Source organism: Chelmon rostratus, chromosome 21 (genome assembly GCF_017976325.1).
Source record: "Chelmon rostratus isolate fCheRos1 chromosome 21, fCheRos1.pri, whole genome shotgun sequence".
NCBI classification, from domain to species: domain Eukaryota; kingdom Metazoa; phylum Chordata; class Actinopteri; order Chaetodontiformes; family Chaetodontidae; genus Chelmon; species Chelmon rostratus.
In genome coordinates this window covers 5,821,687-5,943,582 of record NC_055678.1, presented here as the reverse complement: position 1 = coordinate 5,943,582, position 121,896 = coordinate 5,821,687, and the positions used below count along the sequence as shown (strand labels likewise).

The 121,896-nt window shown below is 43.3% G+C and overlaps 5 protein-coding genes and 1 non-coding gene across 8 annotated transcripts; 4 read left to right on the top strand and 2 right to left on the bottom strand.

Moving 5' to 3' along the window:
* The first annotated feature begins 686 nt into the window (after nt 1–686).
* On the top strand, nt 687–18,523 carry col1a1b (collagen, type I, alpha 1b). Its single transcript, XM_041962062.1, has 51 exons — nt 687–909; nt 2,493–2,687; nt 3,257–3,282; nt 3,463–3,498; nt 4,348–4,440; nt 4,997–5,065; nt 5,172–5,216; nt 5,389–5,442; nt 5,823–5,876; nt 6,169–6,222; nt 6,380–6,433; nt 6,538–6,591; nt 6,710–6,754; nt 6,925–6,978; nt 7,177–7,221; nt 7,387–7,440; nt 8,303–8,401; nt 8,522–8,566; nt 8,652–8,750; nt 8,873–8,926; nt 9,031–9,138; nt 9,417–9,470; nt 9,669–9,767; nt 9,917–9,970; nt 10,095–10,193; nt 10,429–10,482; nt 10,573–10,626; nt 10,783–10,836; nt 10,949–11,002; nt 11,231–11,275; nt 11,390–11,488; nt 12,305–12,412; nt 13,086–13,193; nt 13,515–13,568; nt 13,737–13,790; nt 13,925–14,032; nt 14,167–14,220; nt 14,345–14,398; nt 14,524–14,685; nt 14,795–14,902; nt 15,199–15,306; nt 15,528–15,581; nt 15,763–15,870; nt 15,976–16,029; nt 16,154–16,261; nt 16,395–16,448; nt 16,664–16,771; nt 16,869–17,151; nt 17,246–17,436; nt 17,560–17,802; nt 17,969–18,523. The coding sequence occupies exons 1-51, from the start codon at nt 828–830 to the stop codon at nt 18,113–18,115; spliced, it is 4,353 nt and encodes a 1,450-aa protein (XP_041817996.1). The 5' UTR covers nt 687–827; the 3' UTR covers nt 18,116–18,523.
* A 2,059-nt stretch (nt 18,524–20,582) lies between these two features.
* Nucleotides 20,583–27,494, bottom strand: sgca (sarcoglycan, alpha). 2 transcript variants are annotated; one of them, XM_041963002.1, is made up of 12 exons: nt 27,046–27,494; nt 25,967–26,107; nt 25,632–25,760; nt 25,362–25,513; nt 24,205–24,271; nt 23,909–24,107; nt 23,658–23,826; nt 22,433–22,641; nt 22,199–22,225; nt 21,683–21,862; nt 21,502–21,528; nt 20,583–20,873 (listed from the first exon to the last, which is right to left on the bottom strand). In XM_041963002.1, the coding sequence occupies exons 2-12, from the start codon at nt 26,001–26,003 to the stop codon at nt 20,867–20,869; spliced, it is 1,203 nt and encodes a 400-aa protein (XP_041818936.1). In that variant the 5' UTR covers nt 26,004–26,107; nt 27,046–27,494; the 3' UTR covers nt 20,583–20,866. The 2 variants fall into 2 exon arrangements, with proteins under 2 accessions (XP_041818936.1, XP_041818937.1); XM_041963003.1 differs by having other exon boundaries at nt 27,068–27,494.
* Nucleotides 27,495–28,825: 1,331 nt separating this feature from the next.
* Nucleotides 28,826–49,403, top strand: LOC121624612 (neurabin-2-like). 2 transcript variants are annotated; one of them, XM_041962403.1, is made up of 11 exons: nt 28,826–28,905; nt 29,154–30,655; nt 39,576–39,708; nt 42,070–42,190; nt 42,448–42,552; nt 44,250–44,382; nt 45,860–46,012; nt 46,127–46,180; nt 46,291–46,520; nt 46,607–46,703; nt 48,000–49,403. In XM_041962403.1, the coding sequence occupies exons 2-11, from the start codon at nt 29,267–29,269 to the stop codon at nt 48,048–48,050; spliced, it is 2,466 nt and encodes an 821-aa protein (XP_041818337.1). In that variant the 5' UTR covers nt 28,826–28,905; nt 29,154–29,266; the 3' UTR covers nt 48,051–49,403. The 2 variants fall into 2 exon arrangements, with proteins under 2 accessions (XP_041818337.1, XP_041818338.1); XM_041962404.1 differs by lacking the exon at nt 28,826–28,905 and having other exon boundaries at nt 28,956–30,655.
* Nucleotides 49,376–55,020, bottom strand: LOC121624611 (histone-lysine N-methyltransferase PRDM9-like). Its single transcript, XM_041962402.1, has 7 exons — nt 54,889–55,020; nt 54,388–54,492; nt 54,200–54,292; nt 53,359–53,636; nt 53,142–53,209; nt 51,990–52,180; nt 49,376–51,878 (listed from the first exon to the last, which is right to left on the bottom strand). The coding sequence occupies exons 2-7, from the start codon at nt 54,479–54,481 to the stop codon at nt 49,762–49,764; spliced, it is 2,841 nt and encodes a 946-aa protein (XP_041818336.1). The 5' UTR covers nt 54,482–54,492; nt 54,889–55,020; the 3' UTR covers nt 49,376–49,761.
* A 240-nt stretch (nt 55,021–55,260) lies between these two features.
* On the top strand, nt 55,261–55,331 carry trnag-ccc. Its single transcript has one exon. It is a non-coding gene; the product is annotated as a tRNA-Gly (tRNA).
* Nucleotides 55,332–56,401: 1,070 nt separating this feature from the next.
* Nucleotides 56,402–62,554, top strand: fbxw10 (F-box and WD repeat domain containing 10). The gene is made up of 12 exons (XM_041963416.1): nt 56,402–56,906; nt 57,196–57,357; nt 58,276–58,406; nt 58,589–58,696; nt 58,798–58,904; nt 59,034–59,237; nt 59,365–59,486; nt 60,059–60,213; nt 60,309–60,451; nt 60,644–60,802; nt 60,897–61,159; nt 61,890–62,554. Exons 1-12 carry the CDS (start codon nt 56,402–56,404, stop codon nt 62,552–62,554), a joined length of 2,724 nt encoding a protein of 907 aa, XP_041819350.1.
* The last annotated feature ends 59,342 nt before the right edge of the window (nt 62,555–121,896 follow it).

Sequence of the window (121,896 nt, the reverse complement as noted above, 5' to 3'; positions counted from 1 at the left end):
TAAAACAAAATAAATATTTTCTTTTAATACCCAGATAACAACATGCATAAGATTCCCTCTCAGGAAAGACTGGGAGGGACAAAACCCTTTATATCTTGGAATATCGTTTCGTCTGTAAACACTTAATCTTAATGTGGTTAGCTCCCCGTGCGTAAATTGCGCACGCGCCACAGCTATCAATATGACCAATTTCTTTCTTTTTTTGAAGAAACCACCGAGCCCAAATGATAAAAAAAAAGACATTTAATTTATGCGCAACTGAAATCCAACCAGTCCTCAGCTGCTCCGCATGTCCTTAATTAATTGGTGCCTAATGAAGGCTAAGATGCAAATGATGTGTTCTACTAATAAAATCATCCAGTGTCCAGGCGGTTAAAAATCAGCTCAGCGACACAGTGGCTCAGGTTGGATGCCGGAAAGATGAAACACCCCAACAAAAGCGTCAATTAGGAAAAGTCCAGTGAGAAGCAGGAGATGGTAAAACGCGTCTGAGCGGTGGAGAGTCGTCGTGTAAGTGATCATCCACATCATCCACGTTTGAGCTGAAACGTGAACTTGTTTGACATGTTTGAAGACGGCCCCCTCTCTCTGATGAAGGAGGGACTCCGACTCGAACATGTACAAGTTATCTGGTGCGCGCAGGACCTCCCCAAAAGTTTTGGCATATAAAAGCCAAGCTAAGTCATTTGTTTAGGCAGTAGGGAGTTTCTGCTAGGGTCTGGATTGGAGTTACACACAGACCGGACCCTACCCTGTATGAGTGGTGTCTGAGGAGAAAAAGAGGATTCCCCCTTGCCGCAAAGAATCTACATGTCTAATATTTAGACATGTTCAGCTTTGTGGATATTCGGTTAGCGCTGTTGCTCAGCGCAGCAGTGCTTTTGGCCAGAGGTCAAGGCGAGGATGATAGTAAGTATCACTTTCAAACATTGATTTGGGTTGTTTTGGGCAGTGGCACCCTCAGGATGTGGATAGCCCGCAAGGATGCTGAGCAGTTTGCTGGAACTGATCGTCCTCTGCGGGATAATTGACTCCAGTGGGCAGAGGTTGTGAAAGTTGTGACACAGTGAGGCTTTTTGATGTTTTTTCGGACATTCGGAGGCGAATAGGAAGTTATAGATCTTTTCTTTGTCTTTTGCTGCTCTTAGTGGCGTGCAGATACACGCTCACTGTGCGTCTGCGTGCTGGAGCGCAAACCTGAGGCGAGCAGCTGCAGTATATCAGCGCGCAGTGACAGGACATTGTTTTCAAAGGGAGTTCAAGCAGAGCATAACGCATGAAGAATTTTAAAAATGGCAAATCTTTTAATGACATTCTAATTATAGTGAGTTTGGAAAGTCATTTTCCATTTTAGAGAACATTTGCTTCCAGGTCACAAATATGTGCCAAAGTCTAAAGATTCCTGCACTTGATTTTTTTTTTTTTTTGGTAGTTTTGTCATTAAGGCATTAAAAAGATGAGCAGACAAAGTGTGTTGGGGAGTCAAACACGGTAAAGTGGACCCCTTTGTAACCGTTATAAGGCTCTAAAGTTTCATAAGAATGGCCCATTCAATTAAATAGCTTTTTCATGCAGTTTGTGGAAAAAAAGACTCGGTTAGCTGAAAAAAAGCACAATGGAAAAATAGCTCAAGTCTGAGGTAGACAGTAAAATGGTTTAGACATCAATTAATCATACAGAGGAGGGTGCGGGAGATCTCGCTTTGTGGGTTAACAGCGCCTCTCAGTGGCAGATACTGGAATTGTGCAGTCGTCTCCCCAAATCTCAGTCCTCCCACCTCCAGGGCCCAACCACACACCCAACAGCCTGAAATGTCATTAGGTCCAGTGTAATTTTCCACTCAGGAGAAAATCTTTTAAAAAAATCTGATCAGAAATGTTGGATTGTGAATTCTTCTACATTCGTTCTGTTCCACATCAATCCTGTGTTTATTTACCAGGCCCAAATTACTTATACCGCCTCTAAACAGGCACCAACATTACACGTCATTAAAAACTTCATTCATGCTCAAAAGTCAGTCATCAAACACCAGGTCTTAACTCATTAAAAGCCTGTTTCTGTGACTTTGCTGCATCTTAATGAAACCTTAATCCAGCTAGAATGATTCGGGTTGAAGAACGGATCTAAAATAACTTCAAGAAGGCAACTGTAAGGAAAAGCAAAACTCCAAAAAAGATGGCAGCTGGTTAGTTTACCATCTTAGAACTGAAAGAACAATGTAGGGGAAGACTGCAAAATACCTTTTACTGAACATTAAGCTGTTTTGTAAGCAGAGTCTGGTATCTGATCCAGACCTACTAGGCACATCTGGTTCCCATATGATGAATGCTTGTGCAGATGCAGCCAAGACTCAACTAAATGTTACCAGCACACAAGTCAATTTACTGATGCTAAACCTAACTTGGGGTATTTTTAGACAAAATATCAAGATTTCTCTCTTGTTTTGCTTCGTATTTAATGTTACCAAACTCACCGCTGTTTTCTCCTCTCAGGCACATTCGGCAGCTGCACATTAGATGGACAGTTGTACAACGATAAGGATGTATGGAAACCAGAGCCCTGCCAGATCTGCGTCTGCGACAGCGGAACCGTCATGTGCGACGAGGTGATCTGTGAGGACACATCCGACTGTGCTGATCCCATCATCCCAGACGGAGAGTGCTGCCCTATCTGCCCAGACGTTGATGGTACTCCACCTTCCTCCTCCTCACCAATTCTGTGGTTAATTAGCTTTGTGGCGCCACCTAGTGCCTCTCACCTCATCTCTGACCATCCATGGCTCACGGGCCACACATGGACTTGAGGCCCTAAGCCTGCCTGCTTTCCAGAGGATTTTAATTCAGAAAAGAATCGCTTTGGATTTACCTTTTGTGCATTTCACTTTCAATATGCAGTCTCTTAACGATGGATTACACCTGCTCTGGCGAAGTCTGGCAATGAATATGTAGTTTCCCAACATGCCTACCTCTGCAGTGACACTGCAGGGTGCAGCAGGGCCCACGCACGTCACAGCATTCGCAACAACATTTCACTACAGATAATATGTAGAATCAGGTTAATATGCTTTTGATAAAATAATTCGATGAAACACTACAGCCTTCAGCCTGGACCTGCTATAGATAGCTGTGGCTTGGAGCTTATCGCTAGGTTTAACCAGACGCTCAACATTATTTTGTAAATGTCCAAAGTTATAAATGTGTCTCTCATAAATGTTCAAGAGGTGTTGACACTGTCTTTTTCTCCGTTGGTTCTGTAGGACCCCAGCTTCCAGGAGAACTTGAGGTATTTTTCCCTTTAACCTTGTTTGATATTGAAACATATGTGTGACTCGAGCCTGAGGGTCTCTGTTTGGAGATGCTGGCACGGCCCAGTTTAGCATGTATTCTAGATGATGCACTTGTTTTTACGCTCTGGATGAAACATTGCAGCGTAGCCTAACTCCCTTTTTCCATCTATCAATAGCCAACAAACGGAGCCCCTGGCCCCAAGGGAGACCCGGTAGGTTCCAGCTCACTTCCACACACCTCACACTATTCAGGAGACCTTGTCTACCCCTCAGTGCAAATAACACCTGTGTTTTTTTTAAATGATAATTGCATATATTTGCTACGAGGACGAACTGACATAAATAGTGTTCAAGCAACTTTGTCTCTATAGATATTTTTGAATATGATTATTTTCCATCAGATGCATTTGTCACATCAGTGTTTCCCTCTTGTGTTGGTTACTCTGTAGTCTTCACAACAAATTACAATGCCTTATTCAGTAGTGTCTTTGCTGCATTGCATGCGGTTGATTCCAGATTTTTCAATAGTTTTTTTTTCTTTGTTTCGCATTTTACCAATTACTGGCTCAAAAATGTGAAAATGTGCACAATGTTGTTATATGTTTGCTGACTGAGTCTCTACAAACGAATCAATAGGCCGGTAAAGCTGCTGTGACATATTGTCGCTGATGACCTTTGATAATGAGGTCACAAGGTCAACAGGTCATCCAAAGTTCAAAGGTCACATAATGCAATTTGGTTTCTAAAATGATGAAGTAATATTAAATAACAACATGCATGTAGCAACAACAAGAAGTGCAACATGTATGATTCAGAAATCAGCATCACCGCACGATATATGTGTATCTATGTGTGACGTTGCATAATGCACAGTATAACAGTTTCATGTTTCCTATCTAGATCCGTGTTTCATAGAAATGACGTAGTCTAATCTACTTCGGTTGCCTATGAGCTATAATTCCTTCTGCAAGGAAAGTTAAAACTGAATGACCTCAAAGAAAACATGAAATACTTAGCAAAGAATATTGCTAACAGATGGCGTCTTCCTGACTTTTCTGCAGGGTCTTCCTGGTCCTCCTGGCAATGATGGACTCGACGGACAGCCTGGCCTCCCTGGCCCACCCGGCCCCCCTGGCCCCCCTGGCCTTGGCGGAGTAAGTATATCCAAGTCAGCCAACATCCAGGAAGTCTGGGATTACGTGTTCCCTTGAAAAGAGCTTTTATTCCTGCATCAGTTCTGCCAGTGATGCTTCACTTTGCAAACATTTGACAAGAACGATCAGCAGGCGAGGCTTTGTGATGGAGAGAGGCAACTAGAAATCTCCTCCGTATTCACTTCAGCACTGGAGGTGCAGACAGCTCCCTGGTTCTCAGGTTTAGTTCTGGTAAAAATGCAGAATGTCTCATGCTGATCTGACCAGTTTATCCAGTCAGTGACCTTAGCTGACATGTTACAGCATTTCAACATGTTAACGTTTAACTCAAGGTCTCTGCTACAGAGAATATGTGGTCTTAGAAATTGTTACTCCTCATCGTCATGCTGTAGCATGTGATTCAGAGTGACACTGTTAACCAAGTCACCGCAACAATCCAACGTGACTGCAACATCACATGGCCAGTGTGTTTTTTTGTGATACATTGCCGCCAGAATAATAAAAGTGTTGTTTCCCCAAAGCTCAGTGACTAATTCTTTATCTTCTCCCCTTACAGAACTTCTCTCCTCAAATGAGCTACGTTGACCACTCCAAATCCAGTGGCCCACCTGTTCCTGGCCCAATGGTATGAAGGCTTTCCTCTTCTCAACAGAGCCATATTGCTAAATATGCAAACAATGTGCAGACAAATAAAGAGAATCTAATTGCCCTTTTCTCATCTTCATCAACAGGGTCCTATGGGTCCCCGTGGTCCTCCTGGACCCGCTGGCTCCTCTGTAAGTGGTCCCTCATCACTCACACTTCAGATTCAAATTTTGACAACAAACTTATGCTAGCTAATCATCCCCAGTCATTTTTTCTTGCATCTCATATATGATAAATACAAAGATAAATACATAAACACGAAAGAGGATATTGTGTTAATCTCTTTTTCTTGTTGTCCATCAGGGTCCTCAGGGTTTCACTGGCCCCCCAGGAGAGCCTGGTGAGCCCGGAGCTTCTGTGAGTATTCAAAATGTTCTGCTAAATAAGCGTCTCTCTTGGCTTGTCTGGAGAAAATATGTTTGTCTTTATCCACAGTAATGATCACAACACTGATCTCAGTCCTCATTAGCTACAATGAGTTTGACTAAGAAAACTATAACTCCATATATAAGATGCAGCTTATTCTGTATTATTGATCGGTCCTTTTAACTTGTTACTTCCTGTCTGCGTTCCACTTCCTGTTGGAGTCACTGACCCACTGACACACATCTGCACACATCAGTTTTTATCAGGGATAAACACCCCCTCACCCTCTCTTCTTTTCCTTCAACAACATAATAAATATTTACTCCAGATAGTCTGTTGGAGCTAATCTAGTCATTTATTGTGTTTTTTAGGGCCCCATGGGTTCCCGTGGTCCTGCTGGCCCCCCTGGAAAGAACGGAGATGATGTAAGTGATTTATTGATTATCCCGCTTTAGGAGGCACTTCTTGGGATCATCATGTATAACTAAGGAAAGACACAGCTTTGATTGGTCATTCTAACACAGATTTAAACCAGTGATTATATTTCCACCTCTTGTCCTTGTTATCCTTCTGATATTTGGCTTTCTGTGTGACCTATTGTACTCATTTATTGTAAATCATATATTTACTGAAGGACACATACTGTAGTCGCTTAGTGGTGACACCTCCACACGCTGATCAGCACATACTGACCTCCTCTCTGCATGTCTTCAACAGGGTGAGCCCGGCAAAGCTGGTCGCCCCGGTGAGCGTGGAGCTGCTGGCCCTCAGGTAAGCGATGCCCACTGAGGGCAAAGATCAGGAGATGCTTCTACTTCCTGGTTATTCTTCCACTGTAGTTGCAGAAAAAGCGCAATGTTATCATGCATGACGCATATGTGTGTTGTTTTTGAACTTCATTGACATATCTCTTGTTTTCCTCCTGCAGGGAGCTCGTGGATTCCCCGGAACCCCTGGACTCCCCGGCATCAAGGGACACAGAGTGAGTTTGGAGGAGCACCCAGCACCAAAATCGCCATTTTCAGCTGCTGTGATGTTGTATTAAGTGGTGACTGACCTGAGGATGCTGACTGATTTTGTGCACAGGGTTTCAGTGGTTTGGATGGAGCTAAGGGAGATGCTGGACCCGCTGGCCCCAAGGTAGGGTTGCTCACCAAAGCAGGAATATTGTGCAGACAAAATTTTTGTTTGAATCATGACTGCAGCCATTCCAATGCAATGTCTCAGAGCTCATTCTTCCCTCTGTATTCGTCTGCAGGGAGAGGCTGGTGCCCCCGGTGAGAACGGAGTCCCCGGAGCTATGGTACGTTTTTGCCTCATCTCAATCCATTTGTTGATTGCTCTTTTTTGAAGTAGTATTATAGATTCAAGGCTTTAAATACCTTATGTGTCATATCTACAACAAGGAGGGTGTGTAAAATGTGCTAGCATTGCCAAGCTAATATTATTCTGTCTTTTTTTTGTCTTTTGTAGGGTGCTCGTGGTCTTCCTGGCGAGAGAGGCCGCCCCGGACCTCCTGGCCCCTCTGTAAGCGCTGCTTTTCAAATCTAAATGTTTAGCTATTTAATTCACAGGCTCTTAAATCTCTGACTGCTCTTGAAAATAAATGCTAAATTGGACTATAGCACTGTCTGTTAAGACTCATGATAATGTTTACGGCTGCTAATAATGTTTGGGTCCAATCCAGCAAATATCACTTTGAGCTAATCTCCTCCTCCTCTGCAGGGTGCTCGTGGTAACGATGGCAACACTGGCCCTGGTGGACCTCCTGTAAGTGTTCATTTTGCATTAATTCTCCTTGGAAAGTTATGTGAGCTTATATCAGCCGTGTAAAATTGTGTTATGACATTGCTACCTAATGCTATATTGAAGCATTCCATCAAATTTATGGTTGTCTTTGTGGATGTCTGCTAACACGGTGTCTTTATTTTTCAGGGACCTACTGGACCTGCTGGTCCCCCTGGATTCCCTGGTGGTGCCGGAGCTAAGGTAAGTCTTCCAATACATTTTTCATATCAGTAAAGTGACCATAAGAATTGGCGATCCAGTAGGCCCTGTTAGGTTTCTCATCCTTAGCTCATGTGTAGCAGTACCACTCTGCTAATGAGACTTAACTCATTAGCCAATCAACACTATTATCCACCTGACTTGCTGTCTCAAAATCTCCCTGGTTTTGTGTGCCAGTAGGAAAACTGTGGACATTAACAGTCTGCAGGGATTAAGATCTTTCACCCTGCTTTGCCATAGATGAAAGTATCTGCAGGATCAGTTCTAGTGGTCAAACTACCCAATGTTAATTCCACACGTGACAGATCAATTATATTCTCTGCTCGACACAGTCAGCCATTAGCCAGCGTGGTTTAAGACTGAAAACTGAATATTTGGCCTAATGCTGTGTACCACAGGTGAACACTGCAGCCACCAGATGGCATCATTAGACCTCTAATGACACCCTACCTCTGTCGCCTGCACCCCTTCCCTGTTGCTGTCAGATCAGGGGAGGATTTATTATGATAACCTGTAACTCTCACCTGTATGAAGTCACAGACACCTGGAAAAAACTGGGCTATGACTCAATCAGACTGTTTATTATTGTGGATTATTGTGGTGACTGTTTTTACTCTATTTACACTTTTTATATGAACTTACACTTGGACAAAAACTACCACAGTTTTATAGACTTTTCACTTAACTCTGAATGTAATTTATACGTATTTATATTTAATGCAAATAATTGTTAGAAAGTATTGATGTGCAAAAATGTGCTATTTGTTTAGGATTTGCAATTTATTTTTGACACTTACAGTATTCAAGTTGTAGATTTCTGAGACATTGTTGCTTCACTTCACAGGGAGAGACTGGTCCTCAGGGAGGCCGTGGAAATGAGGGACCCCAGGGAGCCCGTGGTGAGCCTGGTAACCCAGGACCTGCTGGACCCGCTGGACCCGCTGTGAGTAGATGCTGGACTTTTGACACAATGTCAAATCTTTTTTCACGTGGCAGGGAAAAAAAGAAATTCTAAATGCAATTTCATGATTTTCAACATTTTATTTTCTTCCCCTCCCAAAAGGGTGCCCCCGGAAGTGATGGTTCTGCTGGTGCTAAGGGAGCTCCTGTAAGTATCAAACTCGTTGATCATGTTTATTCCACTTGAATCCTGTACATCACGTGTTCTGACACCCCGGCTGTCTATCCCGTAGGGTGCTGCTGGTATTGCTGGTGCTCCTGGTTTCCCTGGAGCTCGTGGTCCCGCTGGAGCTCAGGGAGCTGTTGGTGCTCCTGGTCCCAAGGGTAACAATGTGAGTAGACAATTGATTGTGTGAACCTTCAGTTCTGGTATCACCACACATTGTTCTTCAGTGTTACAGAGATCCAGGATCACCTGACGGCCTAAATAAAATGTGTGTGTTTCTCCCAACAGGGTGATCATGGTCCCTCTGGTCCTAAGGGAGAGCCTGGTGCCAAGGGAGAGCCTGTAAGTTTCTAAATACATAATGCATACCACACATCTTGCCTTTAATTAACCTGTGTGATTTGGAGGAAATGCATTTTTCCTAACAACCTTGCTTTCTTTTCCAGGGCCCCGCTGGAGTTCAGGGACTTGCCGGCCCCGCTGGTGAGGAGGGAAAGAGAGGAGCCCGTGGAGAGCCCGGTGGTGCTGGAGCCCGTGGACCCCCTGGAGAGCGTGTATGCTACCTCCTCTTTCTGTCAAATAGTTGCCTCTGAGCAGGATTTAAGCAGGAGAACAAACTTCTAAACCCTGGGCCACCTCTTTTAGATAACACGAGGAATGGTCACAATGCTACATATCCATTTCACACTGTATTCAAATAACCAGTGCTGTCTCGGCATATCTCATATTCGGCACATTTAGGGTACGTTAAATTCCCAGGGGATTCACCTCTGCAGTTTGAGGGTTCACATCACAGTTACTGATATGGTTGCTGTGCCTGTTTTTCCATTAGGGTGCCCCTGGTGCTCGTGGTTTCCCTGGTGCTGATGGAGCTGCTGGTGGCAAGGTGAGTTAGTGGATCTATCCAAGGAGTCCTAAACCAGGTCCGGAAAATTTGTCAAACTTTGTTTCTCACTCAGTGAATCCTAAAAGCTTTCAAACTTACATATAACCAGTTAGCGGTAACAGCTGTTAGCAAATATTTATTCTCATGTCATCCCCACTTACGGAGATTTTCCCCGATTCCTCTTTACCTGTGTGATAGGGAGCCCCCGGTGAGCGTGGTGCCCCCGGCGCAATGGGACCTCAGGGAGCCACTGGTGAGGCTGGAAGCCCCGGTGCTCCTGGCGCACCTGGATCCAAGGTGAGTTCTGCAACAAAAGAAGAAGCTCTCCTTAATCTTCTAGCTAAACATACATATAGCATTGTGAGAGTCACTCAATGTGTGACTTCCATCTGCTGTTTGTCTTCATACTTATTGACTCTTTGTCATACGTGGCATTCCCTCCATAGGGTGTGACTGGTAGCCCTGGAAGCCCCGGCCCTGATGGCAAAGCTGGACCTGCTGTAAGTCCTGACTCACGAATAGTTCCTGATAGTCATGACTTGCTCTTACTTCAGCTGTAACAGTCCATTTATTCCTGATCTTAGAGTCTTTCTCAGTATCCTCCTGTCCTCTGATGATCTTTAGGGTGCTCAAGGACAAGATGGACGCCCTGGACCTCCTGGCCCCGGTGGAGCCAGAGGACAGCCCGGAGTCATGGGATTCCCCGGACCCAAGGGAGCCGCTGTAAGCGAACTGCCCCGCTCATTTTGTTTTGAAGTGCAAAAATAAAAATTTTCCAGAAGGTGCAATTACAAGAACACTGCTTGCTAGTTTATTTGCCCTTTTGTGAATCTTATATAAAATCACTCAGACATGAACTCAGTCATACCTACTTTACTGTTCAGATTATGTTTTTCAGTCCATAAAAGTCTGATTTTTGGAATAGTGATTAAAGTGTGGCCTTTGTTCATTTTAACAGGGTGAGTCTGGTAAGCCTGGTGAGAGAGGTCCCGGCGGTGCCAGTGGCGCTGTTGTAAGTACTTTAAAACTCTGCCAGTGTAGAAAATGTTTTCTATCACAAAAACCAGTTGATAATTGGTTTGGGTCATGTTTTTCTTCACAGGGTGCTCCTGGTAAAGATGGTGATGTTGGTGCTCCTGGACCCTCTGGCCCTGCTGTATGTATCTCCTCTGTCTCAGTAACCATTGTAATGTGACAGATATTGCCATCAGTATTTAGTTGCATATTCCATAGGATTAACTTCTTATAAAATGAGAGTTTACATTATCAGTTGCAAGGTTTCTAATCATTGACTTTGCCTCTTTGTGTTCAGGGACCTGCTGGAGAGAAGGGAGAGCAGGGACCTGCTGGTCCTCCCGGATTCCAGGTAGGTTTTGAGAGTGTCTCAGCAGCCTCAGTGCTGTCTTTGTTTTTGCTGATGTATTTCTGAGATTTTTGGAGTGTTAACCCTAAAATCTTCACCTTTCTTCCTCGTGCAGGGTCTTCCCGGACCCCAAGGTGCTACTGGTGAGACTGGCAAGCCTGGTGAGCAGGTAAGAATCAGCCGGGAATCGTGAACGAAAGTGTTATCTTGCTTCTGCTTGTAAGGTCGCTATGCAACGTTTCATTAAGTTTGAGTAGTTGTTCAGACGTCTTACAGCACACACGTATAAAGCATATGAAATCTTGTGCTTTCTTGAGTGTTTTGAAGTCTCAACATTTCAATGGTCTTGTCTTCACATCTTCATGACAACCTTCTGCCCTCTTCCTCATTTGTTCAGGGTGCTCCTGGTGAGGTTGGACCCTCCGGCCCATCTGGACCAAGAGTGAGTATCTCCTGCATTTCAAGACAAAGCGTTCTCCTCATCCTCAGTAAAATGCCGTTCCTCTGTTCTTTAGCTAGAGTTGCTTGTGACCGATGTGTCCCTTCTCTCCTGTAGGGCGACAGAGGTTTCCCTGGTGAGCGCGGTGCTAATGGCGTTGCTGGCCCAACCGGACCCCGTGGTGCCCCTGGCCCCGCTGGTAACGATGGACCCAAGGTAGGTCAAAAAACACTGATCTTGCCGTTAAAATGGCTTTTTGTTGAATGTTAAATCTCAGTTTTCTGTCTACTCCTTCACAGACCTGACACGAATGCATACTGTTCATAGTTAAATATCAACAAGTGCAAAAGTGCCAATATATAATCGACAAATATTCATTCAGGGCTATAAACAACAATCCTTTCGTACAAAGAAAAAGATCACTTTTGTTGAAAATACCTACTACGTCCACACATAATAAATGGATTCATAATTTTTTAAGTTATCCAGTTTGATTGTACTGTATGAAACATTCTGACATGCCAAGTGATCCATTCATGGTCCATTAGGATATTTAACACTTGCCATATCCATATCCATTCACATTTATAGCTGACATGGTCAGAAACAGGCCGGGACTTCCTTCCTTTCTATTGACATGCACACAGCTGCACCCTCCTCACTCCCAAATTCTCACCCATTTACATTTAAACAACAGGTTTATTGTCATTTAACTCAATCATGAAAGTTTTAGCTTTGCTTTTGAGTAACCAACCAATCTGCTGCAGTTTCTCTGTGCCAAGGCTTTTAGGAATATCACAAAACAATGTGGTCCAGCCTTTACTTTACTTCCCACCAAGGATGTACAGACAAAAACAAGTGATTGAAAGCGTGGTTTGTGTCAAAACACTGCCAAATTATCATTACCGTCATCATCCTCCTTTAGTTTTGTCCACTATGTATTGCAAATGTCACTGGATTGCTTACTTGCAGACGACTGAATATTACCAATCCATATTGATGTGTAATTTCTGTCTGTGTGTCTGTGTGCAGGGAGAGCCTGGTGCTGCTGGTGCCCCCGGTGGTCAGGGAGCCCCTGGTATGCAGGGAATGCCCGGTGAGCGCGGAGCTTCTGGTCTCCCCGGTGTCAAGGGAGAGAGAGTACGTATCGCACCTGTCCACCTGGTCTCTCCAAAACTGTTTACCTGCTTTTACTGTATTTATCTTGACCTTAATTAAACACAGTTCGAGGCACAGCAAGGTTTTCAATGTAAATCAATAATATAGTATAAGATAATAATACAAATTTATTTTTGGTGTTTATTATAGAGCTTAGAAGAGAGAAAACAGCTTTCTATGTTAAATGAAGACTTAATTTCTCTCATTTGTCAATTTTGCAGATATTTAATGAATTTTTGTGGTTTGGATTACCCAAGAAGGGGTTTTTTATGGGCGAACAGATGGCAACTTACTGGCAAGAATCAAACATATGTCCAATTATTGTGAGACAGGAAGCGAGAGCGCAGTAATGAGGCAAGCATGTAGATTATTGAGGAAAAAACAAAACTATCTTAAAATACTTGCCAAAATGCCAGTGATATTCTGATTCTGAATTAATTCCTGGGTCAGGGTGTTTCCTTCCTTTCCTACTTTCCCTGACAATTAGCCAAAAGCTGCTCATAAAATGTTAGCAAGTGAAGAAAGTGACTTTAACTTTTCCAGACTGATCAGCCAACATAAAGTAGCCACATATTTGGGTTCCTGTAACTACGTGACGAAACTTTTTTTAATATCATCACAAGTCTTAATATCTTAATAAACTTTTTCCCTTCAGGGAGACGGTGGACCCAAGGGAGGTGATGGCGCCCCCGGCAAAGATGGCGTTCGTGGTATGACTGGTGCTATTGGAGTCCCTGGACCTCCTGGTGCTCAGGGTGAGAAGGTAAGACCAGACACAACTTTGGTTTTTACCCACAAATATCAGCGATCCAGGTTCACGATCTTGGCAGGATTGTTATTACTCTACTATCACCCCGACAGTATCGTTATTCATATACGTTTATACACATAAAATGGGGTTGGGGTTTTATTTTTTAAATGTTCCTCCATATATGTGTCCATATATCCAGAATTCAGTTCAGTTCTGTTTTTAACTTAACTTAGATGTTTGGATATTGTCGTAAATTTGATTTCTGTGGTCAGCCTGCTAGGTCATGAAATAAGTGTTTAGGACTGACCTCCTGTCCTTCGCCTCTGGTTTTAGGGTGAGCCTGGCGCTGTTGGAGTTGCTGGACCCACCGGCTCTCGTGGTGCCCCTGTAAGTTCCCTCAATTCACTTGATTCAGGACTGGAAAACAAACACAAGATATACTATTTTACTGGATTTGTGTCTTCAGCACCAGATGCCACATGCAGAATATCATGGCTTATGTTATGAATTTATGCCTGAATGGTCCTAAAGCTTCTCTCCTCATCACTTTAACAGGGTGAGCGTGGAGAGACTGGACCTGCTGGACCCGCTGGATTTGCTGGACCTCCTGTAAGAATCTCACATGTTTATATTATATATATTTTGCACCAGAACTGACATTTCTCTTCAGATTCAGATGATTTCTGCCATGGTACAATACAGCATGTGTTGAGCTGTTCCTTCTCTTTCCCTCCAACCCTCAGGGTGCTGATGGTCAGCCTGGTGCCAAGGGAGAGACTGGTGACACTGGACCCAAGGGAGATGCTGGTGTTGCTGGACCAGCTGGACCCGTTGGAGCTGCTGGACCTCAGGTATGCCCACGTGTCATAAAACACTCCCAACATGCTAGCTTCTTTAATTTTACTACAATATCAATGCTAAGTTTAGTGTTTTTGATAATTATAAGATTGTGCTTCCTCACTTACAAATATTTCTTGTCTAACAGGGACCTGCTGGTCCTCCTGGACCCAAAGGTGCTCGTGGTGGTGCTGGACCTCCTGTGAGTATACCATTATTATATGAGATTATGTAGAACATATGACAATGATGGCGAAATCAGGGCTACTGTTTGAAGTTGCATTAAGTGTCATCTCTTTTGTCTCTTTGTGTGTGTGTGTGTATAGGGTGCTACTGGTTTCCCTGGACCTGCTGGCAGAGTTGGACCCCCTGGCCCTGCTGTAAGTTTCACCTAGTCCACATAACCAGCAGTAATAAACAACACAGTCTAGCCATTAATCCGTTAATCCATCATGACCTTCAGGAGAGTTGAATTGAATGACTTGAATCTTCTGCATGTTTCCAGGGAGCTTCTGGACCCCCTGGACCCGTTGGACCCATTGGCAAAGATGGAGCAAGAGGAGCTCGTGGTGAGACCGGTCCTGCTGGTCGCCCTGGTGAGGCTGGTGCTGCTGGACCCCCAGGACTTTCTGGAGAGAAGGGATCTCCTGGCGCTGATGGTGCCCCTGTGAGTCCTCCACTATAATCCTGCTGTAGTTCTTGACTGCCTAAAATGTACTACAGTGATATGTTTTCTGTATGTGCTTGCTAACTGGCTGCTGTGTCATTCTGTGCAGGGTGCCGCTGGTATCCCCGGACCCCAAGGTATTGCTGGACAGCGTGGTATTGTAGGTCTCCCCGGACAGCGTGGAGAGCGTGGTTTCCCTGGTCTGCCTGGACAATCTGTGAGTATTGATCATGACCAGAATGCATTCTGCAAAAATGAGATGAAGCTAAACTGGCTAAATTTCAAATACACATAGAATATTGGTAGTATTAAAAAAAAAAAAAAACATTTAGTGTTCCCTATCCATCCCTATCCAGCACAGGAGAGTATTTCATGACTGTACACTGTAAAATAGAACTAACTTTTACACAAAATCTGCATCATTTTGCACCGCACTTAAGCACAGGGTTAGTGTACGTTATTTCCTCAGAGCTTCCATCTGCATGCAGAGAACTGACCACTCTTCTTCTTCAGGGTGAGCCCGGAAAGCAGGGATCTCCTGGAGTCGTTGGTGAGCGCGGACCTCCCGGACCTGCTGGACCCCCTGGACTGTCTGGTGCAACTGGAGAGGCTGGTCGTGAGGTATGAGGCCTTGATCTGCTGTGCAGTATACTCACTCTGAATCAGAGAGTACTTATCAGGGTCTCACATGCTGCACCTACAAATTCACAAATATTCAGCATTCATTGGTTAATGATTTGACTTTAGCAGTGCTGATAAACATGTTGGTTCACCACAGAATGGAGCATGTAGCTAACCACTGAACATTATGACGATTCACCATTCTTGCTGCTCCTTCACAGGGATCTGCCGGTCATGATGGTGCCCCTGGTCGCGACGGAGCTCCTGGCCCCAAGGTAACCCTCCTCCTCTGGATTCCTTTACATCATTCTCAAGCCTCAAATAACTTGCAAATACAAAACCTTCTGTATGTTTTGCCAGGCCATTTAATTTTTAGTCCTGTGTAGCTTCCCAATAGAAACACAAAATTAGCCTTGAGCTGCCTAGCGTTGTTTCACTGGGAATTTGTTCCTATAGGGAGACCGTGGTGAGACTGGTATGTCTGGACCCCCTGGACCCCCTGGTGCTCCTGGAGCCCCCGGAGGTGTCGGCCCCTCTGGCAAGTCTGGTGATCGTGGAGAGAGTGTAAGCCCCTCCTTCTTATCTTGAGCCTGCTGAAAAATTGAATTAAATCAGGTAACTCACTGTCCAGATAACTTTTGATTTTATTGTGATCTGATTTTCCTTTAGGGTGCTGCTGGCCCTGCCGGCCCTGCTGGCCCCGCTGGCGTCCGTGGTTCTGCTGTACGTTTATCATAACATAATATGCATCAATAACACAAATAAACATAATACCTTTTAAGATATTGCCCTAGTCTTGCATTGCCTGACGATCTATGAGACATGCTGACCTGTTGCTTCCCTTCAGGGCCCTGCTGGTGCCAAGGGAGATAGAGGAGAGGCTGGTGAGGCTGGAGATAGAGGCCACAAGGGACACAGAGGATTCACCGGCATGCAGGGTCTGCCCGGACCTGCTGTAAGTAACTATTTCAAAGTGGTAGAGATGCTAAACACTAAAAGTTAGGAGATTGCTGCATGAAATAACTCTTATTTGAACTTTACTTTTTACATGCATAGTGTTTGATATTCACATCTTCTTCTGCGTCCAGGGTGCTGCTGGAGAGAGAGGACCTGCTGGCAGCTCTGGACCTGCTGGACCTAGAGTAAGTACACCTGTTTACAAGAAGTTACACAAAAAATGAATTCTCTACTAATCTGGTACATGCAGTATGTCTTTAGTCTTTAGTCTTTAGTGGGGCAAAAATAGCACATAACAAAAACATTGCACATGTTCAGCAGGATGACATATGTACACTATGTATGAACTGTTATGAATTGTTTTTTCTCATTAAGTGATCGTGTGGCTTTTGCTCCATAGGGACCTGCTGGATCTAGCGGTTCCCCTGGTAAGGATGGCATGAACGGTCTGCCTGGACCCATTGGACCCCCTGGACCTCGCGGTCGTAATGGAGAGATGGGCCCTGCTGTAAGTTGCACTATGACCTACGCTTTGACCAAGTGCTTGTGCATTCAGACGCTTCAAATATGTCTGCAGACTGTAAACATCTGGTGTCTCCAAACAGGGTCCTCCCGGACCTCCTGGACCCGCTGGTCCCCCTGGAGCTCCCGGCGGTGGATTCGACTTCATCAGCCAGCCTATTCAGGAGAAGGCCCCCGATCCCTTCCGTGGTGGCCACTACCGCGCCGACGACCCCAATGTCATGCGCGATCGCGACATGGAGGTTGACACCACCCTCAAGACCCTGACCCAGAAGGTTGAGAAGATCCGCAGCCCCGACGGTACCCAGAAGAACCCTGCACGCATGTGCCGTGACCTGAGGATGTGCCACCCTGAGTGGAAGAGCGGTGAGTGCAGATCTGAGCCCTGATGCAGCTCCGAGATAAAGAACGAGATGAGGATGAGCTGAGATTCAAACTGTTTTATGTTCCTCTGTTGCAGGCATGTACTGGATTGACCCCAACCAGGGATCTCCTCTGGATGCCATCAAGGTCCACTGCAACATGGAGACTGGTGAGACTTGCATCTCCCCCAGCGATTCCAGCGTCCCCATGAAGAACTGGTACCTCAGCAAGAACATCAGAGAGAAGAAGCACGTCTGGTTCAGCGAGTCCATGACCGGTGGATTCCAGGTAAGAAATCTTGAAAGTTCAGTCCACTGAAATCACCCTCATGAACTGACAGAATGTGGAATATGCACTGTTAAGTCAGTGACAGTAACGCCCATGCATCTTTCTGCTCCTTCCACCACGCAGTTCCAGTATGGCAGCGATGGAGCTGATTCAGAGGACGTCAGCATCCAGATGACCTTCATGCGCCTGATGTCCAACCAGGCCTCTCAGAACATCACATACCACTGCAAGAACAGCATCGCCTACATGGACTCCGCCACCGGCAACCTGAAGAAGGCCCTGCTTCTCCAGGGCTCCAACGACGTCGAGATCAGAGCCGAGGGCAACAGCCGCTTCACATACAGCGTCAGCGAGGATGGCTGCACGGTGAGTCCTCTCTCTGTTTGTCCCGGGGATTGCAGTTCTGTACATTTCTAATGGCAGACGTAAAATCATCCTTTAGGGAAGCAAGACTTTGATCCTTGTGCACACGTAAAACACTCACTTTCTCCAGCAATATCTGACCTTTTCTCCTTTTGGTTGCTCTCCACAGTCACACACTGGCACATGGGGCAAGACAGTCATCGACTACAAGACATCAAAAACATCCCGCCTGCCCATCATTGACATTGCTCCTATGGATGTTGGTGCACCTGATCAGGAGTTTGGCGTCGAAGTTGGCCCCGTCTGCTTCTTGTAAAAATGAAAGAAATATGGACATGACATTGTTGTTTTTTTTCTAGCAGTCATCTCTAAATCCTTTTTCTATGCATTCAAAACTCATTTGGCTGCCATTGGTCCACATGCTTAAAACCACTCTACTGAAGACGGTGTTTATGTTTTTCCAATCATGAGAAGTTTTTGGGACTGCTACTTCAACCAAAACCAACCACAAGGACACTTTAAAAAGAAACTTTTGTTTCCACTGGCAACAAGAAAATAATATATACTTGTGTAAAATTTCCCCCTGGAGATTGAGAAAAAAAAAACATCCACACATGCAATGAAACACAGGTGACTTTTGCCATTTTCTACCGCTGCGGAAGGACATTGAAAACAACTAATGATATGTACCATTTTCCTGGTGTTAAATAAATTGTAAAAAGTGTGAAGTGTCTTCTTGTTCTAAATTCACGAAAAAGAAAAACACCTGAATGTTGCTCAGACGAAGCAAAGATCAGCAAAAGAGCAAGAGAAAAAAAGCTCACCTTCATTGTAATATGTAGATGGCTACCTCATAACAAGAAGTCACCCCCAATTTTTTCTTCAATGAAAAGGGTTTATTTTGCACGAGTCTATTGTGGGAAAATCCAAAACAGTCAAAGGTGCTATTACCATTCAATGAGGTCCAGTTATTGGTGTTTGATGGTGAAACTCTCACTGTCATACTGTAATTATTGCCACTAATGCCTGCAGAACCTTTGGTGCTACTAAATTGACTCATTGTCTTGTTGTCTATGCAGTGCAACTGTTTTCTTCTTAAGTGTTGGTTTGATAAAAGAGGTCCTCAGAGAAGGTGATCACTGCAGATGTAATGCATGCAATCATGTCTTTGTAGATAAAAGCAAGTGACTCTGGTTCAGTATCATTTCCCTGCCCGTGTGTTCAGTGTTCATCCTTCTGTCTGTTTACCCCTGTGGAAAACTCCTCTTCACTAAAAACAAAAAACAGCACACATCTCCCACCCCGTTGTTAATGTTGTTTGTTGATGTCTTTCGCGAAGGGTTTCTTAAAAAAGAATTTGAAGCAGACCCACTTTCATGGTTTAAAAGAGAGATTCTGTACTTATTTTGTACATGTATAATAAATTGAGATGTTTTTAATTATTTTGGGTGCTGAAATAAAGCATGTGAAGTGGTCTACTCAGTGGCGGAGTTTTCACTGTCCTGTTTTGCAACTGTTGTGAAACTGAAATCAGGTGTTAGGATTTGGACTGTAAGCTGCATGTCACATTTTGAGAGAGCCCAGGAGATCATACACGCTCTGGTACTGAAAGAGATTCAAAACAGGTTCAGAGATCAACTGTTCCACAACAGTTGCACTGAGTACATTTCTGTTAAGCAGCAGTGAAAACAAGGCCAATGTCAAATAGTCAAACCTGGCTTTTCTTCATCGGTACACACACAGTCGCAACTTTTCATGACATCTGCCTCCAGATTACAAAAATCTGTGCTAAAACAGTTTAAAATGCAGCCAAAGGCGAAAAATCAAATGTTAATAACACATGCAGCTGTTGCACTTTTCATGTTACTCTTGCTTTTATCTCCACAATTGCTTAAAAAACAGGGAGATTTGCCTGAGAATGAAGTTTGTCCTCAAGAAAAAACAGTGGAGATGTGTGTCTGACCCAAAAACTCCCAAGGATACACCAGCGACCCCTTCTGGACTACTAGTGCAACCGCAGCTGCTTTAAAAGGAAGTTCAACACTGAATCAGAACAGGATCAAAACTACTCTTGAAAGCTTCAGGTTCAACATAGAGCTTCTGGCCTCCAACAGCAAAAAAACATAAAAGACGTCACTCGTTGAGAAAAGACTGAACCATTATTCTTTTAAATCAATGGAACGCTGATGGAAGAGCAGCGGTTCCTCGTGCTGGATTTCTGTTCACATATCTGAACTGATCCAGTGAAAACAGACAAATGATGCCTTTTGCTTGTCTGACTCTCAATTGTTTTACCGGCCGAATCTCTGAAGTCACCTGTAGCAGAACTTGGCACCAGCACATAGTAGACTTCCCAGCCTTGTTGAGTAAACGTCTGCCTTTAAGCACTATCTGCCTTATGAACATCTTCCTCTTGGCGGTGCAATGAACAGTAGAGATGCTCAAGCTGCCGGGCATCTCTGAAATTGCAGACCTGAGTGCTTTCTGCTTTTACTTCACTTAAAACAAAAAAAAAATGCATGCAAAGGATCTTACGGAGAGCCACTCAGTTGCCCATATAACACTGAAACTGAATCATTCGTCCTGTCCATGCTATATCTTCCAAAGTTGGATCTTTTGTATAAAATTCCCTGTTTGTGTTTTCTCGCTGAGCTGCAGCTAAAGGATTGTAACAAAAAGAGGAAATTTTCTATTATAAGAGGAGCTTTGCATGATGTCTAGTTGATTTGGCTGATTTCATTGGCTCAAGCCTGGAATTAGCTTCCTTATGCTTATGCATCGAGTCAGGTGTGAACAGGAGGAAAGGTTTCGATAAGGACACCTGATTGTTGCTGTACGACAGCTTTGTTGATGGACGCAACAATGAAGAATGTGGCTCTTGACATGTTTTAATTGTAGTGAAAGATGAAACAGCAAATGGTAATTTGACAAAGAACACGCTATCCATTTATTTTAAAGACACCTGAAGAAGAAAGAAAACTCAATTTCCCACTGCAAATATACCAAAGACCAAACGACCGCATGACTGACACTCGGTGCGTCAAAGGCACCTCTTCCATCATCGCTCTCACTTCCTGCAAACACAAACGACATGATGAGTCTCCGTCCTTGGAATCATCAACAATAATCCAATAAAAAAAACATAGACGCCTACTTCAGGATCTGAATCACAAAACTTAACTGATCCACGAGGGCAAACTGGGTCAGTTGCAGTTGAACAAGTAGACTTATTACAACAAGTAAATAAAATAGAAATAGTGGTAAGAAATATCTTAGAGAATATGTAAAAATATGCACACACATAAACCAACTATAATAACAGACAATATGAAATATGTAATTGGAATATGAAAACTATGTGTATTATACTACAATAAATAGTAACCATCTATATAGAAATATATCTGTTGTGCAACATTCTGCATTAAGCAACAAGAATACTACAATACTACTACTGCTAACACTGATACTATAATAATAACAGTAATAATAATAACAATAAACAGTAACAATAAACAGTAGTAATAACAATATATATAGCAATAATAGTATATAGTAATAATAATAGTAGTTTTAGAATAATGCAGTATAAATAATATATATCCTCAGTGAATGTTGGTAAGCTGATTGTAATTATGGGGTAAATATATAGAGCAGAATAAATTACGTGTTTGAAGTGAGTGTGAAGATGATTGAGGTTACCTGGGCAGAGTGTCACTGTAAGGATCACTATGAAAACAGGAGAATTAAAAAAAAAAAAAAAAAGTATGTTAAGAATGATTGGGGCTCATGAGTGAGTCATGAATTTGAAAACAGAAGCAGGATGGCTGATGCTGGTAACGACAGCAGACGTGTGAATAAATGTTGTGGGTGCGCTCCTTACTGCTGGGCCATGATGAAGGGGATGGTGGGGCTGTCGGAGCGCAGCGACGCGGCCCTCTCCCCGGTGCGGCTGTTGAACATGGGTAGCGTGGACAGAGGCGGCGGGAAGCGGCGGTTCCCGGCCATGTCCCTCAGCTCTTCGGTGTTCCCGTGAATGGTTTGGTGGTGGTACAGCTGGATTCTGCAGCAGACAGATGTGTTGTGTTTTTTCTGCAGCTTTGGCATGAGTTGAGCTTGTATTGTGCTTTTTTTGTTGACTTTGACTGCTATCTTTTGGACCACCGACAACTTTGTGGAAGCTGCATTTTGCTATATGCAGCAGTGGACAGTAACTCAGTACACTAAAAACAGTTTTGAGGTAGGTTACCTTTACTTGTCTGCTACTTTATTCTTCTACTCTGCTACATTTACTTGACAGCACTTACTTTTCAGATTAAGATTTTACATAAAACACATGATGATCAATGCAAAAATGACTTGTGTTAAGTCTGAGAGCAGCATCTGTCGGTGTACTTACTGGTTTGTTCTTGCATTCCTTTTCTCACTATCAAAAAAAAAAGAAAAATGCGTCACCTTTATGTCGCAGTTTATCAGGAGCAATCATTTGCTTAAAGGGTCAGTTCACCACATAACAGAAAGTGGAATCCGTTGCATCGGCTGCAGGAAATTCAACAAAGATTGAGCAGGAGATGTGTTTTGTATGTGGCAAACTGGCCCTTCATAACACTGTGGATTCACAGTAGATGCCTACACTCCCTCTCGTCTGCCAAACATGACGTAGGCCAGCAGGAGGCACAGGATGACGGCGAGGATCAGGGGCACGATCACTGTCACGATGTAGTCCGGGAAAAAGTCTCTGCTCGGGGGAGACTCCGGAGGTTCGAAGTCACCTCCGGCCTCCAGAATCCCCGAGCCCACCGTGGGAGGAGGTGGAGTCGGCTGCTCCTTCGTCAGATCAAACTGCGGGGAAAGAAACGTCAAAGTGTTTCTTTACAGTGAGTGTGAGACACAAAGCGTGTCGTTCCTGATGACAGGATTGTTCTTGTGGTTTCAGCAGGTTAAAACAATCAGTTCAGCATCCCATATAAGGCTGCGACAGATGACTATTTCTGCTACTTGTGGATTCATTCATTAATCCAGGTTTAGTGTGTCACATTGCTTCTAGAGCTGCAGCGATTAGTTGGTTGAGAGAAACTCAATCAGTCATCAAACATTTGAAGATTTCTTCCATGATAGTAAATTGAATATCATCTGGTTTTGGACTGTTGGTCAGACAAAATGAAACTTTTAATGATGTCAGCTTGTGCTCTAGGTTGTTGTTATGTACAGTTTTCACTGTTCATGATGTTTTATGAAGGAAATGATTAATAATAATGAAAATAATCATTAGCCGCAGCCCTAACTGAGATAATTACGAGTAGTATCCTGATGATTAAAAGGATAAGAAGAATAAATAAACATAGTTCTGCAGCACAGTTATTCTATTTTAATTTGACTTTCCTGTGAAATACTGGAGACATTTTCAGCTTCAGGCCTTTAAAAACTCTAAAAAAGGTCATCATTCAAAAGCATAAGTCTAAAAATCTTAAGAGACACTGAAGACGTGTGAAGGGGACAGAAGTCACACAGGTTGTAAAAATCTAAGATATTTGAATTGCTCATCTTTGACAAACGGTAAAGAAGGGTCATGAATTTACAATTACATAAAACAGATAGAAGCAAATCACAATTATCAACAGAAAGAAGACTTTTTCTTCTTAAACGGCCTCATTTGATGGATTTTTAGGGGTGAAAATACGTAATATTTCTCAAGAAAAAGGAAAAAATTGGATTAAGTGATGATCTTGTGAGTGCTCAGATTGATCCTGGGAGCACCACTCACTACACAAACACGTCAGTGCCCATATATGCTCGTATATATCATGCATCATATGAGAGTTCACACGTGACCATCCGTGTGTCTTTGCAGGCCTCACCAGCTCCGTCTTGCACCAGGTGATGCAGTTGCTGGGGATGCTGCAGAAGTTACAGCCTCCCGGGACCCTGACTTTGGCCCCTGCTGTGCACTGCTTTTGATGCTCTGGCGTCAGCACCCTCTGGAGACAATCTGAGAAGTACTGCTCCGAGCCCACCTTCACATACACGCTGACACAGATCAGATTTTCAGAAACGTACGGTCATTCCAAAGCTTAAACGTTGCAGTGAGGAAGCATGCTTGTCTGTTTACCCTTCGTAGTGTCCGGCAAGAGGGAGGGGGACCCTGCCGCCCCGGTCCAAGGCATTGCTAATATTGACAATTTCCAACGCCTGAGTGTTCCACAGCTTCTGCAAATCCTGCTTTATCTCATCCTGAACAGAAGGGGGCAGCACCTTCTCAACCTCCCGCAGCTTGAGGAAGAACTCAGCTTGATAGGGTAGCATATCCCCTGTGAGTGACAGAAGCACATGTGGAACATTTCCTCTGTCATTACTGCACTTCCTGATTTAACTGCACAATGAATTTGTGATATAAGTCTCCCGTACCTGCAGTGATTTTGATTACCAGTGTGTGTCTGGCTGTTTCATAGCTCCGTTTGTTGATGGCGTAGATCTGTGAGAGAAAGAATGAGACATCATTGATCACACTCATTTCACTGTTGGTTTGTGGTGCTCCGTGCATCGAAGGAGGTGTTTTGCTTGTGCTGAAATTCACTTGGACTTTCCATCAATCTGCCTTGTCTTCCTCTGCATCACTTATCAATTTCTTGCATCAGTGAATAAAATGAGCATGTTTTATTTACAGCAGTGTGAGAAATTTTTAACGCATGAATTATTCATATTTTTAGTAATTTAGAGCCATACATGGACTTTCAATGGCACATGGTGAGATGGAATTAAATCAGTTTACATGCAGAGCAAATATAGTGTTATCATAGTTTTACATTTTTCTGCTGTATTTATGTGTCTAAATAGTGAAACTATGGTTTTCACAACATGAACTGTTATAATATAACAGGTTGAGTGATTATGACTAAAGATTTGTACATTTTCATAGGCGCCTTTGTCTTTTTCCATGAATTTTTGGTTTGTTTTACACTTTATAAATGAACAAAATAAGAAGTCAGACTTGCGTCTGTCTGTAGACAGTTTAAAAGGTGCTGAACAAAGACAGGAATGAACGCAGAGGGAACAAACATTAACCAAAATCAACCTGGACTCCAGCAGTTCGGCCCCAGAAAAGGGTCGCAGTTTGCTGATACAGTTTTTTGAATCTGCGCTGCAGCTGTTTTCTGTGGCTACATCCAAAGCGTAACGTGTTTTCCGGCTAGAATACTTTCCGTTTGATTGAGGATAAAGTGCCACTTCACAGATTTGTGTGTCTTCTTCTTCAAAGACATGTTTCCTCCTGAATTTTTAATGCTAGTTCAAAATAGCATCTCTAGAGAGAAACCCAAAGCCTTTGTCTCTGAGGGTCTGAAACCTGACATGTGTCACCGATGCGTCACGTAGCTGCATATTTTTCAGATGCGTCTCCGCTGTAGCTGCTCTGGAATCTTCTCTATGTTTGGCCCATTAAGAACAGAAACATGTATGAATATATGCAACTACAACAGCAAAGTAAGGTCATAAATGCCATATGCAGCATGCTGACAGTGATAAATGTTTCAGTGCCACTGTTGGTGTAAATGATGACATCAAACCTCAATTATGCTTTTTCCTGGAGTTGTTGGCGTGCCGTACAGGAAGCCATTATCATAGGGGTGCCTCTGGGTGAAGCGGAGCCACTCTGGGAGGTCTGGGAAATTCTGCCGGTTGCACTTAAAAATCATGGGGTCATCGTACAAACGTCCAGCTTACAACACAATAACAGGCAGAGAGAAGAGGAGAGGGACACATACAATGAAAAAATCTATGTCTTGTCACTGTTTAATCGTGACAAAAGAGTGAACTAATATGGTTCAGGCTCTTACCGTAGAGTTTCGACAAAGGCTCAAAGTCATTCTGGAAGGTCTCTCTCATCAGCTCATATGTAAATAACTTCCCCACAGGAATGACAACTTTAATCTCTGCATTGGCCCCAAGCAAACTGACAGCACAAACTGTGAGGAAGAGTAAAAAAACACCAAAGGAATCATCTCAAGGGTCAAAAATACTTCACAACTTCAAATATGACCACACACAACCGCTGATGTTGCAGTTAGACTGAAATCAGGGCCAAATGTTTACACTTAATAACACAGACTTGATACTAAAACAGGCTTTGCAGTGTTGTCGTGAAGAGGAGTAATTTGAGGAATAAACTTGCCTGTTAAAAAGAAGAGCCCGCTCCTGCAGCCTGCCATCTTGTTTTGGCCTGTGATTGACAGAGGCAAGCGGAGAGGGGTTTGGCTGCAGACATGTCGGAGCTATTTTTGCCTCGCTCACCTAAAAGCATCCGGATGGCCGTCTGAGAGGGTGGAGTAAATCAAGAGCTGTATTATTCCCTCTGGTGATACAGCATCATACACTTAGTTACTTGAGGCATGCATTTCACATGTTAAAAGCAACTAAGTACATTTAAGTATAATTTTGAGGTGGAATGTAAAACAGGTAAAATGAGCTCTGCATGGATCAGCTACAACATTACACTGCTCATTACATGGAGGCTTAATGCATCAAAACAATACTAATCAATAATATACTGTATATACAGACGAAGAATATCACTGTATATGGAGGCATTTTGCCTAATGAGCCCTTTTATTTTTAATGCTCAGTATAAGCACATTTTTGATAATACTTTTGTACTTTTACTTAAATGAATGTTCTGAGTGCTTCTTCCACCACTGGCCCATACTAATACATACATTTGTAATTTTTTTTAAAGTGGGTAATGTGATTACTAATGCATGTGAGGAAGTTTTGTGGTCGCTTAATTCTGACTTTTTTGACGGGTCTCGCTCACTTTATGTTTAACCATGTTGATTTAATCAGCCTTAGCTCAATTTCATCTTATTTTAATGCCTTTAAATCATATTTATGTGTCTTTTTTATATTGCTGTTTCCTTTATTTGCACATATAGGCTACACCACAGAAAATAGCAAGTGCAAAGCGCATTCAGGCACAAAACATCACAAATAAGTGAGAAAATTACTAAATTGCAATGTATGATTTAACTTAACCCTTGAGGGGAAAGTGGGTAGTGTCTGCAGATAGCAGCAATAAATGTTCTTTTAAACTTTATATAGTGACAGAATATTTTTACTCTTCGTTTACTAGAAAGATAAATTAATGTAGAGAGATTTTTTTAAATCAATTTACTTTTGCATTAAGGCACTGACTCAAGGACAGGCCATTGCTTTGCTGTGCTAAGACCACAGTTAGCCCACACACCAAACACACACCTTCAAAGGAAAGCTGCCTTACTGAAGAGTCACGTGCCGTTCAGAGCAGACCTTCACCTGCTGTGAGATGAAGTAGCTGCTGTGATAAAAGGGAAAGTAGATGAGGTAGAAAATAAGCCTCGTGTTTTTCTTTCCTGTGTGTGGGACAGCTGCGCGGATGTGTTGGCCTTGCAGATAAATCAGCCCCCGTAAGAATTTTGACACCGAGACGGCGTGGGCAGGTTCAAAACCGGCTCTCGACCAAAAAAGGGAAATGCTTTGTCTACCTTCAGCGATACTGTTTAATGTGTCTATCAGCACAGATGCAGAATGCAGGAAGCAACAATGTGGCCTGCAAGTAACGGATGTGTTATTAGCCAAGAAGGTTTGACGTGAGCGATGCGTTACTGGGTCCTAAAGCCAGCCGGGTTCTCTGACAGCCATGGGTACACAGACTTCTCAAGGACTGGTGAGTGGTATTTGGTTTATTTACCCCTCCCCCATGCTACCTAAAACTTACACAGTGATTCCTAGCCTTTTTATCTGATATAAACTAATGTTAGGTACTCCCACAGCCCTGTCAGATGAACTCAAATTACCCTCTCCAGTCATGTTCCTGATGTGTATATTAAATTACATTTTAAACTAGATTTTAATTAACAGTATTATTAAGATAAGATAAAACTTTATTTATCCCCAGCCAACGAAATTTGGGCATTACAGCAGCATGTGATAGCAGTGGGGAGAAAAATAGCAGCAGAGGAAGAGAACATTCGAAAAAAAAAAAACAAAATACAAAATAAAAAGTAGACTATATATATGTACATATTAAACAAGTAATTAATGACATACAAGTGGATATAATCGCAATATTTTTCATACAACTGAGCTGTCAATGTTAAAGTCAGTTTGGTCTTGCTTGCTCTCATGCTAACTACTAAAACTCTAGAAGCTGGGCATTTTAACCATTTAATGCTAGCTAGCTAATTATGTTATCTGTAATATATACATTTACCCGTTACAGCCATTTATTCACTATTTTCATTTTTTTCACCATATATCCAATACCTTTAGCTATTTCAACTGTTCATTATTTTGAGCTGTCTCAACCATTCATCCACTACCTTTAAGCTTTTCGCCATTTTCTCAGCATATTTAGATATTTCAGTTAGCATTAAGTTCGTTAGCGGTTAATTATCCACAAGTTTATAGCTTCTTCAAAATTTATTAAAATACTTTTAGCTAGCTGTTTTAACTGTTTATCCATTACTTTGAGCTAGCTAACATAGTGTTATCTTAATTTTATCTATCACTGCTGGCTTAGCTATAGAAACGCTAGCTAGTTAACTTAGCCAATTAGCCAACTAACACTAGCTAGTTAGCGTAACCAACGGCTAAAGAAAGATAAAGACATATTTTTTTCACTTCTCTGCTGGCTCACTGACTCTTTTCACGTACTTTCAGTTGTACTTGTAATTACACCTGACTCAATACGTGGGAATACATCTTAAAACATCGTAATTTCTATTTGTTCAAGGTAGTTGAACAAGTACCCCTTCACTTATGAAGTAACGTTAGCAGGCTACTCTGTTTTTGAGAATGACTGATTTAACGTTGATATTTTTTAGAAGTCATATAATACCCATCACTTCAACACATTCGGTTGTTACACTTATTCTCAGAATAATAAATTTGGATTATATGCAGTAAATCACCCACAGAAGAGGCTGCTGATAGAGTAGCTAGGTCAGGCAGGCGCTATGACCCAGCAGCTCCCTCCTCCATGCAGCAGCACTCTGCCGCTGTGAGAGGAGGACCAGAAATCTGCAGCTCACAGAATGAAGAGATCAAAATGATGCTGCCTGTAAAAAGGGATTAAACGTAAGCAATCTGTCGTCAGATGCGGTAAATCCGCGCCTCGTTGCTGTTCTACTTCTCTGTGCAGATATTTTTTAATGACTAATGTAATTGTGTGTGAGGGTTAGGTTTGCATTGTTGTAACTGCAAGTGAGCTAATGACAGATGCATCGTGCTCACTTTCTCCGCTGCATTGGACGAGAATTGCAGCGGATGCAAGCAGGCCTTTAATGCGATCTGTTGTTTTTGTTTCTCCCCATCTGCCGGTCTAGTCTGAGCGCCACCTCGCGAGGATCGGCTGCTGGTGGATAACACAGATTTGCCACCGGGGGTTGAGAAAGGAGACATGCCGTCGCTGAGCATCCGTTGCGACGCTTGACTGACCATGATGAAGACCGAATCCACATCCAAGAGCACCGGCTCCGGCTCTACGCTCAGGAGCCCATCCCCGCATAGGAACGCGTACGAGGCGGGGATGCAGGCCCTGAAGCCCGTCAAAGACAATGCTGCGAACGGGGACCTGCAGGAGGGCCCCCGAGGGCGCAGGTACGGCTCCAATGTGCACCGTATCAAAAACATGTTCCAGCAGATGCAGACCACATCCCCAGCCGATGCAGAGGGAGAGGACGTCGCTAGGAACGCCGACAAATCGGTGCGCCTCTCCCTCCCGAGAGCCGGGAGCCTGAACGAAAACGTGGACCACAGCGCGCTGCTAAAGCTCGGATCCACCGTGTCCGAGCGCGTTAACAAGTTCGACACCAAACCGGAGAACGGGCACCAGCGGGCCTCGTCACCCAGCTACTCCAAGCTGCAGGAGACCCGCCGCATCTTCGAGCAGCAGCAGCAGGAGAGGCAGCAGCAGGAGAAGCTGGCCACCACCAGGGTCTTACTGAAGACAGACAAGGCCTCAGGCTTCCAGGATGGCAGGTTGGACGTGGTGGCTCGTTTCAATGGCAGCACAGAGTCCCTGGACAGCCTGGACACCAGCGAGGCTGTGTCCCCTACAGTCAGCCAGCTCAGTGCTGTGTTTGAACGGGCAGCCGAGCTCCGGAACAACCTCCACCGCCTCTCCTCTACCCCACCACTCCCTTCCCGGGGGGTCAGTGCCAAGGTGGGTGTGTTGAACTCCAAAATAATCACAAAGAGGGTTTGTGCCTTTGCAGCAGGCAACAAGGAGGAAGATATAAGCAATCAGAACGGCCAAGAGGGGCCTCCAAGGGGCCCCAGGGGGAGGGTGACTCCCCCATCAGAAAGCATTAACGGGGGCCAAAATGTGGGCCAAAGCACCCTAACTACTGAACATTTCAGTACTGTAGGGGAGCCACATGAGCAGAGAGGAAAGACTGTTTCAGATGCAGGTGTTGAGGCGAAAGCTGAGAACAAACCCGAGGAGCACTCTGGGGCCAAGGAGCCGAGCAGCACAGCGCTGCAAGGTGACATCTACATCTCCGTGGAGAATGGAGAAGCCGCTGCTGAGAAGCAAAGGTCTCCAGAGGGAGGTGAGATGCTCGGGCAGGAGGGGGAGACGGCTAAGCATGCTGAGGAGGAAGAAGACAGGACGCTCAGAGACGAACAGTCGGGACGCGACTCTGTGGATATCAGTACCTACAGCGCGGTGGGGGAAGATTTTGGAGGAAGCCAGGTGGACGAGGAGGAAGATGATGTCGATGACCGCTACGAGCCTGAGTCCAGCTGTGTGGAGATTGTTGGTCTGCCCGCGGAGGAAGACCCACCCCCTTCCAGGAAGATCCGCTTCAGCACGGAGCCCATCAAGGTGAGAAAATATGCAGTGAAAAGACACGTATGATGAATACTAATAATCGTAGGTAGAACATGAAGATGTTATCTCTCAGACTATACCATCAGAGCTTTGTTTAATAAGGCAGAGGTGCTGGTTCCTCATTTGTAATTATGTCCATATTCTGGTATGTGTTTTATTTTATTACATTTTTTTTCATCCTGTGTGTTGAGAGGCTGAACTTGACCTTAAAGCTTATCAGCTGTGGTACAGTCACTGTCAGCTGTTTTAATGAACCCACTCAGCTTCTAGCTGTGTCAGAATGATGCTGACATTTTGATTTTACCCCGTTTCAACACGGGGGCTTTGCGCACCGCTAACACCCTCCCTCCACAGTAGCCAGCTGCTAATGGACGGTCCTGCATTCCTACTGTGCAGCTGACATGGGCCCCAAAAGAGCTGCGATGTAGATACTTATCTGTAATGCAGTGGGAGCCGCCTCTGTAAATAATTGCCAGGGGAGGAGGAACAAAGAGGCCTGGACAATTAGTCCTGTTTTTAGAGAAGTGGATACTCTGCCGATACCAGGCCAGCAAACAGTGTATGGGGAGTTGGGTGAGCAATGAAGTGTTTTTGTGTGTGTGACAAAAAAGGAGGAAGTGAGAAAAGAGACTGTGATCTCCTCTTGGACCAGTGATATGAAAGAAGAGGAGGAGGAGGAGGTAGTGTTGATTCAAAGTGTCTCTCTGTGTCTGGGGGTGGTGTAATGATCTGGAGAAGAGCATCAGATCCTCTCCAGCGGCGTCTCGCTGCTCTGCTCTGCTTTGACGTCTGAGGCGTACAGAGGCTCTGCCAGCTACAGTGGGCCTTGACACTGCACATCACACACATTCCCTCACGTGGAAAGCCATTCCAGTGACTAAGGGCTCCTGTCCCATATCATGACCAGTCAAGTTGAAAGTTGCTCTTGGTCTCTTCTCATGGCTGCACATGGGCCAGTGGTGTGTAGTCACTAGAGCTTGACATTTCAGTGTTTGAGAGTTTAAATTGCACTATGATGAATAGGCTGACATTTTTTTTTTTTTTTTACACAAACTCGGATCATTAACAAAGTTGTGATGAAGATTAGATCTGAGAAAAAAACAGAGTTTTTAACTTTAAAGTAGTTTGACAATTTCCTAAATATTTCCTTTTTTGCAGAGAGTTAGGTGACGACATTGAAACCACTTTCATGTTTTCATGGTAAATATACAGCCAAGAGATGCTTAGCTTAGCTTATCTTAGCACAAAGACTGGAATCAGGGGAAAGAAGACTGTCCTACCAGCACCTCTAAAGTTCTAGTTGTATTTCCTAAAATGTGTGGTTTCAGAATGATCTAAAATTAGTTGTTGTAAAATTTGACTGAGCTGCAACTAATGAATATTTTCAGTGTCGATTCATTTGGCAGTCATTTTTATATTGTTAATCAATTAGTTGTTTGTTTGTTTGTTTGTTATTTCTATAAAATATCAGAAAATGGTGAAAAACATTGATCAGTGTTTCCCAAAGCCCAAGAGGACGTCCACAACCCAAAGATTCAGTTTACTGTCATAGAGAACCAGAAAATAGTCACATTTTATCTGACAGATAATATTGTGTTTACGTGGGTTGTTTTTAGTTGTAAACTGATTTGAATATATCGTTTCGGCACCTTTAACAGTGAACATGACAGTATGAAATTGAGCAGTGAGCTCCAGTGGAAAGTAAAGTTAACCTGTGGATTTTCTGACCACTAGTGGTGCTGTGGAGCAACAGTTTGATCTCCCGTTCTATTACATTCATAAGCTCATAGCTGTCACAACGGTATTTATTATTGCGAACAGATCCAAACTGTTCCACTGAGCGACAGCTGGCGGTGGTAATGTCACAAAATGCAGCACTTCGCCAGCTAAAGGCAGAGAAGAAGCTAATTAAACATTAATGTAAACAAAGCAGGTTACACAGTATTTAAAAAATCTGCTTTGCAAATGTTTTAATGAGGAAGGAAATGCATTCAGCACAGTACATGCAATGTTTTTTGGGGAGAAATGAAACCCCACAGGTTATCCTTAAATAATACCTTTCCCTATAAATAATATCTCAAATACAAATAGAATATTTTAACCTTAAATTAAGAAAAATAACAAATGCAGCCTATAAAGGATTCATGTACATCAATTTCTGTGCGTGTGTGTGCTAATTATACTCAAACACTGACATATCTGTGCTAAGCTAATATTGCGCTCTAATATCCATGCCGTCTGGATTGAAGCAAACTGTCCCCGCCATGCTGAAAATCCCATGAATCCCAGATAAATTATGCCTCATCTTAGTACGTCTGCCACGCAATTGTAATGCGGGAAGATAAAGATGAACCCGATTTCTATCCCATTATTTTATCCTCATGAGATCAAAGATGGGATAGCAGGAGGAAGCATTATGTATGGTGTGATAAAGAAGTCATAACTCATAGGCTTTGATAAAATGGCAGAATTTGGTTGTGACCCTGCAGCCGTCATCGGAGAATAACCTCCTACTGAGTCCCTTCACACTGTATCAGTGTGGCCTTTGTTATGGAGATTGATGCAGGGGTGGATGAGAGTAAGGCGGGGGGGGAGGTCAAATGGGAGGGGCGTTATTTTGCAGCTCAAATGTCATGCAACTGTACAACTGCCAGCTCTTAAGTCACAGTGTCAGTTGGTTTTTCTTCCAAACAGGAAGTGCCCATTTTTAGTGCATATTTCCCATCTGTGCGACAATTCAGCTTTTGGCCACAATTAAGTCTTGTTGTGGCGATGGCGGTTGGACGTCTGGCTTTGTCCCTGTTTTACACTAAACCCTCCTCTCTGTCTGCCTGTCTGTCTGTCTCTGTCATTTCAAACTGGCAAAAATAGCAGTTCTGCTTCGGGTCGAGTTCACACTAGACCCTTTGTTTGCTCCTCCTGACACTCTTTCCCTCGCTCCTTCTTTTCTCCCTTTCGCTCTTTGTCACCAGTCTCCTACTGTTAGTAAAAATAGCAGCATTGTTATCGTCACAGACTTGCCTCGCTTTTCAGGGCCGCCTGCTCGTTGAACACAGGAAGCTGCCTCTCATGTCTTATTTATTTGCTCGGCTTGTTTGTTTTGGCTTCAGTCTATAATTGGTATTAATACTGTAGTTCATGATGTAGCTGCCTGGCATGTTGTGGTTTTTAATTATTTATCCTTTTGTTGGAGGAAAGATTAAAAAAAAAAGAAAAAAAAAGCGTGACATAAGATACGGTCCGCTGGATTTGCTGACTGGATTTCCTAACTCATCATCGAGCTTACTCTTACACTTTTAAGCCACCCCATCACCCCACACACACACACACACACACACACACACACACACACACACACACACACACACACACACACACACACACTTTCTCGTGGGTTTCTGCTGCCTACGCAACTCTGAGCAGCAGTCCTGCCAGGCCGCTCAAAGAACACCTATGATTTTCTTTCACACTGTATCATTAACCCAAACAATGACTATTCTTATATTGTAATAAACGGAGTTCAATCTTGACAAACATGGAAGGAGGAATCGCATATTTAAGGTCGCTATCACAAACTGCACAATCGAGAATTCCCAAACTGCGACCTTTGCTGGTTTGTGTTCAGCGCTCAGGTCAGCCAATGAGGGATAGCCCAGGGAGAGGTAATACATCACCATATGTCAAGGTATCCTCAAACTGTCTATTACTTAGACTCAGCGGGCTCGCAGTATTTCATACAGTGCATTACTCACAGCCAGGAGGGGTGGGAGAGCAGACAGATTATCAGCAAGGTCACTCTGTCCCACTTCTTAGTCCTGCAGCGGTGGTGGGTTGCAAGCGTTTATGTGATGCGCCCACTCGCTCAGGTTACTGCGACAAGCCATGTTATGCAATGTCTCGCTCATGATGTCTGAGTGCTGTTTTGTCCTGTCCAGCCTGCCATCATCTTGTCAAGCTTACAAAAACAACAGACGCTGGTTACAGTCATGTGTGAGGCTGCACCTGTACTGCACCGAAGATTTATGTCTGCTGTTACTTACTCTGTGAACCCAACGGGGGGATTTAAAGGATAAAGCTGATTTCATTCAGTGTTTATACTATTGTCAACAAATCTAATGACATGAAAAGACCAAAACCAAGTGTTGGTCCACTCCTAACATTTCTCTACCCTGTCAGTGGCACTCAAGGCCATTCACTCCTACTGAAAGTCTGAATAATTTCCTGTAGCAAACATCACTCAGACCTAGGTCAATAGTGCATTTTTGGGGGCTAATTTCTGTTAATTAATACATATTTGTTGCTCAAAAATAACTACAGTGGAGGTCTACATATGTACAAGAAAAAGAGAAAGAGAAAGACATAGATAGGAAACTATGTAGCTTCTAATTTCCTAAATCTGTGTACATGAATTTGAATGTGCTTATGAGCAAGCAATCCAACCTATATGAAATACAATAAAACCCTATTATAATTAAGATTAATATAGTTGGAGCATTTATTGCAGTCATGCTAAATATCATAAATTATATACATATGTGTTCAATTTAAATTCAGATAATAGTGAAAAGAATATTAGCATCAATAACATTAATATATATATATATATATACACACACACACACACACATACATTATATAGTCATATATATATATGGCTGTATCCTTCCACATGCTGTGTTATTCAGTCGTCTGCTGGTGACCTTATTCTCATGCCGCCATGTCTCTTCGCGGGGTCAGCGCTAAGCCTAAACGTGACTGCGGACCAAAGACCGGCCTGCCAAAACAGAGAGGCTCTGGTGCCATGCAACCGTTACTATGACAAACCCAGCATATCCATTTTATTGGCTCGGGGAGAGTGGTCCAGGGCGATGGCAGCCTGGACCACATCCTTATTTTCTGTCTGTGTGTTGCGCATCTGGGATCTGGATTAACCTCCAATTTTAAGGAGGATTTAGAAGCAATTACCTGCCACTTCTGGACATGTTTAACCTGTGGTGCTTTGGAAAGCAATTAACGGTGGTGTCAGTGAACTGTTGGGAGGAAAAGTGCTTCTTTTGGTTTGCATATGCTCGAGTTTAACAGCTTGATTAAGCGTCACACCAGCATTCTGACCCTAAGAATAGCGGTTTAATCGCAGCACATAGACACAGAGGAGTGAGGCGTCCAGAGACCCAGATCCCACATTATGCATCGTAATCACCTTAATTCACTTTGTCCTTTATGGTAGAAACGGAGAGCAGCAGTGAAGCTCACATTCCCGAAACCAGTTGAAATAATAGCAAGAACAGTGTGAGTAATAAAAAAGATGGAAAGTTGGGTCCAGAATGTGGAGAGACAGAGTGGAAACACGCTGCTTCTGTTGTGAAAAACCAATGGCACCACCTCCACACATCCTATTGGCCGAGTCCAAAATTAGATCTGTTTTTGGAGAGTCCAGAGGGAAAGAAACACAGCAGTTGACATGCTGCTGTGGGCAGTGGGAGGAGGGGGGAAGGGTTTACTGACTCTCTAGTTAAACCACAGTGTTACCCAATCACACTGTAGCCTGGGGCCATTAAGATGGAACCACACTGTAGGAGAGCAGAGGCCTCCAGAGCAGCTCTATCATTTAACCATCTCTCTGTCACGACAACTGCATTGTAAAATGGTAGTTGTCACTTAAAGGCTATTTTTAATAGCCTTTACAGTCCCAAGTGTGTGCTCTTTACAGACACAAGCACAATCTGTTAGCTGGTGAGTGGCTGTAGCTAGCTGCCCACAGAGCTTTTGTAGGACATCCCAGGCGGCTGATAGCAGAGGGAGGGAGGAAGGGAGTTTCCTGGCCATCTGTTAGCTCCTCTGACCTACTATCTGCCACAACTGGAACAGCGTCCTTCTCCAGCACTGCCCACCACCCCCCGCCACCCTGCCTTTAATCCCAATGTTTGTCTTCCAAAGATAGGCACCTCACCGTTCTAAGAGTTCACCTCCTGCACTACTCTACATGCTGGGGTGAGAGGTTACACCATACAGGATCCCATTAGTCTGTCTGCCCTGTGTGGGATCATCACACATAAGGAGGGAGAAAATCTTCCTCTGGGAAGCGAAAGTCTTAAGTCTTTGCCAAGGAGGGCAAGATAGTAGCCTGGTCTGCATCACGGCACCAGTCCCGAGTTTGTCCGAGGCCGGAGGTCACGTTTTTTTGTCAGCGCCCGTTAAGTGCCGCTGAACCTCCTCGTTTGATCTTCTGCAGCATCATGGGCGCGAAACGAGGGCACCGCAAGCCACCAGCTGTGGCCTCTTGATCTTCAAACTCAAGAAGTGAAGCTGTGCCACGTGAGAGCGTCACAGTGGGCATGCAGGCTTGGACTGCACTGTTGTTGTTTTATGCTGCGTTGCTTAGGATGCAAACAGTGTATTTTGTGTGTCTGTAATCCACATTCTGCTAATCCCTCTAAATACGAAGGTAACCTAAATCAAAAGCCATTAGACTTCAGTGCTGCTCCCATGCTGTCTGTCATCCTCAGTTCAGTTAGGTTATATTTGATTCACGTAATTCATAATGTAAAATAAAACTGCAGTTCAAATGATGATCTCTGTGCCTGCTGCAACTAATTATTATTTTCATTCTTGATTAACCTGTAAGCTCCTTTTTTTGGACAGTTGTTCAGCCTAGTGCCAAAGAATAGGGTGAAAAATAGCTTGACATTTTGGGAAATGTGCTTTTTTGCTGAGAGTTTGATGAGAAGATCAATACCACCTTCATATCTGTACCATAAATATGAAGCCAAATCCAGTAGCCGGTTAGCTTAGCTTAGCACAAAGACTAGAAACAGGGGAAACAACTAGCCTGGCTCTGTCCAAACATAACTCGCATGGTGTGACTTGTTCGTATAATCTGTGTAAAAAGTGTGTCATATTTAGCGTGGAGATATGAGTGCTTTCTGTGCTAATCGATCATCTCGTTTCAAGAAAATTGATACACAAATTGATTGATACAAGAAATCCTTTGAGCCCGGCTAAACTCGATAGCAGCATGTAATTTTTATGCTTCAACCTCGTCATCACATGTGCGAGCATATGGTGATGACAGCGATTGACTCAGGGCGATAACATTTTAAGCCCTATTCTTCTAAGGGAGGCTTAAAAGTAGAAGTAGAAGCAGAAGCGTGTACAGTGTTCAATGATGCATGATAATACAATGATACTGAATAAATCCGAGAGAGGAGGGGCTGTTTACATTTCAAAGGCGCTGTCAAAACTGACAGGCTCTTTGCTGTGGGGTTGCCAGGGAGATGGGCCCATATGACTGAAGGGTAGAGCTGATGCTTCTTTGTAACACAGACGGACAAACGAAGTGTCAGAGAAAGACGTGAGAGGTGCAGGGACGAAAGTAAGCAAAGACCCGAGAGAAAAGTGCTGAAATGTCGCAGCAGAGGGAGCGAAGGATTGTGTAGAGAAAAGTTGAGAAGTTTAATCAAATAAATGAAAGAATGTGCGAAAGGAGACGGGCCAGCGCTGAATTAGTGTGGCGAGCGGGGCATGCAAGGTGGTGCATGCATAATCACCTTGGAAGACTGAAAGTGAGGCTTTTAAAGCTTACTGTGTGTGTGTGTGAGAGAGGCCTGTGAGCAGCAGCTGCAGAAGGCCTCCATTAGCATGCTGGAGGTGCTTATGTAAACTGTCATGCTGGTAGGCCGGAGTGAATGTAGCAAGTTGGGCCCTGAAATAGAGGCCTCTGTCTTCATGAGAGCTACTTCAGTGGTTGTGATGGATTTTCCTCACAGCGCGTTTGATGCACATTACCGCTGTGAAATGATACAGCGAGGGGGCCTCGAGGAAAGGCAGCGGCTTGTCTCAGTTGAAACGATCGATGCGTTTGTGCTGCATTATGTCCGCGTTAACGCTGGTGGTCAGATATTATCAAACCAGCTTGTCCGTCTCAGCTGCGTATATTTCCGCAACAACTGTTTGGCGATAAGATGCAATCATTTTTTGCTATCTCAGATAAGTTGAGCTTTTCTAAGTTCACAGCACACAGGCATTCTTCTGTGGTGAGTCCTTGAACTACTGCCCAAACTAAATGATAGAAATTAAAAGCTGAATTGAGATCAGTAAGCTCCTTCCTCTGGATGCGTCATATCCTTTTGCAAATATTGTAAAAAAAAACCCCAAAGCATTTCCATGTAAATGAATTTATCTTACCTGCTGATACACACACTCACGCAAGTGATTCAACGTTTATCATACTCACCAGGGTTCACAGGAAGTGATGTGTTTTCTGTTTTCAGTAGCAGTTGCTATATTTGGAGCAAATGCAAAAAGAAGCAGGTAGAAGAGTGAAACGGTGTGAGAGAGCCACCATGTCTGCAAAGAAAAGTCACCCACAGACCCTCGAAGAGGATCAGTTGTCAATAAAGAGGAGGCTTATTTAAAGGAATAGGTTGACCCTTTTGTGCTTTCTTGCCGAGAACCGGATGAGAGAATTGATACTAACCAGTGTCATGTTTGTACACTGAGCAGAGCCTGCAAACAAGAGGAAACGGCTAGTCTGTCCAAATGTAAAACCACAAATTGTTGCTTTCACAATGAACTAAGCAGAAACAGGGTTTAACATGCTAATTAGTGACTTTCAGAGGTGCTGATAGGCGGGTTTTTTATCTTTGGACAGAGCGAAGCTAACCGCCTCCTGGTGGTAGCTTCATATTTATCAGACAGACATGCGATAGTATATAAATCTTCCCATCTAACTCTGTATTTACTGAAGTCTTGACTTATTCCTTTTAAAGAACTAGCATCTCATCTCATTACCCCCTTTTCAAGGAAATCAGAGAAACTATGAACAGTTGCAAATGCAGTACAAATGTTTACACTGCTTTCTACACTGTTGAACAAAGAGGTTTCAGCATTTGTGATTCTCTGTCTCGTCCCGCAGGTGTTTGCCACCTACCCCAATGAGGACTACGACAGGCGTAATGAAGACGTGGACCCCATGGCGGCGTCTGCTGAGTACGAGCTGGAGAAGAGGGTGGAGAGGCTGGACCTGTTCCCCGTGGAGCTGGAAAAAGGTACTGAACATGAGAAGTCACCTAAAAAGCCTGCTGTCTTTTCCCAATGCTCACATGCACAGTATGTGTGCCTGTGCACAGCTGCGTTCAGGAGACTTGGATGTGGTCATGCAAAGAATTCAGAGTTTTAACCTGCTTGGGGCACCAGGTGGTGGTTTGCATGAGTACAAGAAATTTTACATTCACAAAAAGGTATTTGGAAATTAATTTTGGTATGTGGGATTGATTTGTCCTTTCTATCTATCTTTGAAGTCAAATTAAAAAAAAAATCCACATTTCTTTATTGCTTATGTAAAAAGATCTTCAGTGTTCGCCATCTGCCTCCTGCCCACCACCCTGTTTCCTGCAAGGCAAGGCAGCAGTTTACCTTCTATCCCTCCCCAGTGAGCCACACTTCCAACATCCCTTCAACATTATGGTGCATTAATATATTTATAGAAGACTATATTTAGAATTGTGTACAGGGCAGGTTGCACAGGATACCATATGTGACCGTGTTCTATATAAATTATGTTCTGCGTGGTGCACTGTCCACATTAATTGCATCAGGATGAAATAGAGGCTGTAGTTATTGGCCCAAAAGAGAGAAACAGGAGAAATTAAAACACTACCTCAGCACGACACCTCAGGCAGGAAATCTGGCTGTTGTCACTGAATCTGCTCGGACTTTCCAGTCACATATAAAGAACTGAAATGCTGCTTTATCCTTTAAAGACCATGTGAAGGTCTGACTTTTTCTTCCTCCTCGAGATACAAAGAAGCTTGTGCATGCTTTTATTACTACTATAAATTGATGACAGCAGCATCCAGAATGCCGCTGTCAGTTTTTAAAAGTGCAAAGAGCTCACATCACTTTTGATCCTTGCATAGCTTTCAGTAAGTCTTAGGATTGACTTAAGATCTACCAAACTACCAAAGAAATCTTGTCATGGACTTGCCCCTGACTGCGTGGTTGATATGCTGCAAAGATTGGATTTGCAAAGATGCGAAGTGATTTGATTTGAACTCGATGTGCTGCATGTCCGTGGCAGACTGCCTCATATCCACACACTCTCTGCTGCTCACTGTAGCAAAAAAATCAGACAAAGACCTGCGGTGAAGCTGCCTTCTGCCTTTGGAACCGATTCTGGATCTGAGGACAGCCAGGTCAAGGCTAAAAATCTCATCTAAATAAATAAAACTATAATAAAAACACACCTTGTTAGCCTTGCACTTAATTAGAATCTGTTTTGTTGGTCCACTGCTATGTGCACTTCCTCTTAGTTAAAAAGTCTAATTTAATTCTGCATTTAAAAAAGGGATATGCTGCTTATATTAAACATTTATAAGCAGTACATAAGTACTAAATAAATCTTTTAAAACACACTCAATAACTATAAGTCCTCCTGTGGGCACATATGTGGAGGCTGCTGAAAATATAGTAAAACAGTCTTAATCTATCTATATATTCAGCAAGTCTGAATATATATATATATATATATATATGTATGTATGACCAATACTGTACATTAATAAACCCTTATAAATGCCCTTATATTGTATATGTGAACAACAGCTACATTAGGGGATTAATAATGTTAACATTATATCTCGATATACTGCATGGCATTATAATGCAGCATTGTATTTCTCCAAGATCTACAAGATATCAATGTTTCAGGTTTTTTTAATTACGGTGGAGCAGTGTGTTTATGAGCAGGTCCCTGTTTTGTTTGTGTCTGGCTCGAACAGAGGAGGATGCACATGCATGTGTGCGAGCATGCAGACAGAATGTGATGCACATGCTTTCTGTTTCAGTGCAGTTCCACTGGCAGGCAGTCAGTGGCAGTAGTGTGCAACACAAAGCCAACAAAGGCAGCGAAGAAGAATACTGGTGGCAAGCAGACATGGATGTCAACAATGCAAGGTTTTAAATAGTAAAGAAAAAAAAAGGTTTTATGAATGTTTAATGAGGAAGGAAGTGCATTGTCAAGCCTCAAGGACACACACAATGCCTTTTGGTGAGTAACACTGAACGTAAACAAAACTTTGTTTTCCGGAAAAACTCCACAAGGCACCTTTAATTTGGATCTCTGTTGAAGGAGAAAGGGGCAAACACTGCTCCTTTACGTACTTCACCACGCAGCTTCGTCCTTATGGTCCAGATACAGAACTGACAATCTTATTACTAAACATTTTAATCCCAAGGGCAGCGACGTGGAATCAAAGCCACGTTTGCCGCCCACAGAGAGCCCATGAGCTGCCACGCTTGACTCACAGCGACATGACAGTATAACAAATCAAACCGACTAAAGCCTGTTAAACATGGACTACGGTAACTGTGTAGTAACAGCAGGTCTGGTGTTCCACACTCACTTTCAGACGGCGATGGTCTGGGCATCAGTATCATCGGGATGGGTGCAGGTGCTGACATGGGCCTGGAGAAGCTGGGCATCTTTGTGAAGACGGTCACAGAAGGAGGAGCAGCACACAGGGATGGCAGGTATGTTTATTCAAACTGAAAAGGCCTTTGCTTCGTAAACCAAATGTCAGCCTGAGGTCAGCTCACTAAAGCTGATGCTTCATTGTCCCACTTGTCTTTCTGATTCTTGGCAACTGCAAATACGTCTTGCTGCCAAGAACGGCGACTTATAAACGGAGTTTGGCTTGTGTGGGCTTAAGTATAAAAATGACGAACAGAGGCACACAGTTGAGCTATTACTGTAAATCCTAAGCTTGTCTCGTAACTGCCTCCTCCAGGATCCAGGTGAACGATCTGATTGTGGAGGTGGACGGGACCAGTTTGGTGGGAGTCACCCAGAGCTTTGCCGCCTCTGTACTCAGGAACACCTCAGGAACGGTCAAGTAAGAGTTACTCTGACTAGTTTTTTTTTTTTTTTGCAGCCGCTTTGACACACTTTAACATCGAGAAACACAAATCATCAAACTGTGTAGTGTTTATTAGCCACAACAGCAGCATGGCTCTGGGGATGGAAATGTTGGTCCACCGCTGTGGTCACTACTGAAATATGTCAACAACCACTGGATGGATTGCCATGAAATTGTCTGCAGACATCCATGTCCTCCTCTGGATCAGCCGTAATGACTTTTTCATACTTCATCTAGCGCCATCGTCAGGTCAGAATCCTAATATGTGCAACACTTCGGTTTGTGGCTAAATCCCTGCGAAACAGCCTCAGTTACACTTCAAGTTTGGTGCTTGTTAGCAAATGCTAGTATGCTAACATGGTAAACAAAGATGGTGAACGCGATAATGTTACTTGCTAAACATGTTGACATTGTGAGCATGTTAGCATGCTGATGTCAGCATTTATCTCAAAGGTGTGCTATTAGTTAAGTGAGTACTTATTTCTAACATTTTGATCAGAGTGTAGTTGCCTCTGGCTCGCTATACGCCTCAGCTGTGACGTTTTTTTTACACTTGGTTGCCACAGCTCACTATGACATCCAGCATTCTTGCTTAAAGAGATGGTTTCCCCTTGATATATACCCACAGCGAGTCTTACACGCAGGACCGACTTCTACCACATCCTGCCCATTCAGCTCACCAGACTGTAGATTTATATCTTAAGTCTCACAGGGTCATGATTATACCCTTCAGTATTGAAAAGCTCCTTTTTGAGACATCCAAAGATTCCTCACTGGAGCCACAGAAAACACGGTTATCAGGAACAAATACAGTTGGCATCGAAAGTATCATTTGGAAATGCCAGAGGGCTATTTGCAGCCCAGCTCTTTGGCGTTTCGCTGTTCCCTATGTGCTCCTTTTGTCATTTAAGCTCATTCATAATTCAGGGTTTAGTGGTCAGCCCTGCAGGGTAATTGTTAGTGTTGTGTGACTTGTGAAGATCAGAGTCCTCCATAGATAGCTCATACATCATGGATCTGCTGCAGTGATGGTGAAAGGCACTAGAGCTCGGGCTTATTCATAAAAAATGTCATTCAGACAAACAGACAAGCAGGAAGTGTGTTTGTTAGCATTTAATTACCCGTTAGCCTGTAAGAAATTGAAAGGCTGCAGCGGCTGCCTTAATAACCATCTGTGGCTTTGTCCTGATTTATTGTATTATTTCCTGTTTACTGTTTACACAGTGGATTTAATTGGACAGAGGTTTGTGAGCCTGAGTAAAGGAACATATAGCCTTTATGATGAACTGTACAATGAGCTAAAGGAGAAGCAGAGTTGAGGGCTTGATTTTAATCATAGAAGAGGCTGACTCCATAGAGACGGCCTTTGTTCAGCTCTAAACAGGAAGCCATTTTCTGTCATCAGAGGGCCAGCACATTCCTTACTACATTAATACATTACACTATACCAACTGAAGAGGGCTGCAGCAGTCCATTATATGTGAAAAACATGCTCCTGGTCCTTATGGAACCAGTGCTGGTGCTCCTCAGTGGTCAGGAGAAAGAAAAGGACCATCATGTATTATTTAGCATGCACATACAGCACATTATCACGCTACTCAGTTTTGTTTTGGGTTCAATGCCTTCGTCAGAGTTGTTCAGTCCCTAACTGAGCTGGACTTGCCGAAATGCAGGTTCGTGATCGGGCGAGAGAAGCCGGGAGAACAGAGCGAAGTGGCCCAGCTCATCCAGCAGACCCTGGAGCAGGAACGCTGGCAGAGGGAGATGATGGAGCAGCGCTACAACCAGTACATGGACGAACAAGAGGTTAGTCCTCATGCTCTGGTGTGAGCTGACAAAACCGCTTGCTTCGCCATTCTTGAATTGGCGGTTGCGCAATGCCTGCACATGCACAGTGCTTAACTGAGGAGGCAACGCTTACTAATCAGTTCCCCTCCCTCCCCTCCCCCCTGCACTTGCATGCACACACATGCTGTCACTAACAGATTTTTTTGAGAGTTAAATGGAAGATTCTGTGAAATGTAAAACACAGCATGTGAGCGGTGGGATCTTTTACACGTCAGTCACTGTCTTAATATTTAGAGAGGATCAGTTCCAGTTTTAGAAAAAAATGTGTATGTGTTCATCAAAATTTTAAAGTAACAGAAAAATGAGACTAAAGTTATTATTTAACAGTTGCAGCTGAAAAATAGTCAGATACAAAGCTACATAGGCGTCACTAAATAGCTTCAAATTATGCAACATTTTCAACCTGATCATGCATTAAATACTGCCTTACAATGAGATCCTTTTTTTTTTTTTTTTGGCTATCATCTGTTGGCCCCGTACGCCCTTGGTTCCTCTTTCAGGATTATGAAATTTATTCCAGCACCATGATGAACAGAAGTGACCCTCCTCAGTGGGGCTGTGTGCTCCTGGCCAAGAGCCATCGCTGGTGTATCCAGCATGAAGTATCAGTCTGATCAAACGATGAGCTCATCTCCAAAATGGGGACAAATCGGGATGACTCAAATTTGCTTTAATCCATGTGTCTAAGATTTATTTTAGTTTTATATAAACACAGAGTGCCCGAAAAACGGTGCGTACTTCCATTATGATAAGAGAGGAAGTTGCCCCATTCATGCAAGGGTGATGGTGGGTGGTTCTTGAAAAGCATTGGCTTGTATAATGGAAAATAGTCTGCTCTTTTGGGGTATAGCACCATCTAGTGTCCATTTGGTGTCACAGCACAGAAACGTGCTTTTAAAGACACCTTTATTTATGTCTTGAACAGCGTTCAAACTTTTTTGGACTGGACTAATACTGCAATTTGAATGATCCCCCACACATAATGTAATGCTGCAACATCTGGACCCAGCCGGAAATGTGTTAAATAAGGAAGCACGACGTGACTTTAAAGGGTCGGTTCAACCACCAAAAAAGAAAGAAAACACATTTATGCTTCCTCGCTTTATATGCTTTGGTTTTTGAGTTGTCAGTGTCTGAGATTTTCACCCCCCAAAAATGGTGGAGGTGGATGAGATTTCATTGTGATGCTCAAATCAAACAAAAGTTGCTCATAAATTATTCATCAGCAATCTGTCTTCACAGAAACACTCAGTTCCTCTAATAATGGTCTACAGAACACACTGTGAACACACTTTCTACCAAATAAATAGTCCCCATGAAAACTGGTAGCGGTGAGTTCTGTGAGAAATACGCTTTGCTTGATTTAGTTTTCTTAATCTTTATATAATTATGTTTGGCTGTGAATGGGTTTCTTACCTCGACCCCATCCCTGCAGGGTGGTGAATACGGCACAGATGAGGAAGAGGACGAGGATGAGGAGGTCAGTCCGCCGTATCCCAGTGCCATCGAGGTGTTTGACTTGGCAGAGAATGAGGACATGTCGCCTCTGGAGACAGACCCTGAGAAGCTGGCCCATAAATACAAAGAGGTGAGACATGAACTCCTTAACTGGAACATTTCCTGTTTAATCACAGCTTATTTCCTCTGGTGTGCTCAATATTAGCACATGTATTTAAACCTGTCGTCTCTCTTTGCCACACAGCTCCAAATAAAGCACGCTGTGACCCAGGCGGAGATCCAACAGCTGAAAAGAAAGGTAAGTTGTTCAATTAAGATCAACAGTCCATCCTAATCCTGCAGGCAGACGAAGCACAGTGCGTCTGTTTCCATTCTCCTGTGATTGAAATGCCTCACTCGTCTTTCCAGCTGCACCACGCGCAGCAGGAGAAGCAGCGCTGGCGGATGGATAAAGCCCAGCTGGAGCAGACCCTGCAGGAGAACAAGGAGCGCATGGAGAAGCTGGAGGGCTACTGGATGGAGGCTCAGAGCCTGTGCCAGGCGGTGGACGAGCACCTGAAGGAGACGCAGTCCCAGTATCAGGCCCTGGAGCGGAAGTACAGCAAAGCCAAGCGCCTGATCAAGGAGTATCAGCAGAAGTAAGACAGCGCGGCCGCACAGACGAGGGCTACGAGAGCTGTGTGATATAAAACAGTCTGACACCTCGATCTGCCTCCTTTCACAGGGAGATTGAGTACCTGAAGAAGGAGACGCAGCGTTGTGCACAAGTCGGAGCTGAGGCGTCTCTTCTGAAAGAGGAGTCCGGACAACTCCAAGAGCAGGTACAGGATGGGACCTGGAACGAGGGCAGTTTTACTCGTCAAACATGGTCAAAGAGGAGATCAGTGAAAATTGTTTGGACAAAGTGCAGTCTAATCATGTCTGTGGGTCCAAAACAGTCCCAAAACATGTCTCATTCCTTAACAGCAGCTAAACCTTTTAAATCTAATACGATTTTCTTTTTTATGATTGTGTCGTGTTCTGCCTTCATGATTTAGCAAACTGTGTGAAAATAACAGGAACTGAGGCGAGAGAGCTGCAGACTGGACGTTGCAGATAATATTTTAGAGATATATTCGGAATATTTCTTAAATGTTGCGCAACTGTTCCCTGCTTGCGAAGGTAGTGAAGGTCCAAATTTGTCGCAGCATACTGTCTCTCACAAATTAATTTTAATCTTTTGCACAGAGAATCCACGATAATCCATTTGTCTTGTAGAGCGTTGAGCATCACGTAATCTCTTTTTCAATTGTACCCTAAGGCTTTCCGTAGGGTCAGGGTCGGTGTGGAGCTGTTGCACAAAGAGTCAGCACTCTTCTTCGGAGTAACTGGCCCGGGATAACTCTGATGCATGTTTAGGGGACGGCGTTCTGCTGGAAGATCGATCGTCTTCCTTTAAGCCAGCGGAGACACGCTGTGCAGAACTTGTTCTTGGTGTAGTCAGCGGCTCGTGCAGCAGTCTGCTTGTCTAAGCTCTTTGCCTGCAGCAACAGATTTATACTTACAGTAGATTCATCTGCAAGGAAGACTTTCTTCCACTTTTCAATGCTGACGTTTTGGTATGTTTTGTCCTAAAAGAAGTAGCTTTTTCGTTTTTTTTGATGGCTTGATCACTTTAGATTGAACCTAGTTTTATTTCAGATGACATTAACTTTCTGAAAGTCCCTCCAGGTTTAGCTGCTAAGAAACTTTTAGATGGCTCACTAGAATTTAGATGCAGTTTGAGGATGTGGTCTTTCTTTTCTTTGAGCACTCGCGAGAGCAGTTTGACCTTGTGTCCTTTATACAAACCTCAAAATATTAAAGCTCTAGCAATGTCAACCAAACCTCAGAGGGACATAGTTAGTCAGTATGTTTTAGCAGTTGTTAAAAGCCCAGCGTGACTCACAGAGCAGCGCGCAAGTGATGAAATCTGAATGAAATGTAAATGTATGGTGTGCCAACATTTCCAGAAAACAGGATTTCTTGTAGATCAAAGCACTGAGACTTTTGAACCTCACTCTATATATTGTTATCTTACTGTTACTCACAAAAGCAGCATAATAAAACTCTAACTGCGTTTTCCTCCTTTTCTTTAGGTGGCTGACCTGGAGTGCAGGGTGGAGGAGCTGAAATCAGAACCTTTATAAAAGCCTTTGTCCGTTAGCGTGTCTCAGAAAGCAGAAGATAGTGTTATTGTACTTGCAATGACCTGCAGGGTATTTCTTGTCTCCAACTTGAGCTTGGTTTCTGGTTGCATACTGTTCGTGTGTCCTCAGGCTTTGTATTTCGGCCACTTAACCCTTTTAACCATGTTTTTCTGTTAACATTTATGGGAACTCGAAGAGCGGTCCTATCATCACAAACGCAGACTCTGTCGAGCTCTAGGTGTGTACTGTTCCTTTTTCATTTCCAGAGTATTTAATCCCTTAATTTGTGGTTTTGTGACAGACCAGGCTGTTGCTTTTAATTGCCAAAAAAACAAAATCCTCTTTCATTTGCCTAGTTTTGTGACCTTTTCTTTTCTGAGTTTGTACAGATGTGACACTGTGTGGTTTAACAATCAGTTTGGTTTGTAAAAAATTTTAATATGTGTATAACATTTAACATAATATAAACTAATGAGATTGAGGGTTGTTGTATATTTTATGTGATGAAGTGTAAATTGGACGGAGTTTGCACTGAAGAAGACATCGACAAGGTGCTTCACTGGAATGGAGGAATAAACGGGAACAGTGTTTGAGGTGTCTTCGAAATTGTACAAACAGTAACTCAACCTTCGTAGGGGTCTTGTCACTTAACCTTGAGAACCACCTGCTGCCTACCTTTCAGAAGTGTTTGTGTTTTTTTACACATTAAAGACTCGAAAATGAGCGTCTGACCCTCCGGTTTCAACCCCTCGCTTCTTTCGGAAAAAAAAAGGAAAAAAAAAAAAAGGACCACAGAAACAAGCCTCCACAACTGCTGTGCCACAAATGAAAATGGACCTCTTTTTCCCCTCAAAATGGATGTTGTCAAGGACTTGTGTAACTGGTATTAGTTAGGACTACTGATGTAAGAAACATTACTGGACTGGGATGTTAAAGAAGCCGTTACCAGCAGCAGACGTCTAGATTTAAAAAGCTCGTGTCTCAAACCAGCAGCTGCACTTGACACCGGTGTGTGTAGCACATGGAAAACACTGCCAGGTTTACACCTGTTTCAATTTCCGCACAGTTTAAAATGAAATTGAGTCTACTTGTGTCAACTGTCATACCAGTATGTTTGTATAGTTCAGGTAAGACTGAAATATTTTAATTTTACTTAATATTTATAATATAGTCAAGGTGGAAATATGAGCTAACAAGGACAGAAACTGACAAACGCAATGCAAAAAGCAGAGTTCATTCGACAGATATACTGTGTCATGTAAAAAGAAGTAGATCTGGATGACTACAAAATTAAGATTAATGAATTGAAAAAAAAAACAGGCATGGTTATGAGTATTTTCATAATATTAAGGCTTGTACAGTGCACATGCTTTGCATTGTATGTTTTGTGGAATAAATGGTCAACAGTGATGGTCAAGTTGGTCGTTTTTACTGTAAATCAAAGCATTTGTTTATGTGACTGGCGAGTTCCTTTACATTTTTTATCGCAGATGGAGTTAATGAAATGTGACTTTTGCTTCTTTCTTTCACACTGAAAATTCTTAACATAAAAATACACTTTTTTGGGGTATGAAACGCTTCAGCTTTAAACAAACTTAAGTTAAAATAAAGGACGGGACATTCAAACATTCACTGAAAGTACTTGACCATTTAGTGCAATTCTGTTTACACTGTGCTCTTCTACAGTGTTTCCAGAGTCTTCAACATGTGACTACAAGTGCATCTTCTGATGGTGTCTCCTGAGGTGATAGTTCCGGGAGAAGCTCTTCCCGCACTGGGTGCATTTGAACATTTTCTGTCCCAGGTGAAGCATCTGGTGAGCTTTGAGGCTCTGCGGCCGGCTGAAGCTCTTACAGCACTCGGGGCAGCTGTAGGGCCTCACCCCCGTGTGCTTCCTCTCGTGCCGCTTCAGGTCTCCCGACTGCCGAAAGCTCTCCCCGCAGTGGGTGCACAGGTACGGCTTCTCCCCGGTGTGAGTCCTGAGGTGCACGTTGAGCTGGCCGGTGTAAGAGAAGCTTTTGCTGCAGTGGGGGCAGATGTACGGCTTCTCGCCTGTGTGAATGCGCTGGTGCTGCTTGAGACCATAGTGGTTTGTGAAGCCCTTCCCGCAGTCTGTGCACAGGTACAGTACGTTCACCTGCTGGAAGCACGCGTGAGACTTCAGAGCTCTGGCGCTTGCACAGCTCTTCCCACAATGGGGGCATGTGCATTCTTTATCCCCCTCCTCTTCCTCCAGCTGATCCATGAGGCTGTCTGAATCGCAGTGGGACAGATACTCGACAGGGTGGTGCCTCTTGATGTGTTTAATAAGGTAGCTCTTCATAGTGAAGGAGAACTGGCAAAAGGAGCATGAGAAAAGCTCTGATGTGCAGTGGTACTTCATGCAGGTGTTGCTCTTCTGATGCTGTTTAAGGTTGCCTGATGTACTGAAGGCTTTACCGCAGCGGTCGCAGCTGTAAGATTTTGCATCCACGTGCGCCGTCTGCTCGTGTCTTTTCAGGAAGCCGGACTTGTTAAAGGTCGCCCCACACTGACCACACTTGTGCTGCCTCAAAGCGCACTTGTGAGCTTTGAGCTCATCTGGGTTTGCGTACGTTCGTTTACAGCGATTGCAGCTGAACCACTTGTATTTTGTTAGCTTGCCGTTTCTGGCAGCAGGTGCCTCCGGTTCGGTGGAGCTCCTCTCAGCCTGAGCGGGGCTGCTTAATGGCTTCTTGCAGATGGCCGCCCTTCGCTTTGGAGCTATGAGCTTGGTTATGGCAGAAATTTTAGATCTGGCTCCAAGTCGCTGAGGCCTCTGAGAGGGACGTTTTTGGACAGATTCAACTGTTTGAGCCGCTGAGGGTTGTGGAATGAAGTCCGGATCGTGGCTCTGATCATCGCCAGCAGGACGTGGATCATCTTGATTTTCCACCGTGGTCTCCTCTGAGTGATGCTCACTTATGTGCAGCTGAAGGGTGTCCACTGAAGGAAAAGCCAGAGAACACTCAGCGCAGCTGAAGGGCATGCTGGTAGCTTCCTCTGGGGCCTGATCCATGCTTTCTCCCCTTTTGCCCTGCTTTTGATGACGCTGCAGGTGCCTGGTCAGGTCGCTGTACTGGCCAAAGCACTTCTGACACACCGTGCAGACGTACGGACGTAGCCTGTCATGGACGGTCACCTTATGCTTTTTGAGGGACGCTTCATTTGTGAAGCTCTTCCCGCAGTCAGGGCAGTTGGACTGACACGTCTCAGCCTCTCCTGCGGACGTATTCTCAGTTTCAGTTACATCCATAGCTTCTTGCAGAGTCTCACTTGCATTCATTTCTCTTGTTTCCTCAGTTACATCTGGATCTGCAGCGTTCAAAAGTTCTGACGTCAGGGTCGAGCTCTCCGTCTTCTCACTGAGGATTGTGCTCTGATTAGGAACGATGTCGGTCTCTTTCATCACAGCCTGCTTTCTGTGAACTAGCTGGTGTCTGATTAAACCAGACGCCTGGCTGAAACTCCGCCTGCACTGTGGGCAGCAGTAGGGGCGTTTGTTTGAGTGGACACACAGCTTGTGCCTCCTCAGGTGAGGTATTTGCTTGAAAATCTTGCCGCAATCACCACACGTGTTAGACTTGACAGGGTCAACAGATAACACCACCATGGACGCTGCAGAGTCACCTGAGTCAGCGCTGGAAGCTGGATTCTCAGGTTCGACTGCCTCAGCAGCTGGTGTAGTGCAGTCCGCTTTGAGCTGTATGTGGAAGGACTGTATATGTCGCTGGAGGAAGGCCTCTGTAGTGAACGACAGCTGACAGTGGGAGCACAGGAAGATCTGAGATGTCGCAGATGTATTACTCCCTACAATTTAGAAGAGAAGCAGAAAAATAACATAAATTGAGCCAATTTTAAAATACAAAGCTAACAGACCTTTTATTTACGTGACTAGAGAAACTTAGGTAGCAAACGCACCTGCTGCATTCAACTTCATCAACCACACCTGGGTCCAAGCGTCACTAAAGTGGGTGAGAAGTTTGCTGCTGGGCCACACCATGAGCTCATCTCCAGGCTGGATGGTACGACAGCAGTGGAACAGGAGGCTGCCTTTGTACTGGACTGCCAGCAAATTGGTCTCTTCTTTATTACGAGCACAATTCACGTACCTGCGTGAGAGGAGGGACAGTAAAAGTAAAGACGGTTTTGAGTAAAGACTTTCCACCTGGCTACTCTACTTACTGACTCTGTCTCTTGTGTGTGTGTGTGTGTGTGTGTGTGTGACTGTTCAACCTGGATACTTGTGCGACTGTTTACATTTCTCATGTTCAGGCACCTGGATGCAGTGATTTTATGTAACAGCAGTAAAACCAATTCTTGACTGGAAAACTGAAGTCCAATTTTACAGGAAATGAGAAAAGTGATTTATGGTTTGGTGATGGTTCTCGTGTCCTGGAACATTTCAATGTCCCAGACAAATGGGACAAATTCTGGGGACAATTTTTGAAATTGGTCCAGTGTTGAGAGAGTGCTGCAGCCGGCTGCCGCAAAACAGGCTGCAATGTAATCCCATGCACCATGTATGTCCTCTGAAAGTGTTTGTTTTTGCCACTGACAGGCTCAGATTGTTATTCTATGTGTTTGACAATATTATGGAACGGATCCCTTTTTGTTAAAGAGCAAGATCCTTTTTAGCTGCTGTATTATTCTCCAATGCCACCAGACTCCATTCACAGAAACAGCAATTTTATCAATGTAAAACACACTCAACAGAAACTAAACAAAACTCAGCAAAACCGTCTTGGTTCGTCTTTCACTGTTCCACCAACAATCACTAACTTTGGTTTGGTCAAAATAAACTCTTAAATCAGAGAATTTAATTTAAGGAGAGGAGCTGAGAGAGAGGGCGGACATCAGAGAAGCAGCGGAGGGAAATGATGTGTAAAGCTTCAAACAGTTAATTACCAGGAAACTAATTCTCTATGCTCTTTCTTGGCATTAATGCTCAGTCTGGTGTCCTAATGGCTTACACTCAATTCAAAGTCCCGCTAGATTTTTTCTTTTCTAATATGATTTAAAGGGAAATCGCACCAGGTTCTGACAAGAAAAGAAGAATGCATGGAACAATACCTCATCCAGTTTGAGTGTGATTCTCTGGCAGCATCCATGTACTCGTACTCGTCTTTTCCATTGTAAATCTGCAGAAAACGAGAATATCTTCATGACCTAATACACACATGACAATAACCACAACAAGAAGCATCAGGGAAGGACACATCACCACAAATCCAGATTCAGTGTCAGTAATGGCATTTTACTGATTTCAGTTTAACACCTCCAAGCTCACCTCCCAGGAGAAGTCACTCGCCATGGCGTTCTCCCTTGTGGTCACTTCACCTTCGTATGGTCCAAAATGCATTCCTGGAGACACTGTCGGTCCATGATTCACGACCCCAACGCCTGCACTGGGAATACTGGATCTGCCTATCATCAGGCCATAGGGAAGAGTCAGGAGGGCCCTCTGGGGGACGCCCATGCTCGTTGGAAAGTCCAGAATAAAAGATGGGCCGTTAATGTTAGCGGGGTCACTCTGGTCCTGGAAGAGAGTCAGACACTCCACACAATCTAGAAAGTGTAAAAAGGACAGAAGAATACATTAATTGAACTTCATGCTAATTTAGCAGAAAAAACACATATTGAATAAAAGTTGTATGTACCATACATGCACAGCTTATTGTTTTTACTGTTGGGTAATTTACTCCATTTTATGTTGGATCATTTTAATTGATTTTGCCTAATTGCAGTCCTAAAATGTTTTGATGCCAGTTCAACCATGTAAAGCACTTTGAAATTTAGTTTTTACCCCTGCTGTATGAATAAGGTTTATCATTATTACCTCACCTGAGGCTTCTGTGAGTTTCAGGTGTATACTCATTAGTTGTGTACTTGAATATGTGCCACCTAGATCACATGTCTCCCTATTTAAATATGCGCTGGAGCAAGGCTGGTTCAATGTATTTTCATTAAAGGTTAAACAGAGGAAAGTCATATTGTGACACATTCCATCACATTTCGTTGATTTTGTGTCCTCAGTTTGTGGTTCTACAAGTTTTCCAAGATCATGGGGAAAGTGTGAATTAAGCTCAAGGACGCTGTGAATATAAGAGGGAAGACTGTCTCTTACTTACAAAAGCCATCATCAGCCTCTGGGTTATCTCCATGTCCCACAGTTTCCAGTAACCTCTGGATTGGCGTTTCTGTTGGCTCTAAAACCGGCATCACTGGAAGAACACAGACATATTTTGGAAGCTAGCAAGTCAAATCACCAGTTTAAATGTCAAACTATAGCGCAATGCAATAAGGAACCTCCTCGTACCTGCAGGGCTGTTGTTTTCAGGGGGCAGGCACTCCTCTGTTACAACCTCCTCGGTAGTCTCGACCCACTCCACGCCGTTGCTCCTGCCCGACATGAGTGCAGACTCTGTGGAGAGTTGGTGGAAACTGGTGACACTCAGTGTTTATGACAGCTGGTCACATTAACGGCTACGTACAAAACGCTTGAACAACAGACAGGCAGCTAACGTTAGCACGTTGACCTAGCTCACTAAACATCGACTAGCAACCAATTTAGCTAGCTGGCTAATATTAGGTTTCATACACACAGAGAAGAACCGTGTTCCTGAAGCATTCAGCGGAATGTTGAGCTGTCGAGCTAGTTGTTGTGGTTAATAAGACAGCGTCATCATAGCTATCCTTCAGTTAGTAACTGCTATGTGGCTACCACAGAAGCATCAGCGGGCTGAAGACTGGCAGTACGATACAGAGCAATGAACAGTTAAAACTTTCAACATTAATGTATAGAAACTTTTGTGCCTACTCAAATCAAAACGGCTTTAGTCCCCAGATAGTTCAGCTAACTAGGTTAGCTAACGTTACCGTTACAACCTGGTTTTAGCTCATATGGTCTCGGACTGCAAATCAGAAGCAAAACTATACAAGAGCGACGACGCTTCCCCGGAAGTAAATAAATGTCACTTTCAGCGTAAGGGTTCACGCGAACGTATTTGTGTTCTTTTCCAAATAAAAGTGGTAACGCTATGTTAAATCACCGATTCTCGGTTTATCTGCTATTGAAACTGTTAATGGTAATTTGCCATCGATTCCAAGCAACAACACTGAAAAGATGAATACATTTAAAATCGGGAATTCTATGGTTTAAATCTGATCGCTTGTTCACTAATTTCCATCGGCGCCGCTGGTGTAGTGGTATCATGCAAGATTCCCATTCTTGCGACCCGGGTTCGATTCCCGGGCGGCGCACGTGTTTTCTTACTGGCACAGACCCTAAATACCAAGCGACTGCGGAATTTTCTTCACTGTACTCGATACATTTCTATAATCCGGAACACCGTTATTGACCAAATTTGTGTGCACATGCAGTACAAAGTATTTGACTCCAGTTTTTGTTGCTTGTTACACACATAGTTTTCAGTACTATGGATAGAAATAGACATACACCTCACACTGTCATTTTGCACAACTGCACAACTGTGCTCATATTTAACCGCCAGATATTTATTTTATACAGCTTAATTCTATATTTTTTATCTCACTATTTTTTCTTATATTGTTATTTTGTATTGTACTGTATTTTTGCCTCCTGGTTTATAAATGGTCTTTGCATTTTGAACTTGAAAGTTTTTCTTATTTTGCATACCCTTGTGTTTCCACCCTTTGAGCTGCTGGAACTGTAAATTTCGATTTGGAGATTAATAAAGTATCTGTCTTTTTGTCTGTCTGTCTGTCTGTCTGTCTGTCTATCTATCTATCTATCTAAATAAGCAAAACTAGACAAATATAGAAAAACAATCATTTTAACTATCACGTTTAATGCAAGGAGTGCTGGAAGAAATATTGACTGATTAATGTAATAGATTACTCAGTGAAGTAGGTGGTTATTGTACAGCATATATACATGTCTATATACAGTATGTACAGCGTGCTTAGATTTCGAGCTAACGATGGTGATATGCACGTTTAACGTTATTTAAAGATAAAATGAATATAGCTGGAAACCTACTTTCGTGCACAACTGAGCAAACGGTTGGTTGTTTCGCGATGAAGCACGTAGCTGCAATCTGTGGCGTAAAGCTACTGTATCACATTAACTTCTCTCAGGAAAAAGCAGGATAAACAAGTCTGCTCAGAATGATGATGCTACGGCAGCAACAGCTAGCTCGGCCGCTTCACCTCGAGAGCATCTGTTCCCCGCTGGCGCGTGGAACCTGTTGCCTGGCAACCTGCGGAATGTCGTCTGTCTGTTTGTTGATATGGTTCAAAGTAACCACGTACACAACAGAGAGCACAGCAAACTGTGTCACAGCATCGAAATGAAGTCCGGCAGAAGCGTGTCGGCGTGCGAGCTGAACCGGCGAACGGCGGAGGGGTGCGTCAACATGTGCGGGATGTGTCCATCTTGCGCCTTCGCCCCAGAACCACCGGGTTCCGCTCGGTGTTCGTGGAGGCTGTCGGATGATTTCAAGAGGAGATTCGTAGTGGAGCTGGTTTTACGGTGCAGGAACACCCAAATGCTCGAAAGCATCCAGAGTGTGCTGAGTGTAACTTCATGGCCTTTATTCACTTACGCCAGATCCAGGAGCCGCGCTTCTCCACAGGACCACCCCCGCAGGGGCTCAGACCCGGTGCTGGGTGGGAAGCCGCTTGGCTTCGACATGAATGAGATCTGGGCCTGGTTCAACAGCAGCCCCGACTGGATAAAATCACGCTATCTCTGCCGTCTTTTCTCACTTTGTGACTCGGAACTATTACGCGTGGTCGCTAATTTAACCAGCGTCCTCCTGGTCCGACAAAAACGAGGGTTTCTGCAATCTCATGGTAAAAACAAAACAAACCACAAAGATAATGATTAGATAAAAAACAGCGTGTATTTATTCTTTTTTTATTTATTTACTCACTTAATCTTTACCGTTTGTTTTGAAAATGTAATTGTGCAAACTAACTCGGAGTAATTTGTGTTGCGCTGCAATTCATACAAGCCACCGCTAGAGGTCGGTAAAGGACACAGATAGAGTTGTCTGTTCCATTTCTGATGTCATAGAATAAAACACGATCTTTGCATTGTCTGTTTTGATTACTAATAATTCTGATCATATGACATTTTCAGTGATTAGCCGCAATACCAATCAACATGACCAGGACAGTGATGATGAGTCAGAGGACCCTGCTCTCATGGTGGTGCCAGGATCCTCAAAGTCTGTGTCTGGAATCAGCCGATACAAAGACTTCATAGGCTGCCTACCTGTTGACCTGTCAAAGAGGATATTAGGTAAATCAACACATAGGTAACACCAATGAAATTCTAAAATCAATGATAATTTGCAGCAATTTTGTTTCTTTGTCACCCTCAACAGACACACATGAAGTGTTTTCAGGCTTTTATTCTTTATATATTTTTATTATCTTTATGCAACACAAAACATAATACATATTTCAAATTAATCAGATGATGTGGACTTCTTTAATGCTTCAAGATGCTGTAACTAAGTACATTTACTCAATTACTTGAGTATTTTCTTTTTATGCCATGTGTTACTCCTGCTCGGAAATACTGTACATTTTATTCCACAGCATGTATTTGACAGCTTTAGTTAGTAGTTACTTTACAGATTTAGATTAAGATCTTTCCACAAAAAACATATGAAGACCCTATAAATAATGACGCTGTGTAGTAAATTAAACTACTGTTCCTAACAATATATTGCCCTACAAGTAGAGCTGAAAGAGTCGACTTTTAACTGTCTCCATCTTCACTCTAAAGTGTGCACTGACACGTCCTGAAACCGATATAAAGAAACAAAGCCAGTCTAATGGTACTATGGGGATGCAACTTAATTACTTAAGAATGCTCGTTAAATCCTTCCCATTAAAGTGGGAAGCCCTTTTATATAAGAACAGCAAAGCCCTGCCAAGCAACCGATTGGCTGTCTGCTCCCATTGACTTTTGTCTGCAGGTTAAAAAGATGCATTACTTTAAGGAAGAATATGACACACAAAAGGAATCCAGCCAGTGTAGTATACTGAGACAAAGTGATGAATATACAACTTACATTTGGTATTTTTATCAATAACACAGTTGAGTGAAGTTGTCAAAATATTTTCCACTCTGTTTGTCTGTGAACTTTTTTCTGTTAGTAATATTGTGCGTGCATGCAGACATTAACTGTACCTGTGTGTCTTCTACCAGGTCTGCTAGATGAGCACACCCTGAGGGGCTGCCTGAAGGTTTGTAGACACTGGCAGCACCTTGCACAGGAAACCATGGAGGAAATCAAGTTTAGAAGAATTTTTCAGGATCAAATCAAGGCAATGATGAAGGTGGAGCATTTGTATGTCTGCGTGATGTAGTAACATTTTGCATCTTTAGAAGTCTTTCAAGTGGTTGTAGTTGTTGGTGATGAGGATGAAATCAAAACTTGTTTTTAATGCTAACATATTTTTCAATAAAATGATTTAAAACGAAAGATACATCATCAGTAATCAGTCTTTTCCTGCTCTAGACGTGCAAAGGTGTTAAAATGGTCAGTCCTACTTACGCCAACATCGTTGAAGTCCCCGTCCCTGTCCAGGATGATGAGAAAGTGGATATTCAAGCTAGTGTTCAAAAGGTAAACAAATCAAGATTTTCATTAGCTCCATAAATAAACTTCAGTTTTTGTGCTAGACATACGATTGTCAATACGTGAATTGTCTTTGATTGGCTTCACAGGTGGAGCCATTTGAAGCTGCTTATGCCAAAATCCAAACCAAAACAGTGCGAATGGAGGAGCGAAATGTTTATTGTGGTGCATATTTTACCACCATGCTGCTGGACAAGTTAGTGTCCTCAACTTCCTTTTTGGATGCGACTGGACGCACACTTTTAAGAGTGCCAAGCTAAACCCTGCACATTGGATTAAAAACAGACAATATGTCGCACTGATGTGATCTGGTCGTGTTTGACAGAGGGGATCCTCGTCGGGTGGTGGACTACAGGGGTGGACCTCTCATGGCCACGGGCTCCAAGGACCGTGCGGTGCATCTGCTCTATGTGGCGTCAGAAACAAAAGTCGTGGCAGTGATGAAGGGCCATGTTGGCAGCGTCCGGGCTGTGCTGCTCTGTGAGGACCGAGACCTGCTGATAACTGCGAGCCGCGATGCCAGTATCAGGTGAGGAGGAGATCATTTTGTTAATGTGGGATAATTAATTAGACTGAGGATCATGATTTTGCTTCTGGTGTGACTGAAGTAGGTTTGATCAGCTGGCCGTTTATTCGTTATTTCGTCTCACCTGCAGGTGTTGGAATTTGAAGACAGACAGGTGCGTGATGATGCTGTATGGACATACAAGCACTGTCAACTGCCTGGATGTCCATGCTGACAGACTTGTCTCAGGATCTAAAGACTGTCTAGTAAAAGGTAAGCAGCCTTTCTGGGATGTCCATCATTGTTCAGACATAGGTTTCATCTTCAGAAATGGACTAACTGACAAACTTTGCCCTCTGGTTGTACTGACACGTCTACATTTTTCTAAAAAGACATAGTCACCATGGACCTGTTGCCAGAAGCAGGTTTACTGAGTTATCTGGATTATTTTACTGGAGCCTCCTCAAATTGGGAAAATGTTCAGCAGAGTTTTGTTCAGCAAAGTCTCCAGTAAACCTGCATACTGGCCTCTACTAATCCAGAATTCAGTGTCTGCTTCTTTTTTATAACAACAGTTTTCCAGAGCTTTTTCAAAATGTGTCTCAAAATTGCAAAATACTGATTTTTTTTTTTGTGATGCAATTATGGTATTTTCTAATTTTTTTAAGTGGTGCTACTGCAGGCAGTTTATTTTTGCTGTCACTGGGCAAAACTTCCACAATAACCATCACTATATTGTAATTCAATTAGTCTGTTCGATGCCATTATAAGTAATAACAATTATTATTAGAATATATCTATTTTAATGTTTTAAACCTTTGTTGCAAACTTAACCCCACTGCCAGTTTGGAGTCTACAAACAGGGAAGCATTTTGGGGATTTAAATTTCAAGCATCCCAGTTCGGTCCAGTGTGTGAGGATCAGCACTAGAACAGTGTACAGCAGCTGCAATCGGGGCCTTGTCAAAATATGGGACACTGAGAAGGCGTCGCTGCTCAGGGTGAGACTGTTGTATAAACTCTAACAATATATATTTATACTGTATTTTAATAAGCATTTTTTCATCTATTTTCATAATGTACTACTTTCCCGAAGGTGATTGATGCCCACAGGGGCGCAGTGAAGTGCCTTTTCTTGGGCGAATGGCACTTTTTATCCGGGGACTGTAATGGTCAGGTTATGGCCTGGAGCATCAACTGTGATGCTAAACAGTGTCTGATGACCTTCAACCACCCAAAGTAAGAAAGAAACCTTTGGAGCTTTGTTACTGCAGCATTTTTGTTGTAATCTTGTTAGAATACCGTGTCTTTAAATACGTTTTTGGTGTCCTTCAGCCTCTTCCTGACAGCTTTTATATTTTAATTGTATTCTCCAACACAGCTATATACTCATAACCCTAACTGTTGAACTGAATGCTGACTTTTCTGCAGGGAGGTAAGATCTCTGACTCTCCTCTACCTCCGTGTCATTACTGGCTGTGCGGATGGAAAGATTCGCATATTTAATTTCCTCACCGGAGATTGTCTGAGAGACATCGCGGCAGAGGCTGAAACAGGCCGAATACTGTCCCTGCACTTCCATGACAACAGGTGAGTCAGGTGCATGAAAGCAGGTGTTATGTTGTATTGTGTGTACACCTGCCTCTCGTTTTTCATGTCTTCTCTCCTTCTCGCCCTCCTTCAGCATATTAGTGAACTCAGCATCCAGTGTGAAGCTCTTCCAGTTTGCCAAAGTGTTCTGGGATTACGAGGAGTCATCAGAGGGAGGCCGGGGCGACGTTTCTGAGAAACCTGCAGCTTCACTCAGAAAGCTTCCTCTCACCTGTGTCGGGGCAGATCACATGGCTCAGGTGGCTTCATCCAGCCAAAAGATGCACGACTGTAACAGCAAGAAATCAGAGAGAGCGCACCACACCTGGTTCCCGCCAGCTAAATGTCCAGCACAAGGTAGGCATGCTCAGGTATATTAGATTAGATGAAGCTCAAGTACAATTGCTGAGATGATGAAATCAACTTGTATAGAATGAAATAAATACACAAATAATAAAAAGAAGAAATTATAGTGTTGTTAAGAACATTTACAATCAAAAAGACTGAAAAGGGTCAAAATAAAGCCTTTGAACAGTCTACGTTTAAGGTCTTTTGCAGATTGTTCCATGTATAAGATGCACTGTGAGAAAAAAACATTCTTCCTGATTCAGTTCTGATTCATGTAACTCTAGTTAATCCAGAAATGCAGTTAAGCATCTATCCACATGTGCAAAAAGCAGTAAAGTGCAGAGTGATGTACACGTGTATAGAGATATATAAATAACAGTGAGAGGTGCTTATGAATACACAAAGATAGATGTCGTAGGAACAGTGAGAGTGGAGGGAATACACTATGTGCAGCGGTTACAGTAGGCAATTGCAGGTATGTGAAAGTGCAAATATACATAAGAACGAGTATGTTGTTATGCTAGTAGATATTTTGAACAGAATAAAGAGCTGGACATGAATACAGTGATACACTATAGGTCAGATATGTCCAGTATACACAGTGGTATAAATATGAATGCACTATCGAGCAGATACACACAGTGGCATACATCTGTATTGCATTGGCATGGTATATGTCAGAAATGGTAGAAATCTGCTTTAAGATCAGCTGGTTGTAAATGAAACTTTTCCTTCACAGCCGGAGAGCACTGTGCCAAACAGTCTCTGATGCAGAGAGAGAAAGCAACGAGTGAACGCATGAAGAGGAGGGGTCTTCATCATCCTCTGACCCGCGACTCGCTCCTCCTCAGGGTCAACGCAATCCAGAGGGCGCAGTGCAGGGACGAAGTCAGCATCAACATGGAGTGCAACGCCAGGCTGCGAGACTCCTGGGGTCCTCACACGTCTCAGGATCCTCTGTACCCCGACCTGCAGGTCCTGAAACAGAGTCTGCAGAGCCAGATGGATCCTCCGCAGCCCAGCAGGGCCCAGACATGTATTCCAATTTTAAAAAGGGCTGTCAGTCAAAATATGACAAACACAATCCGGGGCAGGGCACAGCCTCAGAGTGCTGACACACACAGGGCAGTCAAGAGAGGGAGTCAGTTCACTACAAGTGCCACAGAGGGGCCACGGGCTCCTGAGTGCCTTCTCAGGGGATCAACACCAAATCCAGAATGCTCCATGAAAACTGGCACCAGCTTTCCCAGGGTCAGCCCTGTGGGTCCATTCAGACAGCAGGGAGGATTCAGGCTGCTCACAGTGACCCAGCTCGAAGACTGTGTCCGGGCCAAGAGAGATCTCACGCAGGGCTGTGTGCAAAAACTGTCCAAGAGGGATAAGAAGCAGGAGAAAACATTGTGAAGAAAGTCACATGTGTGTTAGATGCTAATAGACAGATGCTAATTCATTCTTTTATATGTTATGATGTGTCAGCAGAACTCTATCACCACTGCACAACTGGTGTTCTGGACATTTCTGTTGTCAAAGGCAACATATGTGACATGTCATTAACACTCCACTAGGGGTCAGTATTACATCATCCAGTTGTGGCTGGACCAGGACCCAGGCTTATTATAAAGTGGTTTTGTAGGAGTAGCCCTTTATTTAGAATCTGTTCATTTGTACTTTAATTATTTTCCAATTTTTCTGTAGTTGAATGTATCTTGAGTTCCAACTTACATATGGAGCTAATGTTAATACTGAGAGGGAGAAGCCACAGAGTCAGTTCACAGTTTTTATGCAGAGTCTTTTATATACTTTAGGTAGTTTGCTTCAAAACATGACATAAAGAGTTGTATTTTCATATTTTCAAACACCTTTCCTCCACAATTAATACTTTTGTAATGAATAATACAAAAACGCCGCTTCAAGCATTTATTCTCAGATTCCAACAGTTATAATAATCAGTGCCTGCCACTTAACACCTGCTGTTTGTACCAGTGTTAACATTTTTCATCAGGAGAATATTCTCATCTGCTGATTTTCCTTCCGTTAATGAGCCATTCTGAAAAAAAAACAAACAGTCCTTCAGCAATCAAGCATCAACAAATCTTTGTGGATTTTTAGCTTTTGCAGAACTTCAAACACGATAGGAGAAGCCATCGGAGTTTCTCCCATCCAGAGAGACCTTTCACCCTGCCACCTGCCCTCTAGCCCCGGCGCCTCGAGGGCATCATTAGGGGCGAGGAGGTTGAAGATCAGGGAGAAGGTCCTCTGCTTTGACAGCAGCAGCACAACAGCTGGGCACCCGTGAATAACAAAGGGTTATGGGGAGAACTGACCGGGTAAGACGCCCCACTTTGGAGAATCTCCTCTTTCAGGAGCTCTCTGCTGCTAATTAATTTGATCTGCAGAAAACTGGGGATAATGGCGTCTCTCCCCTTTTTTTTTCCTCCTGTGGCAGTGTGACGTAGGGAGACAATGCAGTCCCCTCCTGCCACCCCAAGCCCGGCTTAGCTTCATCATGCAGCACAGCTCCCTCATTGTTTCATCAGGTATGGAGTCTCTTGTCCAGGACCGGCAGAGCTGCAGGGGGGATAATGAGCGTAAAATCAAAGCAAAGTTAGAAAAGGGAAAGTCTTCATGGAGGAATGCTCTCAGACCTTCTGCTCCCTTGAGTGGGCCCAAGGGTTGTCCGGGAGAGGAGGGCACAGGTTTATTTATGCATGAGGAGAAGCTTGAAAGAAATGACAGTTAACCCTCTCGCAGTGAAAGGAGGCCTTTAAGGGTTGGAGGTTCGGGAGAAGGCGACAAAGGACGATTCAGTATGATCCCAGCTGGCCTTTGCTCTACATAGATCTCCATCTCCAAAGGTGGATATTTGCATCATAGTTCATTTGTCAAATTAATTTTTCAAATTTTGTCATGCCGTGTCAGGAGCAGGTTTGAACTCGTAACTCGGTTTAGACAAGAACCGTCCTTCCAGTCCAGGTCAGTCCAGGCCAGTCATGGTAGAGAATGTGATTAACCAAATCATGGTCTGCGTTATTTTTTATATTTGCATGTCACTCAGACGGTGGCTGACTTGCCCTGGAGCCGTCCAGATATCACACCGTTAGCAGGTCTAAGGAGATGGACATCAGATGCAAAAGCTCAATGAATATGCAAATGGCCTGCTCTCATGGGGAACTGACTCGAGATAAGAACTGAGGCTAAATCTCCACATAGTGGAAAACATAATCTGGACATTGTTCTGAAAGGCAGCCATGTACTGTGTCGTATCCTAGGAACTGCTGGAGAACTGAAGCTCAGCTTAAACAAGGATCATAATGAACAACTTCAAGGCCTGACAGCGCAGTGACATCAACACATGGGAGCGACGACAAGTGCCTTGATCTTAGGACAGCTTTAAACGCCAGGCCACACGGCCAGCACTGTTTCCCTGTTAGGATTCAGTAGAGACAGGCTGGGAACAAGATCCATATGCCTTTCTGACCTCATTTGCAGATAGAGATCACAAGCGAAAGGGGATACAGCCAGAACGAGGGGAGGCAATTAACGGGAACACCATTACCGAGATATGGGACTGATTAGCATCCACATCCAGCCAAGCCAAATAGATAAGAGGGAATCTGATTGCTCATTGATTGGATCTCTGTGGTGCCTCTGCGGCGCGCAGGTTCCTGTTTTCTAAAGCTGGACCTCGCTGCGTTCAAGGGCCCTTGATTGAGCCAAAAGGAGCGGAGTGAAACCACTGTGACCACACATCAGGAGGATGATCAAAGAGGCTACTGCTGGCTCCCAGCTCCTCGTGTTCAAGACAAACCCCCAACAGATGATTGTGCTAAGCTGTTGCACACAGCTGGAGCTGGAGGTGACACCTGAATCATCTGAGGCTGACGTACAGTGAATGCTTCACTCCATATGAAGAGCCGTTGCGCGATCGGACTGTGACAGTAGCAGGATTTTTTTTCTCTTGGTCTTGATTTTGTTTGTGTTTATTTTATGAAGCTTAAACTTTTCTTTTTCATTTAAGAACTGACTGATTGTACCGTGAGACCATCTGTTTTTACAGCGTGACATCTGGAATGTGTTCTGATAATTGCAAAGAGATTATTTTCTGTCTGCAAGACCTATTATATACAAAAACAAACAAAAACAAAATCAAACACGCCGGCATTGTACCACCAGAGGCTGTGGCATATATTAGATTTTAAAGTTGGGTGTTTCTGTGCCATTATTGACAGACAGCAGTGATTTTTAGCACTTGTCCTCTGGGGGGCCCACTAGACCTGTTCACAGACCCATTCAGTGGCGAGTCTTGAATGTTTCAACCAATTATCAATGCTTCGGCAGTTCAAGTCTCATCTCTTCTACGTGTTTTTGACGTCTCGTGGCGTCTTTGTTAAGATAATGTCTTGCATTAACTGCATGACCTCAGAAATTATTGAGAAATAATCTTGTAATTACTGCAAATTGCATGTAAAAATACACTGTGCTGTCTTTCTCTCTGTGTACTACTATAATTAAATGCTCATAAATTTAAAGGCAGTCTGAAACTACTTTAATAACCGGCTTTACAGTCTATTTGATTATTTCTTAGGTTTTCTGGGCATGTCAGTGTGAGTGTGTTTCAGTGTGTCGCCATTAAAGAAGAGAAGGGTGCCAGCGGATTGACCTGCGGTCTCAATGGCCCCCAGTCTTCACAGAGCAGCTCCAGACACATGCAGGCGACAGTGTTAAGTGTCATAATTTCACTATTTTCTCAGACATAAATACAGAGACGTAAAAGTCAAAGGTCAACTGCATAAAACTTCCCTATTTAGAGGTCAGTAGACACATATCGTCTGAGAGGGGGCACCTTGGAACAAAAAGGCAATTCACGGACGAAAAGTTAGGGCGAACGGCATCTGACTCCACTTCCTGCCACAAAACGAACAGAAAATTAATTGTAGCACTGGACTACAAAGGTCTTCATGCAACACAGAAGAAGAACAAAACACTAAAGTGGGCCCAGAGCTGCAGCGGAGGATTAGAGGTCTTGTGTAGGACGCAACTGTACTTTCTGTGACATCTCACTGAAGAGGCATTTGAAAATGGTGCCGCCAGCATTTTTCTATTAAGGGTGAAGCCTGCGTCACATACAGCAAATGGTGACTGGCTGCAATACCGTCTCCACCATAAACAGAAGTGTTTCTATTTAAAGTTTCAGCAACATGACGACAGTGTGAGAGAGAGTTCAGGACAGCTAATGGACATCTTTATCAGTGCTTTCCTCTGAGTTTGAGTCACGCACTTAATCACAGTCTGACAAACAAATAGCTGTTCACTCATGTCGAGTACAGATGTTTGCTCTCCACTGAGTCCTGATACCAGCAGAGCTCTTGCTGTTTGGAGAAGTCCACAGAACCTGATAAGGAAGGGCCCCCATTGTGGGCCAAGCAACTGCCCACACATGCAAAATCTCACTTTTAGGCGCTTTTACAGATGGGTTTTGAATGGAAATGGGTGCGTCATTCGGTTTAATCAAGAAACGTCAGCGTTTGGTGAACTGCTGCTGCCCTTGCATGGCAATTCTGATGGATGTGGCCCACGACAGTCTCTCCTCACAGATCATTACTTTCTACCTTATGTTATTATTTAAGATTTAAGCCGCATCCCCAGAACATTCAAGCACTTCAGGCAACTTCTGAAAAGGTTTTATTTACCTTGCAACTGAATTAACACTCTTTCTGTAAGCAGCCCAACACCAGCCACAACAAATCCAACTTTCCAGACACAATAACTCGACTGCCGTTACTCTCTCCTCGCTTGACCCTGGCCCAGGAAGAGCCTTTTCTGGAGGCGAGCAGAACCAATGGGTGTCCTACCTTAGATATTTCACAGCTCAGCGGGTTTCCTAGCATGTTGATACAAGTGCTGGGAAATAACACACAGCCTGGTTGATTCATGCCATTTGTGTTTTTCATTTAGTTGTCATGTGCGGGATTTTTTTTTTTTTTTGGTGGGGGGCTGTGGATAAAACTGACCCATATTAGCAGCAGATGTTTTGGGTCATGGAGTGTAGCGTCGCATGTGCTTTTCCCAGGGGCTCGTGTGGTGTGAGGAGTATCAGCCGTGGCCGCCAGCCGGGTAGCTGCAGGAGGAGGACGAGCATTTTACAAACGGTAAGAGTTTGTTGCTGGAAAGGAGCCAGTCTAAACTCCTAGACCATCAATAGTCTGGAGGAGGAACGGCGAAAGAATAAAATGCAACTGCAACCCTACATGCAGACATCTGCAGCTGAAACGTCAAACCATCAGCAACCATTAATGACTTATGTTGGATAACCAATAACAGCCTGTTTTTTAAAAATGTAAGTGTAATTCAGAGACAGTTGAAAAGGCTTATCTGTGTTTTCCTGGTGTGTTTCAGCCACATACTGTATGTCTGCAAGTGGTCAATGTGCCCTTGAGCAAGACACTGAAACCCTAGCTGCACTTTTTAAAAAGACAAGGCCATAGTTGAATTTTACAATAGAAAACAATGTTCTTGCATTCTTAAATTGTTCTTAAATTAATAGTTTGAGAAATGTGCTTAATGGCGGTCCTGCTAAATGAGACGATTGATAACACTCTCAGATCTGTACGCTAAATATGAAGCTTAAGCTAGCAAGTGATTTAATACTTAGCCTAGCATAAATATTGAATGCATGCGGTAGCTGCTAGCTTGAGTCTGGTCAAACGTTAAAAAAAACCCAGCAGCAACCTACCTGCTACCTCTAATGCTACTGATAAACTTTGCTATTTTTATATCTTGCTAATTAAATCTGCTCACAAACAGTAAAAACAGTTGTGGTTTCATGGGGAGTTAATTACTTGTTGGGAATATTTCTTTGCCGGGCACAAAGACTTCCTTGAGTCTTAAGTATGGAGTTGTGGGGGAATACGGATAAAACAAAACAAAACAAAACAGATATAACATGTAAATTGGTGGTGGGCAACTCTTGGCAGACCTCAATTACCTGTAATTTGAGGGTTAAGTGTAGCCAAGCCAAGCTAGCACTACAGCTAGCGAGCTAACCTGCTAGTATAAAGAAAAACCCCGACAAATATGGCAGGTGGGTTAACAGCTTTAGCCTACCACCATTTTGCCTTTGCTGTAGCAAGTTTTACAAATTTTTAAAGGACAGTTGTATGTGCTTTGTCACCTTTTACCTCCTTCTACCGTACGAGTAAATAAGCTAGCAAGGTTGCTGAAAACGTTCTTTTCTAAGTCTCGACAAGAAAGCGAGTAAGCACATCAAAAATGCCGAACTATAATATTTTCTCATCAGCTGTCTGCCATAAACGGACATGTGTTCACGTAGAAATCACTGAAGGAAAACGCTGACCCTGAAATGGACTTCATAATGCTTTGGATCCACATGAAGACATTCCCAAACCCAGCCCACTTTGGCATCTCAGTGCCATGGACGCGTCAGTGCCTGGATGCCCTCCGCCAGAAATCAGCGGCTCCGCTTGGCGTTTCATTTTCAACTTTCATTATTGAAACGCAGCTTTCCTGCCATCGGTGAGTGAGACGCTGGTATTGTGATGGGTCTCTCCTCTCTTATTTCACGATTCATCGAATCCCGCAGCCTCTCACCCTGCCCTCCCACCGTCTACAGCTGTTAAAACACCCCGTATTATTCTCATAATTGTTTCAGTGTGTAGGCTGTTATTTTAATGTGCCAAGCTGGATGAGTCAGGAATCGAAAACTGCGGTACAAAAAGTATTTTCTGACTACTGACATTCTTCTGGGTATTCTGACATTTAGACTATTTCTTCCCTGAGTGGCTGCCTCATTATCAGGTGATTACCATTTAATTTGGTAGTATAAAACAAATAAAACCTGACAAAGGCAGGGCTGTGGCGAACTGTCTTCTAATTGACCCGCAGACATTCCGTTCAGGCTTACTGGATGATACGGCCCCTCGTCACATTCGGGTCCGCTATGTTTAACATTTCTGTAATATTTCTTCTTCACGATCTCCCAACTGCAATAATTCACACAGCGATACATCTGTTTGGCCCCGGCTGACATGTCTCATACGCATGTCACAAAAGTGGGAAATGGATACGGAGGAGAAAACAGCGCGGTTAACATGAACACAGGCGACGCTCCTCCGAAATGATGGCGATTTTACGGGCTGATATGAATTAACAGGTTCTCCAAGACACACACGTGTTTCTCAAGTGTTTTCTTTTGGTTTCAATAAGAGGTTGTGCTGCAACTCGCACGTTTTGGCGTCACGTGTTTCAAAATGTTCCCATTTTCCGAGCGTCAACCCGAAGCAAATAACACCCACTTTTGCTTAAAGATTTCTTACATCTTTTAAAGGTGTTTATGTTGCTTAATGACTAAATGAGAATTAGCGATTTAAGCAGGAAAGTCTTGGCCACTCCTTATAAATCTGTCTGCCAGGAATTTTCCTCTTTTCTTTCTCTAGAGCACCATGACACTATGGTTTTGGCTGCTTGCTCACTCATGGTGTTTTATGTAACCTTCCCCAAAAGACTTTTAATAATTACAACCCTTTTTTTTTTTCTTTCAACGTCTGTTAACAGCTGTGAGAAAATTAATTTGAAGCCAGCGTGGGGGGAAAAAGTAGATAAAAGGAACTGCAGATACACAAACGGCCGCTCTTGAGCAGCACAAGTGTGAAAATTCTCATTCGGAAAAAGCTCTATTAGGTGAGATAAAGAATGTAACTGATCCTCGTGCAGCTGCAGCTCTTAACAGCTATGTGTGTTTAAAAGGTGCTCTGCCGAGGCGTTTGGGTTAGGGCGCTGTTTTCCTTCAACAATAAAAGCACTGAGTAAGAATGACACAGCCGGAGTTGTCTTTCCCACAAAATCTGCACACGGTATCTCACATTCTGCAGCGCATAATGAATGTGTGTTGGATTGGACTGTCATCTAGTTACAGCTCTTCTCAAGGGCTGTGGAAAAGCTAAATTTCATGTAAGCAAGGTTTATTATATGGTGCTGTTTCTCACACATACACACCCACACACACACACACACACATACGGAGTCTAAGCAGCATGTTGAATACTGCAGAAAAGCAGAGATAAAGAGCAGGAATTAAAGTTAGAGGAAGAATGAAAGACATAATTCGCACTTTTTTGGCTAATGAAATAAAAGTCCATGACAATTTCACTGAGCTCTCTAAAGGCCAAGCCACTGCATGAGCACACAAAGGAAACCTGATACCATGTGATAAGTTGCAAATGTCAGACCACACTTTCCTTTTTGCAAGTGTCTACGTTTGTGTACTGAGAGCGTTGATGTGGCTACATCAAAAGACAACTTTGCTGAGCTGTGGCTCAGCCCCCTCGAACGCGGCTCATGTGTTTTGAATAAACTAGATTCGCTTAAAGCACTCCGCCAAGGAAGCAGTGGAAATGATCTGCCGGTGTCACGGGGAAAAACGCCATCCCCCAGCGATACTGTACTGCAAAACGTGGTTCTGTTACATACTGTACGGCCAAAATTACAATCAAAAATTTGAGTATCTTCAGGCATCTTGATGCCGTGGACAGAAAATAAATGACTTTCACGCTTGAAGCATGTAAAATCACAAAAGCAGGTATTGAAGGAAAACTGGAAATAGTAGCTCTGGTTTAATAGCCTGTTTGCATTTGAGGATTCGATGTGGTGAAATTGTGTGCTGATTATAAAATCCTTTGGGATCGCAATAGTTGATGGTAATCAGGCTTTTTAGCTTTTTTCCACACGTGACTCAGCAAATATTTGTTTTGACATTTCAAACTAAGGGAGGCTACATCAATAATAAGATTAAAATAATGTGATTGAAAGCATTTGAGAACAGCCCGGGACGGAGTAAAAGAGTAAAAAACTGAACATCTGTGCAAGGGGAGGAGACGCATCTTCTGAGGGACTTTGCACATTTAACTATATTTTCCTGAGAAACTATGCACATTTAGCTTTAGTTTGCACTGTGAGAGCTCTGTATTGATTCTAATCTTTTCTATGCACGTGCATATATTTTAAAAATACAGTATACCCTTGTTTTTCGCGGGGGTTACGTTCCATAAAGAACCCGTGATAGGCAAAATCCGTGAAGTAGAAACCTTTATTTTTTTTTTACAATACAAATAATAATTTTAATCATCGATGTGAACAGAAGGCTTCAAATTGCGGAGATTAGCACCGCCCACCGCGACCCGAGTAATTGGATTAAACGGGAGAAAATTTTAAATGATTATGAAAAACATACAAAGTACAGTCGGACAAATAGTGACTCAGGTGTATTTCACTGCTCTTCAGACTGAGCCGCTGCATCCTGACTCCGCTCTGCAGTGTTTTCTTCTTTTGAAGCCCGCGGTGCAGGTGTGTTTGTTCGGGAGAAGAACATAGTGATAGGCAGTTGTTGTCGCTCTTTTTTTTCCGCATCTTCCGCTGCCTTTTGGGCCCTGACGCAGGTGCTTTTGTCGGTCCAGAGCGTTTTGTCGACATTGTGGGTTTTAGAGAGACTCGAAATTGCAAGAGAATTTGCACGTACGTAATGTAAATTTGGCAAGCTGTTTTACGTACGTGTACGTAAGAAGAAGCAGAGTGACTTTTTAGCCAATCAGAATGCAGAACACAATGCACGATGCAAATCCGTGAAGTAGCGAAACCGTGAAAAGTAAACCGCGTTATAGCGAGGGATCACTGTACTGTTTTTCTTACCTACCTCAGGTCAGTTTAGTGTAAGTTATGTGTTTTTTGCAATTTGCCTTAGGGGATAAGTAAAGCACTCTATCTATTTGTAACCACGAGGAAACACATTTCAATATTTTCAGTTAAAATTTAAGCTATGATTTTGACATAATATGGTTGAAAGATTGCCGTGGAGACAACGGACAACTTAATGTTCACTTCTTTGCCATAAGAAAATCAATCCTTCGGGTTCGTGGGACAATGTAGAGGCCTGTCATCAGCCACACGAAACACAAAATGGAAACACATACTTTTTTGTTATTTGTTTATAAGATGGTAAATCAGACAAAGCTGAAATAGACAGCTGGTCTGCTTTTGGCTATAGCTTTGAATAAACTGGAGGGGGGGAATGCACGATCACAACCCAGACGCAGTCTTTATATTTCAATGTTTTCTCCTCCTTCATAAATCACTATAACATGCGGGCTTTTCCCCTTAGTTTTTCCCATTAAAAGCAGGATCAGCACGCTGTAATACTTCTGGGCTGTGACTGGCTTGGACGGCCACCTCGAGTGCAGTAAATTGAATGTAAAATCTAATCTATTCAAACTAAATTTTCAATTAAAGGTGAGCTATTCCAGGACCGGCGACAGAAAACCAGATGTTTTTGCAGGCTTGTGAGTGTAGTCTTTTCTTTCAGCTTCACTGGCTTACAGACACTGTGGCATCTCAAACGTTTTACTGTCCACAGATGACAGAGTGCGTTTTAAAGGACCAGTGTGTAGGATTTAGTGGCATCTGGTGGTGAGGTTGCAGATTACAACCAAATGAACACCCCTTGCCTCACCCCTTCCTTTCCGAGCATGTTGGAGAACCTAAAGTGGCCACAAAACTCATGAAAAACGTGAAAGACGCTCTCTAGAGCCAGTGTTTGGTTTGTCTGTTCTGAGCTACTGAAGAAACATGGTGGATCCACTGTAACTATAAAGACCTCATTCTGAGGTTATGAAAACACAAAAATTCTTAATTTCAGTTGATTATACACTAATGGAAACATTTATTTATGCCAATAGAGCCCTACATCTAACACACTGGTCCTTTAAATCCAAACATATTAGGTTATAACTGTACGTTCATGATTCATCATTTTCAGAGAAGTGCCTCATCTCATTAGTTAAATTTCCATCACAAGCCAAACACGACTAACACTTTGTTTTAATCTCTGTCTCACACACAAACTTAAATGCACACACAGCTACGCATACAGTGTGCATGGCCCACATCAGGGATGGCCCCTCATTTTTACTCATCTGAAATGAAACCCAACCTCAAAGGGCAACAGTGGAGACTAATGTTTTGAAAAATGGGTGAGTCACACTCAAAATCCATCGGAACTGCTCTCCATGGCTAATTAAAATAAACCAGTGGCCTGCAATCACGGATCCAGTTGGCGTAGCCCATATAAACAGCTCGCTGCTTTAAAAAGAGAACCGATGATTCTCAGGACCAAAACAGTGGCGCGTGTCCCAGGCGGGTTAGAGCAAGAGTGCCGGGCTGGACGACAGCACAAAGGCCACATCTGGGATCGCTGTGTCGTGAAAATCACTCTTAAGATGCCGAGATACCCGCGCAAAACAGGCGCCCGCAATACTACTCCAAACATCCATGTGAATATCCCATATTTGACTGGCTTCCACTCAGCTAAGTGTTTACCTCTGGAAATGTCTCTCAAGTGGCATGAAGACGTGACAGCGGATCCTGGCATCATGCTTGATCCGTCCCAAATGGGCGAGCCGTCAACGTGACAGTAGGTGAAAACAAATACCCCTGAAATCTCATGTGAGGTTAAGTTTTCCCACATGGAAAGAGAGACGTTCTGGGAACTGCTGGCACTGGCTGAACCATCAAACCTGAGATTTGGGTAGTGATACTGTATCCTGGCAAAGGATCGACTCCTTCTATCTCTTCCGCCTTCCACAGTTGGATTGAGCGTGTGTTGAGGATGCCATAAACTTAATTGTCCATCGTCTGGCTTTTATGGAAATGCCCACAAATTACTGCTGACCCTTTGTTTTTCCACAGTTTATTCATTTGTTACTACTCTGTGTGCATACCTGCAAATATTCAGAATATCCACAGACAAAAAAAAAGATTCAAGGACACCCCTAGACAGAGTATTGGCTTGTTCTCAATCCTCCCTGCTCAATTTGCTGTTTTTGGTCTAAGCTTTATTGAACTGACTCTGTATACCTGGCTCACACCCTCCTCATCCTCTGCAGCAATAACACAACCGTGCCAGGAAGTTCCTGTTCTCAGTGTTCAGGCGCTGCCAGTGTTGAGGGGTACAAGGCAAGGCCTCGAATTCCTTTCAAGTACGCTGATGTGATGCTTTGGATTATTTTGAGAAGGAAGAGTGCCACATCCACCTCGCGCTCCATTGTCAACATCATGCTCTTTCCCGAGCGCTCGAGGGCAGCGTGAGATGTTAGTTTGGACGAGGACTGTTTATCAGTTTGGCGTGCCACGCATGCCATTCACTTCCATGTAGCGCCGCAAATGATGTGACCTTGCTGGGAGCCAACACAAATAAAACTCGTGGGTTTTAAATTTTTTTTGTGTTCTTATCATTTTTAATTTATTTTACCACTGCCCACTGGCATTTCATCATCTCTGTGGTTCAGACAAGCAGACAAAGAATAACACATATCAAACCACACTGTGCAATATACAAGCCCAGAGTGAAGGATAAGAATCAGCTATCAGGCCTATTCTGATATGTAAACGATCTGCTGTAGGTCAGTGGTTACAGCACTTGTGCTGTTACAGCACATATAAACATGCTTTGGATGATGAAAAAGGTGCTAACAGGGACCGGGGCATGAAAAGAGCGCGGAGGAAGTCAGTGACTGTTTTTTTTAAATCTTTGCAAAGAGCAGGTCATCGGATAAAGAATAAGATGGTGTGTAAAGCTTTAAATAGCATATAAACTTGTTAAAATGACTGGTCTTGGTCTAATCAAAAGCAGGGAGTGGTAGCATGAAAATGTTACGCACATAAATATTGAGGCCTATCATCTCGAACCCAGTACGTTACGTGACAGTGATATTTTCTTTTAAAGTGCTCAGAAAATGGAAATTTGAGCATCAATAATAATAATAATAATAATAATAATAATAATATAAACAACTAGCAAACTCTATATGCTAATGAAGATCATGTGATATGATCGAAAGCTCCAGATCAGCTGGTAATGAACTCCCTGAGATGAGGCTGTTGTGTTAACTGCTGTTTCTAAGTCAAGAATAATTAAGAGCCTCAGCAATCAGTCTTTGTCCACTCGGAAGGACGGCAGAGTAAATGCTGCACACACACATACCGAAGCCCCTGGTGCCCGTTCACACCGGCTCGTTTGAATGGGCGTCAAAGCTGTTGAACAAAATCAAACAAAGAGGTCGGCTCGGTGTGTCCAACCCCGTCTTTTTAACAACAAGTGGGCAAATCGAGTGAAATATAGCAATCATAGAGCGAATCCTATCCAATAAAATTATAGTACAAAATGCCGCCGTTGTGTTCGTATGATCTGTTCGTCACTATTCGTGATATACGAGGTCCCGTTGCAGTCCGGACTCTTCATGCTCATAATCATTTTTGTCTTTGTGTTACCACAGAACACAAACAAACCCGCGAGGTGCAGCGTTGTCCAGTCACTGAGCCGTCAGCCCATTCGACCTCAACTTCAGGTGTGAAAGCACCTTGGATCTGGATCTGCAGGTCTAATAGGACACCACTGCAGATTAAGCCGACTGCCCACTTCCCAGCCAGCTCAGAGGTAGTCAACTTAAACACAGACGTGCAATCACTCTCTGAGGGAACAACCCCTCAGGGTGAAGCAAAGAGCAAAGCCAACCGTAAAATCAGCTGTATAAAAGGAAATGATATCTGCAGACCCACAAAGTGGGGAATGGCCACACGATAAAGCAGCAAATGAAAAACACAGATAGGTGCCATGGCAACGTGGCTCTTTGAGCAGCACAAACAAACAGCGGGAGCAGAAATGGAGAGGGTGGAGAGTGAATGCTAATTAAATGATTTCCTAATGCACTTCCACAGGACAACAGACAGACATGCTTCCTTTAAATGCCTTTGTTAGCATCGCTGTGAGGGGCGACTTGATAACGTGTCACCATTTGGGATCGGAAAAAGTGACGCGGGGGAGGACAAGTCAGCGAGGTCTGAGACCCAGCTGTGCTTCAGACTCACGTGGAAGGACCGGGACCAGAACCCCTTAGCTGAGACACACCTGACACGTTCAGAAGATCAGGTACAGGATGCAAGACCAGGCCTCGTTGGTCACAAGATACTAAAGCAACCTCAACATTTTACATTATTGCTTTAATGTGTCGGGGTGGACAAATTCAGATCTGGGCTTCACACTCAGCGTCCTGGATTTAAGCAGATTTTGTGTGTAAATATGTCGCTGAGCCTTTGAGGTACAAACAGAACTCTGGAGAAAAGCCATGAAGGGGCTGGAGTTAATACACTTTAATGTGTCTCACTGTGAGATATCGCTCGCTTATCAGCAACCACCAGCCGACAAACAAATTTTAAATCATCTCTTTTTGGTCAAGAACGTTGGTTAAAAACAGTGAATCAGAGTTTTGCTTCGAAATCTTTCACTCCCTAACAACTGCTCTTGGATCTTTCAACTGAATACTCCCACTGATGAACGAATGAATATTTTTCCATTTGTAGAAAGAGGTTGTTTTCACTTCTGTGGCTTTGTTTGCTAGTTATCTTAAAAAAAAAAATAGGACCGGATAAAAACGCGATGGGCAGAGAGCATCAGGTAATTAGAGCAGGTAATGATCCAGATGTAAGATTGAATTCATTAAATAATCGTTTGAGCTTTAATTACTTAGCTGAATTTCACAAACAACCTTAAACCTTTGCCTGGGCTAAAGCTTTAAAGCTATTCAGTGCTGGGGTTCGATTAAAGGCTCAATAACCATTTAGATATATGGGTCTATGTTTCTCAACTGAACATGTTTATATGACATGCAGGTGTAATGAGGTAAACACATTTTAAAGCATCAAAAAAAATTAGTACATAGATTTCGCTTCCAAACTTAGACATGAAGCTTAGCCGATTAGCTTAGCTTAGCATGAAGACTGGAAACAGGGGAAAACAGCTAGCCTGGCGTTGTCCAGCACCTCTAAAGCAACAGGTTACATCTTTCTCCATATTGTTAGGACTTCCTGGAGTCCAGAACCTGACCACGATATAGTCGGGCACATAACTCCCCAAACAGACAAGCTAGAACGTCTAAATCATTCAGTTTTAGAGGTGCTGGTAGGTGGTTTTTGTTCCCTTTCGACAGAACCAGGTTTGCGGTTTCCGCTGGGTCCAGCTTCATATTTACTGCACAGACATGAGAGCGGTCTCAATATTCTCACCTTTAATACATTTGAGTTGACACAAAGAATCGACTGATTTCAGCGGGTTCTGGCACATGTGTGCTGGGGACATCCTGGTCTTCAGCTACCTGTGCAGGTGAAGAACAAATGTGATTACATTTACTCTACAGTGAGATTCTTGAGCTTTTGAATGGGACCCTGTGTGCCCCTAAAGTCTTGAAACCGGATGCTTAGCCGTGGTCGAGGGGCTGTTTGCCGCCGCGTACCCCCACAAAGGTTTATCCCTCCACTTATCATTCCTTAGCCATCAGCAGCTCCGCAGTGGAGCGACACCAGAGCCCTTTGCCTAATACAGTACACACAAGGTGATGACAACAACCGCTGATGAATAGAGCTGCAGGCCACGGAGATTAATGGACAACCCATTAAGACTGAACTTCATGCTGGATATGTTTGTTTTGACCCTTTTCTGAGCTTTCTTACATATAACACAGTCTGATTCAGTTGATGGCATGAAAACATTTCCATGTAGTGGGAATAAGACCTCCTGGTTGGCAGGGGTGGAAGAGGTAATCAGATCCTTCACTCAATCAAAAGTACTCATATCACAATGTAAAAGCATGTAAGTGCAATCAAGAAAATGTACTTAAAGTATAAAAAGTAAACGTACTCAATGTATATAGTTTATCATTAGATTATTATCACTCAAACATTAATATAAAAGCAGGATTTTACTTTTGCAGCTCATTAAGGCGGAGCTCATTAATGATTATATTGTTTTATAAAAAAATGATTACTTTTATTATGGATTGACGATCATTTTCTCTATTCATTGATTGTTTGGTTGGTAAAAATTCTGAAAATGGTGACAAATTCCATCACAATTGGCCAAAGTGACACCTTTGCAATGCTTGTTTTGTCCAACTCGAAGTTAAAGCTATTATAAAATTATGAAAATTATTCCTCACAAATCCTCACATTTGTGAAGCTGGAGCCATGAACTTAAAGGTCCAGTGTGTAGGATTTAGGTAGATCTGTTGGCAGGAATATATATAATATTCAAAAGTATGTTTTCATTAATGTAGAATCGCCTAATTGATCAATCAGCTAATTGTTTCAGCTGTTGCTTACTTGGAAGTACAAAACATCCTATTTTCTAAGCTTTTCATAAGTTGTGTAAATTAAATCTGAATCTGCAAAGAAATACATAACTAAACCTGTCAAAAATATGCAGTCAAGTAAAAAGTACAGTATAAGGTGGCTTGAAATGAAAAGAAATATGTACTGAAGCACAGCACTTGAGTAAATGTACTTAGTTACATTCCACAGCTGCTGGTTGGGGAGACAAACTAACATGGAGACTAAGTTCCCAGCATCTCAGCCCAGAGCTAAACGTTCAAAGAGCTTTAACGTGTTGGAGACATTTTGGCCACAGCCGAAAAACAAGATGTCAACATGCACGTCTCTCCCCCGTCTCAGTGAGCGCGGAGCCTTTCAGTCTTCTCGCGCTGTGGCGGAGATCCAGAAGGGCTGCCGCGACCATAAACTGCTCCGGCTCAACTAAAAGCATAGATAACCCCGTCCTTTTTATAGCGTGCACAAAGTCTACCGAAGAATTAGAGCCAAGTGGATTCACGGAGAGACGGGGGGAGGGCGAAGCTCGTCTCAGCCACCTCACATGGAGACAAAGTGAGAGTGAGGAGAGACAGAGGAAAGAGGACGAAGGAGGATGTTTTGTGCTTGGATGTCAGGCACAGATTGAGTTGTTTAGCATTCAACAGGACCGTTGTTCGGCGAGCTGCTGAGCAGATTTGTAACACTCGTAATATTTCAATTTGTGACCTTTATGGAGCAACTTCCAGGTGTGCCTATAAAAGCGCCTGTAAAACCCGAAATATGCTTTTGTGAAAGTTGGCACGGAGGTTCAAAGACCGCTTTATGAATAATGCTGAACAGACACACGACAACTGCAATAGGATTAGCAAGGGAGGAAGGGAGGGTTTGAATTAATGTCATAATCATTTCATGAGATGGCCTGGCTTCGTATGTCCTCCATGTGAAGCCATGCCATCCGATGAAGCGGCAGCAGCCAGCGCCACATGCAGACGGCTCCTTTGATGCAGCTTCGTGGGGCGTCGAGCCCTGTCCAGCATCGCGGCGTCGAGCCGTTTCGCTGGTGAGCTGCTGTGTAGGAAACAAAAGAACGAAAGGGGCACGATGAGGTTTCCCCTCAGTCATTTCTTTCCACGTTTCAAAGGTCATCATTAAAAAAACATTGTTTATTATGAAAACTTAATGAGCACCAGAGGAACTGCTGGGTGACTTGCTGGTTTTTCTCCAGGCCTCCCTCTTGTATAAGAGCTGGATGGCAAGCAGATCAGCGTCCCGCTCAAACATGGACTTGTTTGGTTTGATGTATTTACAACAGAAACTGCTGAGGGGCAAACTGTCTGCACCGGGTGATGGAGAGAGGGGTGATGGGGTCATGAGGTCAAAACTCCGACACCATACAGGACCTAATGTGACTTCTAACTACCGCACTGTTTACACTGACACACAAATATTTGTACTTAATGCGTTTCCTTACCCCAACCCTGTTCTCGACCCTCTCCACTTCATGCCTACACCCAAATTTTACCCAGCGGTGGGATGTCTCGGAGTACATTTACTGAAGTACTGCACATTTTTAAGGTACTTGTACTCCACTACAGTGACTTGACTTGGTTGCTTGTTACTTTGCAGATTTATATCTTACATGAAAAATGGGATTATCTCAAATATTAGTAAGTATTGTTAATTATTGTTTTAGAACAAACTACACAACAGTGTATAAATGAGCTCCACCTCGACCAGCTAACTCATTATTGTACTGTTTAAACATGGATGGATCAGTAATGATACACTTGGATATTCTGTCTGCATTTTGCTAATACTTTCATACATTCACCAATATTTTAATTGCAGGCTTTTTACTTGTAGTGGAGTATTTTTATATTATGTTACGCCACATTACTGCGCACATTTTAACCTTAACCCTAAAACCAAGTCTTAAAACTCAGAGAGACTTTTAAACTTTGATGCATGGGGGGAAAACGCCTTATTAAATCTTAGCTTGTCACATGGATGACTGACACCTCAAATGTGTGTTTATGTGTGTGTGCGCGTGCGCCGCACAAATACCTCATGAGTAAAAAATGTAATGCATTGCTGACATTCGACAACGGCTCGTCACATTCATGTTCATCAATATCAAGTAGATATCACTTTAAAACGCTTTAACAAACATCTGTGAGAGTGCATTAATGTTATTGGCCCTGGCCTCAAACAGCTGGACCTGCTGCCAATCATGTTTCACACACTGTCGGCAGACTCGTGGGTTCCTGACAGCCCTCTGAGACTAAAGAAGAATATACCTGGCACCGACTTTAGTTTGTAAGGAGGACCAGACTTCTCCCTTCGCAGCGTGACTCCCTCGGTCTGCCAGTGACACAGTAGATGAATGACACTACTGGCCGGCCAGTGCTGGGTGTCAAAGACAAATGAGAGCAAAGCCCACCAATCAGACACAAGACGCCCCTGTCGTCCACGGGGCGGTGGGGGAGTGAGTAATTTGTTACAGGTTTGAATATATCATCCAGATTGACGGGAATGTAAGTGGAGTCAAAGCACAGAGGTCTATATGGACTCAGGGAGTATGTTCAGCATGCCGTGGGAAGGGACGGGAAACGTCTTTTTTATTATTATTAAAAGGAAACCGAAGAATTCGACAAGTCGGCGTTTTAACATCAAGACCTGTCACGTGAAAACAGCTGAAAATAGGTAGCAGCACTGATTTTGAACTTGCACAACATGATACGTGGAGATTAGGAACGCGGCCTCTGCTTTACTCTCACAAACTTGCACAAAGTCCTCATAAAAGCTCAGCTTATGGGCGCATAAATGAGGATGAGTCTTCGCGAGCGTACGGTCACATCCCACTCTGCAATGATGTGTATATTCCCCAGGACATTTATGACTCTCCGTAATGGATTGTGGCCCGTTAAAGATTCCCTAACTGTTCCTCTTTACTGCCAGGCAGATCTGCGTTTGGCACAGATATTCTCTCTTGAGAGCAGTGCGGTTTCAATTAAGCGCTGCGACCAGTTTCGAGTGCCTCCTAAAACTCGCCATTTTTAGTGCTCTTCATTTGTGACTTAATTTTTTTCACATTTGATGAGTAATAGAAACACACCCCCCCCCTCCCCTGCTTTCACTAATAATGGTCTCAATATGAAATAATATTTATTCTGCTTTGATTTGGAAAAAGAAATGCTCCGCAGTCCACACCACATCACTCTCACTCGAGCAAAGACCTCGTCTGTTCACTCAAGGGCAAACACCCGTTCGAGCAAGAATGCGCCGCCTTCACATGCATGCAAATACTGTACATTCATGCGCATATACATCATTAAAAGAAAAGCATAAATACACACTGACGCAAAGACCATTCATCAGTTTGTTTATATCAATAATTTCACATAATTACAACTCTGTTTTGTCAGGGTCTGCGGAGTTGGAGAGTAAATGCTTGTTCTTGGCTCTGAGTTATATTTCTCATTCCAGGAGCAGGGGGGAGGGAGTGAGAAATGGAGGGTTCATGAATAATGCCTCTTGCCATTGGCGCAACAAGGACAAGATTAATCCCCTCGCACAAACACCAAGCCCTTTTTCTGATTAATTTCACATTTATAATTTAGTAATTGCACGACGAGGACAGTTGAATATACAGCTAATGAGATTTACACATGCTCTTTGGACCCAGGTCTCGCTCAGCTGTAGATTCTCTTTGCATTGTGCATTAGCGAACGTGGGGTTTTTTTCCTTGCAGATTTGCAGCGCTGCTAGCGGGGACCCATTTCAACAGCTAAATGCTGCAATGATAAAAATGTTGGAGTACTCTGGTTATATAATAACATCATGTAAGAATGTATATGTAAGATCTTTTTTTAAGCTTTTAAGGTGATAATCTTTATGTTTGTCATTGTCAATAAATTGCATGAAAAAATCAAATTGACTGAAAAACAATTATCATCTCGCATGTAGCGCATTCCTTTATGCCATAAAGCTCCATTGTTGTTTAAAATGTACTAAAAACACATCAGTTAGATAACCTGAATCTTATTAGTGGATCCCACACACACCGTGCTGCTGCGGTTAAGAGTCAAGAACACTGAATGTGTATTAATCCGCATCTGAAAATAGTCCCTCCTGTTTGAGGGATGCTTGCTAAAAGCTACAGTGCCCTGCTGTTTTTTTTTTTTAAAATGAATCTACATGTATGTTTTGTATCTGTTTTTGAAGATGTTCATCTTCAGCAGGAACCAACAGGCTTGTGTGCCACAGACAGGATGGAGTATTGAGAGACGGACATGCATTGTTAGTCAAAATGGAATGACAGCAGGCTTTTCTTCTCCAGGATTATTAGTCTTATAGGTAAAAGTATTACACTGTACTCAGTATCAGAAGTGGGGTTTTTTGACCTTCGAAAAACAAGAAAAATGGACTTTCACTTTTATTCAGTTTAACAAAGACCTGTGCATTGATGATTTAACACTTTCTCTGTTAAATTATGGTTTAATTAACATGAGTGACAGACTTTTGTTGACATGAGACACGTTTGTTTGGTTGTCGGAGGAGCACCATATTATTAAGCAGAAGTCTTAAAGTTTAAAAGCCGTACGCAGGTACGTGAACGTGACGTAACACTGTGCCTGGGAGAAAAATTTATCTTCTCTTGGAAACTGCCTAAAATTCAATTCTGCTCAGTTCGACATCTCTTTTGCAGCCAAACGCTCGTGTGCATGAAAAAAAAGAACAAGGAGCTGAAACATGGAAAAAAAAAAATAAATCAAGAAATGGTAAAAAAAAAAAAAAGTTTCACATACCATCCATACATCTAATTCAAGGCAGCGAGCGCCAGCTTTTTTTGGCACTGATTAGTCCCACATTCTCGCCAAAGCAGACGTGTTGTTTTTATTTTCGTGCTCGAGCAGAAGACGGGGACGCGAGGGGAGAGGCAGCTAAAACGACCATGACCAGAACCATACGCCGTGGCTGTGACTTTCATTGCCTTGCATATCATTTCAAAACTGTCCAAAAAGCACTTCTCTCTGGACGCTTGAACCGATTGAGCGGGCTTTCATGTCCTGCTCTGCCTAACAACGCATGTTGGTTCTGTCCAATCTGGATTTCATTCTCCCTTTCTGTCTCTCACAGTGAATAATGCCTTTGTAGTCACTCCCTTCCCACCACGCACACCCTTCATGTCCAATATTTAATACGTACCAAGTGACAAGCCAAGGAAGTAACCAAGAATGTTACACGCTAGTTATTGGCCCAGAGAAACAATATATAGGTCAAAGGCTTGGACACTTTGCCGAGCTGTGACCTAAAATACGAGATAATCACGTCTTTAATAGCGCACAATAATGTGAAGAATGTCTTTGTCAAATTCACAGAACTGTAACGAGACACTCGGTTTCAACTATCACCCCGAAGGGACCCCGGCGGTGCCAAAGTGCATTTTTACCCGCATGAAGTGAGAAACCTACTGACTCACAGACAGAGTGTGAAACAGAAATGTGAAATGCATCACCTCTGCGCAGGCTCACGGCTGAGCAGCGTTAATGGTGGCATGTTCCCATCTCACACATCTGGTTCACATGATCAAACAGGCCATTAATTCTACTGTTTCCAAGAGAGGGAGCAAAACGGCCCGATAAGTCACCGCACGACGCTGGGAGGTTAAAAGTACAATCTGTCATCTAGATGTAAACAAAAGTTTCTGCCTGCCACCAAAACCCAAAACACGAGATCATGAGATTATAGGCCTTTAAATGCAAGGACTAACAAGTTATCAAACCATTACTACCTGTCACAGCATTAAAACAGGCCTGTATCCTCAATTTTGATGAGTTGACAGACAGACAAAACTCTGTACTGCTTTATTTCATGGCTGTTTTATTTTAGAACAGTTTCCTTAAACCTTCCAAGATGTTTCCAGGAAATAACTATGTAGCTTGGCAGTTATTGTAGAAATAAACAGTGTTAAATTCGTACACTTCCAGTTATTATTACAATTAATTGCCAGCAGAACCTAAAGAGTCTTTCCATCAGTGCTCAGAGGGTCAGCTGAACATGAAAAAACGTCAAATTTACCTACAGGCGAGCACGCATTTCATCATGTATGAAAAATAAGATTTCCAATAATAAATTGATCATGACCTTGAGTTTAAAAGGTGCTTTTATTTCAAGGGAATTCTTATTTTCCATCACTGGCACAAACTCTGCGATTATACATTTAAACTCAACTCATATTTCCCTCATCCAAAAAATTATGGTTTTGGACTTTGGTTGAACACCACCTCTTCTCGTAGCTTTGGCAACGCTGCACTCATCAAAGTAATTGCTGGGGATCCAGAAACATGGTGACATCAGTCCGACGGGGAAAGAAAACACAGCAATCAGGAGGTTTTAAACAAGCCCACAATGCAGCCAGATATCTAAAGCACTTTATCTGGAGCTACGCGGAAAAATGAAAACCAAAAAACAGGAGCACCCAAAAATAATCCTGCATGACACAAGTAAACATTAACATTCATCTCCAGGTAACGTGCGTTTGTTACCCTTTTCTCACCTCTTAATAACAACGCATTCTCAGGGAGTACAATGTGCAGGACTGATCGAAACTATGGCCGAAACTATAAAAGTATGACTCCAAAAACCTGAATTGTGCTTTAAGCTGCATGTGTGGCGTTAATGATGTTGAACTTCCCGACTCAGCTTGAGAATCAGGCTGGACAGACAGCAGCAGGGTGGGCGAAAGGCCGAAGGACGAGGGAGGAAGAAGTCATCTTTATGTATCGCTCGGAGATCTTCCTTCTGCATCCCAAATATTTAAGCCTAATTAAAAGAGAGACTGTGCTCAGGTTTGTGTGGGGGGGGGGGAGCATGAAGGAACCTAACAGACAGACAAAGACAGCAAAGGAGACAGAGACTTTATCATCTGTAACGTCCGTAAACTAGCTATGGATCATCTCCAGACAGAAAAAAAAACATTTAATGGCGATGAAGAACGCGGTCAGGGGCGGGAGTGGTTTAGAGGAAATGGCCGATATGAGAGCTTGTCCTCATTGACTTCTTTTGTGAGTCAGTCCCCTGCTGAATGAAAGCACATTTTTTAGGAGTAGACACGTCATTAGTCCAACGCGGGGATGGCTACGCGCTACCGCACAGGACGGGAGTACGTCATGGCATGATGGACCACACATGTTGCTCCCGACCCACGGTGCGCAGCATGTAGAGCAACAGCAACCCTCTTGTCTTCGCGCTTCTACTTCCCTCCTCACCTCCCAGCGCCCTTCCCCTGCGCCCTTTGTGGCAGACAAAAACTAATGGGATTCAGGGGACAACTGCAGCAGCCGTGATAGACAGAGATTTATATAGAGGGATGAGCGGGGAGAGTGATGGAGTTGTCTACGGCAGATCCAGTCGCCACATCTGTCCAGTTCTACTTGGCAGCACTTCTAAGCAATTCAGCTGGGAGGGAGATATGCAGGTGTTTTTTTTGTTTTGTTTTTTTCCTCTCTCTCCTCACAAACAGATGCATCAAGCTAAGCCGAGCCGAGCAGCAGACGGACGGCAGTGTCAGATGCGTGAAAAGAGAAATGTTTTGTTCAGGCCCGAGCTGTGTGTTTGGGAGAGACGTGTCTTCAGCAAAGCGTTTAAACAAAGCGGCGGTTCTGCATTTTTTTTTTTTGGCAAAACAGCCCGTCCTCTTTGTTTCGCCTTCACAGTGGAACTGCGTCACCTGAAGCCCGCGGGAGCGGAGAAAGAAACTTTTTAAATTCATGACACTTTGCATAGTGGAAGCGCACAAACAAACGTGCTGGAAATGCACTTCAACATGCATGTTTTTGTTCAACAAGTCCTCCGACCTAAACGACGAAACGCGTTGTCAGCGCCTTACAAAATGATCTGTTTTCTGATCTGCTAGCATCAGGACAACATCATTTGCCTGTGCAGACATCCATGATTCATATCTGCAGTTAAACTGCTTAGCTGAAGTTAGCGAAGGAGTGACCGCGGTCACGGTTAAAATCCTCATCACTCCTAACGCTGAGTACGAGCCAATCAGAGGCAATGTAGGAGGTGCTTGTGTGACATGTCAGACCTGATGTCACAACCGGGGTTAGCCTCTGTGAAAAAGAACCAGCTCTGCAGCACAAGTCTGTAACTTGGTTTTATCCGGGATGTCCCCCATCACTCTCCTCTAATGTCAATGTTAACTTCTTTGTCGTAATCACAACTCACCCCCGGCCTGTGATGGTCCAGGGCTTTGGGAAATGGTGTTTATTATAGGCAGTAAATATTTCCCGAACAATGATATTAGATCATTTTTTTAAAAATACACTTGCCTTATCTAGATGTACAGAGCGGATTTTCTCTCACTTCCTTTATTATAATCAGCAGCATTTTTAATGAGGCTTTCCGACCCGGAAGTTCTGGTTTATGAGTTGGAGTTGCAAAGTCTGAGAATATTTTGCCCAGATTTCAGTCATGCCTCAGTTTGTGCCTCGGACAAATTAGCATCCACTTGTCTTTTTGTTGGCTTTATATGCAGTTGGGCTGAATCTACAATTCACTTCAAGTTCGTACTGAGCAGAGAGGAAAACATAAAGATCCAGGTGACTTTAATACTAACCTCATGATGTTTCACTTCCATGCAAGCAAGTCAATATGAAATTAACTTTTTTTATGTTGTCTCTTTGCATCAAACTCTTCATTTACATGAGCAAAAACTAAAGAGTACGGCACCTAGCTGAGCTGAAAAGACTGAGTCAGACTAGGCTTTTCTTTATTTTCCAGCTCTTCACTCCCTCACTGAGCACGCTCCTTGTAGCGCTGCTCCTCCAAAACACAGACTAGCTTTGTTCTTTAACAATGCTTCCTGCCCACTAAATCTGGAGGCCACGACCCAGCGAGATGCTGCCCTCCATCCTCTGCTCTCCCGCTGGGTTACAGTGGGAAGTCATGTAACTGCCTCATACATGTACCTGGCTCTGCTGCGGGAGAGGAAGCAGGAAATGCTCGCCATAGCAGGGCTGCTTTGTACCCAATGGGAGATAATGGGCGCCGTGCAGAGAGGCAGGGATGCGCCCCAGGCCGTGTTCCACATCAGCACATCGCGCCCCATCCTCGCTGTCTGGACAGGAAGCAGCCTTTCCTGTCATTCCTCCCATCGCTTTGTGTCTCCGCCCTTATACTCGTACCACTGCAGTCCTCTCATTCAATACTGGTGTATTTCTGTTGCAAAGTCACAGCAAATAGGTATCATTTAGAGCGCTGACAAGGTAATTTGTTGTGAGAGAAACTGGCATGTGATGTGAAAAAGAATTGAATAATGTCATGCTGATCAGCGGGAGACAGACAGGACCATAATAAAGCAATAAAAGAGGTCAGGGTTTCATTATTTCCCACCTGTGTCACGGACAAAAACACAGACGCGTAATGAATCATAAACTCAGTTTGTATTCCGCAGATTACGCCTCGACCCGATCCCATTCCTGCGGAGAGCGCCTCAACAGATTTGTCACACGGAGCTGTCAAACCAGTGTAATCCACGCACTGATCTCATCAGAGTTACAGCAGCAACAAACAAACCCAATGAAGAAAACAGCTGCATCGCAGACGGCCTGTGCGCGGTGCGTTCGGGGCGGGCTGATAATGCTCAGGCAGATATTGCATTTTTGTGAAACAGCATTAGCGCCGAGTGTAAACAAACACAGGTGATATCAATTCAAATTTTCATCAGACGAGATCTGGATCATTTGAAAGATATATAATAATGGCTGTCTCGAGTCTCTGGCGTGCATGTTTAATGCACACGGTTATCACGTAAAATCTTCACTGGGTAGAGTTTTTTTTTGTCACTTGGAGTAATTTGATTTTTAAACTGATGACAGCTTTATTCTTGAAGGGCTTAATAAATTTCATGTCAGCTGCATGCAGGTCTTGTCTAAACAAGGCTGTTGGGTAATTGCTCATTTACTGCTTCTATACTGCTCTGGTGTTTTTCCCGACCCAGAAGTTAATAGATAGAGCAGATTAATAACACATCCTTTTATCTCGTATGGCAGTAAAGATTCAGCCTGGAGGCTCTTAGCTGCATAACTACCGCTGCTTTTAAATCAATGGTGTTGTGAAAACATCTCCCTTCTTTCATATTAACAGATTTTCTAGAACTGCTTTTTTGGTTTTGACTTGTTTTTGGCCTTTTTTCTGCCAGAGTCCCTGAGAGCATTTTGAGATCATCAAGGGCGCTCAAAGTTCCCTGGAAGTGGAAGTTGAGGCCCATAGTGCAAAAACACAACCCGTAAACACTGACATATTCAGATCTCAAGGAGTTTATGAAGCTTATATGTTATCTCTTATATGACAGACACGTGCAAACTATCCACTTTTAGCTATGTTTTGGTCTCCACCAGCTACTGAGGGAAATATCTGGCTCTTTAGCAGGTAAAGGCTTCGGCATGTTCACCAGTTAGTTGCTAACTTTGTCGGCCTGTGTTTCACTGAAAGCAGCAGCCTGCAGTGGCTGAAAATGACGCTATGGGAGCGGATAGAGTGAACAGAAACAGTAAAGCTGCGGGCCGAAGGCGGTAAAAAGCTCCGCAGAGCTGAGGCAAACTGCAAAGTCGGGTCTCTGTGAGTCCATCACACGTCATTCGTCACATAGCCATTTCGCCATATCAAAAATATTGATTAGGGTCTCTTAAAACTGTTACGTTTTACGAGAAGTATGCATGGCCTGCTTAGCTTGACAAACAAGCATAGAACGTGTTTGTACCATTTCAGTTTTCTTTTAATAAAATCAAAGTAATGCACCTCCACATAGAAACATCGGTCTATAGGGGTAAGTTATCAGTTCAAATTATTCCAAATTAAGAAAAAAACTTGGTTTCCAGTCATATTGGCGTAGCTCTACATACTGTGATATCCATATGCTCATATGGAGAAGATGCCAGTCAAAGGCATGCCGCATTGTGACGATGAGGAGCAAAACTCAAATAGCTGCCGATTTCATTCAGAGTTAAGCAAATTAACGATTCACCAGCTTTTGATAAAGATTGATGCAAAGCCATCTGAATGCTCCTTCATAAAATTTGACTTTGAAAAAATGACTTGATGATTCTGCAGCTAATTACTTGTTATTGGTGGTTTTCCACTAAAAAGAAAGAACGAATACCTTTATTATAAGAGCTGGTGGTATCTCTCTGTTTGCACTCTCATAGCATGGTCACACAAACAGACCATCTATCACATCCTGCTAGCAGAAAACTGAAAGCTATTGACAGGGCTGTGTTGACGAATGGAGAAAACAGTCTGCACAAGAAGACAACGACAGCAGAGGATCTGGTTTACGGGAGGAAAAGGCAGCAGAAGGGACACAACTCTCAATTTTAATTAGCACACCAGCGTCTCCGAGCTGTAATAAAAACTCCCAGGACGGTGGAAAATGATATTGTGCCATTTGCAGAGATAAGTGCTTTTCCAGTCTTTGGCTTGAACAAAAATAGGCTGTGTGTTGGAGTTCCAGTTAATGTTTACCTGGCCCACAGCCACTGCTTTACTATTCTATGTTGTCTAGACGAAGGCATTTCAACACAGATGTTTACAGTCTCTGACCTGTGCCTGCTCTTTTTGGGGTTAACCAATAGAGCATAATGGACACCTTCATTTTAAAGTTTAGTTTTTTCCCCTGCTTGGGCCTCTTTCTGAGCCCGATCTTTGTTGACATCTTGGAACATTCGAGAGGCCAGTGTTGGTGCATCCTGATGCCAAAGCTGAGGGTCCTCAAAATGCGAGGTGGATGTGTCGAACGTGCCATGGAGGGACGTCCACCGTGATGTATTGCCCAAGTGTCGCATTGAAATTCTTCTGCCAGCGTTCTCCTGCCACAGACTGAGGAGGAATGTGATAAATGCCCCTTCATGTCACAGACATAAGTGCTCCCATAGATTACTGCAACACATTGGACACCACCTGACACAAATGTGTTTCGATGACGGCCCATCTTTCTTCCCACTCATCTCTCTCTTTTTTTTTTTCTTCCCTCAATATGCCAAGGACCTTTGGACAAACAGGTTAAAAATATCATCCAATCACAGTCTTGTTTGGAGAGACAAGATTGAGTGGGTGAAGCAGGAGAAGGGACTGAATTCTTCAGCGGTAGGTTTTGTAATTTTGAGCTCACTGAAGGACAGCCAGAGAGTACAGATCTACCAGGGTACATAAAACACACCCACCTCGTATTAACGAAGATGCCCCCCCGGGAATATCTGGCCCATGCTGCGCCCTGCAGCATCAAACGCACCGCCTGAGTCTCCTTGTTATCATCTCAACAGGATTAGGCAATCACAGCTCCTCTTCGCCACATCAAAACAGAAGATGCATGCAGGGAACGTCTGACGGCAGCCATCTATGTCTTGACTTGTCAGCGGAGAATCGCTGAGAAACACTTGTTCTCTCTCATCAGCTGAAAATAAACAGATACACCCCTTCTGATCATTTGGAGGGGATCTGTGAGAGTGGTATGGTAGGCATCTTGTGGCTCATGCACCGTCTTCGCTGATATCTTGGCTACTTAAGTATGTCACAGCCCTCCTTCACTCCGTCCAAACCTACCAGCTTCACTACTGTATGACCTGCGGCTACATCTATTTCTGAGCAGCTGGGAGCTATTTAACCGACATCAGACCTGTGATGGAGTAACGAGGGTACCACAGGGTCGTGAATTCGGCTGACCTCGGATCGCTCTGACCCACTGAAGACCTGACCACGACTTTTAAACAATGAGCAACTCAGACGCAGAGAGCAGACGCAATTTCAGTCAATGTCTAGATCAAACCTTTCCCAAGTGAATTCAGTATTAGCAACATTTCAAATTACAGCCAACAAATTACAGTGTAAACGAGGCCTCTGGGGTTAACGGCCAACGCTTCAGGGCTTCTGGTGCAGCCAGTCTGATTAGCTACTTGACTAACAACAAATAATAATAATAAAAAAGATAGTAAAAAGCTAAATCGTCAATGGGTTGATTGAAATTGCATTTCAGACAATCCGCTCCGCCTCTTTTGATCTCCACATGGACCGTTTACCTGCACACAACCGAAGCCCACTCAAACGTGGTCAATACTCGGACTACAACCAGACTACAAACAGAAACCAGAACGCCTCCAATACTAAAATGTTGTCCCTTGCCTACAGATTCTGCATTCATGTGCAGATATCAGTTTATAGAGATGAAATATTTTGTAATATGAGGTACCAATAAAATACATACTGAGTATCTACTGGTAGATAGAAGGGTAGAACACAGTGAATAAGGGGGTAAAAACTTTTGCTTCAGAACATTTGGTGGTGTTAGGTCTTAGTAAGTACTTTTCTGATTGCCACTTACATTTTGAATAATTACAGTGTGCAGACAGGGGACCAACAGATTTAATCCTGTAAGGCCCACTGCTGCAAAATTACAACATCAGTTTTAGCTATACTAACAAAAGAAAAATCATCTTTAATCTACATTACCTAAATGCTCAAAAGGCGGCATATGTTGATTTCCAAGCTTGTTGCTACATCTATGATACTAATCTCTCAAATGTGATTAAATAAATATTTTAATTTCACAGAGGGGTGTAAAATGAGTTATTGTGTTAAAAAGATCCAAACGCACTTTCACACTGCAGCAGCATGAGATGTGGCCCACCCAGCGTCAGCCCCGGCCCCGAAACCTATCAGCATGACAAAGCAGGAGGCTGAGTTACAGCACACATCCTATTGCTGTTAATTACAGTGGGAGGAGGAGGTCTGTTCTAATTACAAAGAAGGGCTGACAAAGCCAACGCAGCCCAGAGAGAGCAGGGAGTACGAGGCCTCCCTCTGCCTCGCTCTGCGGTTTGGCTTTAATGAAGACCCACTGACTTCTCCCCAACCTGCCGGCGTGCACGGTGGCTGCTGGTGCTACTGTTTTCCCGTAAGCCAGGAACACAGCGGCCAATTTAAAGCTTGATTATAACCTCAGTTTCGCCACGGCAGCTGTTTTTTCAAGACTGTGGTCTGGACTGTTGTGTGCAAAAAGGCATGCAGGTCATGGTGGACAGTCAGGATCTTTTAGTGACTAAAGTGCAAAGGTTTACCATTAGATTACTCAGAGGGGTCCTGATTATAATGAAAGATGTTTTATTTTTAATGACTGGAATCTGAAAGCATTCTGAGCTGTATGATTATAGAAACCTTAGTTTGACTCTCTGCCACTGCAATCTGTAAGTCAGTAATTATATATGAGTACATTTAACACCACTCTTATCAGGAACGCATGATGGACAGTGACGTATTACTTAGCAAGAATAAAATACATTTTTAGTAATGAGCAGTGTCCATTAAGGCTCCTCACCTCCAGTCACATTTCTGTTTTCTCAGGCCCTGCGCTGCTGTTCTCCACTTATCCACCGGATGTCCTCAGGCTTTTTCTCCATTCCCCGTCACCTGACTGCTCCACCCAATCACACACCTGCTCTCACTTCCCTCATCTGCTCTGCAGCTGCCTCTCATTCCATGTACTGGTCTATTTCCTTTGTTCCTCTTCAGTTACCATGTGCATTCTGGTAAACCATATCTTGTACCCATTTCTGCCTGTTTGTTGGACTTCCTACTTGTTCCTTATTGGATTTGTTTGCTGGTATTGGACTGCTCTCGGACTGCTTTTGATCAAACGGCAACCTCCAGTGCCAAAAACTGCAGTTCCCCAAATGGCCACTCGAGGCTCCAAAACCAATTCAATCCCCATAGACTTTTGTTCAGACCCTACAGCTGAGGACTGGACTACTGGAGAGCACTGTGCAGTCACTAAGGCTAATGTTAAGCTAGCTGTTGATACTGACAGCTGAGTGCTTGTCAAAACTAAATGTCTTGCATTCTACTTCTAAACATTAAAAGCACCTATGACGGAGAAATGCTATGATTAATGAGCAATGTAATTACAGATGAGTTTTCAAGCAACTTGCCCAGCGCTGCTCATGAGCTAATGCACGTAGCCTGTGTCAGCTATAGCTCCAGCCAAAGCTCATCAACTCGAAAACGTAGCAACAAAAATGGTGGCTTACTAGAAGTTTGCTTTTCAGCAGCTAAATCCTCCCACAATGCAGGATGAATAAAAGAACCGATGCAGCTTTTACGTGGCGACTGCACAAAACAAGCTAATAGCGTACGAGGCATCCCTGCAATGCTGCGATGATGCTACAGCATTCAGTGGGTTAACTCCAACTGTGCATTTAACGGAATGATTTAAGCTCAAAGGTGCACTTGCTATCTCAGAGCTTTGATCAGCGCCTCGCAATCTTCTTCAGCAAATGGAGTTGGCTCAGGTGCTTTAAACTACACGGGTCATGTGATGACACCTGATTAACATGTAGTCCTAAATCATTGGTTTTTGCTGCAAATGCCTTGTGTGAAAAGTGAGAATTTGACACTGGAGCTTTGGTTTAAACGGTTGTGAGTTTTGCTGGGGGAGGTGAGTGTGAGGATTAGATGAGCCGTGCAGCAGAACTTTTTTTCGCCATTTGGCAGCTTCATTCTTTACCCATGGCTCTCTCCTCCTCTTTTATTCTCTGCCTCCCTGCATGCCTCCTTATCTCTTTTTTTTTCCACATTCAGTCTCTGCTTCCCTGTTTTCCCTCTCCTTCCACAGCATCTTTGTCACCACCCCTAGCCTCTGTCTCCTCTCTTTCTGTCTATCAGTGGGACATCAGCGCACTCCATCTTCAGTGTGGGAGCTTTGTGATAGGGGTTAATGGATTGGGCAGGATGAAGCATTGTGCCACGCTGTTGGAGATTACCATTTGTTTTGTGTGGGATCAATGAGGGGATCCGGGGTTGGTGCCTGCTGGAGATGATGGACTAATGTCTCACCGCAAAACCATAAGAAACTGTCAGTGGGAAAACACATCACAGCGCAGCATCAACTCTGACTTGATTTTACATTTTCCTCAGCAAAATATTTACATGCTTTGCGCTTAAAGCGACCCCTTCTGAATTTTACGACACTTTTATGTCAGTTTGAAGAAAACAACAACAGATGTTACTTTGATTCTTGGTGGATAAGATGATGGCATGAGTGGGATGGAATTCATATTCCTTAATGGTGTTTGCACCCTTGGGGACTTAATGAAGAATATTTCTCACAAAACTGCGCCCATGAGCGGACATTCGCTTATGGTGGAAATGACGCACTTGATGATTGCAGTCATTCTGAATTTAATACCCCGGCCTGGAGGTTAGACAGCTGTAGGACACAAAACACACTAATTGATTGCTTTTGTTCAAATGTAACATTCAGTTGTTAACATTTCCCTTAAGGGTTCTGGCCTGAATGTTTCACCAAGCTTAAGTGACATTTAGCTTTAATGGCAAATTCTGGTATTTGTCAACCTGAAGTTATCGTCCCCATATTTTTGTCCATTATGACTGTTGGCCGTGATGGCATTTTTACCTGCTACCTCTGCTGTAGGAATATGGGAAATTCAGACTTGATTGCATCGCAGTTGCGAGGCAATTAGCCACAACCGGAGGCTCTCTTAATTGTATAGTTGCAGCCCGTGCAAACTGAATGTGTGTACGTTGTCAATCGGAAACATGCAGACACAAACTGTCTTCTTGTGTTTTGGCACTAGCATAGATGTCACTCAGTGAAGATGTTCTCATCTAAATCATATCATACACACACACCAGCAAGAACCAAACTTCCCACTTGCCACGAATGAATTCAGTGCCATTTTTAGTCTATGTCTTTGTCACCCTGAAACTTAATTAGAAGCAAGCAAGGCAACACAAAAGCTGTCTTTAATATGAGCTATACTCTGTCTTTATTTCCTAAATGTCTCTATTCTTTAAATTGAATTTATTTTGATATCTGCAAAGCTTTTATCCTGTTTTCTCTGTATTAAAAACAAAACAAAACAAAACAAAACATGAACGGGCAGCTAACTCAGTTGATCCTGAGCTACAAAAGCTACAAGGATTTCCAGACAAACTTGAAGCTGCATCAATTATTATTATCATTATTTTGTTTTGTATGCTGTGCAACGAGCTGCGAACACAACAATGACATTCTGTTACCTTATAAAGTTGTTGTTGTCTTTCTGAGTCTCCTTTTAGCTTTGTTTTGGTCTTCACCGACTCCTGCTCCTGCTGGGCAGTGCTGCAGTTGGCTTTTGCTGAAAACAGCTGCCTGCTGCTGCTATTGTGGCTCAGAAAGCCAAAACGATGAGCCGAAAGATGCAGAACCTCTTCCACATTACACACAGTCATTTTGCCTTTGTCAACGTAAAAATACTGATTAGTGCAGCTTTTAGGACATCAGTTTGAATCTATTAAATGTAGGCATTTTTGCAGCGTTATATGAGGCTCACCGTCTTTGCCCAGATTGACGTAATTCTTGCCAAAGTACATGTTTCTAAAATCTCTACAGCAGAGGTGGTGAGTAAAATGTTATCATAATCACTAGTCATAATGGGCAGAAATATGAGAATAACACCCAGGTTGACAAATCCCGTAATTTTAAGCTTAGAAATGGCTGGAGCTGTTTCCATCCATACAGACTCCCTCTTAATCCTGAGTGTAAATCAAACGATTGGCTGCTCAGCTCTGGGGCTGCAGCCTCTCAAGTTTGCCCGGCGCTGCCAACATGTGAACGGTTCCTCTCAACTGCGCAGCCCACAGATAGCTACTGGTCCCAAACCTCTTCCAATGAGGTGGCCCCCTCCCACCTGTTCCCTCCTCTCGATGGCCCGGGCTCGGCCCAGCTGTCCGACAGAGGCTGCGAAGTTATCAGGTCATGTGAGAACCGTGTCGCACGGAGGGAAAATCAAAGAAACCGGGCCTGTGCTCTTCACTCCTCCAGGGCCCTCCGTGTGGGATTTGACACACCCTGGGACAGCCGGATTTCCTAAAGCTGCCGTGCAGAATCGGGATCCGCGTGGGGCATTCGAGTGGGGGATCGGAGCTCCTTCGCTTTGTTTATTTTATTTTGTCTTGCACCATTATCTCATGGATGGAAGAGGCTCGAGTTAAATTTGCCGTGCAGTGATGAGTTGCTGCATGTCTTCCCTCGCACGCAATCAGCTGTCCATACTGTATACACAAACTTCCTTCAAACGCCTGGACGCCTACCCCTACGAAATTTCAAACTCTGATGTGCTCCTTAACTCCCATTCCCCCTCTAGAGCTAATACAATTAGTCACATTCATTAATTTAGAACACTTCTTGCTGGTTATAAATTGGGCGTCGTGCCATCACCTTGCAGAGCTCTGATTGAGTGTAACTGTTCTCTCACCTCAGCCTGGCCCTTGTTAGGTAAAGTGAATTTTACTAGTGCCCGGCGTGGGCTAATGCCTTCTTTTACAAGCCTAATAAGAATAATGGCTCGTCATAAATTCTGAGTCATCCTGATCTTATGAGACGGGCTGTAAATGAGTTATGAATTATATCTCTGCTTCAATGCGCACTTACTGTACGATGGCGAAAGCGCACTTTGGTGAATTTGCAGACACAGTCCTGTGAACCCCTCAGCCTTCTTTTCAAAGTACAGTCCGTTCTTCTTTTTCGCCAAGCAATACCACCGTCCACATGGAGACAAATGACATTGGGTTAGAGTAAAACACACACCTGCACACACACACACACACACACACACACACACACACACACACACATCCTCTGCTTACGTTATGTGGTGGATAAATTCTGCCAAGTCAGGGCGTGAAGCCAAACGTGACAAATTTAAGAAAATAGATGTTTTTGTAATTGTCAAGACGTGCTGCTTTCAGCACAGAGAAAAGCTAGAATAACATGAATTGAGTCTGACTGTGGCTTGGTCAGCGGACCAAAGCCGAGTGGGATTAAGGACTCAGAGAGAACGGATGAATTATCTGATTGTGCAGAAGTCATTGAACGCATCCCAAGGAGAACATCAATTTCTTTTCAATTAGCGGCTTGTACTGATCCATTTAATGTGACTGAAGGAAAGGGGTTTTTGTTTATCTGAACAACAAAGCGGCACATTGGAGTAAAGGTGGACTATATAAGAATTGGCCACCTAAAGAATTCATTCCCCAAACAAATGGGGGGCAGTATATCACCAGATTAACTGCTAACTGTTAGCTGGTCAGCCCAGTTAGCCGTGCAACTTGTGGTCCTGTTAGCTGACTCTGCTTGGACTGGGAGCTTGAAGCCGTGGTTGGATGTTGGTGTTTATGCTGCGGGGGCAGGGGTTTTGGAGCTACAGGACCCAGTGGGGAAAACATAGGTGGACCAGGAATGAACAAAACCTCCGATGCCGATGGAGACCAGTTTGACGACAGGGAGAACAGCGCCGAGGCGATTTACAGCGGCTCTGACCAGGACTCCGGGGATGATGAAGACATGGCGGGTTCAGGCGGGGACAGGAGAGGAGCAAAGTGGGTGAGGAGCAGGAGGGGGGGTCAGGCATCAGTATGCGCCAACCTCTGGAGGCCTGAGCGGGGGGTTTTGGCAGGGTCAGCCCTGGAGCCAGCAGCCAAACTTGGCTAGAAAACCACCTCGCTGTTGTTGAGCTGAAGGCAGACTGGAAGCCACAGTGACTCACGGCGGCCTCTTGAGGTACAAATTGGTACTGTGAGACAGGACTAGCCAGGGCTAGCTGGTTAGCATGCTAACCGTCTCTGCAACACAATACACAGACATATTTGACTTATTTCTTCACATTCTGTTGATCACTTTAGTTGATTTTTTTTAACGCTTTAACTTAAAATTGTACGTATTGCTCCTTTAAAGTGAGTGTGAATGAACAGTTGTCACAGCAATCGAGAAGTAATCTGTTTTTTAAACCAAAGCCTTGGAATAATTTGTAACTGCTCATGAGAGAAGGCATTTCCACTAGTGGCTATTACAGTGTGGCTAATGCTGAGTGGAGTTTCGTTGTTTGACTTGGCTGTCACTGTCTCCTCAGGATGGCAATAGTCCTAGACATGGGATATTAGGGCTCAACACCTACTCTTTTATTCATTGCCTGGGTGGATTGCTATGCCATCTGCGGCAGCCCAGAGGTGGTATTTGTCAGCGTTGCTTAAAGGTCTTGGTCTCATGAAGGGCAGAACAGTCCAATTCAAATACTGCAGCCAGCCTGGGTTTACCATTTTATGTAGCTCTGTCACCCATAATTTAACACCGGCTTGTGCTTTTGAATGTCGGGCATGAGGATTTGAGGAGTGAGTACAACATCCCGAAATAATTCCACAGTAATTGCTCCTCTCATCTCCCATTTTGCTGAGAAAACAGGTACATGAGTGATATTCGGAAAGAAAAGCTGCACATCTCCCAACAATGTGGAGCTGCGGGCTCGAAGCTGATCGAGAATGTTGTGTTTGGTGGGCAACAAGACGTATTGGCAGAGCAGAGCGCCGATGATCGACCGTGGCACCGCACTCTGGGCAACAGGAGGCGATAATGATTTCCTTGACATTCTCCCCAATCTGTGCTCATTTGTGCAAATTCGGCATTACACACAGCGCAATCAGGGCCAGTGTATTCTGAACAGCGAAGTTTTCCCCACTCCACTTCAGAGCAGATAGTCATTTAAGAGGTGGGGTTATCAAAATTACAATGGATAATATTTGTTCCTTTCCATAGTGATTTCTAGCCATGCAGACATAGTTTTGACTTTATTTGGTTTTGAGATATCATCCTGTGAGATTTGTGCTACCAACCTCACACAAAGGATGTGAATGGAATTTCGTTGTTGGTGTTTCACAGCAATGAAAAATTACATTTAAAAAATAAAAGCCAATGGAAGCGTCTCCTCCCAAAATCACTGTGATAATCCACAGACCGAGCAGTCAGCAGTTTTCACTGGAACTACTTTTGTCCAGAGAAATATTCTTTGTATAAAGTGCTGACAGCATGTTTCTGCGGATTATTCAGTATAACAGAGACACTGATTTGAGGGGAAAATATGTTGCTGTTGATTCTTCTTTTTACAGCTTTAATTCTGTCTCTTTTTTTTTTATTTAAAACAGATCTGAAAAATGCACACTTTCTCTTTAATAATCTTTGACTTGAGACACACAATTTATCACTGCAAGTGTAAATTCTTAAGAGGAAAAAGCTGGAAAAATAAAACGGCAAATAAAATGAAAATAACAGGGGGGGAATTTATATAAAAGTGAAACCACTTGTGAAAACAACACCGCACTGCTGGGGAAAAAACCAAACCTCAGCCAGTTTAATACTTTCTCTGTCATAATTCAAAAAGTCAAAATCCAAATCCACTGTCACACACTTGACTTTGCTAACAAAAAATATTTATAATCACTAACAAAATTAACAAAACTTAAAGATTAAGAAAATAATTTTCTAAGTGTGATTTTCTGCCGCAGATGAAATTCCACTCAGCTCAGTTGTACTTGGGTGGTGCAGAGATGTCAAATACTGGGTGGATGAAACCAAAACTATCTGCATGGTTACACCACAAGGGTAAAGTAAGAAAAATAAAACAAAATAAAATATATATATTTGTAACATGGGCGAATCGGCGTCTTAACAACCAGTTTTGGTTTTAAAGACGCCGTCTGATGAAAGTAAACGACATATGTGTTAGTGGTAATATAGTACATGGTTCATTTGAGGGGAATTCCCACACAGGAAACAACAGGGACGGCCAGACAACAAAGGCCAACTCCAAACAGACATGTAATGAAATCAAGGATCTCTTGGGCCCGTCCGGCTCCAGTGCGACCCGTCCCTGGAGGTCTCGATAAGAGGTTAAGCTGCCCTTCCATCCGTCCACACAGTTCAGAGGGTAAACTAGCAGAGAAATTGGACACTGGCTCGCAGCGAGTTTCCAGTCTGTTAAGGGCTCTCAAGAGAAGGACAGGCGAGGGTTAAACTCAGGCCAATCTCCCCTAATGTTAAAGAGTGGCCTTTGATTGCCCCCCATCCATGTGTAGTGTGCTGCCGAAGGGGAACCCGACACTGACGTTGCTATTGAAGTGCTGCAGGAGGGGCTGATAACTGGTCTCATCGGCACGGATCCAGTGTACGAGCCGCCTCTCGGCCCCTGTAAAAGACAGTGGCAGGTGTGTGACAGATCTGGGCGTTAAAGGACGTTTGGGACCCCCCCAGAGATGACAGGCTCTTGGCTCGTCTCAAGAACTGATTAGGGGTCTGGCTGTTGGGGATGCCCGATCAACGTCTAAGCCTCTGTCTTCCACCACAGTTTTTCCATATGGTACTGGTGCTCGTGTCAACCCGCAGAAGCGGTTGAATTCCACTGGTTTCCACTGGTTTTTGGAAAGGAAAATAGGATGGGGTGTGCGGCAAATAAAAACTGGGTAAATGCAAAATTAGCTTGTTTAGGCCTCGTTTTGTACTAAAAAAAAAAAAATGCAATCTCTTCAAGTTTCACTGTTTGCTGTTAAAATAGCTGCCTTATTTGAAGCACTTTGTAACCTGTTTTTTTGATTATTATTACCAGCATTATAATGTCAAGGAGCGCCAAGGGGAGGCTAAAGAGAGACGCTGGAGGGGGGAGTTGAAATATGAGGGGAATGGATCTTTAAGTCTCCAACTCGACCACAAGTGGCATCATTGTCATCACCTTGTTCTGATTTCATTTCATCTCTCGGCGCCACCACTGCAGGCAATATCTGGGTATTGAGTTACAAGAGGCCCACCTCTTTATTATTTTCATGGGAACTCAAGGACAGGCAGTCTTGTGCTGAGATGAGAGGATATTTATATGAATGCATATAATGTTGTGTTCTCAGTACTCAGGGACATTTAGCGCCTATCTCCGAATAGCATCAGAGGCTTTCAGCTCGACAGAGTCATTAATATCAGAGGGGTTTATGTGTTTCATATTGCCTCCATGCCAGCTGGGACCGCATGCCTGATGAGCTGGCTAGTGTTGTACAGGACGCACAATTCTTCTTCATCGGCTTGTTCACAGTGTGAACTCAGCACGTACTGCTGTCCAGAGATTACCACTTTGTCTCCATAAAGGTCAAGCCAGGGGCCGAAAGCAGCCTTAAATCGACAATTCGGTTTGATCTTCTGGCTCAGATCGGCTGTGTGTGATTGGACAGATATACGTTCATTCTTGACAGAAACAGCTCTTGTTTGGTTGCCATTTGATTTCACTCCATCTGCGTTTCTCCCTGGCAGGGCAAAGTGCCCGAGATGTGTCTGATCGCTTTAATAGCACTGTGTTGTGGATTGCCATGTCTGGCCATGGAGGATTAAGACGGGGCTCCGAACAGAGAGGGAACATTGTTAGAGCAAATGGTGAAATGTTGGCAGGTTAGCAGGAGTTATGAGCAGAAGATGTGGCTAATTTCACCGGAGGAGGCGAGAAAACCTCGTAAAAGGCAGAAAGGTAAAAGAAACAAAAAACTGTCAGCCCTGACGGTAGGGATATACTAATCAACCTGCTAAATGTAAACCATCAACCTTATGAACAAATCTGTGTTGACACTCTGCTTCAAACAGACCTCTCTCCGTGCGTAAAGCAACACCTTCCCCATCGTTCTCACGCCGTTCCCACAAGCCATTTCACTGATTCTTGGGAAAGCCGAGCGGGAATGAGACACGAGATCGTGTTTGATCCAAATGTTTCTTCATCCTGGAGGGTGAGTGATGTGACAGGCTCAGCATCTGTAATCCTCGGCTGTTTTTGTTTGAAAATCCACACGTAGCGCGTCCATCACAGAGAAGTTCTGAAATCCCCGGGTTCCAGTCAATCTGATATTTGAATTCTCGTCACTCTCTGCGCGAGGAAATATAAACTGGAATGACACTGCGGCTATTGTGTGCAGTTTTCAGTTTTTTCGAAAGAGGATTAAAAAACATTTTTGGACATATTTCTGGAAACAGAGTCCAAACCTGGAGCCTCCGGGTGGGTGTTCGCCATTACATCGATTGACAGCTGAGATCTGGCATTACTAGGAGACGCAGTGTTTACTTCCACGCTGCTCTACTGGCTGGAGAACATATAGACTAAGATACAAGACATTTTTCCTCTTTACAACAGGTCCAGATAGCATTAGCTCGGATCAGTTATTCTCTTTGCATCCATCGTGCTGTGAAATTGTATTCCACTTGGAAAGTGGTAGCTAGCTAGCTTAGCTTGCTAACGTTCACATGGATTGCAGTTCAGTAGTGGAAGAAGTACTCACATTACACTTTACGTAAGTAATAGTAGCAATAACACAGTAGAGAAACATTCTGTTACAAGTAAAAGTACTGCATTTAAAGTTTTGCTTAAGTAAAAGTACAAAAATATTTGCAACAAACTGTGTTGGAAGTACAAAAAGTAAAAGTACTCACTCGGGAGAATGGCCGATTTCAGAATAACGTATATTATAATACTGAATTATAACTACTAATGCATTAATGTGTACATTAATGTTGCAGCTGGCAAAGTTGTTTTTACTTATTATTTACTTATTTCATCAAGGGATCTGCAAAGAAAAAAGTAAGTGATAAAGTACTATTTTTATGCATAATAATACATCAAAATGTATATCTTGTATTAATGTGAATGTGCAAAGTAACTACAGGTGTCTAATAAATATAGAGGAGTACACTGCACAATATTTCCCTCTCGACTGCAGTCATGTAGAAGATGAAGGTGGAGCTCAACTCACATGTCGGGCTAAGAAGTGGCTAACGTTAGCCACACAGTTTGTTAGCTGCCTGTAAGACTGTTGGAATTGAACTTATGTTACGAACAATGAGCGACATGAACAAACATCAAAATAAGGGATGCTATCACTGAAGAAAAGGAATTAAAATTTCTGGTAATTGTGGTAGTTTGATCCAATAAGTAGCTGCACATGTCAAAACAAACACCAAGGAGAAATACGGATTTCTGACCATGGATTTTAAATTCAGTTAGAGTTTAAAACCCAAAAGATTCATGGTAATGACACGTTTTAGGCTGCCATAGTCCTCCATCTGAATACAGATGAAGAATTAAAATGCAGGTGCTGAAAAACATCCTCCAGGGGTCTGACCAGAACTAATGCCCCATAGGTTGGTTTCCTCGCAGCGCCGAAGCAGCTGCCAGCGTACCCTAGCAACAAGTACCGTCAAACCCACCAGGGCTGCGAGCGCCGGCGGGAGAGTGACTCACAGTCCATGTATCCCAGCATGCTTTGCCACTGTGGTGCCCTTCACCCCCCGACCTGCCATAATGGCAGCATGGAGAGATGAAAAGAGCCATGTGACATGAGCGGACACAGTCGCTCCGGCCTCCCGCTGCTCGCTGCCTTTTCAGACGCGGCTCACATGGCGAGAGCGAAGACACGGGGCAGCTTGGGGAACAAGAGTCAACACAATCGCCCAGAACAGAAGTCGTGTTCTTTTTTCATCACTACAAAGGGTTCGTGCATGTGGATGACGAACCTGCATTTTTTATAGACGCTCTGTAATGTATTAATTTTAATGCCGGTCTTCATTTTCCACTTCAGCGGTGCAGAATATTGCAGCTTTATTTGTGTTTTCAGAAATAACTCATCAAAATAGATTCCTGGAGAAGTTTACTGACCAGAAGGAGCCAAATGAGAAAGAACGCCAATCTGCTGCGGCGCACGCTTTCACCTTCATTGTCCAGCAGTCTCGGCGCGGTTTACCCAGTAACATTTACTGTGTGAAAAAGCACCATCTGTGCTCGGAGCCAGCAAAGCGCCGTAGCTCAGTCATCATTCCTACAGTCCCTCTGTATTGTGACGGTAATGGGACTTTAAATCAGTGCCTTGCGCCCTCAGGGTTCATTACAAGGTGACAGCCCATTGTGGCTGCTCTGTGATGACAACAAGTGGCAATGCAAGGGGGGCAGGAGAAAGTGAGGCAGATGGTTCTGAGAGATGACAATGGTGCCATTTCATGGCGTATCCTCCACCTGTGGCGTGACGGAGGCTGCTGTCGGGGGCTTTTGATGCCTGCTGAGATGAATGCAATGGATGAACATATCTCTTAGTGACAGCCTCCATATCACTGCTGATTGAGATGTCTAGACGCCCACAACAGAGAGCTCTGAAAACAAACTTTGCGAGGAATTGCTCAACCTTCATTTTTTAAGGGGAGAGTTCCTTGAAATATAAAAATGAATGTTGGTCTGGCGTTAAAAATTAAAGATGGAAAAGAAGACTGAAACTAAATGATTGAATGAATAAAAGCTATGTAATGCTGAGTGAGTGCTGGTTCTTCTTTCAGCTCTTTCCTCTCACCAAAATACCTGACAATAACAGAAAAACAAAGACCACACTGGCATGTTGGTGTTCATGCAGAAGCATTTCTCCTCCACTTAAATACACTGCAGTGCACTCAGTAGTGGCAATTATTGCCAGATTTCCCATCACTTGCTTCCCAAAGTGCCAATCAAATAAAATGCAACTGCCAAAGAATATCTCATGTGCACTACAGACTATACGATGGGACATTTCACATGCCATAACATCAGCAGAGTGAAATCCTTTAAAGTGTAGCTTCAACGTGGAGAATACGACCACATGAAAAAAAAAAACATCCAGCGAATTCCTCCGAGCAGCACATGAAACATTTCTCCATGTGAGCATGTGTTATAGTGGTGAGCAGCAAAATAATAAAAAAGCCAGACAAGTTGTTTTAAGAGAGAGCAGGTGGCTGCTAGTTCAAAGAGTGCAGGGATGAGGTGGTGTTTTCTTTTCTCCGGCATGTGCACTCCCCCCCCCCCCTCCGCTCTTTCTTCCCAAAGAGTCTCGTCCTGCGAGTCCTCCTCCCCAGTCTGCCAACTTCAGAGTTGCATTATTATCAGCAAAGTGCTTTTAAATCCGCTCCTGCTCAACACCAGGATGTCTTCTGCATGCTAATCCTCAGGGATACGGATCCGTCACTCCTCCGTCGTTCTCTCATGCCTGGCGTGCCTGAGACAGCTGGGAAAACAGTCTCTGCCTGACGATCTGCACATACAATGGGGATCTCAGGCCACCATAGCGCTGCTCAGCCGCAGAGCTCTTTACAGTAGTGCGCTGTTTGTTGCAATAGAGCAGCATGGGCAGTGATGGAAGTATTCAGGTCATTTACTTGAGTAAAAATACCAATATAACAGTGCAAAAAATACCTACTAATGTAAAAGTGCAGAAGTATTACCAGTAAAATGTTGGATAATTGCTTAAATGAAAATATTTGAGCAGCTTTGAGGGGAAATGTCTCTTTGATGACAACTCACATGAGCAGGAGCCACAGTTTGACACTTTTTCATGAGGGGTCACGAACTGAAAGAAGCATTGGTTTAATCTTTAACAATGCGTTGAATTTTAAAACCTCATCAAATGTTTTTTTTTCTTTAATGTAAAATCTTCAGCTGAAAAGTTACTCATAACTCCAGCTGTCACATAAATGCAGCAGGGGTGAAAAGTGCTATATTTGCCTATGAAAAATACACAAGTACAAGTACCTTAAAACTGCACTGAAGCACTTGAGTAAATCTACTTTGTTACATGTTTTTTTTCTGTAAAGTCAAGGGGTTGCAATCGTGTGCAAAGGGATGTATCATGGGTAAATGTTGATGTTTGGGCCACAGGGACACCCCACAGGTAAGAAAAGGTGTATCCATCACTTATATAGCTAAAGGAAAATGTTGTTCTGGTGATGACAAAACTCTGAAAACTGCTAGCACCTTTCCAACTGAGGTTTTGTGGACGTCACAGCTGTGGACACAGCTATTGTAGCTTATTAAAAATGCACCATCGCTGTCTAGACAAATGGAGTGACCCTCATCCTATTAAACAGGGTTGTGTTCCAGGGCTGGATTTTGGTTGTTTGAATAATTACTAAATGTCAATGGGATTTTGAATCACAATGAGCAAATAGAAATTTCACTGTGGTTTGTCTCTCTCCTGCAGGTTACACACAAGTTTCTCGCTCTTTGAAGCAAACTTTTGTGTCATCTGATGCGCTTTGCCTTCAGGAGTTAAGGAAGTGTTCAAGTTGAAATGAAGCCACACGAGTTCAAAGTGCTAATCTCTTCAGGACTTTTGCGAAGTGAACAGCATCGCTGAGACTGAGGCTTATTTTCCTGAGCACAGAGAGAGGATGAGAGAGAGGGAGAGGAGCTACAAGCTGCAGAGAGGAAGAGAGTGGAGGGGGGGTGGATAAATATAGAGAACAGTGATAAAGAGGTAATCATCTCCACTCAAAGCATATTTTATCCAGCGGGGTTATTAGGAGGATGGAGATGAGTGAAATCCACACAGACGTCTCTGCCTCTCTCCCTGTATTTACCCACTCTTGATCCTCTCTCCTCCTCATCTCCACGTCCGACCTGCCTTGGCACACTGCCCAGCTCGCTCATTCTCAACCATTCACGGCAATTTCAGTGTTTCACTGATTCGCCCTAATAGCTGATGAATGGGCCGGTGCAGCATGCAATACATACAGAATGAAGCAATAGTTTTTAATTAAAAGTTTCCTCTCTTCTCTCATCTATCACGTTTGTTCTGAAGCAGCAGAGTTCTGGCTCTGAGGCGTGTGCACAGGAGCCGATAAGATGCTATATAGATTTGAAAGATAGGGGGCAGTGTTCTCAAAGGTAAAATGCCATCAGGAACAGCTGAACCGCAGTAAAAGTTGACTTGATACTGTGAACTTAAGAAGAGGTAAAGGCAGAGAGATTTATATTTCTTCATGCAATATAAATACAAATCTGGAGTTAGTATTCCTAATGTCACTGCACACATCAGTCTAATCAGACTCATACATTTTGATGGAGAATTAAAAATAATCTAAGCATCAAAATTTTGATTAGTAAATGAAATTAAAATGCTAATAAATAAAAGGAAGAATAATATAAGTAAATATAGAAATCAATAAACAAAAATACATTACAAACATAAATAATTAAAATTGAATTAATTTAAATTAGTAAACAAGAGCACAATTTACATTACTTCTGAGATATTTTGAGGTCACATTAATTTCTGATCTTCTGCTGTTAAAAAAAGGATTTTATGAGATTTTTCTGACTCAAGCGGCATATACAAGCTCCAGCATACGATTGAGTTTCCACTGCCAATTGTCAGTACAGTATGTTGAATATGTTTTCAAAGACCTCCTAACAAACTTCCTGACGTCAATTTAGCTACAACACTTTGCATTAATCCACTTTTTTCTCCTGGTTAGTCCGTGGACAGACCATGTGTCTCCCTCCTGAAGACGAATCTGTTTGCCTACTGCATCAAGACAGAAATAGCTCTTAATAATGAAAGATTGATGCGAAGTAAGCTTGTCATTACATGCTGCAGTAGACAATTAGGTGCCTCCCAACATGCAGCCCTCGCTGATTTTCTCCTCTCCTCTTCCACGTGTCTCCCTCTCATCTCACTCCCTAGCTTCCCTCTTTTTTCTTCCACACTGACAAAGTTGCTGAAGTCATTTGCTTAAATTTGTTTTGTTGGAGTCTAAAGGGACGATGCAACGAGCCCGTGATTCATTCAGCGAGCTGATGACAAATAGCTGATGGACCCCCCCTGCAGCGGGTTTCAGCCTTTCTCCTCCTACTGGGACCAAAGCTCGTTAAACTAAATTAGGCTACATTTCTGTTCATGCGGGGACATAACAGATGTGAGGCCAGCTCGTAGTTTAAGAAACACTTGATTCAAGTAAAACTTTGACAATATGCATCATTAGACGAGCAGTTAAAGGAACAGATCAACAATTTGAGTTGAGTTTGATGAGATCAATACAACTTTTCAAGTGTGTTTAATATGAAGCTGCAGCTAGGAGATGGCTAGCTTTGCTTAGCTTAGCATAAAAACTAGAAACAGGGGGAAACAGCTAGCATGGCTCTGTCCAGAGGTAAACGATCCACATATACCAGCACTTTTAAAGTTCCCTGCTTGACACGCTACATCTCATTTGTTTAATCCAAACAAAAAGGGGCAGAAAAGACGGAGCCAGGCTAGCTGTTTCCCACTGCTTCCAGTCTCTATGCTAAGCTAAGCTAATCGGCTGCTGACTGTAGCTCCATATTCAACGCAGACACAAGAGTGGTATCGATCTTCTCGTCAAACTCTCAGCAAGAAAGCGGATAAATGCATTTAACGAAATTTCCTTTTAAAATAAAGGCAAAACACACCTCAAAGTCTTTGAAATGACGTCTGAGAAATTCAGAAATGTATAAAATATGTTTCCCAACAGACACCAGCTGTGACATTGTCCCTTTCCAACACACACACACACACACACACACACTTACAAACCTTCCACTGTTTAACCCCGTCCACTTCTCCAGGTGTTCCCATTGAAATCACAGCTACCTCCCCCCTCTCTATCAACCCCTCGCGCTGCTGAGGCTGTACTCGTGACAGTGCCTGAATGCATTCATAAACACTGGCAGGGCTGACATCTCAATGGGCTGCCTATTCCCCCACTATCAGCTTACAGACTATAATTACGGCCAATCATCTTGGATCAAGCATGTCTGCGTGAACGGGCCAACGTAACATCTGCTGCCTTGGCCAGCAGGCCAAGAGAGACTTTTGTACTGAAAGGTGAGCTAATTGTGGCTGCGGACGGGAGCGGGGAGTGTAATGTTAACAGGTACGAAAGGCTATTCAGAAACCTGCACACAGGGGAGTTTATTTCCCCCCGCTGGGAGCAGGTGCCCTAAGGTATTTCTTATCTTCCTTATGCCAGCGCAGTATTCTTATCTGCATTAGGAAATGCTCAAGGGCATTACAATAAATCTCCAAGGAGTTATATTTGGAGTGCAATAAAGGAAATACTGGAACTCTGCTGTTTTAAAACCTCGTCGAGATGCAAGTTCACCATAAAGATCTCTATAAATAACATTGCAAGTGCTATTGAAGCTGTTTGGAAGTTGTTAAGACGGCTGCTCTAATGACACCACTGAGTGCTATAATTTTAAGGGATTTGCTCATACAAAAGAAAAGGAAACTCGATGTCTTCTCTAATGGGAGGCTGTATTCCCCTCAGCGTCGGCGTTGCTGTAAGAGAAATGTCTACCAGGGTCTACTGTTGGTCACACTTTAAAAACTTTCCTTTGGTGAGAAAGTCTTGCGTTTACTTTCGTTTAGTTGCTCACTGGGGTTATTAATCCTCTAGAAGACAAGAGAAGAAGAGCTACGTCACACGGGCTGGAAAAATGTGATTGGCAGCTGTGAAGCCTATTTTGTGGGCTATGATGCAGGCTTTGGTTTATCTCAAATGCAAACCCCAGACCGCAAGACAACGCTCTGAACGGGGAGCCTCGGTCGCTGCCAAAGATATCACACAAACACCTAAACAGCTAAAGCTGAATGTCATCGCAAGAACTTCATGTTCTGACCTCAATATAACACGGCTCTCCTCCTTATTTCACTTCATTTTGCAGGTTTTTTCATGGGTGTGGCAGTTTTTTGACCAAAAAAAAAACCCCAGCAAAACATGGCGGCTTCACTGCCCAAAGCGTGTTATGTTACATCCTCCGACGGGAGGAGTGATGATCGGAATCCTCGCTAATAAAGACGCTTTCTGTTCATCTTCTCCTCTGTCCAAAATCCATGTCTGCATCCGCCTACACCCATTCCAGTCTTCTGTCTGCGTAAACAAGTTAATCAGACTCAGAAGCCTGTGGGCTGTGAAACAAGCCCCGGCCCTACGCTGGGCCTTCACAGCCATCAATCATTTCGTTTCAGTGGAAAACCAAGCAAACACATACAAAAATCACACCCAGCTCCGAGCTCAGCTAGCTCGTCTCTCTGCTGAACTCAGCACCACAGAGCTGGCAGCGGCACAACCGGCAGCCATATAGATCAGACTCAAAATAAACTGACACTGTTAAAGTATGACTTAGACAGCGGCAACCGAATGCCTGCCCACCACAGACAACAAGACAGCAGGGGCAACATGAGCGGTCATGTCGAGAGTTTATATGGATAATTATCCAGCCCCTAATTGTGGGAAGGCTGATCCAGGATAAATGCCCCGGTCACCCTGTCCATCACAATTATCATGATCTGTGAGGCAACAAAACATCTCAGTTTAATAGTCACTGTGGATTAGTAAAAGTGAGACCCTGGCAATGGTATTTTCCCCTATAGCCCCCCTTTTTTTTACTTGATTTAGCTCCATGGCTATCTCTCTGAATTCAAACAGACCTAGCTGTCACAGCACCAACTATGAACCGCATCCGCAGGTATCCACAAATAAATATGAAATTAAGTTATCCTTTATTGATCCCTAAAATATATGTTCTGCATTTAAGCTCTAAGTATTAGGAGCAGTGGGCAGCACCCAGGGACCAACTCGAACCCAAAGGAAACCCACACAAACATCGGGATAACATGCAAACTCCAGACAAAAAAAGGCCCTGCCCCGGCCAGGAAACGAATCCAGGACCTTCCTGCGGCGAGGTGACAGCGCTAACCACCGAGCCACATTGCTGCCCATGGCACACAATGGCATGGCACGGCACGACACAGCAATTCAGCCAATCTCCTTTACATTTGAGAGAGCTTGCTTCTTTTTCCCCGAACCCCAGTGATTTTTCATCAAAAATTGTTAAAACTGAAAAAATGCATGCTATTCACCGCAGCTTTCCACATAAAAATAATCCAGCACAGGCCCACTTTTAAGTGCCAAAAGCCACAATCAAATCTCAAACAATGTCACCAACATCCACGAAACTGTGAGGAACTTTTCCTTTTAACTTGTCTTTTAAGGCAGCACCTGTCCCTGGACTACAAATAGCTCCGATGAAGCTTTTCTTATTCTAACATGTTTACAGTTACCAAACCGAGTCATTTCCAGTCTGTTAGCCTGAAACTGACCACCTGAAGAAGACCTAAAGCCACTTTACAACTTCATTTAGGGTGATAAAAAAGTTAGATCTGGCTAGCTCACTGCACAGACTAGTGGCTACCTGCAGAAATGCATGGCGTTTATTTGCCTCACACAGCTAACGTAAGGACTGTACAGATATTAGTTGAAGCTAGCTGGTGCCGTGGAACTCCACTCCTTTCTGCTAATTTCCTCCAGTTTCTCTACTTTACATCAGGTCTACGTTTCTAAAGTGGAGTCACGCCTCAACTCCCAACACCCCAGGAGAGCTTGTGACTGTTCGTGTGCCTTTGCACTGACTTCACATGCAGGGTGCCACCTCTAAAATTCAACTTTAGATTCCTGAAATGACTCTTCTTTAACATTCTTTAAACTTTCTTTAAGCATTTTTATAGCTGACTTGCATTTTAGTGCAAAATAACAAAACAAACTTGCAATTTCTAATTGAAACAATACGAATTCATTTACTTCAGGACACAAAAATAATACCTAAATAAATAAAAATCTCTTGACATCCTGTAGACAGACTGACTAATGTCAGTAAATTTACTGTTTCTGCCCTTTTCTTTGTCTAAAGCATCAGCGGTGAATCACCAGGATAGCAAGTTTGTGCTGCATTGATTCTGGAAGGAAAACAAGCTCTTACTTGGGTGGTGGCTGCTATGAGTAAGTGGTACCTGGAGTGTGTGCAGAGTCATGAAATGTGGGATTTGACTCTCGTGCTCATAATCCATTGTTTTACAGAGCTGTAAAGTGGAAAAGCTCTGGAGACCATGCAGGCAGAGAGAAGTTGTTTATTCTCTATTCTCTCTATTCTCGTAACGGGCGGAGGGAGCCAAAAATCCAAATATAAAATCAAAATATAAATTGAGATAGTTTTAATAGAGAAACATCATATCTCTTCTCTGCAGGCTTGGAAGAATTTGTTCATCAAGCTAATTTCACTGGAGGCGTAGAGGCGTGAAGAGGGCGACTGTGAACCAGATCTCTTGACGCCTCTCCTGGTTTTTGTCCAGGCAACACCCTGTTTGACCTCGTGTTTAGTCTTAGAAGGGGGTCGTTAAGGGCTTAAGCTGCAATGTAATGAAAATGTTGTGACAACAGCAAAGGGGTGAAGTAAAAACAGGCTTTAGGAGACAGCTGAGCCTCCACTCTGGGGACCGACAGGAGGGTTTAGAGGGAGGAAAATGATGGTTATCTGCACACCCTTGAGACATTGATATTAGCCTTGAGACTGGTGGATGGACTTGATGATAACCCTGAGCACTGCTGAAAGCCTGTTATAGTTCGGGGTGTTGGCTGCGTAGGAGAGGAGATCAAACCAAGAGAGGAAGCTGCCTTAAAGGTCAGTGTTTTTAACAGTGGCTTATTAAATATTTGCCTGAAACTGTCAAATCAAGCATGCTGAGCTATCAAAACTGATACTGTCTCACCAGATATATAAGGTAGTGTGAGGAAATCTCAGAGGAAATTTCATTAATTTGGCAACAGCAGTAATTTAATCTAATACAAAATGCTCTGCTCCCTCAAATGAAACCAAATTTAAGGATGGCATGCATGCAGCTTGTTACGAGTAAGCAGCCGCCTCCCCCCTTTGACTGCATTCATCATAATTCTGCGGCTTGTTGTTTTTCCACCGTATGGTTGCAAGTTGGATGTGACAAAATGAAGAGTAATGTGCTTTGTCCCAGCTCCTTCATCCTCGTGCGGAGGCCGCTTTTGCCACCGCTCGTTTCATTTCTTTCTATCTTTGGTTTTTTTTTTGTTTTTTTTTTTGCTGCTAGATGTCCTCCAAGCCAAAAGCACTTCCACATGCTGTACTAGAAATCCAAAGCCTGGTGCCAGAGTGAGAGTTAGCCTCAGTTTTGGACTCCAGCCTACTCTAACCTCTCTGTTTTGCAGCAGCTGCACCACCCTGTACTTTTCAGTGAGAAGAAACACCACAGGTATGCTGTACGCTGGCGACTCTGCAGTAGTACACACACCCAATACAAACTTGCGTCAGTGCAGAGAAGAACATGAGTGAAACGTACTGCAGTTGGGGAACTTACTTAAGTCACCATGAATAAGTAATAGTTGTAGTGTAAGTATCTTTAATGACACATTGATTGTATGCTATTAAATGGCAATTGAGCGATGATGCATGGGGATGGCTGGTGCCTTTGGTGGTGATACACCAGTCAACTTACGTCTAACCAAGTGTAAACCCACTGTGACGTCACCCGTTGGTTTGTAGGCAACCGTTTTGCAGCCTTGAGTTTGTTATTATGACTGTCGCCATCTTCGGAGCCAGACGGGACCATACTTGGACAAGAGGGTGGAGCTGGGGAGGATACGCATTGCCATCCTGATTGGATCTGACTGAAACAAGCCGTTAGTGACTTGTCAATTACAAGGTCGCCGTTTTCTAAAGCATACCCTGCTTTATTGCAGACTGTCTCTAAATGGGACATTTACAAAATGAGCATCATGCTGTATTGAAGATGACTTGAAATTAGAGATTGAGACACTAAACCCATTAGAAGAATGTTTACCGAGGTAATGAACCCAGTGAGAAGCAGGGTCATTTTCTCATAAGCTTACATAACATCAAACTTCTTTTTGCAGCCCCCTGCTGGCCATTAGAGTGAATGCAAGTTTAAAGCACTTCCACATTTGCGTCACTTTTTAGACCCAGGAGCTCCATCCACTATTTATACTGTCTGTGTGTCTATCTTGTGTTCCCCAGGCTAAGACTACAAAGTGAGTAACAAGTTACTAAATCTGTTCAAAACTTTTCTTACAGCAGTTTGTTTTTCATGTGATTAATAAAGAATCAACTCCTTTCGCACTGTTAGTAATTTTGCCCACAAAATTTCTGTTTATCATAGTCTGTCTTCATCAAACGTCTGTCTAATTATTCCAGCAAGTCATTTTGGTGCGCTTTTCCCACAGTGATTCGCCGTAAATCAATTTCTCCTGGCCTTATTTATTATTGCAACTGTTGAAGTGCAACCGCAAGGACGCGAGACTGACGGGCCAAGAGGTGAGCCGCGATGAGACAGACACGTTGGTTCATAATTGCTACATCCTATAATAAGCTAGACCGCTAAGTTGGCAACCGCAGACACGCACATGCATGCACATGAGCAACATGCAGGTTGATACAACCACCGCTCCATCTACCACCACCACAAAACAAGGCATGAAATACTGCCAGCGCATGAATCATAGCAGTATGACATTGTTCAGTGCCCGAGGCCAGATTCTCAGCAGCCCCTCTCCAATCTTTTCATCCATCCCTCCACCTCGTCAGCCCCCCCCTCACTTTCCTCCTGTCTCGTAAAATGGGCCAGTCTGCTTTACCAGAAGCAGACAGGGAGCCTGGAGGAGGGACAAAACTATTATCTCTCTCAGAGCAGCAGCTCATGCAGGAGCTCCAACAGCAGATAGGATTCTCAAACAAGCTGCTGTCCTCACTCAGATTGCTGGCCAGCCTGTCTTTGCTTCGCCGCTCTCCAACGTGTCCCACTATGGTGGTGGTTTTCCCACTTCCTTCCTCCAGGGCACGGACATACCCAAACTGATTTTCTAGGCTACTGTGCAAGCATGTCTGACAAAATATATCCTGTTTTAGGCGAACAAAGCAATTGTTTTCCCCAGAAGAAATTAGGGAAAATGCAGAACTTCAAAAAAAAAAAAAAGAAAAAGCTCTGCTGATGCACCTTCATCAGAGGATATGAGTGGGACCCCCTGTTAAGGACAAAACAAATAAAAGAGGAGAAAAATAATCTACATCTACTAACATACTGCATTATGCTTATTAGTGACACTTTTTGAGCTTTCTCATCTTCAATATTTGACTGAAAAGAATGACAAAGAACACAAAGTGGAACTGGAAAAGCCCATCACTCTAACTTAAAATGCTGAGTTGATCAGTTGGGCAAAAAGTTGATTTTACTGCAGACTTTAAGTCCAAATAATTTGGCTTCCATTGTATTGAACTTGTTCCTTCCAAACTATTAGCATTCAGATCAATTTCACTCACACAAATTAGTTTCTCTGTTATCAATTACTCAAAGCCTTAAAGGCCCAGTAAAAATAAACTCGTCCGGGTTGTCGATGCACAATGTATTGTATTTTCTGCGGCCCCTTCATTCCTGATATGCACAGTAGCTCCATGCATCTACAGTGCAATCAATATCCACTTTATTAAGTTCATCGAAAATGCACTGGGTCGAATTTCCTTTTGCCCCCTGGAACAGCCCGAATTCGTCAAGACACGAGGACTTTCCTAGTCACACATCACAGATCAAGTCCTGTCCCCGCTGAAAGTCTGCATCTAGCCCAGTATGGTCCAAATTTGTCACACAACAGGTGTACTGTTATGTTGAAGTGTTATCTCAGGATTAGAGTGTACTCTGTCCTCCTGTTCAACTTGCCAAGTTTAAACCTGTGTCCTAGAGAGCCAGTGTACTCAGGTGACCTCCACCAACAGTGTTAGGTAGAGAGGCGGGGAGGGCGCAGGCCAGTTCATTTAATTCACATAATTACCATGTTTAAGGGAGTATTTATTCTGATTTTGACATTGCACTTAAAAAAAAGGATTTTAAAAGTCTGCAGCTGAATCAGAGATGTCGTCTTCCTTTAATTCCACACATTCTTCATCCTTGCTTAAACCTGCCGCTTACCCACAATGCAACTTGATGTAACATGAGTGGATTCATCAGATTTAATGCAGCTCCCTCTGGAGCCACAAAAGGCATTACATAGCTTTTTTTTTCCACGTATACAGTAGCACCCCTCAAGCCCTGCAAACAGACATTGACGTGTAAACAGCATGTACTGTGCTGCTGGCACCAGGCAGAGCGGCTTCCTGGATTCATTCTGTTTGTACCAAATTGCGACACCGCCATCAGCAAGCTGCAACACAAACTACGATGTGCTGGAGGACGCTTCGCCGGCTCTCCGCTCATCCACTTTTGGCGATCACATGCTCACCGTAGCTTCATCCTCTTATTGTTAGCTGACAGATGGCATGGTTTCCTGCCGCAGTCGCTTGTCTACTTCAAGGTTTGAAGCGTTGTGTGTTTGGAGATGCACACCTGCCCATCATGTTTGTACTGACATGTTATTTGCATATATTTTGCCAGCCTCTAAGTTGGAATAAGCATGGCTATTTCACTCTGATGCCACTCATCAATGGGGTCTTTTAGCACCACGACTGTTGCTGATTGGATGTTCTTGGATGCTTTGGCATAACATTTTTGGTAAATTCTAGCAAGTATAGAGTACGCATGTGCCTCTAACCACATTTAGAGGAGTTTAATTCAAAGTTCTACCTACTGGAGTGGCTGAAGTATTTCAACACTTGTATTGCATGCATGTTTATGTAAGTGATCTGTTTATAAATCTTGCACACAGCAGCCATTGGCCAGGCATGCAAAGGTAAGAAAACAACCTGATACAACCTGCAAGGGAAGGGATAGTGACTGACCGGTCTACTAGTCTACTGACCACTCAAAGCACACAACTCATGCCGCATTCACCCATACACTCACACACCAATTTAGGGTTCGGTATCTTGCCCAAGGACACTTCAGCATGACCAGGGATCAAACCACCAACCTTCTGATTAGCTGTCTGATGCTCGTTTAAACCACACCATTTTACAAGGTAGCTGCATTGCTTTTTTGTGACTGCATCTGCAGCAGTCCTGTAGTTACTTCTATCCACCAGACAGACTTTTCGTTTCTGCCTCATTACCTCCCATTAGCGGCCTACAGCCAGCAGAAGTAGGGGAGTCAGGGCATGAGGTTGATTCAGACCTGCTGGAGTCCTCTACAGGATGTGAGGATCAAACAGGATCAACAACAGCAAACTGTAACAGGAAAATCCCACAGAACTTAATTTTGTCTGTTTTAATGGATGGAGTTTTAATATGAAACAGATCGACATTGTCTTATTTGTGGAAGCACAGGTGGCGAATGCGCAACAAATCCATCATCTTCCTGCTATCAAGCCACACAGCTGCCAATGAGAAAAAGTTCTCAGCGAGGCGCTATCACACAAACAGGATGGCTTTTCCAGCAAGCTCCTAAGAATTGTAAACTAGATGTCTGGATTGCAATTTTCTTTTCACCGGAGAATCAATAGATTCTGCCGCGTTCCTGACTGAACCTGCTGAAGCGTGCTTCTCAGCCTAATGGACCCACAAGTTCCCATCTGTTAGTGAAAGGGATCTCAGCGGGTCCTCTCCCCTTGCCGTGTCCAAACACAGGATACTGAGCACAGACAAAAATGTGATGACTTTTATTGGGATTCCAAGGGAAGGCTGGAAAACAAGTGCAGGACAAGCACATGGCCGTTAACCTTCGACTGCAAAGAGCAGAAAAACAGTTTTACAAGCTGAATGGTACAAGACGTTCTGTCACTGTGTTGCTTTGTTTTCCTCATCGCGACCTTGCTGTGTCCAACTCAAATACCTGTCATCACAACAGTCTGAGTACCACGGTGCCATCCCACCACCCGCCACAGGACTCCAGGGTCTTGTATCGAGAAACAAGGTTAGCGGGTTAGCAGGCCACCTTACTTATTATCTCATTATTGCCTATATTATTGCCATACAGGCACCGAACACTAAATGACAATCAACCTCTGGACATGACTCAGTTTTTTAACCAGGGTGGACTATCAGGATGACCTATACTGCACAGCTAACCTGCTCCAGAGCAAAACAAGATCAAATCAATCAAGATTAGCCTGCAGCTGACCAATCAGATCACAGGAACTCGAGTCATCCTACCTACAGGATCCTGGTATAAAGATTCATTCTGGGTTTGAAACTTATATGTGAATATTATCTGCATTGAATTTTAATTAGCTCAGAAAATTATGAATCCACCTTTTTTATTTGAGACCTGACTAAAGATTTCTTGAACTTGTTTTTTTGCTTAATCAATGAAATGTCCTCAACATATTCCAGTTCTACTGTAGTTGTGTGATGATATTGTATATTTTATATAGTTTATGTGGCTGAATATGACCTTTTGCTGTCTTAGTATTTACAGTTTTACATGGAAATAAGACACAGGAACGCACTCAATAACCAGTTTTGAGTCTAACACGGGTTATCCTGGATCACCAGTGTCAGACTCAGTCAGTCAAGCTGAAGAAATCCCTGCATGTATTCACAGCATTGCTCCTCAGTATAATTTGACCTGTTACAACCTGTGAAGCAACCGTGACATAATTCACTCCTGCTGCGTTTAGGGAGGCCCAGTTGACGTCTGATTATTTACACAGGAGGCACAAAACTGAACCTGTCCATCATCTATCAGGGAACCTCTGAGCTGAGAGGAGCTGCTTTATTTCAGGTGGGCTCCCTTCATACAAAGCTACAGCTGATTCAGGTTGCTTACAGCTCTGTCCTTTGAAGGTCTGCACTGTTTGTTCTCCTTTTACTTCTGTCCATCACTAGAGCTGCAACGATTAGTCAATCGAAAGAAAATTATTTGCCAACTATTTTAATAATTGATTTATCTTTCATATTTCAACAACAAAAACGTCAAATTTGCTGGTTCCGTCTCCTTAAATGTAAGAATCAGCTGTTTTTCTTCAGCAATTTATGCTAATGCAGAGCAGATGAAGAGTCTTTGGGTTTTGGACTGTTGGTTGGACAAACGAAGCAATTTGATGATATCACTTTGGTGATTGTGATTAGCATTTTTTACAATTCTTTGGACTAAGAGATTAATTGGGAAAATAATCGACATACTAATTGATAATGAGGATAACTGTTAGTGGCACAGCTATGCATCACATACCGCCCACCTCCCTGCAACACGCAAAACAATCCTCCGAGCTGCATTAAAACATCCTGCGATGACACATTATGAAGACCTTCTCCTCAACATGATGGAAAATCCCTCAGTGATCAGACTAATGTGTTGTTGTCTGCTGCACCCCCCCTCTCCTCTCGCTCTCCTCCCGAGCTTCTCCTCTGTGTAAATTATGAATGCCTTCACCTGGAGAGCAATGGCTTCAACCAGAGTATGGCTATTTAACTGAACATTTAAAACATTAGCCAGATACTTGGAGCGTTATGCCATCACCGTGACAGAGGAGGATAGATTGAAGAAGGGAAACAGGAAAAGGGAGGCAGAGAGGGGAGACGAGGCGAGGAATTAGACGTGGGAAATACGCTGCGGTCACTCATGAAATGGCGAAAGTGAAAAGAAAACAGGTTCCCTCTGACCGCACAAGGCTTTGATGGCACTTGATGAACTCTTGTGTGGGCGTGGGCCGGAGACGGAGACAGGGAGGGCGGGAGTGGTAGGCACCACAAGGACTGTGGCCAAATTCATCACCCACATATGTTAATCCAATGTGTTGTTTGGCAGCAGCTTTCAATCATCACCCGGACAGCAGCAGTCAGCAGGAAGACAATCTCCACACTGATTGGATGAAATTTTCTTTTCACCAGATTTCTATTAGCTGCCATTCATTTTCCAAGCCCTCTTACATTACTTCTACTTCACTGTAATACATTTTATAATGTAAGTGACAGTTAAAGCATCTTCTGCTTTCCTAACATCATGAATTTTCAACATAATGTATGTCTGTAGACACATACGATGCAACCACACATTCTATTATCCTATTATTGTATCAACAATTAACTGGTTATTTTTTTACACATCACATAAAATGTAAATTACTTTTATTCATTAATTTACGTATGAACAGACCAGAGACCAGCTTACTCGGCTTGGGATTGCCAGTCTTAGTGGCTATGGAGCTCCCACAATGCACCCGTTATAACATTTCCACTGAGATTTTACCTTACCAAAATAAAATACACAGTAGAGCTATGGCTGGCAGTCCCAAGTTTAACATGAATTTAAATATGCTATTTATTTTACTATGCTACACATACAGACTCCCAAAACAACATCTATGACTATTCACAAAATGACGTAGATGACCGTTGGAGAGTAGCAGCAGACAGCAGACTACAGGCATGCAGGAAGATGTCTTCAGTAAAGGCGGGCTACCCACAGAATATATAAGAGTATGTGTATGTAGTGTGTACAAGTGTGTGTCTCATTTGGAAAGTTAGTGTATCAGTCATAGTTCCACATCAGGTTCTGCTGGCATCAAGTCGCGCAGCAAAAGCAACCAAACAAATGACAAATTATTTCCTGTTAGCCAACAGACAGGAACGCTGTCCAGCATAGCCGAACACTTTTCCCACACAGTTTTAATGATGTAGTCCTATTATAGGCACATTCAACAAAACAAACAAACCGATAAATCTAATAAAATGAACCTGCTCGCTTGAACAAACTTTAAAGCTAGAAGCCATTACTGGTCCAGCGGTCCACCCGGGGACTCTAGGAGCATTTCATGTTGTGAATATTTCTCCTGTCTATTGACACAAATGCTACCTTCATGTTAATACTTATACAAAGATTGATCCACCATTTCAAGCTACAATCACAACAAGAGGCACGATAAACGCCAACAGCAGACAAAAAAACAAAACAAAACAGTTTTAAACATTGAGGTAACATTGAGGCAACTCACCAATTATGTCTCTCAGTGATCCACAGATCAATAACACTCCAACAAAAATGGTTTGGTAACATCGACAGAGGTCCAGAAGAACCACTGCAGTAACAATATTTAGTCCAAAACATGATATTAATCCACAGAAAGAATTTTTCTTCTTTCAAATTAGCAGGCCGCATGCTAGTCTTCTGCTTGTTTCTCTGCTGTGTTTTTAGCGTTACGACTTCCGGAAACATACGATGTGCAGTCTCAGGTTTGAAATCACACCTCTCTTGACCAATCACCATCTGCCATATGAAGCCTAGCAACCAGAAGCCAATAACAGTCTGAGATTAATAGAAGGGCCTCGTTCTCTTTGTACGTGTGAAGAGCAAGCCAATCACAACCGATTTTACATATGACTGACGCTTCAAATAGCCAATGAATTTCTGAACACGCCAATATGCCACTTCAGTAAGTTATTTACTGCTCCACACAACTTAAAATGAAGGATTTCAGTGGCAAATTGTCTCAATATAAAGCTATATAGCCAAAATATAGGCATTGATACCTTAGATATGAATATAGATGGCCAAAATTTAGATTTCATGAATATAATATAGATATTTATATAGAGAAATATATTGTAAATTCCCCTTTTTTTGGAGAACACCTAAATTTAACATTAGAAAAAACAAAAATATTCAATTTCTGTGCTATTTTTATACATTTTTATTGAACTTGGACTAAGTAAACCTTCATGCTGTGGTCCCATTGTGCTTTAATAAGCCCCAGACATAATCATCTGCAAACATCTATTTGCAAATAAAATAATATAAACATTCAGGCAGGAAAAAAAAATGCTTCAGTGTGTTCGAACTTCTGCTACTTAATTCCAGTAGCACTTACAGTGATTGCTGGGGATAATCTTTCATCAGTTTACTTTGGTTATGCCTTGGATCAGCATTTTAGGCATTTTTTTTACTGGACTGTTATATTAAAGTTTTTACTTTTACATCTATACCATGTCACCTGACTTCCTCCTTTGCTCCCCTCATAATTACTACACCCACTAGACTGCCTTTTTAAGATAAAGCAAGCTGTTTTTCTGGTGGGGACAGGCTGGATTAATTAAACGTGGAAACACCTTAGCAAGCATTTAGTCTCTGAAGAAGAC

Excerpts from the sequence above, each read along its gene's own strand:
- col1a1b (XM_041962062.1), top strand. The coding sequence starts at position 828 with ATGTTCAGCTTTGTGGATATTCGGTTAGCGCTGTTGCTCAGCGCAGCA. Across the intron at positions 10,627-10,782 it reads CTGGACCCTCTGGCCCTGCT|GGACCTGCTGGAGAGAAGGG; the intron begins GTATGTATCTCC and ends CTTTGTGTTCAG. Across the intron at positions 16,772-16,868 it reads ATGGAGAGATGGGCCCTGCT|GGTCCTCCCGGACCTCCTGG; the intron begins GTAAGTTGCACT and ends GTCTCCAAACAG.
- sgca (XM_041963002.1), bottom strand. The coding sequence starts at position 26,003 with ATGGCAGGCTGCAGGAGCGGGCTCTTCTTTTTAACAG. Across the intron at positions 23,827-23,908 it reads CTTGCCGGACACTACGAAGG|CGTGTATGTGAAGGTGGGCT; the intron begins GTAAACAGACAA and ends GATCTGTGTCAG. Across the intron at positions 22,642-23,657 it reads CCTGGTGCAAGACGGAGCTG|TTTGATCTGACGAAGGAGCA; the intron begins GTGAGGCCTGCA and ends CTTTCCCCGCAG.
- LOC121624612 (XM_041962403.1), top strand. The coding sequence starts at position 29,267 with ATGATGAAGACCGAATCCACATCCAAGAGCACCGGCTCCGGCTCTACG. Across the intron at positions 44,383-45,859 it reads AGTACATGGACGAACAAGAG|GGTGGTGAATACGGCACAGA; the intron begins GTTAGTCCTCAT and ends CCATCCCTGCAG. Across the intron at positions 46,181-46,290 it reads TCCAACAGCTGAAAAGAAAG|CTGCACCACGCGCAGCAGGA; the intron begins GTAAGTTGTTCA and ends TCGTCTTTCCAG.
- LOC121624611 (XM_041962402.1), bottom strand. The coding sequence starts at position 54,481 with ATGTCGGGCAGGAGCAACGGCGTGGAGTGGGTCGAGACTACCGAGGAG. Across the intron at positions 53,637-54,199 it reads AGAGGCTGATGATGGCTTTT|ATTGTGTGGAGTGTCTGACT; the intron begins GTAAGTAAGAGA and ends TACACTTTCTAG. Across the intron at positions 53,210-53,358 it reads CGAGTGACTTCTCCTGGGAG|ATTTACAATGGAAAAGACGA; the intron begins GTGAGCTTGGAG and ends CGTTTTCTGCAG.
- fbxw10 (XM_041963416.1), top strand. The coding sequence starts at position 56,402 with ATGAAGTCCGGCAGAAGCGTGTCGGCGTGCGAGCTGAACCGGCGAACG. Across the intron at positions 59,487-60,058 it reads TAAAGACTGTCTAGTAAAAG|TTTGGAGTCTACAAACAGGG; the intron begins GTAAGCAGCCTT and ends CCCCACTGCCAG. Across the intron at positions 60,803-60,896 it reads CTGCACTTCCATGACAACAG|CATATTAGTGAACTCAGCAT; the intron begins GTGAGTCAGGTG and ends GCCCTCCTTCAG.